The sequence below is a fragment of the Amphiura filiformis genome, chromosome 5 (assembly GCF_039555335.1).
Source record: "Amphiura filiformis chromosome 5, Afil_fr2py, whole genome shotgun sequence".
NCBI classification, from domain to species: domain Eukaryota; kingdom Metazoa; phylum Echinodermata; class Ophiuroidea; order Amphilepidida; family Amphiuridae; genus Amphiura; species Amphiura filiformis.
The window spans coordinates 54933188-55077366 of NC_092632.1; the positions used below are offsets into that span (position 1 = coordinate 54933188).

Consider the following 144179-nt stretch of genomic DNA (forward strand, 5'->3'; position numbering starts at 1 on the left):
TAAGTTAATATAAATGTGGGTTAAAAAAATATGGGTGTTGCTGATTATTTTGGTACCAAAATCTCAAAATGGTCAAACAGTGAGTTACATTGTAAGACTTTCTGGTTCTCAACCCTCAAAATGTATTTATGGATATCTTAACATGGTTATGCTGATTAGCTACAAGTTGTGCATGCTGAATAAAAACAATGATTTCAAACAATAACCAATTACCGGTAAATACTTTTAATCAACTTTGATTTTCTGAATTTTGAGATTAGAAGAATGAATACATTTCAAGAGTTGTTTACTTTTGGCATTTCTCACACTTTGTCACACTTACTGGTCGATCCTTCATGTAATTATTTTGTGTAAGCTAACCCTAACCCTAAACTAACCCTAATTTTGTGTTATATTACAGGAAGGAATAACCCACTTACCAATGCAAAATCAAAATTCAAACCTTTAGGCTTTGAATAATACTGTTAATACTTCAGTCACTACTTCTCCAAGAAACAGCCCGTAATACAAGTCATTTTACTTCTATAACACTAGTCTAAAAACGTTTTTTGCTGGCAAAGTGGCAAAAAACTGTTTTTGTCAATTATTGCCACAGGGTTTAAACTGGTCGCAAAAACGATATTATAATATTCATAAAGCTCATTATAGTATACACACAATTTTTAATGAATCATTCAATTATTTTGTTTAAAATGTTGTCTCATTTAGTCCTTAAAATCTAAATGTTTCCTAATATGTTTTACTTATAATCACAAAATCTGGCCTACTGACTCAGGACATTATTTTTGTTACTTAATAATTTGCTTTGATGTGAAAAAGTAAAACATTAAATCCCCGGATTAAATCACTATTTTAGTTTTTGCCATGTTTTACCATCAAAACCGCAGCATGCCAAATGGCAAAAAATGTGGTTAAAAGTTAACCATGGGATTTTCAACTTCGGCAAAAACCTGCAAAACCTGAACAGAACCGTGTTAACACAAAAAAACATGATAACACAAAGTGATTTGGAAGTCCCTGGCATTGCTTTTGTATGTTAAAAATATTTGATAACACAAAATTCTGGTAATGCAAACTGAAACATGTGGCTCCATAGATTTTAGGTGGTACAACACCCCTTGATAAATTTGTGACTATTTTTGCATTTTTCTCAAAAACTGGTGACAAAAGATATGTACAGGGACAAGGAATCCAGTTACTATTTCAGCGACTCAAGACAAGCAGTACATTATTTATGATAAGAAAAGAGGCACTGCTAGAATGTACCTCATTTCTTAACATATGATTCATGAACCACTTGTCTTGAATCACTGAAATTCCAGCGTACGTAGTACCTGGATTCCTTGCCTCTATACATAACTTTTGTTACCAGTGTGTTACTATTTTTTGAGAAAAATGCAAAAATAGTCACAAATTTATCAAGGGGTGTAGTACCACCTTAAGAGATTCAACTGTAGCAATCATGATCCCTTGTGCAATGCGACTGGTAAAAGGGTGTGCATGTGCATGATGTGCAATAAATAATAGGCGGCCCAGAGGGTCAACAAACAGTTCACAGTTCCCTAGTGTCATAGTTGTTTAATACTGATTAGTGGTCATTATGGAATAGCAGCTTCACAAATGTACATGTACTTGTGGGACTTTGCCCTGAAATAGACTTTGCCCTGAAATAAACAATGCAGTACTGTTAGTGTTAATAGATATGAACTTAAAAGCATTGTTTCAAATTTTGACCAGTTAAACTTCTAAACAAAATGAAGTCCATCATAAATTTGACAAAGAATCCTTTCTGTAGGCGAATCACTGAAATAAATGATCTCAGAAATTGCAATGCATTTTGTTGCCTATCGCTTTCATGTGTTCACCAACTTGTTTTATGATTTGACAAACGTCCTGGTAGCTACAATGTCCCCCTTGTAAGTTCTAATTATCATTTTGCCATCTTCCAGAGATCTTGTCATCTTGTCTGCCCGTTCTTTAGTTCCTTCATCAAGTGGGGTTTGCACTAGTGTGTCACCTTCCCATGTAACTAGCAGGCGATTCACGTCATCTTTCAGTGGGTGCTTTTCTCTGAACTCTTCACCGACTTTGAATCTTGACTCTCGACTTTGGAGCCTGTTTTTTGAAATAATATGAAAATTATTTTCATCTTGTGTGATGGTGAATTCTGGCTTCAATCCTGTGATCGCCTTACGAGCAATGAAACCAACACCCATTGCTTTCAAAAGTTCATCAAAGTTTTCACTTTTCTCTAGTTTCCAGGTTCCACTGAAGTTAACCATAACCTTTACCTCCGCAGTTTCTTGTGCTCCTGCCATACCAAACGAGTTCAGTTGCGCTGCAATATTTAGCGGAGCTATGATTGATAGTCTATTGTTGAAATAGCATGTACACAGAATTTGCAAACATTTAAATTCTGACAACACCGAACATGGAATATTTTGAGTGTGGATAAGCAATATTGTGCATTAATAATGACTTATTAATGTATGGTTTAAAAAAGCGCACACATATTTCATCAAAATATTAAGCGGTTGGATTCTTCTGGCTGCTGTTCCGAGACTTCTTCACTGCTCAGTTCACACAGTACTACTCGGGTCACACTCAGATTGTGAATGTACGTAAACTTGTAATTTCAGAAAAAGTATCTTGAGCTAGTCCACGCAGCTGCTTCGGCCTTATCAGTTCGATTAATTTTAGTCATGTTTCGATGGCATGATGATGATGATGATGATGCAGATGTTGAGGTAAGCTTAAAATTCAGAAGTTGAAGTTCACTATGTTTAGTTTTTAATATACTGCTACCAGTGGTGAGATCTCAAGACCATTATGATTAAATCCAACGGAAAATTGTTTAATTCATAAAGTCGTCAAGATGACTATAAATTAATAATAAAGCTTACACACAGATTGTCAATTTCCTCCATGAATAACATACAATATGTTCAGGTAATAGGGAAATCAGAGAAAATAAAGGTAGAGAAGCGACACTCCGTATAATTAACGTGCAGACGGCCTATACCGATGTGAGGACAGAAAATGTGACTCTCCTGCTAGTCTCGGGCGCGGGCCAGACTGTATGCGGTATGAACAAAAACATAATTAACTGGTTGTGTAGGAGACTAGCAGGAGAGTCACATTTTTCTGTCCTCTGCTGTCCTCCGGAGTGTCGCGGTCCTGGGGAAATGCAGTGGCAGGTGCGGTCAAATAGGAATGAGCGGTTCCGTTTTCATACGGCCTATATAGGTTACATCCTGTAGTACTATACTTACGCACGGCCGTTCATGCCTAGGCTAGACGTGGTGAAACTTAGGCTATATAGTGTGGAATTATAAAATCACGTCAGATCCAGGCCTGAGATCACGTGTGATGAAGCGATAGCGCCCATCCCCAGATAGACAACCCGGAAGAGTTTGCATCATTGTTTACGTTTTGTGACATGTGGCGCGAGTTCTACAGGATTTACAATTCATAATACTGGGTGATCAGTACGCTTGTTTGTAACGTACGTGGTATTAAGAATTTGGGTAAGATAAACAAAAATGTGCAATGTGTAAGAATTGCGTATAAAAGAAAAGAGCAGTCTTTGGTTTAAATTTAGTCTCATCATGTACAGTTCAAATCTTTATATTACCGGGTATTACTACTAAATAATGTCATGAAGTATAGTACTTTTACAATGTTTTAAGTCTTTTAGGCCCTATTGCATTGTTATTGTTAGAATGTTAGGGACCACACACTTTTAGCCAGTGCTTTTAACATTACAGAGTTGTTTATCAATCATTCATAACCTCATTTATATGTGGAAGCTTCCGATCCAATCAAAACAAATTGATTGCCTGAGCTAACCGCGCACTAAATGCAGGGTCATAACTTGCAATGTCAATGACTCTTGACGTGCTACAATGACTTCTGCGTGCGCATACAGCTTAAAGCTAAGTTTTGTGGCAACAGACATGCCTATGCGATGCCGTCCCACTTCTGTGCTCGATTGGTAGCTCTTGTTGTCGGCGCGAATGTTAAATTCGCCTGGTCGATTTTTTATAGGGTAGGTTACAACAATAATTACAACTGGTTATATTTAACAGCGTTTTATGGCAAAATAACACAAATTGCTATTTTGATTTGTTCAAAATATTAGATACGACGGTAATGAATGACAATAATAACTTTGCACCATCTATTTTAAGGTCATTGTGTGAAATTGTCGGGTTTTGTTTTGGGCCTCGGCCTCAGAAAAATACCTCGGCCCAAAACAAAACCCTCCGATTTCACACAATGTCCCCAAAATAGATGGTGCGCAGTTATTATTGTCTAATTCAAATACAAGACTCGACCAGCTTCAAAGCAGCTGTGCAAGTATGTCAGAGCTTTAGAGCAAGACTTAAGGGGGTACTACACCCCTGGCCAATTTTGTGCCTATTTTTGCATTTTTCTCAAAAATTATAGCGCATTGGTGACAGGTAATATATGTATATTATAGGGGCAAAGACTACAACTACTGCACTGAAAATTCAGCAACTCAAGGCAAGTAGTTATTGATTTATTGATCAAATATTGGTTTTCCCTCATTTTTGACTGTAACTCCACAACTGTGGTCTGTGCTGAAATAAAATTTCCAGTGCGATAGTTGAAGTCCTTGCCCCTACATGTATAATATACATATCTTACTTGTCACCAATGCGCTATAATTTTTGAGAAAAATGCAAAAATAGGCACAAAATTTGGCAGGGGTGTAGTACCCCTTAACAGAAAGCAGCAAGCATCTTTTCATGCGCACACCAATTTCTGCTCATCTTGTTACACCTGGAGCGTTGTACAGTATCCACACAGATACTACCTTAACCTTTACTCATAAAGTTGACTACAGGCTTCCGTTACAAAGTTTCTAAAACTGTTTTCCGAATGTTAAATAAAATATTTTTATTTGATACCTTTTGTTTGTAATTGTATAGCCAGACATTTGAATGTTTTCTGTAAAAAATCTTTTGGAGGGGGCATGGGGGGGTGCAAGAGTTCTGACTGGGGGGATTCCTCCCACATGCCGTCTGTGGTGTTAATTGACACTGTCTGTAAAACATTTTGTATTTGCTGGGTCTGATCTACAATACATGTACTTAACTGATATCCCACAGAACTGATCTGTACATTTGGAAGTTTGCGCTCTGTCAATAAGACTTCTTTTCACCTCCTGTACCCGTCTTTTATCTGGTGACAGCTAGGTACGTCTAATGCTCTGTAACCCGGGGGGCACTCAACACAAATGACCATACTGGTATGCTCCCGGAAAGACCCCCTTTTGGATTTCGCAGCTCGAAGACCCCCTATATTTGACCAAAATAGAGCTCCGAAAGACCCTTGATTTTGATCATTTCGGCTCTTTAAGACCCAAAAATTGCTCATTCCTCATATTTCTGTTGTTTTGAGGCGATTTTCAACCAAAAAGCCAAGAAAGACCTTTGATTTTCACTGTTGGCAGCTCCAAAAGCCCCCATTTTACTTGTTCACAGCCCGGTTCACAGCTCCAAGACCCCTTTTACCGGTACGCAATCAGCTCAAAGACCCCACCACCTCAAAATTCCGGGGGAGCATACCCACCAAAATTTTTTGATGTGCCCCCCGGGCTGTAACCCGCAATTATCTCATACCATCCATCATTCTCTTATCAGAAAAGCTTTTAAAAACCGAGCTTTTTCATTGCTAATGTTTGTTTGTTTGTTTCAGATTGCATGAATTTGTTTTGTTTTTGTCTCATTGATTTGGCTCATTTTTGATCTATCATCTCTTTTTAGTGCTGTGATAGTTTCTATTTCTGTTTCGTAACTTCCCTTGGGAAACGCAGCATAACAGACAAAGCTGCACCTACACTAAGCTGGTTAGACCATATTGATGAGAAACGTTTTACGTCTAGGTTTATCAGTCATGCTGGCTGACCATGTAGACGTCAGAATGATTTTTACCCTTGGACCTATCAATTGATTAAAGTGAATGCAGCGACAGAGGTGGGGTTCAACTCACAACCTTGTTTGCTTGGATTGGTAAAAGTGGAAGTATTAGGAATGTATGAATGTATACAGAATGTCCCAAAAGATGAATTTTACAAATTTGCTGTTTAAGTAGTGAAAAATCAATAAAACAGTCAATCAATCCTTTGTTTCCTATTATTTATTGTTAAAAGGGCATTTCGTGATCCACAGCCTCATCCCCCCACTTTTCTCAAAAAAAGTTGAGATTTTTATATCACTGGAATACCATGGCTACATAATGTTTATGTACAAAATATTTCTTGCAGATTAATTCGTTTAGCAAAGATATCGCAAAATTTGAATTTACAACGTATTGTCTATGGAGCAGTGTAATACACATAATCATGCATAACTGGCAAACTCAAAATCGGAATCAACTGAAATTTTGGGAATATGCTTTTATCGTGAATATGTACTGAAAAATGTCATAAAAAGAGGATGCTAGGATCACAAAATACTCCTTTAAGTTCAATGGAGCATATCTCAATAGTGGCACTGGAGACATCCGGGCTCAGTTGTGGTGGATGGTCACATATGATCATGGTTCAAAATGGTAAAGACACTTTTGGGAGAGTTTGTTAAGTATGTAGATGTATTATTATAGAAAACATTGCCTAGAAGCTAAAAAGTTACAAGGCTTATCATATTAATGCATATGGAAATTGTAATGAGGTACTTCACCAAATAGGCATCACTTGAATGACAATTTGTATAATATTTTCTCAATCATTTTTAATGTTTTTAAATCTTTCTGTCTGACAGTGAGAACATGTCGATCCATGTGAATAAGAACAGCTTGTTGGAACCAGAGGAGTGTGAGTGTCATCTTATCCCTGCTACCATTGAGCATGATAGCAGTGCTAATGTCGCACAGTTCTTCACAACTACAAAAAAAAAAATGAGACTAATTCAGGTTAGTTTAGTGATTATTTATTTATTATTCATACCTTCAAATTATAGCAAGGCCTTATTGCCGAATGCCATTGCCAAAATATCAATCACTGTGGGCCACTTACATTTTAACCTTTTTAACCCCTGTCTATAGACATACACTAAAGGGGGGAGCTTGTGATTGTGTATTTCTCCTGTATGCAATGACCATACATAGATATTTCAGTCAATTGTCAATGAAACTGATGGATTTATTGGAGGGGGGAACATTCTATTACAGACAGTAAAGTATATCAGTGATGTCCACCAGAACAAAAACATAAAAATTCAGGCTTGCAGGAAAGCAAAATTTGCAATAATTTAAGGGGGGTCGATCTTTTGTGCGTAATTATAGAGGGCCAGGGGATTCACTTTATCATTAAAAAAATTATTTGAAGAAGTCAAAGAGCCCTAGGAATAAAAACTGTAGTGTAATTCACGCCAGATACAATTTCTTTATACGACAAAAATTAATTTTTGTAAATGATTAAAAAACAAACGTTTTATATCAATTTTAAATTTAGCCTGAATCCGTGAATATGGTACCTCTCGCCTTTTTTAGGTCAAGGCTATTTTTTACCATTATGCAGCGAACCATTGTTGAAGCTATTTCACATACATGTACAAAACATTCTAGAGAAAGAATGAGGACATATGGTGTTGAAATATCTTTTGTTGATTTCGAATGATAATGTCATGAAGTCGTAAATTTTAAGGTCAAATTCCTAAAACCAAAACAAAACATTGCGACGCAGATAATTCCCGACTTATGCAATTTCATCATCACATCAGTGTCTTTATTATTTGTTTGAAACCTTTCCCAAAGGTGCGTGCTATTTATGCATAAAACGGCTAATCTATCTTTACAAAAGCGCGTCTTTTTTAGTAAACAAAAGGCTAAAGATGGCATTATGAGATTTATCTTTTATCATTACACTCATCCGCTCATCTGCCATGGTGGCCGAGTGGTAAAGTGCTAGACGCGTAATCGAAGGAAGTTTAGAATCGCTGGTTCGAGTCCCAACGAAGCCTGTGGAAACTTTTTTCTTCTTCAAAATTCATGATCGCATTCCGAAATGAGTCACTTGTCGGTAAATCATGGATCGTATCCTTAATTTGCAGGAACTTGTATCACAAATTTGAATTCACAGACCATTGGTATGTAAAATCACAGACCCATCATATTTGTTATTGGTGCAAAGTGAATTCATAGATTGTATGTGAAATAATTAGAGACGTCTGTGATATATGAGTTCTTGCGAGCCTGAAGTAGTTGACAGTTCTCGCTCCAGGGTTACGTCAGTGCAATATGATTTATATCTGATATTTATTTTTGTACAATATTAGAAATGACTGCAACATTTCGAGGACGTCAATTGCAAGGACAGAGTGTACAGGTACCTGAGGGTTACACTGGTAAGTAGGCTGTTTTGTGGGTGATAACAAGGCTTTAGTTTAAATAGAGCATTACAAGGACACACTGTATTGGCTCAAGACGGTTACACTACGCTTGTGTGTTTTTATGGCACATACAGTACCAGATTGTTACACTGGTAATTATAGGCTGGTGTCAGTGTGATAACAAGACTTTAGTTTAAACTGCGCAATGCCCGGGGTGCAATTGGGTGTTACAAGGATACACAGCATTGGTACCAGATGGTTACACAAGTAGTAAGTCGGCTGGTTTAGTTTACCTGTGCAATGGGGCATTACAAGGACACTCCAAGGACTCCATTGCAAGGATAAGAGCTCCACTGGGGTATCACATACATGACTCACTACATTGACAGCATCAAAGTCCAGGATGAAATTGTTCGAAATATTCTCTAATGCAAAACTTATTTCGAATGTGAGGGCATCTGTGAGCAAATTTGTTGCTTGTGTTTCTTGAGTAAGGATCAAAGCAATGTTATAAGCTTAACTAGCCCAATTTGACATCTAAACTGCAGCATTGGCAATATTATTGTTTTGCTATTTTTCACAATTGATGCAGATCCCAGTAAGAATAACCTGTACTTGTAAAAATAATTTACACAGAAACTATCTAGACACAGTTTATTGTTTCATTTTTCACAGGTCTGGTATTAAAGGAACCCAACAAACCTTTTACTGAAGATGAGGTTAGTGATTTGATATCATTTTGTCAAAAATTTGCTAGATTAGAGCCCTAAGGGGTAAGATTTTTTCCATCCCAATCCTCAAGTTCTGTGACTTAATATCAACTTGACCTGACAAGTATTTGGCACACTGTAAGAGTCAAACCGAACTTGTGAGCTTTATCCCGACCTGTATTAGCCTTTTCATGATCTGATCACATGCTAGTATCAGTGGTTGGCGGCAGCATTAAAATTGGGGACAAGCAGATTTTGGGCCTTATTTTAACGGGCCATTTTCAATTCCAGACCAAAATGAAAAGAATTTTTGAATTTATGCAGCCTGTGCATGCTCAAAATTGTGCAGTTTGGGCCCAAAACATGGTATTTACTGGGCTAAAAAGGAAGATGTATTTAAAGCAGGGCTCCAAGCAGCCCTATACTTGATACCTCTTTCTATAATTTTCTATATTGTTACAAAATGTCCTGCAATTCCTATATTTTTTTCCAAATTTAGGAAATTAACATGTTTTTTTACACTTGGGCTCTAGAACAAATTGAATTGAAATACATTTTTAGGAAAGTCTCTATAATAATTATATTGACTTCCTCATTGATACTATACTAGCCAGATGTAACTCAAGGTAAAACGATAATCAAATTTCTTTCCCTTTCAGGACCGGACATTTAGAGCAACACATCAGTTTAAGAATTTCACATACTGGAATTTAGAAACTGCTACATGTGCTAATGATGCTATAGTGAAATCCATGGTGTGGCCACAGATAGCTCAAGCTGTAAGTAATAGAATCAAATTGGAGAAGGTGGATCGGGACATTTTTGTACAGATACATGCCAGCTTTGAAAGTAGTGTATCTCTATTAGTATCTGGGAAGCGCTAGGTTGCTTTTTGGGGTCCCGGACCCACCAAAATAGAGTTCGGACCCCCTGTTTTAAAATTTTCTGCAAGTTCAGGGGACCCTGCAGACCCCAGTTTTTCAATCTAGCGCTATTGCAGACATACTATTTATGCTGCATTCGTGCAACTCGGACTCACCAAACTCTACTCCGGACCCCTACTTTTTAATTTTCTGCAAGTTCGGGGGTCCCTGCGGACACTGGCGTGTTTAGTTCTAGCGCTACCCCTGAATTTAGTATAGCAGCTAATATTGTCATTTGAGGTCAGAAAGTGCATGATGCTTAAAAGTCCAGCGTCGTTGGCCTGGTCAACTGGCAGGTTTGTGCAGGAACTAAATACCAACAATTACTAAATGTTTATACTAGGATTTGGGCAGGTAACCTTGTCCTTACATATCACAATGTTCTTTTAGATGGTCAGGACCGACCTTGTCGAGTTGGACACCTTTATTATCATGGATTATATTATGCCATAAAATGCTGAGCTTGTGTAACACTTTATGAATAAATCCAGATGTACTTGTAATCAGTAGCGTAGCCAGCGGGGTGCAGGGGGGGCAGAGTGCCCCCTGACAAAAAACGAAAAGAAAAAGTGCCCCTCTGACAAAAAAATGAAAGAGAAAATCAGGAGGGCAAAGGAAAAGAAAAGGGCAAGGAGCCCTTTTCTAGCAAAATTCAGGGCCAAAATAGTGTAAAATACAAAATTTTTTCACGCTACGCGCACACATTGTAACAATAACGCCCTTTTCAGCCGAATAATGGGCTAAAATAGTGTAAAATACCTTTTTTTTTTTCGCCCTACGCGTGCACATAATCCAAATAAGGCCTTTTTCGGGCAGCTCAAAGACATACAATCTCTATATATATATGATGCAACTGCAATTTTTTTCGTCCGTGCCCCAAAAAATTTATTTTGCCCCCCCTGACCAAAAAAGCTGGCTACGTCACTGCTTGTAATGACAGTAGGTGCATCGTGCCAAGCTTTGTAATATTTGTGGTTTCTAAAAGCCTTTCCCAATAAATGCCATGAAGCTTTACACATCGGGCTATATTAGTGGGGCTCCATTTTCTCCAAGAAACTGTATTAATGAAGCCTAAACCACGGTGTCAGCTACAGTGATAGCAGGGGAGTACATACAAACCAGTTTTATATCTCAAAAGTGCAGAGTTCCGAGTTGTGCAATTTTATAAGTCCAGTTTGTTGCAAGCTCATATCTTGGGATCTGCTAAACTGCATGAATGTGTTTTTTTAATATATCAATGTTTTGTTTTTATGTACAGATCCATGAACCTGTTGAAATCAAGAAAACCAATGGCTCCTCATGACCAAGTTCTACTTTCCTGAATTGTGCAAAGTTTTAAGACTTATTAAGGAAGATTATTTACTAGTAAACCATGGAAGCCATGTCCAGACTGAACAATACAATGCAGAGCTGAAGTAATGTCAAACATAAGAAGGACAATCCAAACACTTTTGTACTGTTTTTGTAGTTTAAAAGGATAATTAGAGGTTTCTTAACAAACTGTTTAGTATAACTGCTCATCAAAAACAAGTCGATTTATCAGAAATAGCTCATGCTATAAAATATTGCAAAACAGGTTCTGTGACTTTAAATGTAACCACAGCATGGACTCTTTGCATTCATATTGGTTTCTGAATTTGAGTTAAATCACCTCAAATTTAATATTTGATGATGAATTTATCAGCGAATCTCAGTTGCTTGAGATGTCATTGGCCAGCCCTGATGTATTAGGGAACGAACCAAAAGATCGATGACGTCCTATAAACGAAACTAGTTTCGTTTAGGGGGGAGGGGGTAAAAATACTCGATTACGTTTGTACAAAAACATCGGTCTGAAGAATGTGTCATTATTATTATTATGTTAAAATTTTCAACATTTCATTATTACGCTTCTGGCAGGGAGGGAGGGTCGGCTGAGAAACGTAAACTAGTTACGCTTATAGGACGCCATCGATCTTTTGGTTTGTTCCTTAAAAGGAAACAAAAGACTAACCATAACCATCCTAACAGATAATAACATTCAAAGTTGTTAGTAAAGCATTATGTAAATAAATAAAATGAAATTAACTGAAAAAAAAGAAGTGTTCATGGAACATGTCATTCTTTGTTGTCAAATAAATTACTTTAATAGTGACATGTCTCAAGCTGCTTAACCTCAAGTGTCAACTAAATATATTCCTGCACTATAAGTCCTGCACTCCAAAACATCCGTAAGTTGGTACCGGACCATTTCTGCTTAGAGCCAGAGGATGACTTCACTCTAGCATCATAAAAAATATTTGAAGAAATCAAAGTGTCTTTGGAGTAAAAGTTGTAGTGTAATGATTGACAGACACAATTTTGTGCTGAATTATCATTGTTTTTTGGTTTTTCATTTTGGTTTTTTCTTGGTTTTTTTTCGTGTTTTTTTGTTTTGTTTAGTATCGTTTCTTATTTTTTTCCTTCATGTTGCCGTACTGAATCATCATCTAGAATGCGTGTTAGGCAATGTTTTTTGGAACATTATTATTTTGCATGTTTTTGCTTTGCTTGCTATATTCTGTAGATAGCATTTAGGGCCTACAAAAAATAATGAATACCTTTACTTTACGTTCAATAATTTTTTTTAATGTTTATTATTTTGACTATCTACTGGAGATAGCAATTACGGCGGGTTTATATATGCGCAACCAATTATAGCCGCTTTTGCCCGGGATTTTGCGTATTGAATCATCAGATTTTATGCGTACTGAATCATCATCTAGAACGCGTGTTATGCAATGTTTTCTGGAACATTATTATTTTGCATTTCTTTTACTTTGCTTGCTATCTTCTGTAGATAGCATTTAGGGCCTACAAAGAAAATAATTAATACCTCTACTTTTTTTCTTTATATTTAATGATTTTTTGGTGATTATCATTTTGACTATCTACTGAAGATAGCAATTGCGGCGGGTTTATATACGCATGGCAAATTATAGCCATTTTGCCCCGGGATTTTGTGTACTGAATCATCAGATTTGCCGTACTGATGATCATCTAGAACGTGTGTTAGGCAATGTTGTTTGAAACATTATTATTTTGCATGTTTTTTTTGCTTTGCTTGCTATCTTCTGTAGATAGCATTTAGGGCCTGCGAAGAAAATAATTAATACCTCTATTTTTTCTTTATATTTAATGATTTTATAGTGATTATTATTTTGACTATATCTACTGAAGATAGCAATTAGCAATCAGATTTGCTGCACTGAATTATCAACGCATGACATTATTTTGCTCTGCTTGCTATATTCTGTGGATAGCATTTAGGGCCTACAAAAATAATTAATACCTATATATTTGTCTTTATCTGTAATGATTTTTTTAATGATTATTATTTTGACTATCTACTGAAGATAGCAATTACGTCGGGTTTATTTTTTCTTGTGTAATGAACCATCATTGTTTTTTGTTTTGTTTATTTTTTTTCATGTTCCTGATAATCTCTGCTATACAAGTGCCGTTTTAACATTTTAACATTTCTTTATAGCTTTGGATTCGGCCTATTGGCTATTTTTGGCTCGCTGCCAATTATAGCCGTTTTGCCCTGGGATTTTGCATACTGAATCATCAGATTTTGCAATGTTTTTTGGAACATTATTAATTTGCATGTTTTTTGCTTTGATTGCTATCTTCTGTAGGTAGCATTTAGGACCTACAAAGAAAATGATTAATACCTCTAAACTCTATTTTTTTCTTCATGTTTAATGATTATTATTTTGACTATCTACTGAAGATAGCAATTACGGCGGGTTTATGTAAGACAAAAGGTTATTTAGCCTGAATCCACAAATACGGCCCTTCTTGCCCTTTTTTCAGGTCAAGGCTGTTTTTACTATTAACCAACGAACCATTGTTGAAGCTATTTCACATTTTCAAAAAATATTGCTGAAATATCTTTTGTTGATTTCAAATGATGTCAGGAAGTTGTAAATTTTAAGGTCAAATTTCAAAAACCAAAACAAAACGATCTTGGGTCATTGTTCTTTTTATAATTCAGTTTCTTGAAGTCGATTAACTCAGGGACCATGTATGAAGGGACTCGAAACGGATTATTGATAGCTATCGGATTATCTTTTACGGCCTTCGATACCATGCGAGTTGCGCCGAGGGCGGGATATTTGATTTCTTATTATTTACTCATGTTGCCCTACAAAATACCAAAACACATCAAAATATTCCACTATTTTCTTAAGTTATGTCAAATGTCTATCCTTTGTCGAAAATAATTTCTATGTAGTGTTGAGAATCATTTACCTAGGATTTTGGAGACAAAATGTGATAATTTTGTGGAGATACAGAATGCTAGAACAAACAATTTTACATTTTTTCTTGAATGTGTACACTGTACGCTGTCTGTTCCTACTGATTTGAATACTGAAATAATTCTTAAAATAATGTTCTTTGATAAATTATGTTTGCATTTCTAGAGTATATCATTATAGGCGAACGTGTAGGCTCATTTTGCAATGCACAAGACAAGCCACGCGCTGTATTGTAACTGTGCTTGGATTCGTACCAGGGTCTATCGATCAATATATTATTCATGCTTGCTCAACTGAGGATAATTTGTAAACCAGCAACTCGCATGGTACAATGGGGGAGTGTGAATTGGCGCTGTCATACCTGTCATTAAGGGCTGGGGTATGAACGTTTGGACAGTATTTATTGTGGGACATTAGAGCACATCAGACATATCGAATTGCATTCTGAATACGAAGAATGTCATTCTGATATCAAATAATTTTGATTTTTTGAAATTCACAATTTAATACACATTTTATGGCAAATCATTAAAAATTGATATTTTTGATATTTAACAGTACTTGAAGTAAACTTTATAAATCTGATGAGTTATACTTAAAGTGTATGTAGGTGGGATGAAAAGTCGACGATCAATTGAAAATTTTGACCTTTCGTATTGAAGATATGGATTTTTTCCCCAAAACACCAACAAAAATTAGGTCTTTTTGGGAAAAAAATCCATATCTTCAATATGAAAGGTCAAAATTTTCAATTGACCGTCGGCTTTTCCTTCCTGCTACATACACTTTAAGAATATATCATTAGATTTATATAATTTACTTGAGGACTGTTATATATCAAATTTTTTTAATTTGTCATAAAATTTGTATTATATTGTGATTTTCAAAAAACGAAAATTATTTGATATCAGAAAGACATGCTTCGTATTCAGAATGCAATTCGATAGGTCTGAGGTGCTCTCGTGTCCCACAAAAAATACTGTCGAAACGCAATAAACGTTCATTTTAGATCCCTTAAAGGCTGGATAAGACAAGTTATATGGCACACCAGTGTTTGCATTATTTATGTCCGACAAACCGGGGTGGAGGCATGAATCTGAATTTGGAGGGTTTTTCTGCATCAGTCGATTTAAATAGAGCTACGTTTAATATGGAAATGTAGGATATGTTTGTAAGCCTAAATAATATATTATTTGCATAAAACTTGTCATCACTACAGCATTGGAATGCTATTGCCTGCAGGTTAATTTTCATTGGGGATATTTGAAATCATGAAAGAATGATGTAAAATGATTTTTGTAAACATTTTTTGCTTCCAGGAATTGGATAGCAATGTTTGCTAATTTTCGTGGTATAGTATAAATTTTATGGCAAATTATTAAAAATTGATATTTTTGATATTTTTGATATAAAACAGTCCTTGGAGTGACTATCTAATGATAGTACTTAAAGAATATGTAGCTGGGAAGAAAAGCCGACGATCATTTGAAACTTTTACCCAAAAGGGAAGGTCTTTTGGGAAAAAAAATGATGAATGGCTTTTCCTCCTAGCCAAGGCCTTTTTGAGAAAAAATGTGTATCTTCAATACGAAATGTCAAAATTGTCAAGTGATGGACAGCTTTTCCTCCCCGCCTTCGAATATACACTATGAACCGAGCTTGACTCATGTCTCAGTAATTAGATTTTACTAGGTAGGATAGGCCTGCAACAGGTTTGAACACAAATTTGATGTTACACTGGTCCATATTAATGTGACACTTCACAAAAAAATCTTTAGACTGGCAAACACCATGTGAGTTTCTCTCTCGTCTTGCTTTCTTCTTTCTGTCTCTCCCCTCTCCCACTTGTTCAATCTATCAGTGTTACTGGTTTTTCTTAATTCTATTGGTTGTTGTATTTTCAGGCTCACTTATTTTATTTTAATTATTTTTTAAAGTGGTGCTGGGATTCATGAGTAAGCCCAACTATGGCGTTGCCTACTTGACAATAGATCTAAATATATTTACATTTGTTTCAACTTTTACACTTGTCATGTGACTCGATTAAAAACATCGAAAATGTTGAGGATTAAGGAATTAGGCCTTGCTTGATTATCATAATCTATATCTTAATATTGCTATCTTCAGTAGATAGCGATGTGGTTAGCAATGCACATGCTGCATTGATTTAAGTCAGCATTATACTTACACTTGAATTATTTAGTGGTCAAGATGTTACAAAAGGATGATGTAAAATGATTTTTGTAAACATTTTTTGCTTCCAGGAATTGGATAGCAATGTTTGCAAATTTTTGTGGTATAATATAAATTTTATGGCAAATTATTAAAAATTGATATTTTTTATATTTTTGATATAAAACAGTCCTTGGAGTGACTATCTAATGATAGTACTTAAAGAATATGTAGCTGGGAAGAAAAGCTGACGATCATTTGAAAATTTTACCCAAAAGGGAAGGTCTTTTGGGAAAAAAAATGATGAATGGCTTTTCCTCCTAGCCAAGGCCTTTTTGAGAAAAAATGTATATCTTCAATACGAAAGGTCAAAATTGTCAAGTGATGGACAGCTTTTCCTCCCAGCTGCATACACTTTAAGTTTACTTCCAGGACATGTCAAAAATATCAATTTTGATTATCAATTGCAATAAAATTGTATTATATCACAAATTTCAAAATATCAAAATCATTTGATATCATCAGGACCGTTCCTCATATTCAGAATGCAATTTGATGTGTCTGATGTGCTCTCATGTCCCACAAAAAATACTGTGCAATTGTTGCTATCCGATCCCTTAAGAGATCACGTCACTAAATCAGGTCTGACCGTATCAGATTGCAAAAACCAACAAGTGTTTCCATTTGTGATTGTGATTGTGATTTTTTTGGAATTTGAATTGGTAAACCAGCAAACACAGAAATGTTCTTAAAACGTTTATTCAAAACATTTTAATAACATTAAAATGTTGGGTTATGCAAGAATCATGAAAACGTTTTGAAACGTTATTGTAAAATATTTCGGGAAAATATTTCTGCAAAATATTTTGTCAACACTTAAGGGATCCAAAATGAGCGTTTATTGCGATTCGACAGTATTTTTTGTGGGACATGAGAGCACCTTAGACCTATCGATTTGCATTCTGAATACGAAGCATGTCTTTCTGATATCAAATAATTTTCATTTGTTTAAAATCACAATATAATACAAATTTTATGACAAATTATAAACATTTGATATTTTTCAAATTTTTGATATATAACAGTCCTCGAAGTAAATTATATAAATCTAATGATATATTCTTAAAGTGTATGTAGCAGGAGGAAAAGCCGACGGTCAATTGAAAATTTTGACCTTTCATATTGAAGATATGGATTTTTTTCCCAAAAGACCTAATTTTTTTGGTGTTTTTGGAAAAAAAATCCATATCTTCAATACGAAAGGTCAAAATTTTCAATTGATCGTGGGCTTTTCATCCCACCTACATACACTTTAAGTATAAATCATCAGATTTATAAAGTTTACTTCAAGTACTGTTAAATATCAAAAATATCAATTTTAATGATTTGCCATAAAATGTGTATTAAATTGCTAATTTCAAAAAATCAAAATTATTTGATATCAGAATGACATTCTTCGTATTCAGAATGCAATTCGATATGTCTGATGTGCTCTAATGTCCCAAAATAAATACTGTCCAAACGTTCATACCCCAGCCCTTAAAAAGCATTCTGTTTAGAATGTTTTGCATCAAGTTTTCAAAAATGTTTTTTGAATGTTATGTTTTATACCCTTTACCTGACATTTGATAAAACATTTTATGTAAACCGTTTTGTGTTTGCCTGGAAGTAACACCCTGTATCAACTCAGCTGACAGGATGTCTCAAAACTACCAACTTGCGACTTTACGCTCATTTTGTGGTAGCAGGTCACATATATCAAGGGGTGACAACATTATCAAATCATAACAGGACATCATTTCAAAATATTCAACATTTGACAAGGTATTTATTTCTAAAAATATAGACAAAGTCAGAATCCATTACAGCATTTTAAGATTTTTTCCCTAATTGATGCACTTGAAGCATATGATGGATAATCAAACTCATGCAAAAGCATTTTTCGAAATAATTGTACTTGCTATGGAGTTAGGAGCTGTGCAATAATTATGAGCGAGGCTAAAGTTTCCAAACGGTGTGCCAAAAAATTGCACATGCTATCCCAATTTGCAAACCTGAAATGGTCTAGATAATTTGCATAATTAAGCATTTCCTCACTGTTTTCCAGAGCCTGTTCAGAACATTATAATTAAAAGACGCCCCATGACCTAAAATAATTGCTTGTCCTGTTTCTTGGTTTCAAAAGTTGCTAGTCCCCCCCCCTTGACTGGCCAATTGATTCTCCCTCCAAGCCCCCATGAGAGCTCATAATTATTGCACATTCCCTTATTGCATTTAGGCATACCGCGGAAACATGGCATGTTGCCTCAGGGGATCGACGCTAAGTCAGGTACCGCGTGAGAAAACTCAAAAATAGCGCAAACAGCGCGAGCGTACACAAAAGAAGCTTCACACGTAAGATAAGCGATGACGCCAGGTCTGTACGCTATACCGGCGTCAGCTGAATTCGAGTACGCTTAGAGGGCATAGGCATGGAAAATTCCAATCTGTGTATTTATAATCTTATCTTAAGGGGGTACTACACCCATGCCAAAGTTTGTGCCTATTTTTGCATTTTTCTCACAAATTATAGTGCATTGGTGACAAGTAAGATATGTATATTATAGGGGCAAGGACTACAACTACTGCACTGGAAATTTTATTTCAGCAGAGACAGCAGTTGTGGAGTTACAGTCAAATATGAGGGAAAACCAATATTTGATCAATAAATCAATAACTACTTGCCTTGAGTTGCTGAATTTTCAGTGCAGTAGTTGTAGTCCTTGCCCTATAATATACATATCTTACTTGTCACCAATGCGCTATAATTTTTGAGAAAATGCAAAAATAGGCACAAATTGGCCAGGGTGTAGTACCCCCTTAAGCATTTAGGTCTCAAGCCCTGTGTGAGCTCTTCACATAAAATACACAAACTCCACAGCATAAGTGTTTATCTTCACTACTGCACTGCAAACTCAATTAATTATCCTTATCATAAAAATCTCGAAAGATGTCTAAAACTACACATAAACACAGTGAATAATGATTAAATACTATACAAATTAAATTGTAAGAATCAACTGCCTTGTGTTGTAATTATAAGTATATTTTAAAGCCATAATGTAGTCAATCTTGTAAATAATATGAAATTGGTTAATTTTCTTTCAAACCTGATTTTTTGCTGTTTGTAATGCGTAAAACATGTCCAAACTTACACCTAAATGGAACACAATAAAGTCATATTACAACATCTAGTGTTCTAGTCCCACATAGAACTTTATGATAAATGACCAAACTAGCCAGTCTTTGTTTTTCACGTATATCAAACTCAGTACAGCTCAAATTACCGTACTTTTCCTGACCAGACAGTCCATGCCAAAATTGTTACTACACCTTTACATTTCATCGAATCTCTTTTTGATGTCTGTCATTTTGAACATCACACTTGAAAGATGTATGCTATGTAGAAACTTTATTTTGCAATTTCATAATTTGCATATTATTAGCATATTTGCAAGAAAAAACATGAAAATCAATAAATACCTATATTTTTCACAATTTCAATATTTTATTAGAAATTAAGCATGTAGGCTGTTTGTTATGACTTGATGAATGAAGCTGTTAAACAGATTTTGACATTTTTGCTTATTTTTTCTTTTTTGCCCCAAAATGTGTAAAAATCAAAATTTTTGGATGACCTATATTTTCTTTGACTATTTATAAAATTTCTTAATTTAGGTATAATACAGTGCAGAAAAAGATGTCAAAAAATCTGTTAAACAGATTTCCAATAAATTGTTCCATTTTCCATTTTGGGTTAAATACTCAATTTTCATGCGCTGGATATTTGAAACATAAAATGAAAACATGTCCATTGCACTTTTTCCTCGAGATGTACTATAATATCAAGGTTATGGATATATTATAATCCTTCTTATCTTCACTGATCCATCAGATACCTATTGTTATGAATGATCAATGAAAAGGTTCAGAACTGGGCTACTAATGGTCTGTCAAGTATCTATAGTTATTTTCATGACGGTGTCAACTCAAAAATCATGCAAGGTCGAATGTAGGAAAAGTACGATCAGTTGAGCTGTACTAATATTATTTTAGCATTTTTGGTAAAGAATAAGAAAATTAAAATTTAACAGAAATCGTACATTACGACTTTAAAATGCCAATAGAAATCTAGGCCTACATTAATAAATTCCTGTTGAAATAAACCTAGAGCATACACATGAATATAGAAAGTGCAGTCATAAAGGTGTGTCAATAGTAAATCGTATTTACTGAGTTATTGCATTTGTAGGTCAAGAGCCGCCTAAATGCAATCACTCCATAGCGCATGTGATTATCTTGACTCATGCACTGCATGCATTTAATTATCTTTATCATAAAAATATCAAATTTTTGGATTAAGTGGGTGTGGCTGTGACCAACAATGTACCTCTGAAAGTAACATATAAAATTTGATTTTGTGGCAATTATGAAAAATTAAGTTTTTAAAAATCAGAAATACCCTTGCACATGGTCATATGATATTAGCACTGTATTGTGATATCTTACTCACTGACATATACAGATTACTTTACGAATCTTGGCATATTGAGAGAACTTCAATCTGGATTGTTCATACAAAAATATAAAATATAATAAAACCACAAGAAAATGATCAATTGGTGGACAAGCCAATTGGAAAAAATGAGAAACAATAAATAACTACTTTTCAATAATGTACATTCATGGGTGTAAAATAAATTATCTTTAAGGGGGTACTACACCCCTGGCCAATTTGTGCCTATTTTTGCATTTTCTCAAAAATTATAGCGCATTGGTGACAGATATGTATATTATTGGGGCAAGGACTACAACTACTGCACTGAAAATTCAGTAACTCAAGGCAAGTAGTTATTGATTTATTGATCAAATATTGGTTTTCCCTCATTTTTTACTGTAACTCCACAACTGTTGTCTGTGCTGAAATAAAATTTCCAGTGCAGTAGTTGTAGTCCTTGCCCTATAATATACATATCTTACTTGTCATCAATGCTCTATAATTTTTGAGAAAAATGCAAAAATAGGCACAACATTGGGCAGGGGTGTAGTACCCCCTTAAACAATTAAATAATGACCACAAACATCTTATCCACAAAATTTAACAATTGATATAAAGTTAACATAATTCCCAAATGTCAAAACTTTGTGCATGTTACCGTTAATTTATTGTGACCCTCATTGTTCTTTTGTCACTTTGTCAGATTCTGAGAGTGTGAAGGACAGGATAAGAAGAAATATGGCAAAACTGCTTAATAAATAAATTACTCGGCTCCAATGTTTGTGTGTGTGTCAAGTCAAGTTTTAATTTCCCATGAAGCTACCCCTCGCCTCAAAAGACATTCCCCTTTAGGCAACAAAAAACAACAACACCCTGTTCTACGGGCGGACGGACCTTTCAAGTGGGGTCAATTGGTCAAGCGATGATTTTTTTTCCTGGAGGCTAAAATTACTCTAAAAATCAGAAAAAATTTTAAGATTTTTGCAACCATATATTTTCTAACCATTTGGCCCTACAACCGATGATTTCACATGATTTTAGCAAAATAATAAAAGTTTTTTTCCATCAACTTATCGACAACAATTATTACATCAAAAATACATTCATAACTGTTGTCTACTTCCAACAAATTACAAGAAAATATTTATTTAATTTTTTTACAAGTAAATACATGCAATGAATTTTGTTTCTGCGATGTTTGTTGATTCCTATATTATTATATCAAGATACCAACCTTTAAAGTTCACTGAGAATAATTTTATATTTTAGTGGTGCCACAAGGGACACACTCAAACATGGAATTGATTCCCTCCCCAGAACAAAATTATCTAAACACAGCCAAAAAAGAAAGTCTCCAGTAGTTCCATCCCCATTTAGTCAGAGTCTGATGAGTTTATGGCAAAATAATTTATATTATAGTTTTCTATACACTTTCCCTCAAACGTTGATACCAAATTTGATATAAAAAGTTTAATCATCATGAGCATAGGAGCGTTGTTTGGAAATTCGTGCAATTTTAAAAATGACAAACTACCAATTGACCACGCAAAATCCAATGCATGGTATCAGCTTATTATGTGGCCTGAAGCAACCCGTACAGGAATCATTGCACACTTGCCTGCGCACAATTGAAAGAGCGGGTATTTGATTTGCATTTTGACATGCATGGGTAAACCTTTAACCTGCCGGCCTATTCAGGCGACGTAATTCTTGGCACTCACGCTAGTTCTGCTATGTGATACAATTCCCTATGTCATTTTTAAAATTGCGCGAATTTCCAAACAACGGTTTCTATGCTCATGATGATTAAACTTTTGATATCAAATTTGGTATCAACCTTTGAAGGAAAGTGTATAGAAAACTATTATATAAATTATTTTGCCATAAACTCATCAGACTCTGATTAAATGGGGATGGAACTACTGGAGACTTTCTTTTTTGGCTGTGTTTATTTTGGGCCATAATTGCCCATTTTAGGAAAATGTAAGCCCCATAAAAATTCCTGATGCTGCTGCTGGATAAGCCATAAATGAAAAGGGTACATGTTGCAATACTGAAGTCAGTTTGGCTTTTCTTTTACATCCAGTTGGTACATGTATCACCTCTTCGCTGACCCTTGACCTTGTTCATCTGCTTTCCTCTTCCTGGTAGCTAGAAACAAAATTAATACAAAAACAATGATCAAACAGATCATTATTATATCTTGAAATAGCAACATTCATTTTTGTGAAACTTTTACACATATGTGACCAGCTCCAACAAATCCCGGAACAAGTCGCCAGGCATGTTTTTGAGTTATAGGCCTTTAAAGATAAAGATGACATTCCCATAAAAAAATTTCAAATTTTGGAATTCTTAATTTCATGGTATTTGACCTTGGGACTAAGTGCACTTTCAAAAAGAGATTTATTTAATCAATAATTGACAATTGACACGATAATCCCTATTCAATCCAGTGTAAAGCAGGAAACTAATTAGCCCATACTCAGAATAGCAATTTGGCAAAAATATTAAGGTATCATTTACAAAATCATCCATATCTGGAAAAGTATTGATTCTATGTATATAATTTTGGTATCATTTTAATGCTTATTGTCCCATGCTTACATTTTTATTCAAATCATCACAAAATTGCGACGTGTTCCTGGTTTTGTCTGGTCACATATTCACCCCCATACAGACAGAAATAGTGACTGCATATAGTCTATTCAGTTGTTGGATAAAGGTTACCGCTAAATAAAATTAAGTGTTTTGAAAAGACTTCATAATTGATTGTTATACCAATTACAAAAATCTGGTTTCCAGTATTCAAATTGACGTTCCTATATCACACATATTCAACATACACATGGCACATTTGTTAATATTGTTGATATTCATTCAATTTGCTTACATAAATCAAATTCAATTCTTGCAACTCAACAATCAATGATATCATTTCTGTGTACTACAACAATAACAAATTTTGCATTTTAGGTTTTGTGCAGTCAAGACAGTTAATCTGCCTGCATTTGAGCTGTACCTTCTAAAAAGAATATGCCACATGTAAGCCAGTGCTTTGAGTGAATGCTCTGACACAGCGACGGCGCCAGGTATTTTTTTTGGGGAAAGTGAATTTCAGGGGGTGGAAAATCAACAAACTTTGCTGAAAATTGCCGTATAAAGTGAAAATTTCCGTAATTTTGGGTTTTTACTAGGGCTGGGAAGAGATCTGACTAGGGGCATTTGCCTCCCATGACCTCCCCTGGCACCGCCATTGCTCCGACATGATTAGACCCAATGGATATCATACTGTCATCCTTACCTTTATCACCAGGTTGGTTTGGTATAGAGTGCTTTATAAATCTCTTGGCTGCATCTTTGTCAACTCTTGGAGCTATAGGACAGAAAATATCAAGAAAACCGAGTTTTGTACCAGTTTGTAGCTATGGCATGTTCATGGTTTCATGACTATTTAAAGGAAACTAGAATTAAACAGTGCGTAATTACGAAGCCCATAACAAAGGTTTGTAAATAATAAGGGTTTGTAAATACAAAGAATATGCAAATAAGGGCATTCATGCCTTCATTTTTGAAAATTGCAGGAGCTCTGTTAATCACTCTCATGAGTTTACTTAGGTGCTCAACAAGGAGCTCAATTTTTTAATATCTGTATTAAAACTTCTAGGGATTCAAGTAGTTAGGAGCTCAGTAAATTATACTCCTCAAATGTTGTTTTAAGAAGAGCTGTAGGAACTCTGGTGCAACTGAGCTCCTCGGAAATGAAGGTCTGGTTAACAACTCATAAATGCGCAAATAACACAACACAAACGATAGAGCATACAAGGTGACCATACTCTATCACCCCACAAAATTAGAAGTTCATCAGTTACTGCATATAACCCAGGCTACTTTTTGTACATTACAATGCATACAGCCCGTAGTAAGGCCCTCTATAACATTATGCATACTGTACAGAATGAAGCCTAGTATCACCATGTCCGACAATAGCCTCAGACTGTTATTTCAATACATCCAAAAGGTCCATGGAAATCAAGTGTCACTGGAGCTAGATACCACAACCTGCTAGTGCTATCGAATATGATGTGATCAAGCTAAATGACGGTGGCTGTGCAAGAGTGGTGGCAAAGAAGATAGCCACAAGCAAGGGAGATTATTGACTAGTTTTTCATTGAAATAAAGCTTTGGAAATGGCACATATAGGGTGGGAGAGAGAGGGAGGGTGAGAGTTAGTGCTGCAGATAGACACAGCAAGAGAACATACAACATACACACAGTAATACTCTCACAGATTATGAGCATACCTTTTGGTTTGTCAGAAATTTCCTGTGCTCTTTTCATATATTTTTGTATTCTTCCCTGTAAAGAAAATTAAAATGCAAATGTAGTAGGCAAATTATAAATTCCACACAAAGCACCTGTTACACATTGCAGTTTGTGAAAGCAATGAAAAGCCAATTAAAATATAGAATGGTTAATTAACCTGAATCTGCATCCATGATATGGCAAGAACAATATCTTGATAAATGCATTTGCATGAGTTTGATTATGTAATTCCAGCTATAATAAAACAATATGTAATTAATTGCATATTTTAATTAATTGATAATTGAGCAACTGAAAATATGTAAAAGTTTTTAAATTGAAATGCAGTCAGTTGGTTTGAATCAAAGAGACATGCATTTAGGGCTCATATTGAAATACCCTACCACGTTTTCACACAGAAAGAAGGCAGGATTCCCCTCGCTAAGCGCGCGCCTCAGGAAAGCTCGGTCATAAAACGGATGGATTATATGCATCAGTGATACACCCTGCCCAGGATTTTAACAAAAGAAGGCTAGCACAGGAAAGCTGCAGGATGGCGCACACCTTACTGTGTAAGGGAATTTCAAAATGAGCCCTTAGTGGTAAAAAGGGCCCAAGGCTGCTCTTACATTTTAAATCAGGCCTTGTCTTTTGAAAATTGCTGGCGAGTGACAAATCACTCTCCTCAAAACTTGTCAGGTGAGCTGTAGGCGAGTGATTTTAATCACTTGTATTATTATTACACCAAATGGAGGCGAGTGATAAAAAGCTCTCCTCAACTTCATTTAAGGAGAATGATGGCGAGTGATCGCTCTCGCCTGCCTCAAAAGACAAGGCCTGCATTCTACCAAAATCATCCAATGCATCTCACGGTTGTTTGATGTGATCATTTATTAGTTTTTCAAACAAAACATCATGTACAGCCCAATTTTAGGCTTAAGGTTACGGAGGGTGAAAATTCCACTCAACTTGTCTTTTGTTTTTTAATTTTTATTTATGAAGTATATGTATATATTAAACATCTCAGAGATGTAGATTGAAAAAATTGTATCAACGAAGTATTTTTTAAATTATTTTTGTGTATCAATATTTGCTCTAGATATCCCACAGCACTAATTCTTTTTTAAAGACACACTACACTAAATCCTTCCGCATTTGGTGTAACTCATGGAAGAAAGAGAAGGTGTGAGGGGCTATCATTTTCTTTGGAAGGGTGAATCCCAAATATACATGGGGGGCCCGTGGGTTAGATTTTAAAAGGTATGCCAATATTTCCTGTCATCCTCCCCTGGCCCTGCTCTCAGCCAGCCTAACTTTGCCAATGTGGAAACTTTAAATGGCCTAGATATTATGATGCAGATTTGAATGTTTCTGTAGGGCCGTGTAAAATTAATGTTTTGGTTCTCGTGTTCTCCCTCCTCAATTTCTGGGATTTGTCAGATTTTTTTTTTTTTTTTTTAGATTTTTCAATTTTTTAGACTTAGTTTATTAGAGAACAAGCATCACTTCCAAGTCTTTTTGTGGTACTCTAAGGGGTTTATCCTCAGAATCTCACATTTGAAAAAAAAAAAGGGCCTCATCGTTTCCTCGAGCACTGTTGGAGAAGACCGAAAACTACTGACAATGCTAATTTTACATTGAAAAAAAAAAACAAAAAAAACACCTCCTCCCTCATCAATTCATGAAAATCCTCTGGACGAGAACCAAAACATTAATTTTATACTGCCTAGTGTTTCCTAAGCCATATAAAGATGCACTGTAAATGTTTGCCAAAAACTGCTCCCCCCTCCCCCACTCTACCCTCCCCCAGGACTCATAATTATTATGCACCTAGTTACTTTATTGTATTTTCACATGTATTTCAATGGGACATTTATTTAGTGATGTGCCCCTTATAGTGATTATTATTCCAGTGCATGAACTGGCAACCCTATCATTTTCATTTGATTGCTAAAATCACTGAAGCATATGCACAGTGGAGCATGAGTATTCAACCAGCACTATACTAGACAAAATCAATAAAATAAGTACTATCACCTTGGCCCTGGCAACACTAACTAGCATTGTAAACAAGTTAGCACATGGTTTGAACATGATAATAGATAGTGTGGAAGTTTTGGCAGAAATTTGTCAATTTCTGCAAGTTTTGTGAAAATCAATTGATACTTCCCATGCAGTAAGGATTATCAGTAGTAATACAGGAGCACTGCACCTGGAATATTATGGGATTGTGAATTGATACTGTGAAATAGCAGAAAATGTGAGTACTTGAAACTAAATGTGTGGATATCTCAGAACTCCATTTTGGACCATTTGGCCTGATATGCTGAGATGAAATAAATAATTTTTAATGTTTCCCGTAGCTGATTCAAAAAATTTTGATATGCATGTGTTAGCTGATACTTCAAAGAAATAATGTAGGGAATAATTGTGTCAATATATTGGCACACTAAATTAATATTGTTGTTGCAAAAAAGACGACATTTACCCCATCATTTTCATTGACATTCTGTGAACATGTAAGCTTACTGTTTTAAATCAGGAGGACCTATCGAAAGAATAAATAGGTACATTATTTCATTGGTTTGTTTGTAACACATATGCAAAATCGCAATGAAATCGGACCCTCTCCCCATATTTTCCTGGCCTCTTTCCCAAAAAACCTCATGCTCATGAAATTGAACAAAAATTGAAACACTTACAAAGTACATTTGTGTATGAGCTATGACGTTAAAAGTATTACAATAATAATCATTAGAGTGTCAACTTTAAGATGAAGTATGATTTTTAGGCCTGCCATGTTTATTTTTTGAAAAACAAAATATTTTAGGTGGCTACGTGCAGCCAATTTGCCTACACAAAAGTTCAAAATCCTGTATAACCTTAAACAGCTTAAAGTGGTATCATGATAATGTATACAGATGCTTTTAAACCATTTTCAACTTTCATTTCCCCTTATTTACATTATTATTCACTTTCACAGCCATTTTAAAGCTTTTTCGGATATAAAATGTATCTATTTATGACAAGATTGGTGGCACTATTTAGATACTGGAAATTAGTAAATTACTCTTTCAGGCGTTCAATACAAATAATTCCTTTTATTTTTTGATGAAATATGTTTACAAAATTTCTTTGTTGCTTGTTTCAATTGTTTTAATGGCAGTATTGATTACCTACTCCTTGCAAATTAAGAAATATGATTTATGATAAATAGCGCCACATATAGTTTGCATTTACTTAATAATGAAGCCAATTCTATATACATCGAACAACCGTGATCTCGATTGCCCTTTTTTAAAGTAATGGAAAGGTAGGCTGAGCCAATGCATGTCAACTGCACGGATATTTTTTTTACGTTTTCTTCAGGCATGAAAATGTTTTGCATTTTTTGTTATTGTTATCAGTTATTTCGAACAAGAATATTGACAGACAACAGCATAAAATAATATTCTTCTTTTAAGACAACAACAAAGGACAAACATGAAATTTGACCTGAACTGCTTACCAATTCATGACGAATAGCGTGTTCTCTTGGGTTGATTCCTTGGGTACCTAAATAAACTGCAAAAACAGGGAGTACTGTTTAATACAAGAGATTTGAAACCACTAGTCTTGCATACTTTTACAACCTCTTGCTTTCAAAATAAAACACTAACAAAAAAACTAGAAACATGCTTTTTGACGCAAAGCATCAATTTGGATGCCTCCACCACTTCAGTAAAACATATTACAGTGGCAACTCGTTAACACAAAGTTCATGGGGTTTGGCATTTATGTGGCACATATGCTTGGGACTTGAAAACGTACTTCTTGTTATCAGGAATTTCATGTTAACAGGGTTTGTGTTAACGAGTTACCATTGTACATTGTATTATGATATAGATGCATTCGTAGAATTGTACTTGTAGATTAAATTGGAGCAATTTTGATTGACAAAGCCAAAAATTTAACATACTCACTGTTTTAAGACTTTCACTTGGCTGATGGCTTATTCAAAATGACTATACTGAGATCCACTTTTCCTGTGAGATTGACCAAGGTGCATCTGGTGCTTTTCGCATACCCGGTCCCTCGGTTGCTTGGTTGTTTTCTAATTAGAAGATCGTAAACATAGTCTAAGTAAAAACTCCAGATGTCTCGATTAACTGTTTTGTCATTCACATACTGACCAGTACTTAGCATTGTGATTCCCAGCAACCAAGGCTGTACCTTAACATTTTGAGACACTAGCTAGCCAGTTGACCATGTAAATCTAAAGTTACAGGCCTGACAGATATTTTACAAGCCTGACTTTGTTCTAGACACCATTTCTACATTCTAAACAGCGCTCTCAAAAACCAAAACTTTGATCCAATCTTCATTAAAAATTTTTTGATTGACATTGTATACATTCATTATCAACTTGCACTGGGGTTAGTAACGTTATTGCATGTAGGACGTAATTTATCCCAGGGGCACTCGGTACTCATAGATAAGCTTCATGTGCGACCCAAAAGACTACTGTTTTTTCCTGAATGCTCTTATTTGCTCCCAAGATCCATTTTTTACCCAAAAAGATGAAAAACAGCAAACAAGGGTGATCAGAGATACATTTTGGATAAAAAAGGTGAGGGGACAAAATGTAGTCAATCGGTACGCCAGGAGTTACTCTCTATGTATATGATCCGCTAATTAGAAGAACCAAGCAACAGAGGGATGTGAAAAGCACTGGTATAGTGCCGGTCAATCCCACATAAAAAGTGGATCCCAGTAGTTTCGAAGAAGCAACTAGCCAAAATAGCGAAAGACTTGAAACAATTATTCCGCACAGGGGACAGATAGCTTGCCCCTGGCTATGCCATGTGATGTTGGAATAATACAATGGTAGATAATCCAAGAAATCATCTCTCACACATGCCTGTAAAAAGAATACACATCAACTGTCTGAGCAATTACCGAATAGGGTACAACTCTAGTCTTATTACAAGACTAGCTGCCCTACCCTAACCCTAAACTCCACAAACGAGGACTGGACTCAAATCTAGCAAGTTGTACCTTATTCGGTAATTGTACCCAACTTACCCCAAAACAAGGAATTGATTGCATATGCTGATACCAAGTCAAGTTTTGCTCTGTCTAATGGAGTAAGCTGAAATGATAAAAATCATACAGCAATAATTATTGATCACTTGCAAGAGAGGCTAAATGTCAAGGGGCTGACACTCTTTATATTCACACTTCTGAACCTTCTGAATGTTTGATGACTTTAGTCACCGTTTTCCGCAAGTTGCTAAACTTGTGTGGGTTGTGCGCATTTAAATTGCAGGTGTGTCATCATTTTGCTTTAAGTCTACATCAGTGTCATCATTCTGCTTGAAGTCTTCCAGTGTCATTAACAATGCCAACCTCTGACAAATTGGTTTGCTCGTCAGCGCTTTGGACTGATTAATCCCCGGAATGAACCCGGGGAATGAAAATAGTTTTCAATGCAATCACCTCAATACATTTTACGAAACTCCTTTCGAGTTTGAAATTGACATAAAAGTTTAAATATGCACGCCCACCCCATACAAAGTATACAATGCCTGAAAGGAAATTGCATGAGGAATCCAAAATTGTAGGGGGTAGTGTGAAGTTGTCCAGACCGAAATTGTCAGCTAAAAGATTGCTTTTTTCATTTTTTTATCTTCCAAGACATGCTGTTTTATACCGGATACCCTTTGATTCTCATCTAACTCTCCCATGAAATTTCCCTTCAGAAAATGTATGTACAATTGAATATATGAATACAAAAGCCACCTAAGTCCATACTTTGGCCAAATTGAGTTAAGCATGGGAAATTGTTGCTATACATAGGCCTGTCATATGTATGAAAGAACAACTCAAATTCATTCTCTGTGTCTATTAAGCATGTGAAAAATAGCATGTATGAAAGAATCACCCAATTCCATGATTTGAGTCTTGTAACACATTGATTGAAATCCATTATGTATAAAAGTCCACTTGTAACACATTCATTGCTAGAGAGTGACTTTTGAACAAAAAATGGGTTTAATAAAGGAAAGTGTGTGGTTTATATTACATGGCAGAATGCTTATCAACATTATACATACCTGTGTGCTTTATTTTGTATTATCTTACTAGTGGTAATCTCATTCTAACATTGTTGTCTTTGTATATGATTCAAAAAACCACCTAAGTCCAAAATTTAAAATGAACCCCACGAAGTCCCTGAAATGCTAATCGTCATACCTAATACAGGTTAATCCACTCATTTGCACGTAAAACTTACCATATTGACCAGGTAAATCTAACTGAAGGAATTAAAATGATACACAGGTTTTTCTCTCAAAATCACTTCCTATGGACTTAGGTGGCTTTTGTATTCATGTATTCAATTGTATACAGTATTTATATATTTTCTTACTGTTTTGAAAAATTACCCTAAAAAAGTAATCAATGACCTTTGAGACAATATGGGTTAGGTTACATGATAATATGGACTAATGGTACATGTACTGTATAATTTACAGGAGTATTTTCATGATTGACCTAGGGAGAGCGTGGCGCAATGGTTAGGTACTTGCCTTTAGTGCATGAGGTCCCGGTTCGATTCGGCGTGTGGCGATTTGCTGGGATATTGACTTGGAAAAAAAAGTCTGAAATTAATTGGCAACTTCTGTAGATTAAATTCAGACTTCCGCTCTCCCGATGGTTCATTTAGAATTGGGTAAATGAATCATGAAAGTACTCCGTCCTTCGGAGGGGACGTTAAGCCGTCGGTCCCGTGTACAGAGAGTCATACCTGTACATGTATCTCGCTGCCAGTTTCGAAAAGAGTAGGGTGTTAACCCCTGACTGTTCCTAACCCGTCCCGGTGTTCAAATGGACCCCAATGGAAATAAGCTTCAATAGAGGCTTTCTTGGGTTATCCAGGGTTGTCAAAACCCGAACAATCAAATCAAATCAAAATCATCTTCTTCTTGTGAATATGAAATTATGATTCAGTAGATAGCCACGAAAAATGCTTATTCCCAATATTTCAGTTGATTCTGATTTTGTGTTTGCAAGTACGGTATTACAATTACATTACATGATTTATGTGTAATATTACACTGCTCCACACACCGACACCGCCTGGCTAATAATTATTTGGTGCAGCAGAGACACTAAAATGAATACACGGGATCGATACACGTGAATTGCTATGCACGATTTTGATATCAGACGAAAATCTTCGTATACCAGGTTAGAAAATGATGAATATCTCCCGTAAATGATTTTTTCTCAAGAAACCAGATGTGGTCTCATACACTTGAAAATACGTGTTGAACAGATATGATAGTCGCTAGAATGCGCTTTGAAAATTGGCCGTGCGCTTTGAACTCAAAATTTGACCAAAACTCTAATTTTATATTGCGTTGGTCCTGTAGCGTGTAGCATGGTACTACAGCGTGTAGTACAGCTGCACTCACTACTAGGCAGTATAAAAGTCGATGACCATTGACCTCAATGGGGTATACAAGCTTATTCACGCCTGAGACTATTATAGGTATAATAGTCTCAGTTCACGCACAACCAAGATCAATAACCCGGCTATTGTGTGTAGCCTTAGTCATGTCCTCGACTAATTCTTCGTCTCAAAGAGCTTCAAAGGTCTGAACCAAATGGCCAATCGTGGCTGTGGATTCAACCTACCATGGCGATTTATGCCATGAAGATATAGGGTCGATGACACTGTGCTCCACAGACTAGACAATGTGTTGTATTTTCGAATTTCACAATAATTTTTCCTATAAAACGAATATACATATAAACATTATGTAGAGTTGTTCGAAATATTCACTATAAACGGCAAAGCTTGCGAGGGCATCCGTGAGCAAATTCGTAGCTAGTGTTTCTCGAGCAAAGCCCAAGGTTTCCAGTGATATATTTTTTGGAGAAAGTGTGTGTGTGTGTGTGTGGGGGGGTAATGAATGATGCTGTGGATCACGAAATGGAATGCCCAATTTCAGCTGATTTAATTTTTAAATAAAGCCATATACTTTTTATAGTCATGTCAGTCTCAAGTGTCAGTAGCATTCTAGGATTTCTTAAGTCACTAAATCTTCACGCGAGTCACCAGGTCATTTCAGTTGGTGTGATATGAACATTGTGCACCTTAATTACCGACTTAACCAAAAGAAGAAGAAGAAGCATGGTAGCCACACCAGGAGCCACACGGCACGGCCCCGGTGTTATCACTTAACATTGACTATGTGTAAGCATGATCGTTCCCAATTTCGAGAAAAAAGGGGTTATGTTTAAACTATGTTCGCGATATTTAAAAAATAGGGTTGTTTTTGACAACGGTGTACTCGAAATTAAAAAATAGGGTATGGTATATTTTGTGAATCCTGATGTTGAAATCATTATACCATTTCTTGCTCAATTTACTCCCGGATGTCACTTTTGTGAAACTTTTGTGAATTCCAAGTAATATTCAGGAACTCACTTCCCAGTTTGGCCGCTGTGTTCTTGGTATGTGTTCTAGAAATGTTAAAAAAGGGGTGCTTTTGTAAAAGTGTACTTGAACATGTTGAAATGCAAAAAATAGGGGTAATTTTTAAGGCTAATTTGTACCTGTTTTTGTGTAAAATAGGGGTAACAAATGCTGAAAATGTTCTTGAAACCGCGCAAAATAGGGGGGTATTTTTGACTTTGGGAACGATCATGCGTTACGCCTTTGAATAGGAAGTGACAACACCGGGGGCACGGCACTGCAAGCTTACTGAGTAAGCCATGGCATGGTATAAGCTTATCATTATTCCTTTAAGCTTATATGCTACTAGAAGTCTTTACCTGGTTATGAATCTCTGGCATGGAAGCATTCATTAATGGTGCCAAAACCTCATCTACATCTTCAAGTGAACTTTGAAACGCTTTAAGACTAGCAGCTATTTCTTTAGGATAATTTTCGGCAGATTCTTTCTCACCGGATGTTGAAAGCGTGGAGTCGATGGATGCCGCCATTTTGTCTTCTGCTTCTTTCTTTCACTCGGATTATTTTGGCACATGTATCAATAAATTCACATGTACTATCTCTTTTAAAACTATTTACTACGAAAATAATTTTGTATGATCCTAATATTTTTTTACATGAAACTTTTCATTTGTTCTGAACTAAAGTCTAAGCATCATCCAAACTGAATATTTAAAACGATTTAGTGAAAGAGCCTAGGAAAAACCGGAAGTGTCACGGTGTAATCGTAAGCAGATGACTGCAGATCTTTAATTATTTACTTTGTAAGCTTACAGTTCATGAGTTACATACCGATGTGATTATTTCTCTCACAGAACGGGTATATATTCAAGGTATGATTTTCTTGTGTTTGTGCATTATTATGATTATAATAATTTCGGAACTTGGCACAATCGTTGTCAGGCATTGTCAGGTCGTCATTCATTGAATTGTATGTCAATTGACTTGTGTCTTGTGATTAGGCAAAATAAAAAATAAACATGTTTCACGTCCCCTCCCGCTTCCTTTTTGAGGTTTCCTCAAATATATTTTTATTTTTTGAAATGCAGTTATAACTTTTCAAAAAATATGTCTAGGAAGTTGGAATGCTTTCTATAGCCTTGTTAAGATACAAATCATACAAGAAACATTTTAGGAAGGTTTTGTGATCATTGGAGGGGGTGTAACTCTCAGAACAACAAATAAAAAAGGGCCTCCTTCTTTTTCCAGGCATTATTGTATACGCTAAAACAGCTCTAAGTATGGGTATTTATACCAATTTTGCGATAAAAATAGAAAATAAAAAGCCCCCCTCCTTTTTTTTTTGAAAACCGGACGTGAAACATGTTTTATTTTTTACTTGGCCTTATTGTCTTGATTGATAATTTGATTGGCCACAAATTTGGCCCCCATTCATGTTTTTTTCAACAAATCTTCCTACACTTTGTACAGGAGTCAACCGTTGTTAATCCATGATGAATCCATGCAAGTTTGTACCATAGCGTATACGCGGACGCAAGCGCGATGTATATACATTCGTTAGGCGCCAAGGCGGTATAAAATTAATATTTTGGTTCTCGTCCAGAGGATTTTCATGAATTGAAAATCAGCATTGTCAGTAGTTTTCGGTCTTTTCCAACAGTGCTCGAGGAAACGATGAGGCACTTTTTTTTTTTTTCCCCAAATGTGAGATTCTGAGGATAAACCCCTAGAGTACCACAAAAAAGACTTGGAAGTGATCCTTGTTCTCTAATAAACTTATTTATATGTATGAAAAATTCATAGATCATTCCAAAGTCTAAAATAATTGAAATCTCTAAAAAAAAAAAAAAATCTGACAAATCCCAGAAATTGAGGAGGGAGGGCGAGAACCAAAACATTAATTTTATATGGCCTTACGCGTGAGCACGCAAATTGAAATTAGTCATGCCTGGAACTTGTGTTCGCACACACAAGTTTACGTTAATACCGGTAGTTGAATTCCATATGTTTGTGGAGGTAGTGGCTACATGTAAACATTGCCACTATTCCATGAAATAATCCTTTGAAAAGTAACATTTGTAATAGACTCCTAGAAATTGAAAACATAAAAAGACCCTAAGTAGATTACAATGGTTTTTTTGTTGGTGTAGATATGTAAAAAGAGCAAAATGACCCCAAACTGCAATAAATGACATTTTTTGGTAATGCCCTATTCCATAGAATTGCATAGATCTGCAAGCATATGTGACCCCTCAGCACAACTGAGCCCTGAAGTCGCCAATCATCATTTTTGAGATATTCAACCAAAATATTCTGCTTGAAATTAGCTTTAAAATGATGTACAGGGTGGGCCATTAAAAAGTTCACACTTTTTTGATGGCTTATTTCTCAAAAGTGCAAACACATATTGAAATAAGTTGAACATAACCTCTATGTCTGGACTGTCATTGCTGAAAAGGGCATTAACATCCATGGTCTAATTACAAAATGGCGGCCATTTGAAGCAGGGGGGTCAAAAACCACTTTGCACACACGTAAGTCAAATGGAGCGGATGATCACGCGATATATGGTGGTCGCTGGTTCACACCACAATGGATTAGGAACAAAGGAAGAAAAATAACAGTACGCATGAAAGTTCTGTCAATATTTCTCTTGTAAATTAACCATATTTAAATAAATATTTCTTTTTCAAACAGAATATGTAGCCTTCCAGTTGAACAGAATATGTAACAGTAGCTTTAAATAATCTGCGCAGTTAACTTTTGTTTGCAGTCGCATTCTAGATAATGTGCATAATTTTATACGGGAGTCTTCATGATGGTTATGGCCACGTGTTTTGAACTCGCCACCCTTAGCGTTACATCACAAATATTATGAATTATTACACCAATCAAGTTTCAAATTAGAAATCTCCACAACTATCAACCCTAAACTAGCAAATGTATACATTTTTGGAAAGCTGAAGGCATAAGCAATTTAAATATACACATTTCAACTCATTGTACAGGGTGACCTTGAAGTTATACAGGGTGGAAAAAAAAAATCCAAATAAAAAATGGGTCACTTAATGCATTGCTTATTACTAACTTGCAGTTATAAACTGAAAGTAAACAACATTGATTTGGTTAGAGGTTAGGGGGAGCCCACTGATTTTGGAAGAAAAAAAATCACAGCTGTTTGGTAATATCGGAATACAGGGTGTCCCAAAATATGTTCAAATTTTTTTACAATTCAACATATTTTGAACTGAAACATTTTACCCCTAGCCCATACAAAAAAAGTAAGTCCATATTTAGATTCCTCATCAAATTTCATCTCAGAAAATGTAAACTTTGACTATGATAGGATAAGTAATTAAAAATTTAGGGCAACTTTTAGATTTTGAAGACATCCGCATTGCTACTACAGTGTTTAATATGAAAACAGGTAGTTTTGCACATGAAAGTTTGCATTTCATAGACTAAACCAATCATAAAGAGTTCAAAATGATTAAAAACAATTAGCAGAATAAATAATCTTTCAAAAGAGCTCTTAACCATGTCTGTAGCCCATATGGATGCAAAGATATGATCAGTTGATTCAATGCGCACACACAAAATCTTTATTTCCATAGACTTTGCACATACCGCCACCGCCCCCGGGGCACTCACATTTGTCAGCTATCTGGTATGTGCCGTGGCGGCGACCCCCTTTTTCAGAGCCGCTGGCGTTCCCTAGACCCCTGAATTCATTGATTGCCGCTCTGATGACTCAATTTTTTTTCTAGCCGTTCGCTAGACTCACAGAATTCATCATCTCCGCTCTCATTGACAATAGATTGGCATGTTTTCCACGCTACGTTTACAAGCCCAAAATCTCGGCCCAAAAGCTACTTTTGCAGCCCAAAAACTTCCTTCAATGGGAATTTTCCATCATTTTCTTCCCCATTAATAACACATTGTAAGGAATAAGGTGAATTTTGGGCTCCTTTTTAGGCAACACTGGACCAGTTTTGTGATTGTTTTCAAAATGTAAACATCACTCGAGGCCATGACATTGAAAATCATCGGACTTTTTCGGCTGATGGTGACATGAACATTTTGATGAATTGAGACCATCATTGGGAATAAAACTGGAAGTAAATATTATGACTATAGTACCTCAAATATGTACACTTCATTGGCTGGTCCGAATAGTGAATTTAGAAGTGATTTTCGATCTATCAGCCTGGTGGAAAGACTGCCGAATTCTGCACACTTGACATTTATGGCTCGATCCATTCACATAAAACTATGAATTATAATGTTTTTCTTTGCGGCAATCTCAGGTTTGCTTGTAGTAGGCCTACTGCTGCTATAATTATTCAGTAGGTGAGAAAGTAGGCCAGTACAGGGAATTTAGGCTATTTGTCATTTTCTTATGATCTGGATGTTATAGACTAGTACAAGTTTAGTCCGAATAATCAGACCCAGAACAAAATATTAATTTCTGACATGATCGTGTTCTGGTAAGTACAAGTCATACCTAGAATATTTTCTCAATTTGAATTTTATCCTTTCCAGATGATCCACCCAAAAATAAAAATCATCGTATAGAATAGATCCCTGTAGGCTCCCTACTAAGGGAGCGATCGTTATTTATGGCAGGGAGGTAATGGGAAAATTTAGGGGGAACACAAGTTTTTTTAGTCTTTGGACTTTGAGGGGGGAACCTGAAATTTTTAGTTGAACCAGGAGGGGCGGGATTGTGAAGTTTTAAATGGAGAAATTGGGAAAACAAGGGGAACGCGGAAATTTTGAGCGGACGCGAGGGGGGAACGCGAAAATTTTTGTTGTTTCCAAACGCCCATCCCCACCCTGCCGTAAATAACGATCGGTCCCTAATCTGGATTCAAGTGTGATGCAGACATTCTGCTTGGAATGATCCAGGTCCAGATGTTGAGATACATTTAATTTATTTTTTATCCCGATATAGGCCTACTTAATTCGATGCACAATTTTTGACAAGAATCGAAATCGATTTTTTCGAAAATCTGTGGCAAAAATGCAACAAAAAAAAAATTGAAAATTACCCTGGATCAGTTCTCGAGACCCCCATTGGCGGCTGATCAGTTCCCAAGACCCCCTTTTTGACCGCCAATCAGTTCCCTAGACCCTCCCTATTTGACGGGCGATCAGTTCCCTAGACCTCGAGTTCGAAACTGGCGGTGGCACACCCCTACCCAAAAAAAATGTGAGTGCCCCCCCCCGGGCACCGCCTCATCCGCCACCGCCTCATCCCCCACCTCGGTCATTCTGAACTCAAACAACTCTAACTCCACTATCTTAGCTGATAAACAATTCTCCTTTGGGAGGTCTTTTAGGGCACACATGTAGCTACAACATGACACCAAACTCACTTCAATACCTTTTGTTTAAGCAGAGATATAACAATTTGAACGAGTCTCGATTTGGAAAAGCGTAACAACACCACCATTTTTGGGTGGCGAGTTCAAAACGCGTGGCCTTATTGCACTATAACATAAATCTTATATAGAGATATACATTTTGTAACAAGATAAATTTATAAATAGGTGTCAGGAATGTCTCTCCTTCTCTTCGGAAATTATTTCTTCATATAGACACATGTAAACCGTAGCAGTGCTTCAATGGAAACGAGTTATTTGTCTCAAATTGTCATGAAATTAAAAATATTGCACTAGAAAAGTAAGAATACAAGTAAAATCATATTTGACTCTGATAAAAATAGTTCTGTTCTTCATTACTGCTTATCATGGTTCCATAAAGTCACGTATTTATGCATGCCACAGTGAAAATGCTTCTGTCTTTAAAGCTGTTCTTATCGTCCTTCAACGTGGCCTCCTTGCTCGCGAATACAAATCATCGCACAATCGTACATATGGTGAACTGCTCTTGAAGTAACCCTGGTGCGTCGGATCCTTGTGAACGCATCTGTAATACATCTCCTCAGCTCCCGCAAATTCCTTGGCGGACCTTCGGCATACACAGACGCCTTGACATCACCCCAAAGCCAGAAGTCCAAAGGTGTCAGATCAGGACTCCTCGGAGGCCACTCCACATGATGTCCAAGGCCGACAACACGATGCGGAAACAACTCCTGCAATCTGTCTCAGCGATAAGACGGTGGGCTGGCGCTCCGTCTTGAAAGAACCACGCCCTGCGGATGGCCCCGTTCGCTTGCTGTCCAAATATTTGGACCAGTTGAGGCTCTAGTTGATCATTGATTATGTCGAGGTAAGCGTTTCCATTTATGTTCTGGTCAGCGAATATCGGTCCTATCAACCGGTTGTTTCCTGTGACGGCTGCGAGAACACTAACTGCGTTTGTCACGTGGAGCGTTAAAAGCAAAGTCTCTCGGAGGATTGCCTTTCGGTGCATACATCCGTACGTTTTGAGAAGAGACAGACCCGTCCATTTGAAAGTTTGCCTCGTCAACAACAACAGCGGTATCAAGAAAGCGTCGTGCGCTGTTAACTAACCATTTACAAAACTGAAGTCGCCGATTTGGATCTCCTGGTTGCAGTCCATGACGCTTAAGGATCTTGTAAGGGTGCCATTCGATATCATGAGTGATGATTCGTCTGAACGTTGTCCTTGGAATATGGGGACAATTGTTCCGTCGAGTACTCAATCTTGGGTTAGCTTGCAAATCCCTTCTAACATCGGCAATGTGATTGGCTGATCTTCCTGTTCGTGGTCTCCCACTGTTAGATTTGTTCCGATTGAGAACAGTTCCATGTAAGTGAAACTTTTGTTTAATATTATAGATGTGTCGGCGACTAGGAAGTCTGGTATTCGGAAACTGGTTTGGCCATGCATTCAGGACAGAACGCACCTTTCCGGTTCTTGAAATTTCCTCCTCGATGAAAATTTGTTCCTCCTTTGTAAACTGCCGCATTTTGAACAGCAAGAATCACCTCAAAGTACTTACACGGGTATCTCTAACATGAATGACAAGAACGCACGCAAGGCATTTTAAATTTGAAGTTCCTCCAAAACTAGTGTATTTGTTATGTAAATGAGCATGTCCAATCATCCTTTTGTGTCAATTTCACAGGTGAATGATTTTCAAACAGTAAACAACTCATACACGCATGAGTCCGATGACCCCGGCAATGACACTCAAGTAAATGCATATAGAGTCATCAAACTTTTTTAAAACTTGCTTAAGCCTAAAAACTTAATATGCATGATCATTGTCTATAGTCTTACGTGTGTGCAAAGTGGTTTTTGACTTCTCTGCTTTAAATGGTCGCCATTTTGTAATTAGACCATGGATGTTAATGCCCTTTTCAGCAATGACAGTCCAGACATAGAGGTTTACAAATATGTTCAACTTATTTCAATATGTGTTTTCATTTCTGAGAAATAAGCCATCGAAAAAGTGTGAACTTAATGGCCCACCCTGTATATCATATGTCTATAGTACTTGACATGTAAGTAGTGAAAAATCAATAAAACAGTCAATAAATCCTTTGTTTCCTATTGTTTATTGTTAAGTTCGATGGAGCATATCTCAATAGTGGCAGTTGTGGAGGATGGTCATCACATACATTGTATATGCCTCTAAATGAGTGTTTAAAAAAAAAAGATATGAAAGGGAGATACCCTTCACAAAAATGTAAATTTGAAGCTTGAGCAAGTGTTAATTAATTAAACTTAATTAAAACTTAAACTTAAATGCCCGGGGGGGGGGGGAGCACTCACATAAATGGTCTGTACGCATGCGTGACCAGGCAAGGCAAGTTACGCGAGTGACACATTTAGGGTCTAAAAAACACTGATTTTCAAGAATACATGTAAGGGTAGTTTTCTGAAACTGAACAACTTGTTTCTAGAGGTAGGCCTACCTTTCAAATTTTACATTTTTTCATTTTTACTAGCCAAAAAACTCATCAGGGGGGTAAATTTTATGTTAAATTACCTTTTTAAAGGCCTAAATTTGCTGGTAGTGTAAAACTCGTTTACGGGGTGTTTAAAGAAAATTTGGTCACGCATGCGTACACTATCATACTTGAGTGGCCCGCCTGGGAGAAAATGTGCCCCCACACATGTACACATTCTTAGAAAGCTGGCTATGCCTGTGTTAGGTATGATCATCAAATTTTCAAGTAGGATATTTCACATTGAAATTGTTTTGTTTAGAAAGGTAATTTAACTTAAAAAATGAGGGGTCAACCATGTCTGTAGGGACAAAAATTAGCAAAGTTATGGGCAAATGTATTTTTTCCAAATTCTGTGACCATCAATGACAGAACCTTACAATGAATTACTTGCAACTGTACAAAAAAGCAAGTACCGGGTACAATTTTTCAGCACGGCAATCCATTTTACAGAAAATAGATTTTATTTGAAAAAAAATTACTATCACTGTATGATAACTTCTGTATCAAGGTATACCAAACGACACTTTTTGACTTTCTACGTAAAGTTTCTGGTGTCCAAATTTCAAATTGTTGTATTTTCCTCTGGGGATTACACAGTTAAGCATTTCTGTGGTCACAAGTAGGAGTAGAAGGAGGCCCTCTATAATAAACAATGTGGGCATACCTAACTCTGTAAATTGTGACAGTTGATACTTACCTTTACTGTGCCTGTGGATACACTCCAAATTATATTTGTTCTTTTTATTTATTTCAGTTGAAACAAAACCTAGTGTCGCCATCCAACACATGACGATGAATTGTAGCTGATGATAGCCAAATATATATGACTTCATAATGTTGACAATGGAAAGAACTTGGATCACAGTGATTTTACTATGTTTCTGCCTTGATTTGTATTTAGCAGTACCAGCTAAAACAAAACCACCTATGCCTAAAACACCTGCTCTTCTAAAAGGTGAAGCTACTTCACCCAATACACCCACAAACAAGAAAGTAACTGAACCTGTAGAAAGAACTCCTAGCAAACCTCCAGATCTTGTCACAGGTCTGCCTACTGAACCACCGCCCAACTTGATATCAGTGCCTACAACAGCTATTAATAGGACTACAGCTAATTATACTAGTCCATCTGTCAACTCATCAGCACCTAATGATACACAATCAGTTACTACTCAACTGGCACCTGTACCTACAAACAATACAAGAACAGTAAGTCACTTCATGCGTACCATCATATGTGACACGATCTGATCCATGTAGGCTAAAGGTGGAAATTTGAGATATAGGCAAAAGTATTGAGTATTTACAATAAAATACGTCATAAGAAAATAGACATCACCACACTTTAGAACTTAACAACCAAGTATGCTAGATGTTTGTTGTTTTCAGTATGATAGCTTTGTATAAGGTAATAATTACCTCCTTTGGCCTCCATAGACCAGATCGTGTCACATAAACAGTGGTGGTGCCAGGGGGAAATATTCCCAGTCAGAACTTTTGCCACCCCCACCCCCCCAGTTGCCTCCCCAGTAAAAACCCAAAATTACAAAAAAAATCCACTTTTTTCTGCAATATTGCGCAAAATTTGTTGCTTTTGCCCCCTCCTGGAATTCACAATCCCCCTGCCCCGCTGCTTATTTATATATGAAAGGGGAAGTTAAATGTTTTCTATTCTTTATTGATCCCCCTATAGCAACATTACATGGAAGAGTCTGGCCCAATCGCCTATGAAAGAGAGATGGGCACTCCAATCACTGTTTCAGGATCGTCTCCTTTATTTTTTTTTACTTATTATTATTACTAACGGGATGCCCACGCACTGCATGGGCCACTGCTCCTAAGCTCCTGCTAGCTGAGTAAATGGGAGCTTCAGCAATCACTACAATGGGAAGAATCACTGAGCGAACATGTGACATAATACATGTATATTTTTGTTTATGTATGGTATGGTAATTTCATCATTCCCCACACTCCTACACACACCAAGATAAAAGTGATTTAAGATCAAGAAAAATATAAAAGAATATACTACTGTCAGCATGAAGACTTAAATTTTAATGAAAAATTAGTTTTTTACATCATTTGTCAGATACTTGATACTAAAGTAGCTCAAACAACTTCCAACATGTTGTCATCTCTGTAGATTACTTCAATAAAGTTTACTAATATTGTTCTTATTATTTAATGGCATCTATATAGAGTGCTGCTGTTGTGCCTGTGGAAAATGGAGCTATACTAACAACTGCTGCACCAGGAACTCAACCTTTGGCACCAGAACAACCCCAAAGCGAACAACCTCCTCCATCACCAGCACTGTCAACAGCACCAGCTCAAATACCTACAACACTAGTACCAGAACATTCAACCTTGCCTACAGTGGCAACAACAACGACAACAACAAAGACAACAACACTGCCAACAACAACAAAGACAACAACAGTGCCAACAACAACAAAGACAACAACACTACCAACAACAACAAAGACAACAACTTTGCCAACAACAACAAAGACAACAACACTACCAACAACACCAAAGACAACAACACTACCAACATCAACAAAGACAACAACACTACCAACAACAACAAAGACAACAACAGTACCAAAAACAACAAAGACAACAACACTACCAACAACAAAGACAACAACACTGCCAACAACAATAAAGACAACAATGCTACTGCCAACAACAAAGACCAAAACACTTCTAAAAACAACAAAGAAAACAACCCTACCAACAACACTATTACTAACAAAAAAACCAACCAAAAGGAAAGAAGAAACTAAGCCTGTACCAACCAAACCACAAACTCAGGATCCACCAAGTAAAGGTAATAATTGAAAATATTTGATAAAATTGGCTTTATCATGGGGGGGTCTTAAATTATTCTTTGATGGGGTGTGCTACCCGAGTTTCAAAAGTCTACCTTAAAGGCTGCTAAATTATGTTCTTATCAAGTTCACATATATTGGGGGGCAAGAAGTGGGAACATATATGAGATATTTGATATTTGACCTTATTTACTCATATATCAATGTGATTTTGAACCGGGGACCTTGTGCACAAGACACGGTGCGCTAACCGACTGCGCCACAGAATCTTCCATATCAAAATACAAAAATTTAAAAGTTATATACGTGCGGGAGTCTCTTCAACAGTTAGTGTGGTTCGCTCTTTCCTCACAAACAATGTTTGTGTGAATGAATGACGCGAAACCAAACTAGCTGTTGAGGAGACTTATTAATTATTGTGATTTCTACAGGGCTTTCTACCCAGAAATCCAAAGCGGTATACGGTACCATAATTATTATTATAAGCCTCCTTTTGCACGATTTCTCAGGAAATATGTCGACTTGGAGCGTCAAATTTCAGGATGATAATGAGAAAAATATTATCTATTGTGTGATACCAAAAACTTATGAACAATGAAATAAATCGGGGGGATGATGTTGTCGATGGGGTCACGGACCTTTAAAAAGTCGAAAAATGTCTGTTATCATAGACTACATTAGTTTGTACATTAAAAACAACCTGTAACATGGTGCATTTCCCTCCACAGGTTGATCATATTAGGGTACACAATTGTTGGTATATAATTAAACAGATGTGCAGATGTCAGCTCATCACTGCCTTTGCAGAATTAAAAGATGGCCGCATTAGCCAAGACAGTGTAATGGTGAATAATAGAACAATTTTAAAAGTTTATTGCTGACCCTTGCTAATGATAATTTACATAATTATGTTTCCACTATTCTTACAGCTGAAACAGACAATTGGAATAAGTTAAAGCATCTAGGAATGAGTGTAAGTATTGAAAATGCAGGCAGGGAGATAACATATAGTCTTTGTTTGAGAGGGATAACCACCACAGTAATAGACAAAATCATGCCCACCTCAGTCCACCCTATAGTTTGATAAGCTTGTATATTGGCCTTATAACATCGCGGATCAATATCAATATATAATATTTCAAGAACTCTCTTGTGACACCTCGTCAGAAGCATCACAAATTATCAATTCAAGTTATATACTTTGTCTACTTTCTTTAACATGCAAAATATAGACCAGACAGGACAACTATATCACTCCTAACGTGGGCCTACTTTTCAGCGAAGTGATAAAAGCCTAACAATTCTCGCTGATTACGAGCTGATCAAACTATATATAACCAATATTGTAACAGCTCCGTAAAATTAAGATTTATTTTTTTCTTCTTCACAAATGTTATTTTTTTCTGACAGATATGTCCCCTTTTCATTTTGTGCCGAACAAATGAGGTAAAACAAAGAAACTCGCTATTTAATTCTATCGCCATGTGTATCAGTTACTTGGTTGTCACTGCAGGTTGATTAGCTTGATGTGGAATATTTAAAAAATCACATTCCCCCCTTGATAGGGGGAGAGGGATGGAGAGAGAAGGGAAGAGGATATATGCAGGCTTCAAAATAGAAGTCAAGTAAACTTCTCGGGGAACAGCCCCCTGAGACACCCCCTGCATTGGTTGCACCATGGCTTCGAAACTACACATTTGCTAATCAATATACATTTGTAGTCTGGCCACAGAAATAAATTGCAATTAAAAGGCAACTGATACCAGTCACAGCAAACATGAAATGTCTTGAAAAAAATGACAATGCAATAAGAAGGAAGGTTTATTTATAATTATTATAGGTAGTGGCAGCGCTACAGGGGCAAGGGAGCATTCCCCATATTTTTTCTTACCCCAGTTTGCCCCCCACTTATGAGGCAAACCTCCCCAAATTACGTAAATTTCCTCTTTTTGCAACAATTTTGCACAAAATATGTTGATTCTGCCCCCCTGAAATTCACTTCCCCCCTAATTCCCCCCTCCCCAAAAAAATCTTGGTGCTGCCAATGATTATAGGTGAGGTTACCTTGCATCACCCTGGCCGTTACCACATATTTCTCGCTCCACATTACCTTGTTAACCTTTTGTCAGTAGAAAACACACTGTAACAGATGATAATAAGATAACATTGTTTGTTTTAAAACAGGAAAGAGTTGCTTATAAATGCTTGTTTTGACTATTTGTAACTCTATTTCACATTATTTCCAATTCTAATTCAGAATGGCTTTGCATCAAAAGTGCTATTTCCTGTTGCCTTAGGTATCTTAGGAGCTGTGCTCATTGTTTGCATAGTAAAGGGGGTGCGATCATTTAGCAAGAAGAATAGAAACAGAAGCAGAAGAAATCAGGTAATACAAATTAAAGAAATTGAATAAGCAAGTGAGATTAGACAAAATATGAATCAAATTCTAGACTCGGCAATGATTTTTCAGTTGCGACCCATTCGCTGGGTCTTCATCAGAATTGACTGATGGTTTGGTCACATAATGGTAATCGCCGACAAAGTTGTTTCATGGTGGGGTCCCAGGTGTGCGACAGCAGGAAACAGAGACCTCCCTTCTTGTCTCTGCACAATCTGATGAAGACCCGGCGTACAGGTCTCAACGTTACTGAAAAATCATTGGTTCATAGTTTGTCTATTCTCTACTACAGGATGACTCAAAATATTGATAATCTTGTAAGCAAGTGAGATGGTACATGCCTTTGATAGGTGTGTTTATAAAAATCTGTAAAAATCATTTCTAGCTTGTTTTACAGGGATTCGTAGAATGAGGAACTATGTGGGTAACCATTATAAACAAGGTTAGAAACAGTAAAGTGTGGGAAAAGGGTGGTCTACAGCCCAGGGGGAGGGGTTACTAAAGTTTGGTTTGTATATGGGTGTGCTGTTGAGAATTTGAAACTTGACCCATCCATCACCAATTTAACAAGAAATTTTGGATCCATGGCTATAGCAAAAGTCAAATTTTCCTAAAACTTTTGAACATTTTGGCTGCAGGTAAGCAAAATTAGGCTATATTTTGGGAACAATTGGGAACACTTTGAAAAAAAATTACCAATCTATATACCAAAATCGGCCTAGAAAAGGGGCCATTGGTGTACCAAATGACCAAAAATGTGACCCATGTATGTCGCACATCCTTGTATGTTAATTTTGTACTGAGCACCCTCTTGGGGTCCATAGCAAACATATTGGGCTATTCCATTACAATCCACACTACCCATGTGGAAGACTTTGGAAATATCTGCCACAGAGGGAGTTTGAATTTCAAATGGAATGAGCACATTATGCAGCTCCATTTGAATTCCATACGCCCTCTGAGAAAGATTCAACCTTGATCTTCCACAAAGGGAGGATGAGTTTCAAATTAATGTGTTAATTCCATTTGAAATTCACACTCCCACTGTGGAAGATATTTCCAAAATCTGCCACAGGGGGAGTGTGGATTTTAAATGGAATAGCCCATTTGCAAGTTCCTTCAAGGGTGGAAACATGAAAATATCCTAATTTGTTGACTCAATTTCTTAAAAAACTCAACCAGGTGTCTATACTTACTGTCAACCCTGTTTCCTGTTTTATAGATGGATGATCTTACTAGTATGGATCAAGTACTATTATTGGGAGATTCTTCAGAAGATGAATTCTAACAACACCAGTTATCGTTGCTGTTGAAACCTTGCAACTCTCAAATTTTTGGAAAAAGACTTTTTGTATTCATTTGTTGTTACAGTCATTATGCAAATTGTATTAATGTTTTATTTGGATCAGCCAATCAGAAAGCAGGAAAGTTTTACTACATGTATTACAAAACCTGGTATGTTTTTAATGAGGTTTTGAAACTACACACAGGGTTCTCGCAGTCCTTGAATTTGAAAACGCTTTTTCAAGGCCTTGAAAGTCCTGGAAATTTGGAATTTTACCTAAAGTATAATTTTGACAAATATTGGGGAGTGGAGAGGAGCTGTCACTTTCTTTAATATGTGCCGCATGGAGAGCCAGATCATGATTTTTGTGTTGTGGTAAGTCCTTGAAAATCATGCTTTTGGTCCTTGAAAGTTCTTGAAAAGTCCTTGAATTTTAAAGGCTTCAAGTTGCAGGAACCCTGTTAACACATTTCATACATTGACCATGTGCCATGTGCACAGCCACGTGTGCATCATGATTTGATGAAATGAATGTAGTTATGGTTAAGTATTATCAATTTCTTTATCATTGTAACTATACTATAAATTCATAGTTTCTGTCAAGACTTTGTAACTCCAAATTATTTTGGAAATTAATTATTGTATTCATTCCTCCTGCAAAATTTTGGGGTTATGTGGTTTTGACAGAAGAGTGATGTTATGTGATGCATATTACACAGTACTGCTGATATGTTCTGAAATACATTGCAGCATGAGATGATGATTTTCAACTGATTTTGTTGAATCTTTGATACAATATGTATGGATATGTTGTCCATATGATAAGATATGCACAGGGTGTCCCAGAATGATCTGTACCAGGCAAATTGTTTTAGCTATGAATATCATTGCTAATGGTCATATTGTGTGTAGATAGAACTTCTACATACATAAATAGATTTTAAACATTGGTTGTTTCTGATAGAAATTAAAGGATATTTTGTAAAAATGGCTGAAACAATCTATTTTGAAAGTCTGTATTAAAAATCACCATGTTCAGAACAAAGTTATTTTGAAAGGGTATGCAGGTATTTTTGATTGTTTGTGATATTTTACGAAGCAATCCTTGTATACGGAGTAAAGGATTTGTTTGGATTGAGTGCCGGTCAGTGCCCTACATGTAATACTATCCTTTCTTTGGTGGTAGTTCTGAACACAATTATTGTGTGAGGTTCATCATTTCAAATGTTGGCAGATTGATCTGCTGGTAGTGGTATAGAGAAGATGGTTTGTCCTTTTGTGGTTTATGTCCATAGTATATTAGCGAACGTAGGCTACATGAAAGTGAAGATGATATTTGCAGCAAAATTCTCTTGAGAAAGTTATAAATATTGTAATATGGATATTTGTGGGTAATAATTGGGGTAAAAATCACATCAGAAATGCATTTTTCAACCTAAACATCTGAAATTGGTTCTATAATTATGTAGAATTAGTCATCGTATCCAAATCTACCTCTGTGCCAAATTTGATGCTTTTCCTCACAACTATTTTACAATATGCACACCATACAGTAGCAACAGCAGCCGAATGATGATGATAAAGGATGCACATCTTTGAGAAAATAAAATGATCCAATTTCAGTAAATTTTCAACAATATTATTTATCACGTAAGATATTTTAATGAAATTAACAGAATAGATAGATTACATGTGTAGCATTGCAACACATGTTTTAAATTTTAGAACACATCTGATCCAATGTTTTTCTAAGTCAGTGGAGATTGAGAACATGGTATAGATCATGCTGGGACACCCTGTATTATGATGCACCGATTTTACCAAGTGTGTTTTAATATTTGAAATTTGTATAAGGCAAATAATATATTTCAGCTAGAGAATTGGATCAGAGAAGGATATACCTCATATTGTTGCCTTCATTCGGGTTTGAAGAAATACTAATCATGCTAATGTAAAATCGAATTGTGTAAATGAGGCATTCATTATCTTTTGTACTAAATGTGAAATTTCTGTAGTAAAATAAATAGATTTTATCTTTATATACCCGGTAACTAATAACTAATAATAATATATAAAAAATAAAGATATACAGGGTGCGTGCAGCCACCTCTATTTCAAATTCAAGGACTTTTCAAGGACTTTCAAGTACCCAAAAATTAATTTCAAGTACCTTTGAACGGAACGACCCAGAGATAGGTGTGTGTAAAAAAGTAGAAAAATACCCAGTGGTCTAGTCGCAGCAGCCCAGTGCATATTACCTGCCAACTTTTGAAAACTAGAAATAGGGACACTTATGAAGCAGAGTGAGCGTAGCGCCACGACTACGGCCGGGCCCCCAAGCCAAAGTCAGAGGGTAAAAAGAACATTTCAAAGCTCCTGGCTTGTTCTACACTTTTAATAAAAAGTGCTTCCTTCTTCCAGAAAACATGCTTTAAAGTTTCGAGTTTCCTATACTTTTATGCACAAGAGACACTCTTAAAAAATGTTTTTTTGGCTTTATTACATGACCAATATGGCTTACGTTGATATATGTGAAGCAGAAAAATAAAACAATAATTAACCATTTGTGCTTGCATCCACTGCCTCCCCACCCCACCAACTGGCACCCCATCCTGGGCCTTGGTGGTCAGTGTGCTTTTGGTTAAAATTTCAGGACGACAAACATTTTAGCAGATTTAGCACCCCAAAAGAGACCATTTTTGACATAAAAACCTGTTTTGGACTTTTTTTGAAAAAATGCTTCCTTCATCCTAAAAAAAGTGGTTTTAAATATTCACTTTCCTATACTTTTGTACATGAGAGACATTCTTCAAAGTGTTTTCTTGGCCTAATAATATGGCCTACATGATTGAAATTGATATATATAATGCACAATATAAAAACAATGATTCATCAAATTTTTGACCCCCACCCCTCTTCGGGTATGTGGGAGGGGGCCCACATGGGAGGGGGGTACTAATGAATGTGCCTGAAGAATACATTTTATGATTAAGAGTAATTTGTAAAATTCGGTATGTTAAACCAGAGTGACTACAAATTGGGACTAAAATAGTAGGCCTATCCCAAAGGAAATACATAGGCCTACACACACTCACTCACCCCCACCCAACCTCCCCCACCCCCACCCCACCCCCATGTTCACAACGACGGCTACACAAAGCCAAAGGATACAGCTAAAAGGTTCATATCAAACCTTTGACCGAAGTTTGTTTCCATTTAGACTTAAACATGACTTGATATTAGAGTATACATATAGGCCTATACATCATCAGCATCATCAGTCCAGCATCATCTCAAATGTCATCGTTCATTAATGCACATGACATACTTCTTACTTGGGTAATATTCATTGAGGAAAAAGAGATGAGTTTTTGAACGAAAAACCGACATAATCATATGACATGCTGGTCCGATAATGGACTAAAATTCATCAATTTTGGGCATGAAAAGGTGTTCTCAATAAGATAAAAATTTGACCACATGCATGCTAAATGGGTACCTTTATCTAGTCGAGTCATCCAGTCAGGGTTCTAAGGAATTTTCATTTTAAAATTGGAAATATATGAGTCCAAAAAGAGTTAATGTGTATATATAGCCTACAAAATGAAAAATATATAGGCCTACAAGATAGATTTATTAATTCCAAACTTCTTTTCTTATTTATTTGTAACATAATTTTTTATTGTTTCAGCACATTTTTTCTTTAAGGACTTTCCATAAATTTCAAGGACTTTTCAACAAAATTCCAGGACTTTCAAGGCCTTGAAAAGGCATTTTGATTTTCAAGTACTTTCAAGCACTTTTTTGGCTTTTCAAGGTTCTGCACGCACCCTGGATATATTAGGCCTAAAAAATTGTTTGATTGGCGTCACGCAAAAAAAATTAGGGAAGCTCAGTCAGCATTTCTTTATTTTTTCTTTATTTTTTTTAGACACGCTTTTTAAGCTGTAAATTGCGTATGATAAAGGCCTGAGAACTTGTTTTTCTTTCTTTTTTTTAATTTTTAATTTTTGGCAACAAGAAAAAGAATTGCCTATTTTTAGGGTCGGTCGGGTTACGACAATCAAACAATTTTTTAGGCCTTATTACTGGCAAATTGAAAACAATAAGTATGAGCTTGTACGTCAGTATGGAAAACACGCAAAACATAATACTCTAACCTTACGTCATGCCACGGTCACCGTGTAATCCCCATGGCATTTTCATCTGCTTCATTCCATAGTGGTGTAAGGTGACCTTACCCTGGGGACCTTATGCCACTGTGGAATGAAGCGAGGTGAAAGGCCAGTATGATATGCCGCATTATTGTAATGTTTTTCATTTTGCCAATATTTCTTTTGTTTACTTTGATAAAATGTGTATAAAAAGTGCAGTGGCGTAGCGTCATAGGGCACGGGGCACATGCCCCCCCCCCAATCGATCTGATCTAGGAAAATTGCCGAAAAATGGCTTGTGCCCCCCAATCAGACTCGGTGCCCACCAATCATGGTCAGTGCCCCCCAATGTGATGACCCACGCTAGGCCACGGAAACAGTGGCGTAAGGTGGATATGACACTATGGAAAACACAAAATTGCACTCTGTAACCATATTATATGCAAAATTTAATTATTAATTAATTAACTAATTTTTGCTTCTGCCAATTTTCAAAAAAATGATTTTAAAAAAAATCGCCTTACGCTACTATGGAATGAAGCCGATGCTATAACCGCATTGTGTGGAGCTATTAATATCTGTAATAATTTACACTGCCTTGTTTCAAATTATAAGTGTTAGGATTGGGTTTTGGTTTTGGTCACATGGCTTCCTTTTGTCCTACCCAAACTCATGATGGATCACTAATGCCTTTGTCTGTACCCTTTGTAATCAGGCCGGGAAAAAATAGGGAACTCGGGAACCTGGTTCCCAGGAAATTTTGTGATTTGGGGGGACATTTTCAAGTTCTAAATAAAGAAATACATAAGAAATAGTGGGAAATCTCAACTATGTTCCCGGGAAATTGTGCACTTTTTACTTTTTCCAGCCGTGCCTTTGTTACAAACTAAAAACGTGTAGACGGCAGTTTCGGTTTTGATTTCAATGTCTTTTATAATCTTGTGATCACAGACTCTCTTGGTCTGAAGCCACTTTATCTTAGAAGATAAAAGAAGTCTTTAAATTTGGCAGTGCAATATCTAAGAGCTAAGAAATCGAACAGGTCCATCGATCTACATTTCAATGTGTGGCCTAGATTTTCAAATAATCATAGACATTATTTCAATGTGAAAGAATGAGACCAGCAAAATATTTGCTCCCAAGAATACAAAAGATTATAATATAGACAGTGAGGTTACCCATCTATTCATGATGCATATCCCGTGTGGGATCATTTGGATTGGTGAAGTGTGAAGCTATAGGGCCTAATATGATTTCCGATAGTTGACTTTAATAAGTTATTTATTGCACAAAAGAAATGAGAATTTATGTTTAATTTATATTTTATCACCTTGTCATTTATATACTTGTTTTGTATTTTTAATTTACATTTTAATATCCTTAGAAGTACTGTATTGTGATTGTGTAATTTTATAGCAATGCGACCTCAGAGAGGACTAGCTCAAGGAAAGAGAAACAGATGTGGGAGAGAGGCAATTGGAAGAGGGAAGGGAGGGGACAGTGGAGTGCAGTAGTGTGTTGGGGTGAGGAGAGAGTAAAGTGTAATCAAGTCAGCGCCATCATCATAGCTTATGTCTCATACTAATAAACAAACCAAAAGTTTTATGATGCTTATTATAATGATTGGTTCAGACTTGCCAGCACCCATGCACCAGTCACAGTACACATGTGATTGTCCATATTGTCTACATTCAATGTGAACACAAAGGTGTTGTTATTAGTATTGTACCCAACATTCTGCTCTTCTTCAATCGCCAGACTTTTTGTTTTTAAACAAAAGTCAAAAGAGAACTATAAAAACTTTAAAACAAGGCACTGTCATTAATGAAGATGAAAAGAGTAATATAGTATAGGATGAACATCTTGTCAACCAAGTGCTTGGTAGCACATATAGTTTGATCAGCTTGTATCAGCAGGCCTTATAACATTGACGATTAATATCAATATATTTTATTTTGAGAATTGCCTTGTGACATCTCGCTAGAAGCATCTCAACTCATTAATTGAAGTCCTATATTTTGCTTGTCTACTTTATCTAACACTCATAATAAAGACCAGACAACCGTCAACTATAATATAACTCTAAACATGGGTCTAATTTTCAGCGTAGTGGTAAAAGCCTAACAATTCCTGCCGATTATGAGCTGATCAAAGTATACAGACTGAGCTAATAATTGAGCATTAACAGTCTAGAATTTATACTTATTGAGTGCCTGTTTCATATCACAGTCCCATAGCATGCAATTCAATTTATGCCAATTTAATCATGTACATGTACTTAATTCTTGTGATCAGCAATAAATGCACACTAAGTGCTATTTTTCTAGTATTTTGGAACAAGCTATAAGTATAAAGAAATGTTCTTGTTCAAAATGTGGCCTTGTGTGTTTGTTTTTTCTTCTTGATCTTGAGACTCAATTCTTTTTCTTAATTATTGATCATGAAAATAAGGCAAAAGGGGGGGGGCATGCCTCGGGCGCCACTCTTAGGGGGCGCCAAATTGACAAATTCAGCATCGATTCTGCGCCCCTCCAAGCGATGAAAGTCAAAATTTCAGCACAAAATCAATTGAAAGAACATTTTAAGACCTATATTCAACTTCTAGTAACCAATTAAATAGTGGTAGGCCTTATTTGTGCAAATTTCACGCGCCCAGCACAATTGTTTCAAGAATTGGGGGGCGCCATTATGTATCCTTAGCCCTGTGTGACACAACCCCTAGCTACACCACTGCCTGTGTCTATTTATTCTCGGGTGGGGGAGGGGGGTAGGGGCGCCAATTTTGTTTCTTGCCCCGGGCGCTACCAACCCATGTTATGCCACTGGCACGTACGCAGGTCAGGGGGAAGAGAGGGTGTGTGCCCCTGTTAAATTTCGCTAAAAAAATGAGATTAGAGTGTGGAAAACGATGCAATGGCTGCGTTTCATTTTACCATGCATTAAAAACCTTCGCCCCATGACTCCCGCTGCAGCTGCCCCCAGACCCCTGCATGATATTAGCCCCCCTGTAAAAAAATCCTGCATACGCGCCTGATCATGGGCCAAAATAGTGTAAAATACCAATTTTGGGGCACTACAAGCGCACCTTGTCCCAATAAGGGGCTGTGCAATTATGAAGCCAGGGTAAATGATTTCCATATGGCCTGCCAAAAATTGCTGGCCCTCCCCCTCTTGGCAAAAATCACTCCCTCGCCCTCCCCCCCTTTTTGGCCCACCAAAATTTGCTTACCCCCCCTCCCCGATCTGCCAAAAAAGTCAGTAGGCTATCGTCCCTATATTTCTCCTCCCTTTCCCTTTCCCCTCCCCTTTCCCTCTCCTTCTTTCTCTCTTTTCCTCCCCTTTTTCTCGTGCTCATTTTACCTCTCCTCCGTCCCCATTTTAGGTGTCCGGGGGCAGTCTGCCCCGCGGCGCCCCACGCTGGCTAAGCTGCGCTGCTTTCCAGGGAGCAATGGTCATTTGTGATAAGTCACAACCCCCCAAGGGGGCAAAGGTGGGCAGCTGAAAAGTCCGTTGCCCCCTGTGGGATATGCTGACCACCTTAATCATTTAAGATTGGTAGGCTTTTTGTAAATTAAGCACCCCAGCCCCAAGCATTTGCCCCAAGTTGCATGAGTCCCTGCCTTCGGTCCAGCCTAGCTTTTTGATGACCGAGTGCTGGCTACGCGTCCCGGGTACGCGTCCAGCCCTACACTATCCATTTCATATTGAAGTGCCCCCCTCCCCGGGATAATATCAGCAATTCTGTATTTTGTAAGCTTTTGTAGCTATTTGAGAAGCTTTGAGACTCTTGGGTCTTCAGTGCGTGTTTGTGAACCAACCGAAAGTAAAAGGTGCTCCTACACAAAAGGAGGGATTTTCAATTCGGAACCAAACGATGGCGACGCCCATGGTGACATTTTGACGCTGCCTTTGAAATATTGAGGAACCCGGGTTAGTAAAGCGCGAATTTGGGTAATAAAAGTTAGTATTTTGCTTTAAAAAGTATTTAGATGAAAAGAGAGTACTTCTCTCTCTCTTAGAAAATTGTTTCTTTGTCACATTAGAAGTTACAAATGTTTGTGATTGTCATTGACAAACACTGACACTCACTGAACAGTCTCACAGATTTAAGCTTTGCTGCAGTAGATATTTCAATTGAAAGAACACAGCATGCCCTGACATTGCGTGACGATTTTTCGTCAACGTGTGCCACTGTGCGTGCATAATATTATATTATGTGTAAGCACAAGCAAACTTCTGCTAGTGAATCCAACCAATTAAATTAAACCAAGGCTAGACATGTTCACAAAATTTTCAATTAGGATATTTCACATGGAAATTATTTTGTTTAAAAAATGAGGGGTCAACCATGTCTGTAGGTCAAAATTTAGCGAAGTTATGCCATGGGCAAATGTCTGTTTTTAAAAAACTGCACTTTTCTGCGGCCATCATTGACAATACCTTACAATGACTTACTGTACAAAAAAAGCATATTGTAATGCATCATTTACCATGATGATCCATTTTACACAAAGGCGATTTTATTTTATGAAATCTAACCAGGGTTGCCAAAAGATTTCAGCCCGAATCGCGGGTCAAATAATCGAAAAGTCGCCCAATTTTTCACTTTACCATTGGTTTCTATGGGGCAGGTAACTAGCGGAAGTCGCGGGAGCCAATGTTGAAAAGTCGCCCAATTTTTTTCTTAACCATTGGTTTCTATGGGACAGGAAATTGTCATAAGTCGCGGGAAAAATCTTCAAAAGTCGCCCAATTGGGCTACCAAATCGCGGGTTTGGCAACCCTGAATCTAACTTTCACTGCATGCTGACTTCTGTATCAAGGATAAAGTACCAGCACTTTTTAGACTACGTCTCCAAGTAATTCTGGTGTCCAAATTTCAAATTTTTGTATTTCCATATATGGGGATTACATAGTTAAGCCATTGACTGTGAGCTACTGTGGTCGCAACTTTATGGATTGAATGTCGCCCTCTATAATAAGCAATGTGGACATGTCTACCAAGGCCCAAGCCAAACACACTCGACTTTTTCGAAAATTCTAACTTATTAGTAGCGAGTCCGGTGGATTTTGGATTTCTTCAACTAACCCTAACAAATTTGGTATCCCTGGAAAGAGCATCAAAAAAGAAAGAGAAAAAGAAAAAAATGCAATCTTAATATTTTATGAGTAATTTACATGATTTTGATGTTAAAAATGTAGTAAAAAATAAATACACTTCAGCTAAGATACATGTACATAAATGCTAGTCTCAGTGTTATATAGCCAAGCTAAATTGAAGCCAAATTGGACAATCTAAAAAATTGGTTTAATGCGTTTTAAAACTGAAGGTCATGAATGAAGGTTGCGTGTTTGCATTGTAACAGTAGTTTTTAGGTAGTTCACCACGTTAACTTGTAGTTGTATGGCTCAAAATTCGGACCGCTCGGTATTTATGTGCAAATACATTATATATTTGGGTCAAGTGAAGTAGACATGATATCCATGACATCATATTTATGTAGGTTTCCTTGACCTATCTTTACTTTTAGATGTAAAATATGCATTGTGTTTAGGCCAATTAGCAATATGTGCTAAGGTTTGCCTTTTGTATAGGTTGAATTACGCATTAACGATATATGATCACAGCTAGTTTATACAAAAATGTATAACTTATAAGCTCTGTTCATTCAATTGAAATTTCTACTGTACTGCAGAATTCAGTCTTCAATGATAGGCAGTTCATACATACACGCTATGTAACGGCGCTGTGATTGAGTCGAGAGCCGGGCATAAACAGCGTTTATGCCCGGTGTCCCGGATGTGCGATCGCCGGGTAGGAAAAATCATGATTTTTAATAATGTTACTTGTAATTTTTGTTGTTATTATTTTGATGAATTAGGAATCACAAAATGTTCTGGTAGTATGAGCAGGGGTTCATTCATATATTTTCATGACTAAGAAGTTGTTTATGCCCTCGGCCGCAAGCGGCCCCTCGGGCATAAACAACCGCTTAGTCATGAAAATATATGAATGAACCCCTAATTAGCCATTTATCTGTTGGCCATTATACATGTATGTGATGTGATCAAACAAAATCATTTCAGAAATTGGGAATATTGATTTTAAGATACAGCCAAACAAAGGATATTTCCTTTCATATTTCCTATTGCTTTGGAATCTCATGCAGGTTGTCAGTGTGATTTTCTGCAAAATTAGCTTTGCACATGTTTGTTACAATCAATTAAGACTCTGAAAATTGTTCAGAATGATTTTGCTTGATCACACCACATACATGTATTAAATGACCATCATTTGAAGACTGAGCTCTTATAATACATCCTTGGAGGAGCAGTTTCAGACAATAGCTTGGGAATTTTATTGGGGCTGAGGTTATCTTTTGAATCTTCTCATTTATTGACCACTGATACATTTAAAAAGCAAATTCAAATTTGTCATCAAGCCACACCATTTTATATTTAGGGATTCAATCATGTTTCACCGTTGTTCATCACCGAATTAACGATAAGTTCGCGTCGCCTGTGTGGTTTATTTGGCGAGGGCAGCTTTAGCTGCCACGAGCAAAGTACGAACCACACAGACGCGCTGACGCGAAGTTGTTAATCGGTGATGAACAACGGTGAAACATGATTGAATCCTTTCAACAACGAAAAGAAGCTAAAAATCGTATAATTCACGATTATTTTACGAGGAATGTCAGTTCATCATTGCCACTCAGCCTTACAAAAACTTTGATGATTTCTCTTTTGATATCAGCAATAAAACTACAGAATAAAACAGCAATGTTTAGCCGCTTCCTGATAAATACTGAAATCAACTTGTAAGCTGGCATACGCACAAAGGTTCCAGGCATGACGAATTTCTGGCGCTCTCGCGCAAGAACGCGTAGTCTCGCTCACGTTCACAGATACGCTACAGTAAAAGTGTTGGTTCATCACGGATTAACAACGGTTGGCTCATGTACAAAGGTATAGGAAGAGTTGTTGAAAACAAATTAAAGCCCTAAAGAAATCCAAAACTGAAAACTGTTTTGTCATATATAGCACTTTCCATAACAAAGTTACATCTTGTTAAAGATTGACTTTTGTCAAAAATGTTCAACCAACATTTGATGCATCAATTACAAACCAAAACAGCATAGTCTCACAATAGAGAAGCTTTTCAATATATATGGAACTTCTATCAAAATCCTAGTAAAATACCATGTGTGATTCTTGCATCACAAAAATAAATTATCGTATATATATTTGGGTTAAGTGAAGTTTATTATCTGTTCCAATCCGGTGTCACCTCATACAGAAACTGAACCTGTTGATAGGTTGTAAGAGGGGATAGCCTTTAGCTTGATAAAATCAATATAATTTGTCAGGTGCGAGCGAGACCATATATGAAAAAAGTTTTTACTACGTCCATTCAACAATGCATTATGTAACAAAATGGTCAGCATTCACCAATCAATTAATATTTTAAAAAATGGGCCTAAACAAGACTAGTATCAAGTATATTCAGTATATTACAGCATGTGAGCGAATCTCCTCCATTCAACATTGCTACAATGCTACATGTATAAGCCTACATAGTTATTATTATTTTAACTGTTTAAGTTTGGATAACAATTAACATGTTCTGTATGCCAGAACAGTGATGAATATATCATGTAGACCTAAAATGTTATACATGTAGAGTTAATCATGCCTGTGTTTGAATGTTTTACTGATTATCCAAGATAGTGCTGAAATTAAGTTTATTTCAATAGTCACCCTGTGGTTCGGAAGTCACGTAAAGCTGTTGGTCCCATGTACAGGAAGAGTCAAACCCTGTGCACATTATGTGTCAGAGCTATTCCAAAAGAGAAGGGGGACCATCCCGGTTCTGATATCTGCAATCAATCCTAGGTTCCAGGATCGTGCATAGATTAAAAACTGCACGTTAAGCCTGTGCGACAATACTCAAATTGAGGTATGCACATATATATAGGAAGAAGAGATATATGCACAGCATATTTTTAACAACTGTTTATTTATTTCATAACCCAATGTGATTCCATAGATTTCCATATAGGAGAAGAAAATACCCTGTATTTCGGTGTCCCAGGCTCAATTTTTGAAATTTGATCGTTTTGTTCTTGAGATATAAGAATTTTACAAAAATACCTCATTTCAATCGGTTTCATGGATTCCAATGTGTTGTATACTGATTACCAAGCACTGTACACACAGTGCACTATGCTACTTTAGCATTGAGGTAAATGACATTTATTTCTTGTTTTATTAGTTGCATGACATACACATATGCAAATTGTATGAAAAAACAAAACACCTTTTCAAGCCTAAAATTGAATAACACCTTCCCTGATATAAAACACCTTTTTTTACAAAAACACCCACAAATTAAAAGCTAGCATACATTGTTTTTCGTAAAAATTCCACGTTCTCTTTCAACAGAGAGGTAGGACATACAATAGTCCATCAAGACCTTGTCCTGTAAATGATAAAATTTGTGCTTTGAGTTATGCAATGTCCCCTTGAAACAAAGGCGAGTGCTTTTAAACAAGGTATCGGATTATAAACAAGGTATCTGATATCACAAGAACGAAATGGTCAATTCAAAAACTATTTGAAAGCTGTTTATATCAAATTTCAAACATTAAAATACTCACAAAAAATAAAATTTCTGATGGTACATCTTTCAGAGACACTGTCAAAGTTACATGTATGTTCTACATGTATTGAAATTGAATCAGATTTGGTGATTTTCTCACATTTAGGATCATGACATGATCATACTCCACTCGATAATTATGATATAGCCTAGCTTGTTCCATTTCTTTAACTTACATATCTTCCCAATTTTCTTTTAGATAACCTGGAAATACCAAGGAAAGGATATACTATACTTTGATATAAGGGTAGATCGCAACAGCATCAGACATCATGACCATGGACATCTTGGGTCAATTTTGTGGTCTTTCATCAAATAACTACACATTGTGGACCGTCAATCCTTATGGCAGCTGTTACGAGCAACTTGTTTTATTTTCAACCCATGTCATCTTTGCAATCCTTAGTGGATTCCATGCTGGTGAAAAGTGGCTGGCAAGTCCAAATTTAAAACTTTCCCGGGCACTCCACCTACGATTCATCATTTCCATAACGGCAGGATTAGTGCCTCTCTTGCATATGTTGCTCCAAGTACAACTATTTCATGATAAGCCAGATGATTATCTCTCAGCAACCTGCCAAATAATCGCGTGGCTATCACATTCGTTGTATTTGTGGCTTACTAAGACACGCCACATATCATACCTCAGAGGACATGTTAAAATCTTACTTTCTTGGTTTCTTACTCTAGTCAGCGCTATAATTAGGTTGTCCACTGTTATTAGACAACTTAAGCATAGTGATACTAGCTTGTCCAAAGCAGAAGAGAGCTTGGCAATTATAGCAGCAATTTTACACCTGTTTTATGTGGTCACATTAATTCCTGCCCCTCGTCATACCAGACAAAACATTGAAACATTTTCAACAAGTGAGTCTTTCCCAAGCATCAATGAAGATGGGAGGGAAGAAGGTGCATCTCTTATACGAAATGGTCAGACATCAAAACATTATTCTGCTATACCACAAGGTGATGTCATTCAGCTTGGAGTAGCAGGAAAAAATGCCAGTTTTTTCTCCAAACTTATGTTTTGGTGGATTCAGCCTCTGATGGGCAAAGGTGCAAAAGGACAGCTACATACCACAGGAGATGTGTTCCAGTTGCCAACTTCCGTGTGTACCCAAAGGGTAGAGCAAAAGTTTAATAAGATCTTTATAACCCAAGAAACAACAAATATTATCCCTCCAAGTGGGAGTCTATTCTCCGAAGCACAGTTACATGGTTTTGCTAGCGCGAGCTATAGAGATAGTATGGAAAGTGATGATTCAATAGAACCGCCAGAACCTGTCATACAAAGTCCAAAGAAACTAACTTTGCTCAGAGCACTTAATAAAGCATTTGGGTTAGTGTATTTTTCACTCGGTTTTGTGCAATTTATAATAAGTCTTTTAAGCTTTTCTGGTCCACTGCTGCTGAATGCCTTAGTATCTTTTATGGAAAGTGATGGTCAAGAACCAATGAGGTACGGTTACTACTATGCGTTAGGTCTTTTCCTGTCAACATTGATTATTGCTTTCATGAGTACACACTACAACTACCAGATTAATCTTGTTATCCTTAAAATGCGAGCAGCTGTAGTGACAACAATATATCGCAAGTCACTTGCTGTCAATACTACAAATATATCACAGTTTTCTGCAGGACAAATAGTCAATTTTATGAGCGTTGATTCAGAGAGAGTGATCAACTTTTGTAGGAGTTTTCATCAGTTGTGGAGTCTTCCAGTACAAATTGGTGTGGCGCTGTACTTGCTTCATCAGCAGTTGGGATTAGCATTCTTAGCAGGACTTTGTTTTGCTCTGTTGTTGATTCCCATCAACAAGTGGCTAACAGTGAAGATTCAGGCGTACAATCAAGAGTTGATGGCCAGAAAAGACTGCAGAGTTAAGGTAATAGTACAGCTGCTAACTTAAAGCATTGTGTACTTTCTGATAAAAGATTGAGAGTTCCCAATCCATTCATAAATACAAGGTCTTAATAGGTTGACTTTAAGATGTTGAGCTATCTGGATTTGTCCCTGGTGACCCTTAGAGGTCACAAAAAGTCATACAGGGGTAGTGATGTGGTCGGCACCGTTTTTTATTGTCGACATGTCGATATAATTCGTATACCGACGTCGACAGTGTGTCGACATAAAACAATTCTTTTAAAAAAAAAAAAAAAAAAAAAAATTTTTTTTTAATTTTCAAAAATATTTTTGGCCAGAAAATCAGTTATAGGCCCAAACTGACTTGTTATTCAAGGTTGAAACCAGAGAAATACTGCTACTCAAAAAAAAAAAAAAAAATTTTTTTTACAAAGTTGGAAAAAGTTGTACATTTTAATTACTTTTGTTTCTATTGAACAGCTAGCAATGCATACTAATTCAATGTGTCCCTGACTGTTCAATAGAAGCAAAGGTAATCAAAATGTACAAGTTCATCAACTTTGTAAAAAAATTGGCATTTTTTTTTTTTAGTAGCAGTATTTCTCTGGTTTCCAACCTTGAATAACAAGTCAGTTTGGGCCTATAACTTGCTTTTCTGGCCAAAAATATTTTTTTGAAAACTAAAAAAAAAAAAAAAAAAAAAATTTTTGTCGACATGATTTTTTGATGTCGACATGTCGGCATACGTGCCGACGTCGACATTATGTCGACATAAGGCATGTCGACCACATCACTATACAGGGGTAAAAAAAATTGAATATCACAAGGATTAAAAAATGAACAGTTTGTGCTATCTATCATTAAAGAGTTACATGTACCTAATTTGCTGCTGTATAGATCTTGGAGACTAATACGCAACCTGCATTTTTCACATTTGATTTCTTTTCAATATAGTACCACAACTGAACAGGACTACAATCCCGTTTGTCCCGCGCACTTAGTTCTACTCACATCCTGCTCACAGTAAAATTGTCACAACTAACTTTTTTTGACCAGTCCAACATGAATCCCAGCTCCCGCTGGACTCATGGCAAACCTGTGAGCCTCTGGTGTAAAACTGGCATTTTAGAAGACTTCTTTTACTTTTGAATAAAGCATTAAATTCCCATCAAAACTGATAAATCAAAGACTAAAAAACTGTATAATGTTCACCAATGTCTGTCCTTTTGCTTTTCAACAGATGATGAATGAGGTCCTGTACGGAATCCGTGTTATAAAATTCTACACCTGGGAAAGACATTTTGTCAGCAAAATCAACCACCTGCGGGGTCGTGAAGTAGATAGCTTGCGTGGAATCAAGTACTTGGATGCTATGTGTGTGTATTTCTGGGCTACAACACCAGTGTTTATATCTATCCTGACTTTCACAACTTATGCAGCTCTTGGACACCAGCTCACAGCAGCTAAGGTACGTGCACTATGTTGTGTAGTTTTGCACAAAAAAAATTCTTCCATTCTGTGTTTCTGATAGCTACACTTGGTTTATGAACAAATTATTTAAAGCCATAATGCTAATGAAAGTTGATGTTAGTTTTCCATCACATATTTTTTGTCGAGTGATGAGGCGACTCTTTCATTATTTGATTGTATTTCATACATTTATGTACCTAAATTGTTCATGTCAAACCATATCAAACCACAAATTAATGATCAGATCATCTTTGTCCAGACATTTTGCAGCAGATTGATAACAGATAACTCAGCTTCTGAAGACTTGTGTGACTTCCATTCTATTCTTGGTTAATTACCTGTCTGTCATGGTCATGGTAATTCCCTCTAAGAAAGACACTTTTCCAAGTGATTTTCATCGTTAATGAACAACGCTTACTTAACTATTATTTGCAAATTTAGCAATCTGGCGAGCACAGCCTGTACGATTAGACATCTAAGATAAATAAATACCATTGTTGCTCTTTCTAATAACCTCATTCCTTTTGTCAATATGATAACACATACGAGGGGGTATCCAAAAGTTTTTGACATCACCCAGAAGTGAAAGAGCTACATCGATGAAATTTTGTCAGTGTAATCACTGGTCCTTATGTACATTATGGTCCAAAAATGGTCTCATAAGTATGTTTACTTTCTTTACAAGTGGCGCTTAGATGGGCAGTAGGCGATAACCTTTTCATGATAAGATCCTCCACTTTCTTGAGTTTCTTCACTGTGGCCGCATCATCCGTAAGTGATGGACGTCACCTTCTTGGCTCATCTGTGAGGGACATGTGGCCAGTTTGGAAATTCCTTTTTCAAAAAACAACAGTGACATATGATGGGCAATCATCACCGTAGATAGCTTTCATTTCATCATAGATTTTCTGAGCATTGTAGGCATAACCCTTCAAATGCAGGAACTTAATCATGCTGCGTGCCTCAATTTTCACCATCTTGCAGGTTATGCGCCTACTGCCCATCTAGCGCCAACTGTAAAGAAAGTAAACATACTTATGATACCATTTTTGGACCATAATGTACATAAGGACTAGTGATTACACTGACAAAATTTCATCGAAATAGATCTTTCACTTCTGGGTGATGTCAAAAACTTTTGGATACCCCCTCATAATTATTAACTCGCATCTTTAACTTGAATTCCTATTTTGGTCTTGTAGGTCTTTACCAGTGTAGCATTATTCAACATGCTGATTGGTCCATTGAATGCCTTCCCATGGGTGATTAATGGTGTCATTGAAGCATGGGTGTCCATAAAACGCTTGCAAACATTCATGGAACTCAAGGAGTTAAATCTAGCACAGTATTATACCAAAGGTGAGAAATAAAAAAACAGATGTGTAAGAGACCTATAAAAAGTGAATTATACTTTGGTGGGAACTGCAGCAATGTATGGCGATTTGATCCAGGATGACCTTGAAATTTTTATTTTGCTTCGGGGGTCATTCTCACCAACTTGCATGAACCTGCAACAATCTATGAACCCTGATGACCCAGAAATGACACTTTTTGTCTTGCTTTGGGGTTGTTCCTGCCAAATTTCATGAACTAGCAAAAATCTATGGACATTTGACTTAAATGACTTGCCTCTGATGACCTTTCAATGACCCCTGGCATACTACTTTCCCCTAAGTTATCTGAAACATCAACATTTTATAGCCTAAAGATCTTGCATGAGGTAGGATCCAATGCCATTTTGTGTTATTTTGGCAGCCATTTTGAAATGTTCCTGATGTTTTAGAACTTAACTTCTGGCTTTGTGTTGTTGCAATGACCGTTCAGAATTATAATCTTTCAAAAATATTTATAAATCAAAGGATCTGAACCATGAAATGCACCCATGTGACTGACTTCAGTGCCCGGGAGGTAATTAGGTCGAGTACAGTAGTTGTTTTGGCTGCTTTGTATTTCAAACAGCTGTTTTAAACAGGGCTGTATGTTAACTTTTTGTTCATATCACATTTCTGTATATAGAGCCATTGTATCCCAGCTGTTGGTTAGAGATTCAACAGGGAGATTTTCACTGGGAGAGACCTAAGCCTGCTCAAGCTGATGACACTTCTGATGTGCAAGATCATGTTGAAGAAAAGACAACAACAGATGGTGATGAAGAAAGTAGGCAACCTGCTGGCACGCTAAGACTCAACAGTATCAATATACAGATATTTGAGGTATTGCACATATCTTAGATCAGTAATCTAACACACACATACTGTATTGTACATTACTGTCCCCTCCAAAAAATTGGATTGGGTGGGCCTTCATTTTCCAAAATTGTTCCACTTCTCGGGTTACATCCCACCTCAGCTTCCCTCTTCTGGCTGGTTTAGATTTGATGCATCTCCCCTATTTGTCAAGGACAAGCACTTCTTCCTTTTTTTAAAGAGGTGATTAGTTTCATTACAATGGTTGTTTTCTTACAAATCAGTCCACTTTTAACATAACACAACACAACACAACACAACACAACACAAAAAAACAACAATGCTTGAGGTCATTAGATGTCATACAATGTATTATCAACCTCATTTCGGATCTTTTCCACCTTACCAACAAAGATCTGTAGGCAAGTTTGTTTCAGGTATTGCTGTTTGACTCTTACCAAGTAATTCATTGACAGTTTTATGCATGTCCTTAACATTACAATTGTTGAGTCTATCACTGTAACAGCATTTCTTGGCCTCACATATTACATCAATGACATCTTGCTTTGCCTCAATGTATTCACTGTGGTTAGCATCTGATTTCAGTTTACTCCATTTCCTCTCCTTCTGACACAGCTTTCTTCTGGCTTCAACAACTATCTCATCATACCTGGCAGGGTGATGTTTTACCCTACAAGTTTTAGTGAAAGTAGGGGCATGAGAGTTTAAGACTTCAGTGCATGCCTTGCTATAATCCCCCAGCAAGCCATCAACACTATCATACTCTTTATTCATGATATTTTCATTCTTGCATCAAGATCCCTGGAGAGCTCCGCATGATCAATGAGCTTGTATTTGCAGAAAGTGAATGTGATCTCCTCAACAGATGATTTGGGTAAATCAAGGACACAGTTGATCATAAAATGGTCCTTAGGTGAAGAATCTTTGTCAATCCTATACCTCTTAGCAATAGTATCATCTTGTCTGGTAAATCAAGAGTATTCCCACATCTGTGAGTAGGCCCAGTTACATGCTGAATTAGTCCAGTTGATGCAAGAGTGGTTAAGAATTGGTTAACATCAGACTATTAAAGTCGCATACTAGAAGGATCTTCCCAGGTAATCAGAGTTCGTTTTTTGCCGGCAAAAAACCTGTTTCTGCTGGCAAGGTGGCAAAAACTGGCTGGTTAAACTGGCAAAAATGGCGAAAAATGGCAAAAACTCACATATAGTTAGTTAAATATTAAAAAGTAACACAGAAAAGCTCATAAACTGTAACAAACAATTTTCAATGAATCATCAAATTTATTTATTTCCATATACATTATACATATATAAAAAAAAATTGTACATCAAAACAAACAGCAAACAAAAAAGACAATATGGAGGAGTTGACCGGAAGGCCAATGAGGCCTGAATAAGCCAACCCCTAAACAAAATTTGTTGCAAAAATAACAAGAACAAAAACACATGAGACCTAACATGCAATGCCATTAAATAAATCAGGCAAATCATTCATAGAATATCTATACATAAATACGCCCAGTTTGAGTGAGTACATATCTTTTACAGTTAGATATTTTGCAAATAAGGGTCCTGAATGACTTCTGTAATGACTATTTGACACTGTTCTAATTGCCCACTTTTGTAATTTAACAAGTTTATCAAGATAAGTTTTACAGGTACTTCCCCAAATAAGTATTCCATAGTTGAGGTAAGGCATTACTAGAGTACAATAAAGAGTGTGTAAAATACGTTCTGGAACATAGTGTTTTAATTTGTTCATGACACCAATATTTCGTGCTAGTGTTCAACATATTTTTTCTCATCAAGTCCTTAAAATAAAAGAGTTGCTAGAATGAAGTTCAGCCTATCCTCTTTCTCAGATTTGCATATGAGACACGTAGGGTCCACCTCATATTGGTTAAATCTGGTCCTGTTTCTCTGAAGCAGATAGGTGCCGGTGAGAATTCTAGCTTGACTGCTGCTCTCTCAACTGCATGTAGACCATATTATGTTAAGGTACTCTATACTGGATGGGATGCACCAGTTTTGAAATTAGAGGTGTTCAGAAATTGAAGTGATGACTTGTCCAAGGCCTCAATTATCAGTTCCCTTTCCCAGAATGCCTTCACTGCATTGGAGACTTTCCTTTTCCCTTGGCTTGAATCGGGAGGGTCATCAACCAAATCATAGATTATACTTGATTAGGAGTTGCTGTGCCTTCATGAACCAATTCTTGCTATAAAGCTTCTTAACTGCTAGGTGCCTACATGCAAGGTCCATCTCAATTGTTGATTCACTACACAGGATGTTTCTAATCTGTAGAGGTGATAAGAAACGTTGGATATAGACCATTCTTCCCATGCATTCCGGCACCCATCAGTACATACATAGTTCTCCTGATGATCTTGATCTGATTATTGATGTTGACAGCATTAGAAGACTAAGGCTATACCCAGATGGGTAGATTGCTCAGGATATGGTATCTCCTCATTGTTATCGTCTTCTTTGCCCATTCTGGGGATTCGCATGCACATGTGTGGAATTGTTTGTGGTCATGAAATATTTTGTTCAGACCGGCTTGATCTTTCACAGTTTTATAATAACCAGTTTTCTGATTTTCTGGATGTACATAAACGTGTACCTTGCCATTCCAAATCCAAGCGCTCTTTACCCATACTGCATGTTTTACCAGATCTTGCTGTTAATATAATCTCTAATCCCTCATATTTGATAGGTTGCCAGTTGTGTGTATTGAAACGGAGAGCCAAAATGCGATTTCAGATTTTTGGCCTGTTTTTAAGCTTACCTCCTGTGTGTTTGTCCATTGCAGAAATACGAAAATTTAGCTCTTGTCAAATTCATATTTAGAGAAAAGTCACGATGCTCACGTGTTCGTGGTAGTTTTTGATTGTTATTATGCATCTAAAAATGATTGCATGGCTCTGCACAAGGTATATTTTTGTAAATATTTGGATTTGTTTACCTGTCGATCGTCAGTTTTTGCCGTGGGTTGAAAATACGGCAGAGAAATTTGTCATGTCGTACGTGCGAATTTGGCTTCAAAATTTCACTATTCTGCTAGAAGTTGTACAGAGATCTTATAATATTGTGTAAATAATTTTGTCAGGAACAAAATAAGGTATTACATACCGTCTATGAGTAAATATTGTGGACAAAATTCAGGTTTTTCTTGTTTGTTTACAGAATTTTGGATTTGTCATTTTGAAAGTTCCCTGCAATCAGTCGTCTGGTTTACGTAAACAAGTTTTCCTAAAATTGTAAATTTCCTTAAAAACGACTTTTGTTGATCAAACTTTGGATTATTTAAGATGTAATTGTTTAAGGATGTAGAATTTTAAGATATTTTTGAGTATTTCAATGTTTTACATGGTCAAAAAGGGGTCATCAGTTTGATTCCTGATTTAAAAACACTAGCAGTTCTAGTTATTAAATTTCGTCATGTTCAAAATCTTTTCGAAAGTGAGCGCCTGACGCGGAGTGACTGCGCGATATCCATAGTAACGGAGCTTACGCTTTGAACGCAGCCGCCAAAGGGTTCCATGAACGCGTTCAGGAGAGTATAAAAGGCCGTGCACGCACGCAAATTAATCAGATTGCTTGGTGGACAATAGTCCACCCAAACCTTCACTCAGTTTGAAGGTAAGCACTGCCAACCAAAGCAAATACGCCCTACTCTGGAGCTCAGATTGAGCTAGGGGCAGCTTGGCTACCACAATAGTGGCAACACCGGTGGTTATGCACTCCGGTGTTTTGGCCTAGCGCCTATGCCTATTGTGCAAGTGACTTGCCGCACACATGCACAAGTCCAATGGAAAACTATGCACTGTATTTTGTGTGCATTCATTGTTGCATGGCAAGTTCGTATAGGTGTACAGAAGGCTGTACTCTGTAGTCGGCCTACTAGGCCTTGGCCTAGCCTATGACTATGTCATGTGATGAGATTCTTGATTAAATTGTATTTTTATGCTTCTCGATTATTCAAGCAGATAGTATGTACTGTTCGGCAGCATTTATTGGTAATTTATTTGGATTTAAAAGAGAGAAATAAGGAAATATCGTCATGATCATCAACAGAGATTGTGTATTTACCAATGTTTTACTTGTATTTATGAAATGTGATGTGTGAAAAGACAAATATGAAAGCAAAATAACAATACAAGATATAACAAAAGAAGCAAATATAAAACAGAATTGTCAAGTCTCATTTTTACCTGTTACTTCTCCATTCATACATCACTGATTCCACATATCTTGGGGAGAATTCTAGTCTTTGATACTACGCTACCACTTGTATGTTTAGAAGGCTAGTCTTCTCCATCAGTCGTTTACAAAAGTATTAGGGGCAAGCTCGGTCCCGTTACAACTGGTGTCTGGCGGTAGGATAATTCAAAATTTTAACAGATTTTGACTCACGATTTATTATGGCAGCGACTGAAGATAGTGTTGATACTTCTCCAACCGATACCAGCTCAGAAATATTAGCTGGTGATGAATTTAATGTTCATGAAAGTGATGAGTCAGTGAGAAGTAGGCCTAAACTTTCTAGCAATGACACTCAGCCTGGAGTAAAAATAAAGCCTCAAACTTACGATGGAACCACTTCCTGGTCAGACTATTTGATACAATTCGAAATTGTTGCTGAATGGAATAAATGGAATGATTATACCAAAGCCATTTGTTTAGCAACTAGTCTAAGAGGTGTTGCTCAGAGTGTACTGGGATATTTGGATTCGACTGAACGGCATGATTACCACTCACTTGTGGCCTGTTTGAACCTGAGGTTTGGAACCGAAAATCAGGAAGAGCTATTCTGGGTGAAGCTCAATAACAGAGTAAGGCACCCAGACGAGTCATTACCTGACCTAGCTCACAACATCAGGAAGTTAGTCAAACTAGCTTTACCAACAATACCAAGTCCTTTCTCACAGGAGATAGCAAAGAAATACTTTATAAGTGCTATCAGAGAAAGCGAGTTGCGGTTAAATATCCTGCGTGCAAAACCTGTTACTTTTAATGATGCAATTAAGTTTGCAGTGGAAACTGAAGCTTTCTACAAAGCTGAAAAGTACAGGAAGCATCAAAATGACGCTAATGCAAATGGAATTGCTGAAGGGCAACTTGTAGACGTGACAAAGAAGACTGGGAGATCATCGAGAAACAACCGGAAGTCTCCCTCATCACAAATGCGAGCCAGGAGAAGGTTAGCTTTCTTAAAGATACAGAAACAGTTAACCAGGCCACATGCTCCCTTAATTGGGAAAAACTGTGATGATCTACCCTGCCAGATGGCATGCTCAAGCAGTTCAAAGAAGAAAGGGAGGAAGACACGAAAGTCTCCATCATCTAGAAGAAGAGCCAGGAGACGATTAGCTGTAAGGAGACAGTTAATTGGTGGTCAGGAGTACACGCCCTTGATCATGATAAATGGGGAAGACTGCCAACCAGCAGGTACCCCGAGTGATGATCAGACGGTATTAGTTGACCGTACAGGCGTCCGCGAATGGAATTCATCTGGTCAATACGCCAACACTCTGAGAAAGTTGTCATCTCAGATGAGTCTTTGGAAGAGGTCAGCTATGCTACTTGATGACGGTCATGATGGTATAGGCACACGATCAGGCCTATGCACCAACTCATTGGCACCAGGAGACTTGCCATCATCAGAATGAGTCTGGAAGAGTGACCGGTTTTCATGCAGATATGCAATGATTGTCTGATTATAATTTGTAAATAGTTTTACGAGGAAGATTCAAGGAGACGAAAGCTATCGTGGTTATGGGATAATGATATGCGGAAAAGCCCTCGCCGTATAGTTATTGATCCTTGTGGTGTATATGAAGTCCGGAAAAGGGCTCACCGACGTCTTGCACTGCCTGCTCACAGCTCCTTGCCGCTAAAATATGAAATTACTGTTTTATGAAGTTGAAGTCAGGTATAGGCCTTGCCGCATCATCATCATATAAGCGTGTTTCATAGCGGATTGTCTACTTTACCTGTAGACCCTGTATATAAAATTGTTTTCATTTGAAATTGTTATTATGTAATCATAATAACTCGACTCTGAGAGGAACAGCCTCCAATAAAAAGAACTTCATGAATGAAATTTTATTTCAGCCAAAACATGATTAGAAGTTTGATATGACTTTACTGACTGCAGCGGTATTGTCATGCCAATCTTTTGATCAAGTTTTGTCTCTGGGAAATTCTTGTTCTTTTAAAAAAGAGCAATATTCTGGATTTCTTAATTTAGATAAAGTGAAAGACACCTCACTTTATTTCGACACAACTATTCTTAGAATCATTTGGAATGATGGATATGGGGACATCGCCATGAAAAATATGGACAGTATGGACTGTCGGGCACTCATGTTGTTTTACATGAGATTTCATGCCTTAATTCTGAATTGAATGCCAGATTTTGAAGATTACGAAGACAGATGAAGAAAAACAAAATGGAGATGGAGATAGCTATGTTAAATAACATACATCGACTTCAAGCCTACAACAATGGTTGCTTCATTGAGCCATTAGAGCTGTACGTGCTATCTACTGAAGATAGCTAAGTTTCGTCGCATACGGCATGTGCTCTTAAGAAGATTAACAAATGAAAATCAACTAGATCTCATCTGTTTTCTTACTGATACTGTTGAGGCATCACCACGGGCCGGTTATGCAGATCTTATGATTTTTAGAACTCTGGTTGGTACGACGGTGACTTACTGATTGCAGTAATGATGTTTTCAGAGCAATGTCAGACTATGTAGGCCCATCGGCAACAGAAAATCAAGTTTCGCTCTTGGGTGGATTGCCAACTGAGAAAGTCTACATGGACTTAATAGAACTCAGGTGCAAGAATGATTGGCAAAAGTGATATTTGACTAGTCAATGGTTATTCTTTACCAGGTCAAATGTTTTATTGGATGATGTATGGTTTCTTTACACCTTGCATAATTGATGTAAGGGCGGCATGAGTCAACATTTCCTCTCATGATCGACGGTGAACCAATCTGGCAGTTTCTCATGAGAGTTGCGAAAAGAGGTATGATAATGTAGATTCTCAGATGTTGAAGATATCGAACTGAAGACAAGGTCCATCAGAAGAAAGGACGCTGAGGAATATAGAACTTTTAAAATATCTGAACTTAAATATTGATCATTAATTGATGGCAAAAATGTAAAATGTTAAACTGATGTTTTGTGTAACTTGATGCAGAGACAGACTTCTGTTCATTAGCTCGAAAGTCAAGATTGAAACTGGTATTGTTCATTTGAAAATGAAATTGATGGAAATGTGCACCAAGGTGAATTAAATGGTTCTTGTAAATTAATATTTTATTGATGAAGAAGAGTATGCATAAAAACCAGATGCTTAAATGATTTATGCTAGAGATACTGTGAAAGATTTGTATAAAACTTGTAAACATAATAATAATAATTTGCATGTGAAATTGAGTTGCTTTTATAATGTATAATAATTGTAAATCTGCCGAATAGCTAATCAAATTTTGGAAAACTTTTTGAGGTCATGAGGTCACGACAATGTTATTGTCAGCCTGTCACCAAACAATGGTTGAGTGAATTTACCTACATGTATGTTACTGCTAAAGTTTTGTAAAGGAAATGCTCTAATTTTTTTAAAAATTGTAATTGAGTTAAATAATTGTACATGTTACATTTCGGGACGAAATAGTCTCGAAGAGGGGGTAGTGAAACGGAGAGCCAAAATGCGATTTCAGATTTTTGGCCTGTTTTTAAGCTTACCTCCTGTGTGTTTGTCCATTGCAGAAATACGAAAATTTAGCTCTTGTCAAATTCATATTTAGAGAAAAGTCACGATGCTCACGTGTTCGTGGTAGTTTTTGATTGTTATTATGCATCTAAAATGATTGCATGGCTCTGCACAAGGTATATTTTTGTAAATATTTGGATTTGTTTACCTGTCGATCGTCAGTTTTTGCCGTGGGTTGAAAATACGGCAGAGAAATTTGTCATGTCGCACGTATGCGAATTTGGCTTCAAAATTTCACTATTCTGCTAGAAGTTGTACAGAGATCTTATAATATTGTGTAAATAATTTTGTCAGGAACAAAATAAGGTATTACATACCGTCTATGAGTAAATATTGTGGACAAAATTCAGGTTTTTCTTGTTTGTTTACAGAATTTTGGATTTGTCATTTTGAAAGTTCCCGCCATCAGTCGTCTGGTTTACGTAAACAAGTTTTCCTAAAATTGTAAATTTCCTTAAAAACGACTTTTGTTGATCAAACTTTGGATTATTTAAGATGTAATTGTTTAAGGATGTAGAATTTTAAGATATTTTTTATTATTTCAATGTTTTACATGGTCAAAAAGGGGGTCATCAGTTTGATTCCTGATTTAAAAACACTAGCAGTTCTAGTTATTAAATTTCGTCATGTTCAAAATCTTTTCGAAAGTGAGCGCCTGACGCGGAGTGACTGCGCGATATCCATAGTAACGGAGCTTACGCTTTGAACGCAGCCGCTAAAGGGTTCCATGAACGCGTTCAGGAGAGTATAAAAGGCCGTGCACGACGCAAATTAATGAGATTGCTTGGTGGACAATAGTCCACCCAAACCTTCACTCAGTTTGAAGGTAAGCACTGCCAACCAAAGCAAACACGCCCTACTCTGGAGCTCAGATTGAGCTAGGGGCAGCTTGGCTACCACAATAGTGGCAACACCGGGTGGTTATGCACTCCGGTGTTTTGGCCTAGCGCCTATGCCTATTGTGCAAGTGACTTGCCGCACACATGCACAAGTCCAATGGAAAATTATGCACTGTATTTTGTGTGCATTCATTGTTGCATGGCAAGTTCGTATAGGTGTACAGAAGGCTGTACTCTGTAGTCGGCCTACTAGGCCTTGGCCTAGCCTATGACTATGTCATGTGATGAGATTCTTGATTAAATTGTATTTTTATGCTTCTCGATTATTCAAGCAGATAGTATGTACTGTTCGGCAGCATTTATTGGTAATTTATTTGGATTTAAAAGAGAGAAATAAGGAAATATCGTCATGATCATCAACAGAGATTGTGTATTTACCAATGTTTTACTTGTATTTATGAAATGTGATATGTGAAAAGACAAATATGAAAGCAAAATAACAATACAAGATATAACAAAAGAAGCAAATATAAAACAGAATTGTCAAGTCTCATTTTACCTGTTACTTCTCCATTCATACATCACTGATTCCACATATCTTGGGGAGAATTCTAGTCTTTGATACTACGCTACCACTTGTATGTTTAGAAGGCTAGTCTTCTCCATCAGTCGTTTACAAAAGTATTAGGGGCAAGCTCGGTCCCGTTACAGTATGTGTATGACTTGCCAGATTGAAGAGTGTATGTGTATGTTGCCAGATAAGGATACTATACTATTGGTTGGGGATTCTGTCATCCATACAATTTTTCAATGGTGCTCCTTCCAAATTTCAATCATTGCTAACAAGCTCTGAGAACCACACATCAAGGATGAAAATTTTTTGTATGTTTTGTGTTAACAGAATAGAAAAATCACACATCAAGGATGAACACTTTTAGTTAAGTTTTTTAATTGAGTTCTGATGTTTTCGGTTCACATATCAACTGATGATAATGGAACCGAAAGTGTGAGTCTTGAAGACTTAGATAATCATGTGACAGTACACTACTCATGGATTGCTTATATTACTCTATTTCAGACCTTCCAACTATGAAGTTGTTATATAGTTAATGACCTCACTCCATTTTATATTTTAGGGTCAGCTGGTAGGTGTGATTGGACGAGTTGGATCAGGAAAGAGCTCTCTCCTGGCTGCAATTACAGCAGAAATGACCAAAGAATGTGGTACCATTAGTGTTGCTAATCTCAAGGGTGGATTTGGATTGGCCACTCAAGAGTCCTGGATACAGCATGCAACTTTGAGGGATAATATACTGTTTGGTGAAGAGTTTGATGTTGATAAGTATGAAGAAGTGATAAAGGCATGTGCTTTACTGGATGACATCAAGGTAATAATATCATGTCACTTTTTTTAAAATCAAAATCTTGATAGAGTCAGTTTGTAAACTTCAATCTGCAAATTATTCTGTATTTATATCCACTCTGGGTAGGGAAAGACTTGCATGTATACATGTACATCTGGCCAGCCCTCGAATTAACCCACGGCACCCACAGCATTTTGCCGTGGGTGCCCATCTCCACTGCCATAATGCCCTCAAAATATGTCCTTTACCCAAGGCAGTCACTTGCCGGGCCCTCTTAATGAAGTTGTCGTCGGTGCCCTAGCCCTGCCCCTTCATTATAAAATCATCTATCAGACTGTTTGTGTGTGTTTTCTTCACTTTTGAGAAATTGCCTTGGTGCCCTCTTGAAATATTACAAACTGCCGTGCTGCCTTGCCTTTTCAGTGAAAATCCAAGGCAATTATCGACTTGCCCTAAAAAAGTTGCTGTGCCCCTTCAGATCCTTAATTCGAGGGCTGCATCTGGCCAATCGCCCAGCGTAGCCAGGATTTTAGTGTGAGAGGGCATAGCCAAATTTCCATCCCCATTTCTTAATGTTTTGTCTTATTTTTAGTCATTTTGAATACACTTTTCTCTTTGCTGTCCCCATTTTATCCCTGGAAATCCTCCCGGCTCCCCAACTATGTCCCTGCAATCACCCAGAGTACAATGTAATATCTTTATCTACTATAACCCATGTGACTTGTATCTTACTAAAACAATAATGTTCTTGTGCAATCTACATGTACGTAGGAATGTGACAAACAACGGTCAAACTGAGCATCAAAGCATGACGTTGTGAAAATTATAGGATCTGATTTTGTTCATTAGTACTCAAAACTTTTGGATCTAAAATGTTTTGTGCCACTCTGTGTTATTGCATGCTCATTCTGATGCTAGATCAGTTTAACAGTCTATATGGCTTCAATCCCAATGAAAGGTATACTTTCACTTGTGATACCAGCATTGGGACTGGGAAGATACTCAAAAGATTATGATGTGATGTTGCCAATATGATTTTCTCTGAAATTTAACTTTTGAAGTGTATATGTACTATAAGGGTCACCATAAAGCAAAATTTGTGTAAAAGTTTTAAAATCTCTGTATGTCCTTTTAAGATTTTAAGGCTCTGAATTTAGAAAAATTGAGTACATTCAACAATATGTCATTAACATTAGCAGAAAGTCGTAACAATTACCCATTTGCCAGTAACCCAATTCTGTAATTTGCCAGTAACCCATTTCAGTATGCAATGATGGTGTGATCTAACTAGCATAATTATGATTACAGATCTTACCAGCTGGTGATATGACAGAGGTTGGTGAGAATGGAGTCACTTTAAGTGGAGGTCAGAAGGCCAGATTAGCTCTAGCAAGGGCCGTCTATCAGGTAACTATCATTATAAGAATTCATTGCAGTCATTGACTGCATTAAAGGGATCTAGAGTTAGATCTGCACAAGTACCGGTACTTGGATAGTAAAACTTAAACCATGGTAAGGCAAACAAAACTCATTCAAAACCATCTGTGGTTACCAGGCCAATATGTTTACTCAATGGCTGATGGTCATTGGTTTGTGTGTGTGTACACCATTACTTATGTGCTAGGTATGGTGCATGAAATACTGTCAGAAACTTACAAACAATTTTACTTACATCATACTTTTTAATGACAAATAGTTATAAGTTATTAATAAGGCCGGTGTTGACAGGTCCACTGTCGGAATCCTGTCGACAAAGTGAATTATGTCAACATATCGACAGAACTTCGTCCATGGCGACATAGTGCTAAGGCAATGGCCCAGTAAAACTTCGTCAGGCAAGCTCATTTTCACTCAAAATATTGGCCATTTCAATGTATTTTCAACAAAATGCAATGCCAAATCTTATCTTTTACCTACTATTTCGCCAATTTTTCATGTTATTTGCCTTCAGGGGTCATACTTTTGGCAGTATTTTACCTTGTTTTCCAGTGTAAATTGTACACTTTATCGCTACATGCTTGATATGAAGAGGGCCATCTTGTAAATTTGCTGAAATTGCCGACGGTGTTTCTAGATATTTTTAGGTTAAAATTTTAAAAATATTCCTAAAATCATGAAAAACAAAAGTCCTGGTATTTTTTTGGAACCCAAATGTATGTCGACACACTGTCGACGTCAAGATACGAAATATGTCGACATGGCGACATCAAAAAACGGTGCCGACCCCGGCCCTAGTTATTAATCCAAATGAAATCAAATCAAATTTACAGAAAGAATAGAATGATCAATTATCCTGACTGTCTGCATTCATAATTGGAATTATTTGCTCTGGCATTTAATGTTGTTAAACTTTTAGTAACAGGAAGACAAAAAAATCTGGAATACCCTCTGCTTAAAGCCGTAATGTATGGTTTCTGTCCAATTTGAATTTTTATTTTTATCTGAAATAATGAGGTAATTCCCCCCACACTGACTATCTTGGATATAAACATGAAATTCTTTGAGGGATTTAATGGCATGATTATGACTTTAATTCAAAATTGCTTGGTTGTCCTGCAAACACTAAGAATTTGACCAATTCCAACTAGGTGTACGTTGGGACATAACATAAACATTCAAATATGCGAACAAATCAGGTTTAACAAAAGTTTAATAATTTCCTTTTAAAAGATCATACATTATGCCTTTAACACTTTTTGTTTGAGGTTTAGGGTTATGGATAATGTTAATATTAGGGTATACTAGACACCAGAGGAATTAGCACAAAAGAAAGACTTTTGTTTGCTTTTATTTGTTCTCAGGATAAAGATATTTACCTCTTGGATGATCCCTTAGCTGCTGTAGATGCTCATGTGGGTTCTCACATCTTTTCACAATGCATTGTGGGATTGCTGCAAAACAAGACCAGAATCCTTTGCACTCACCATACAAAGTATTTGTCGCAAGCTGACCTGGTGCTTGTCATGGACAATGGAACAATCATTGCTGCAGGTAAAATATACATCCCATGATCCTTTGCCGTTTTATTTATTGTATCCAGGGATAGAGATTTTAGAGGTTGTTCTTTCTTACACTTGCTGGCAGAAAAGAACAGCACTTGTTTTAATTTTGAGAGCATACACAGCATTTACATGGAAGTGAGTTTCTGATTGGCTAATTCAATCATCTCACAATCATAACAACAGACTGGTAATCTGATGGGCTGATTGCACGTCAAAGAAGTGAGTGGCGCAGAGCTGTGCTCATGAAGGGAACACCAAGCCTGACACCCGGTGTCGTCACTTAACATTGACTATGTGTACGCATGATCGTTCCCAATATCAAAAAAAAAGGGGTTATTTTTAAACTATGTTCGCGAACATAAAATGTTTAAAAAATAGGGTTGTTTTTGACGACGGTGTACTCGAAATTAAAAAATAGGGTATATTTTTGTGAATCATGATAATGTTGAAATCCCAAGAAATCTTACCATTTCTCGCTCAATTTACTCCCGGATTTCATTTTCGTGAAACTTTTTTGCCTTCCTAATATCCCGGCCTAAATATTCAGCAACACGCTCGACTCGGTTTTATTTTTTTATGGTTTGTTTACACCGATTACGTCACTGGGGACTTACCCAGTTCATGGCCGCTGATTCCATGGGACTTTTTTCATCGGCTTTATTAATGACGCGCCCGGCCTCCGGAGCCTTGACAAACTGGGTACCCTCAAACCGAGCCACAAAGTCTTCTAAATAGCACCTGATTATACTGAATTGTTCCTTCTGAACCTTCTGAAGTTGTAGTCAGCAGGGCGAAAACCGCAAATCGCTAACTATTTGGTGACCGGCAAGCTAGAGGTTTTTCTTGAAAATATCTAAAGATGGGGCTGATAGTGGTTTGAATTCGTGGCAAATGCCAGAGTTCGTAATTTTTGTCAGTCAGTTTATGTATTGGTCACATTCAAGCTTTATTTTGCAAAAAAAAAACGAGAAGAAAGATTACATTGTTGATAACTGTATCATAAAAAACACATGATGCATCCTATAGTATTGGATGTATTTGTATATATTTTCCTCATTTATATATTAAAAGGACAACAGAGTTCTCCTCAGAAAAGAAAATGTTCAGAACAAGTGTTTTTGTGTGTGTTCTTGAAATGTTAAAAAAGGGGTAGGGGCCTACTTTTGTAAAAGTGTACTTGAAATGCAAAAAATAGGGGTATTTTTAAAGGCTAATTTGTACCCGTTTTCGTGTAAAATATGGGTAAAAAATGACGAAAATGTTCTTGAAACCGTGCAAAATAGGGGGGTATTTTTGACTTAGGGAACGATCATGCGTTATGCCTTTGAATGTTAAGTGACGACACCGGGGCCTGACACATGTCCTTCATTAACAGGGCATGCTTCTTTGGAAACTAATGTAGTTCAATATTAAATAATGTTGCATCACCAACAGTAGAATGAAAATATTGTGTTAGCCAGTCGGCGGGCTACAGTATCAAGCATGTTACAGTATATACCATGCATCGTGCACATGGAGTATTTGAATTTTGATTTAAAAAGAGGTACTATAGATTTTATTTTTTTTATCTTGTTTAAATCCATGCCAGGCACCCCATCTGATATTTTGACCTATTCAGCAGCAATGGAACACTTGAAATATGATGACTCTGAGAAAAATGAAATCCTTGTTGAAAACGATACTACTCGGCAGAACTTGGATGAAGGAGAGATCACAACAGATAAATCGCATAACAGACAACTTCTAACTGATAAAAAGAATAATGGAAAATTAGTGAAGGAAGAGGAGAAGGATGTTGGTGTGGTGAAGTATCATGTCTACAAATCCTACTGGAGGGCTGTGGGGAACGTATTAGCACCAAGTGTACTGGTGGCATTGTTTCTTATGCAAGGTGAGTAAGCTGATCAGCAAAACTTTGTTTGGGATTAATAATCAGAACTTTAAGGGCTAGGGTATGAACGTTTGGACAGTATTTATTTTGGGACATTAGAGCACATCAGACATATCGAATTGCATTCTGAATATGAAGAATGTCATTCTGATATCAAATAATTTTGATATTTTGAAATTGCAATTTAATACACATTTTATGGCAAATCATTAAAAATTGATATTTTTGATATTTAACAGTACTTGAAGTAAACTTTATAAATCTGATGATTTATACTTAAAGTGTATGTAGATGGGATGAAAAGCCGACGATCAATTGAAAATTTTGACCTTTCAGTATTGAAGATATGGATTTTTTTCCCAAAACACCAAAAAAAAAATTAGGTCTTTTGGGAAAAAAATCCATATCTTCAATATGAAAGGTCAAAATTTTCAATTGACCGTCGGCTTTTCCTCCTGCTACATACACTTTAAGAATATATCATTAGATTTATATAATTTACTTCGAGGATTGTTATATATCACAAATTTGAAAAATATCAAATTTTTATAATTTGTCATAAAATTTGTATTATATTGTGATTTAAAAAAATGAAAATTATTTGATATCAGAAAGACATGCTTCAGTATTCAGAATGCAATTCGACAGGTCTGAGGTGCTCTCATGTCCCACAAAAAATACTGTCGAAACGCAATAAACGCTCATTTTGGATCCCTTAAAGATCAATTGAGTGATCAATTTATTGATTGATCCATCAGTCTGGTTTGGTTGATTGGTGATTTAAAAAATATATATATTCTTCAATAGGAACAGGGTCTTAGCTAGCCACTCGTCTGGCCGTCATTTTAGACGGGAGTTTCCAACTGGGACGGGCAAAATTAATACCTTTGACAGATGCTATATTATAAATTGTATGTTTTGAGAAGCTAATTGACTTTTTTTAGTAGACCCAAATTGTAGAACAAGGCCATAATCAACACATATTTGAACCCCAATGGGCTATCTGGTAAAAGTTTTAAAGGTCAAATTAGGACAGGCAATTTTATTCAAATGACGGGCAACTCTCAATTTCTAGCTAAGACCCTGAATAGGAATGGTCAAATTTTTCAAATGATGGAGGGCTTTTCCTCCCAGCTACATACACTCTAAGTTCATATCATTAGATTTATAAAGTTAACTTTGAGGACTGATAAATATAAAAAATATAAAAAATATCAATTTCTAATCAATTGCCATAAAATGTGTATTATATCGCAAATTTCAAAAAATTAAAATTATTTGATATAAAAAGACATTCCTCGTATTCAGAATGCAATTTGGTGGTATGTCTTATGTGCTCTCAGGTTCGGCAAAAAATACTGTGAAAATGTTGCTATCCAATTCCATAACCCAGGAAAGATTGCAATAAAAACAAAACAGTTAGAGAATAAACGATAGGAATTTTTGTTTTTACTATCCTCTGTGTGATAGACGACAGGCAGGTCCAATATTTTGAGTAGTGGATGCTGGCGCAAACGATAAATATATTGGACCTGCCTGTCGTCTATCATAGATAGAGGATAGTAAAACAAAAATTCCTATCATTTATTCTTATTCTTAGTCAGTTAAATATTATTTTAATAACCGTAAACTATTTTTTAAAACAAAAACCGTCATAAAAACTCCCCAAATTATAAAATGAACGAAACTTGTTTACAACTACACATATTCTGTTGCGCGCACTGTTGGCGCGTGCGTGTATTCCGCACTAGTCTACACATACAACGCGACACATACGCGCTCCTCTACAAGCTTGTTACGTGTAATCAACACTCCTGATGATGTGGGGTCGTCCTGATAGATGGCACTCGAAATCATGCGATTGTCCAATAAGATTATGTGTCTATGAATTAGACCACTCCCACTGACTAAGAATGATAAGTAATCATGCTCTTCATATGCAATAAACAAGTTTTTTACCATGGTCTTGTTCATTTTCATTGCAGCTTCCAAGAACATAAATGACTGGTGGCTGTCATACTGGGTTACACACTCTCATGATGGCGGTCCTATCAATAATACAAACAAACTGTTGAATTCTGTGCCTACTGGGATCACTACTACATTTCCCCCACCATTAGTGATAAATAATACAGACACAGACAACTTGAACTACTGGCTGGGTATCTATGGAGGTCTGGCAGCAGCCAATAGCGTATTCACACTATTTAGAGCTTTTTTATTTGCATATGGTGGTCTGTGTGCTGCCAGGATGGCACATAGGAATCTTCTTAGATCTGTTCTCGGGGTGAGTAGTACAATGTATAGGCCACTTGAGATCATAGTTTATCAACAAAGGCGAGGGACTGGTCTATCAGTATGCTTGAATGAACCGCTACACTATTCAGTGGCTTTCTTGTACCAAATGAAATGTGGTGGGCGATTTAAATTGCATGTGCCCTGAGCAAACTATGATGCGTTCGCACACTGCAGGGCAAAGAACAATATAAATTGCCATAACTCGCACACATACTGCCGGGCAATGACATCACATGTTCAGTGGTCTATACAATCTGTGATAAACAAACTAGAACTTCCTGTTTTTATTTACATTTCCCCTATGTGCAATAATAGTGTATGATTCTGATGTTTTTGGACAATTCTATTAACTTGGTGAAAGCAGGCACATCATTAATTTTGTAATATTTTGGTGTACTCATTTCTGTTTTTTAGATTGTAAATCACATTAAAATTCAACCTATGATACCATTTTTGTGTGTTTTTATGCCTGAAATAATCAAAGAGATAAATACAATTGATCCAAAATCAAAGTTTCAATTGGGTGTATTTGGGCAAAAGTGCCCTTAAAAGTGCTTAATTAGGGCAAATACGGGTGCTTTTTATGAAAAATTAGTATACCAATGGGCTGCAAAAACAGCAAAAAGTAGGTATAGAGAAAGTCAGCATCCAAATGTCAGCGTGGCATCAATATGTTTGAAGAACCTCCCCTCCAACCGGGTTCCCTGGGATTGGTTGCTCAAAGTCCAAGTGGTCTCATTTCCAAGCAATGATTTCCGAATGGGGTTTGATTTATATGTCTATAGTGCTATCCACTTGACCAAGTGTCAACTAATTTTTGCGTAATGGGTCTGATCGACTAAAATGTGTATGTGACGCGTAGAAAACTTAACTGGGCCCTGAAAATTGTGCCCCTTATATATATTTTAGGTATGCTAGTCTGAATGATCGGTAAATCATAATTTTGTTGTTTCTGTTTTATTTCAAGGCTCCCATATCCTTTTTTGATGTCACTCCAATTGGACGAATTATCAATCGCTTCTCATCTGACGTGTGCACCATAGACCAAGAGCTGCCATTCACACTCAATATCTTTTTAGCTCAGTTGTATGGAGCAATAGGTACCATAGTAATCACCTGCTATGGGTTGCCATGGTTTGCAGTGTTTCTAGTTCCTGTCTCAGTCATCTATTACTTTATTCAAGTGAGTTAAATATAGTTAATGTAACATGATCAAGCAAAAGAAGTCACTTTTATGGGTAGACGAGGTATTGTTGGTCGGAGCAGCCAAAACATTTTCATTATCTAAACCAATATATTATTGAAAAACAATACTTTGATGTTTTGCAAAAGTTCATTTTACAATCATATACAGGTACTTTGAAAACTTGCTTGATTTATTGTTGTGAATGAGTTCAGTATGTTTTACAAAAGTGTTGTTGTTTCAGCCCTCTTTACAACATTAGTCAAGAACCACAGGAACTGCATAAGTATATCTGTGATATTTGAATTCTTCCACACACTCGCTATGAAATGATCAATGCAATTTTTGCCAAAGCTCACTACCATTCGCAAGATGCTGTGTACTACCAAATCGCAACAGTTTAAAATAGTTGCTAACCTTAAAGCAAAATTTGTTGTCATTTAGTATTTTTTACCAATAAAGTATGCTGAAACTCCAGTGAAATGCATAAATGCTCTTGAGATTCAAATATTTTAATTTGACAGAAAACAATACCATATCTCAAAACCAATTTGAGCTAGAAGTGACTTAATTTGCATTATCCTGTTGATTGCTGGAATTTGTTTTTTTATCAAGCATCAATCCATGTTCTGATGCATTCAGGTATCTCATAGCTACTCATCATTTCTCTTTATTCTTTGATGTCTTTCTGCATGTTTGTTGTTCATTTGCTATTTACCCGTGCAAGGACAGGGTATAGTAACATACATGTAGTAGAGAAAATGTATTTACCCGGTAATTGAACAGTGAATATGTGACCCATCACATCGAAACACGGCAGTTGTCGGAAACCCACATTTAAAGATACTGAAGAAAATGTGTCCCGAAAAATAAAGAAAATAATAAGGATTTTGAATTCTATTTGTCAGATAAAACCACCATTCTACATAGGACATCAATGGAAGAGGTGACATTTTAAAGCTTAAAAGCAGTCCTTTAGTCTGGGAAAGAAACCTACAAGTTCATTTTTGACGTCAACTGCCGTGTTTCGATGTGATGGGTCACATATAAACAATGCGACCTGAAAAGCATAAAATAAAGGGATTATGCTGTTTAAAAAATGCTTATCATTGGAGATTATTCTGAATGAATACAGAATTGAATATGAAAGATGTTGATCTACAGATAAATTATTGATCAAAATTTGAGGTTAGATATTGATAGATTTTTCTTCAAAAAGGATAGTAATCAGCCTATAATACTTCAGATGTTACCAAATTCATATGTGTTGAAAAACGATTATTTAAAAAATATAGATATATGTTATACCATCATGTACATAAACTTTTGGACATATATTTTTTTGCTCGCTCAATTAAGAATTGCTGTTATTTGTTGTTTTTGCAGAATTATTACAGAAAAACCTCCCGAGAGCTGCGAAGAATATGTAATGTGAGCATGTCACCAATCTATGCTCACTTCTCTGAGACACTATCGGGATCAATGACCATCAGGGCGTTAAGAGCTACAACTAGGTAAGGTGTTCAACTGGCCTTGAAATTAGTATTTTTGCCCTTAAAGGGGTATTTTGTTAACCATCCCCCCAATTTTCTCAAAAAAAGTGGAGATTTTTATACCACTGGAAACCTCTGGCTACGTAATGTTTATGTACAAAAAATGTCTTGCAGATTAATTCATTTAGCAAAAATATTGTCAAATTTGAATTACATTCTGATGTACCAGAACAAAATTAAAACACATTGGCCTATGGAGCAGTGTAATATACATAATCATGCATAACTCGCAAACGCAAAGTTGGAATCAACTGAAATTTTGGGAATAAGTTTTTGTGTGTGGATATCTATTGAAAAATGTCATAAAAAGAGGATGCGAGGATCACAAAATACTCCGTCCAGGCAAATTGTAATATTACTGTTAATGGATTTAAAGCCCAAGTCCCGCCAAAAATATTTTGTCTTGTCATAGAAGCTCATACAATTCAGGTACGTGTATTTTCATTCTAGATTTCAAGATGAGAATCGTGACAGACTAGAGGCCAACCAAAGAGCTCGATACAGCAGTGCTATCGTTGGGACATGGCTAGGATTTAGACTTCAGATGCTAGGTGTTGCCATGATAACTGCTGTTGCTGTCATTGCTGTATTAGAACATCATTTCCGCTCTGTTAATCCTGGTAAGGTTGAGATCAAAATATTTTATACATTACAAAATAGATCAATTTTGCCTCTGGTAAATGTCACAAAATGTGGTAGAAGACTGACAAAGTGTTGCTGTTGCTAGACATTTTCTCTGTCTGACTACCAAAACAAAGGTGTTTTTGGTGTATTGGGTGCTACGTTTGTGTAATTATTCACTTGAATGTTGAAAATCTCAAGTGTTTCATTTTGTGGATGAACAGTGACACCGCCACATTTTAAATTATATTTTCATAAAAAACGCATTCAAATCCCTTGAAACTTACATAACTTAATCTAACATACCAAGATATAATCTCATGTTAAGTAACTGAATCAACTGTTTAATACAAATAAGAATATCAGTGGCGTAGCGTCATAGAGCAGGGGGCATGTTGATTTGAAAAGTTAGAAAATCCCATAGGAAAATGGCTTGTGCCCTCCCCCCAGCAGACCTGGTGCCCCCCAATCATGGTCAATGCCCCCCATAGGATGATTCATGCTATGTTATTGAGGATTATGGTTTTGTGTCACACGCTTTGTCCAACCCTATGGTATAAGACATACGTATCACACAGTTAGAAAGTCACCAGAGGTAATCCGAGGTCATTGTTGGTTTTTCACAAAACTTCACAGTAATAAAATTGGAAATAAAGAAGTATTCCCCTTGTTGCCCCCCCAAGTAAAAACCAAAAATTACCAAAAATTCTGTGGCAATTCCCCCCTCCCAAAATTCACTTTGCCCCCCATTCCGCCCCAAAAAAAAAAAAATTCCTGGTACCGCCATTGACAACCATTAATGTATTGTTGTAGGTTTGGTTGGGCTAGCCATATCCTATGCTTTATCTATTACGGGCTTACTCCAAGGAATGGTACAGTCATTTACAACAACAGAACAAGATATGGTCAGCATGGAGAGAGCTCAGCAATATATTGATGATGTGCCGAGAGAGAAAACTCAGGCTCTGCTTCAGGTGAGAAATAAAAAGAATATGTTTAGCTAGAGCTCAGTGGATCTGTTATAAAAACTGAGGAATATCAAAAGATATAGGATCTATTGGACACAAATAGGAACAGGGACAACTTGTGGGCAAAGTGAAGGACGTAGGGAGGAAAGGGAAATACTGTTTCACATTGAGAAAAGCAGGCAGTGTGAAAGTGAGTGAAATGTGGAAATATCCCACCAATTTGGTGGAGAAGGGCAAGGTGTTAGCAAACTGAGGAATATTGAAAGAGAGGATCTAATGGATAAGAGCAAAGACAACTTACAGTAATGGACAAAGTGAAAGATGGAGGGAGGATATAGGAAAGGGAAATGTTTCATGTTAAAGACATACAAGCATTTCGAAAGTGAGTAAAATGTGGAAATCTCCCACCAGTTTGCTGTAGAATGGTCTAAGACTGTACAGTTGTGTCCGAGACTGTCCTTTTTACTGTGTTTGTTTTCAAACACATTCCTTTTAGAGCAGCAGAGTGTGATCCTGTCACAACTACGCAGTCGGCATATGTGCTATGGCACATGACCAAAGTTGCGCATTGACACACAACTAATGTCACTCGGGGATATTTTCATGTGGCCGACATGATATGCATGCCATGTTTTTCAGTTGTCACAACAAGCATAACACAAAATAACATGCGCAGTGTAGATGATAAAGGATTCCATCTAAATACATATATATTGATTTTGTTTTGCTCCTAGATACCACAGAGATGGCCGAGCTTGGGCTGTGTATCCTTCCAAGGTGTTTTCTTCACCTACCGTCCAGACTTGCCCAATGCTTTAGATGGCGTGACCTTTGACACCAGATCAGCTGAAAAGTTAGGAATTGTGGGGCGGACAGGTTCCGGCAAGTCATCTCTGTTCTTGGTGCTATTTCGCATGGTGGATATACAACAAGGAGGTGTGTTTATTGATGGTGTCAATGTGTGTCATCTGGGTCTGACAGAATACAGGTAAATGACTAAATGTTGAATAACTTTCTAACAATAGATGATAGAAACATTGGACTTTCAGTAAAATCATGCTAAAAATGTTCTACTTTTAGGAATATAAAAATGTGAATTTGTTATCAGAGTTTAAGTCTGATTTTGCTTGATCATCCCACTTAATGGGGTTCAGTATTTAATGGGGTTCAGTATTCAGTGTTTAAAGTATGTTTACATGTCGAGTTTACATCAAACAGTTCAGTACAGTACAGTTCAGTGAAACAGTTTATGTAAAGTATGTGGCTGCAATCAGTCCCCAGGGGAACCACTTCAAATAAATTTGTTTGGGATCCTCAAGCATAAATTTAAGGGAAAGTGCAGTTTTTTTTATACAACTTCAAGGTTTGCACTTACCCTGCTTTTAGGGGTTCAATTTCAGGTATTTTGTAAAAAATATTGATTTCATGGTAACATGTAGGTCAGTGAATAGGGTCTTTTTTATACTGTAAAACCTCGTCTACAAGCATATAGAATGCTTGAAAGCTAAATTAATCCAGGCGCCAGGAGCAAATAAATTACAGATCCAAGCATTTACAAACAAGTATTATTGTAAGACCAATTTATTGTTTTGGCATATTTACGCATGTATCGTATTAATTTAGCTTTCATCAAAAACACTATATATGCTTGTAGACGAGGTTTTATGGTATTAGTGAAAATGGTGCCTTTTTATAGTAGGTCAGGGAAAACAGGTAGGGGTTTTTCACATGACATAATGTGTCAGTGTTTTGGGTGTGAAATTTAAGTCTGCTTGAGGATGACAACACACAATGGTATTTGAATGGCCCCCCTGGGGATCAGTCATATGTGACCCGGCAGCACAAACGAGCCGTAAATTCCCTAAATTGTATTCTGTGTTACGGTGTAAAATGTGTACGAAGGTCGTATTCATCGATAACTTAAGCTAGCCCGACTTCCGTCTTATTTTGATAGTCAAAAACTAATCAATAATCCTATTGTTGAAGTGGATAATAAGCTTCTACCTTAGATGGCCGGCTATAGAACTTTTAATAGCTCTGGTCTTTGTTTGCTTTTGCTAAATCCTGTTCAAGTGGTGGGTTACCAGGCATTGTATTTTGTACAGGTATGCATAACCAACAATTAACAATGAGAGAACTTTCTTAAACCTCGTTGACTTGGGGATGATTTGAAATGACCGCCAATTATGACTGTTTGATATATATTGCCAGCAATGTAAAAAAAGAGACACATGTAAAAACGTAAAAGCTATAATTTTGTTGAAGGAGCAAAGTTTAACAAACCATAACCTCGCTTCTGGATATCGTTTGAAGTCAAATGATATACCATTTTTAAGTTTATGATGTTTATTTTTAAAACACGAAATAAAACAAAATTGACTGGGGGAGGAATTTACGGCTCATTCGCCGTGGACGGTCACATATTAAGTAAACCATTTGTAAGTAGTGCCAAGTACTGTATGTAGGAACAGTACTTGCATTCATCTTATAGTGAAACACTACCCTAGTCAAATAAACAATTGTGCAAGTTTCCTCTTTGCTAAAATCTATTCATATTGTATGTAGCATTTTAAAATGGTAAAGGAACTTTTGGGACACTCTGTATTTGCAAACATCCTCAGGAGCCTGAATGTATAACATTTTAATTTTAATATTGCTGCACTCATTGGCTCGTTCTCACAGATCCAGACTCGCAATCATACCTCAGGACCCATTCCTGTTCAGTGGAACTGTTCGAGAAAATCTGGACCCAAGTGGGCGCTTTTCAGATACCGAGCTCTGGGCTGTATTGGACAAATGTCATTTACGCGAGACAGTGACTAGACTTGGTGGTCTTGAAGCAGAGGCTGCTGAGAAAGGAAAACATTTCTCTGCTGGTCAGAGACAACTTGTGTGCTTAGGGAGAGCCATGCTTACAAGAGCCAAGGTAGGTGTAATTCGTTTTAAGTTCGGTAGTGATATCTTGTGTATGTCGATGGTCACAGTCTTGAATGACTCATGTGATGTTAATCGTACTGAGTGTTCACACACACATGCAAAGGTGGTATGTCAACACACTTGCGTGTCACTACCAAATTTGAGACAAACCAAAGTAGTCAGTGCAAGTGCATGAGGGCAGATCACTAATAAACTTCCCATTGCACATGTAAAAAAAAGTAAGCTTGTTTTGTCACATATATCTATATCTGTAAAACTAATGTAATTTTGCCAAAATCGAGGGGGTAGAGCCAAAAAGCCTTAGGTGCATTTTTGGCCAAGGTAATATTTTGGTAACAAAATAATCCTTACAATACTGGGCACCTTGTGATTGTAAAGCCATAATCAAGCTATAGCCACAGAAACAGTTATCAGCAAAAATGTAAAGCTCTATAAAGTGCAACACTATGCATGAAATTTGTGAGAGGCAGAAGGCCCAAGTACAAAAATGCCTGTATCATAACATGTTGTTTTTGTACTTAGGGCCCTTTGGCTCTGTACAGAATGTGAAGTTAAATAAAATGTGACCATCCACCGCAACTAAGCCCGGATGTCTCCAGTGCCACTATTGAGATATGTTCCATTGAACTTAACAATAAACAATAGGAAACAAAGGATTTATTGACTGTTTTATTGATTTTTCACTACTTCAATGTTAAGTACTATAGACATGATATACATCATTTTAAAGCCAATTTCAAGCATATTTTGGTTGAATATCTCAAAAATGATGATTGGCGACTTCAGGGCTCAGTTGTGCTGGATGGTCACAAATTATGTAAGAAATAAAAAGATGTTTATTGGGGCAATCTGTACAATAAATGAATGCTATTTCTATTTTTGTTTTGTCTCATCAGGTGTTATGTATCGATGAAGCAACAGCCAGTGTTGACATGGAAACAGACAGGCATCTCCAAGACACCATACGTCAAGAATTTGCAGACAGCACAGTCTTAACTATAGCACACAGAATAAATACAATACTGGATAGTGACCGTGTTATGGTCATGAGTAATGGCCATGTGGCAGAGATGGACACACCACAAAATTTGCTGCAAAACCCAGATTCTTTGTTTTATGGATTGGTTAATAGAACAGAACAGACGGATCTTGGGATCTAAAGAACATCATATCAAGGGATTAGTTCCAGAAGGCCATATCTGCTATAGCTGCCCTATTGACATTTGATAATTTTTGCATTCTATATTGTATACAATCTCAAAATTTTGACTGACAGCTGGCAGCTATTGCAGATGTTTTCTTGTTCGAAATCCTGATATGCCACTCAGTACTAACTACTAATTCCAGAAAATATATTTTTCCAAATAACCTTTATGCCAAGAGTAAAAAGCATTATGAATTCAATGTAAAATTCTTTCCTAATAAGACTGAATTATAGTTATAAGACTAGCACATCTTTTTGAGAAAGGGTCGAAGAGAAGTTTTTATTTATGACTTTCATAGCACCAGTAATATAATTTCAAAATATTCCAAAATTAAAGAATCAATTATATTTTAAAAGTTTCATAATCTGAATAGGTGATGCAACAAGAGCACTATATGTATATAGCCTTGACTGAATTATAACATTGACAACTGGAACACATCATTTGAGCTGTAACATTTGAAGGATGGTCAATGGTCCCTCTTTAAGGCTCTCAGACAGTTTCAAAGATCCACATTTGGGGATCATTCTCCAGTTCTTTAGCTTCACTTTTAGTAAAATTCCCAAAATTTGGCTCATTAGCTCAAATTTGGAAGAAAAAAACTGAACTAGACTTAGCTGTGGTCTAAGACCACGAACACAGCCGTGCTGTGACCCTTTTTAACCTTTGACCCCAAAATATATGAAAGTCCCATAGACATTGGCTAGTGTCAATGTACATTTGCATGTGGCATCACTATGCCATGTTACTTGTGGCAGTAGGGGCATTTTGAAGGTTTTTCGTCTCAGACCGGAAGTGACCCCTTGATGACCTTTGACCCAAAATAAAAAAATACCACATATACACTGGGTAGCCACAATTCATATATGAACATACCGTTACTGTCCTTTGTTTTTCTTAGCTAATAAAAATTTTTTGAAGGTATTTCGTTTTATACCGGAAGTGACCCCTTAATGACCTTTGACCCCAAATCTGTGTACACCCCATATACTCTGGGTAACACCAATGCATGTGTGCAAGTGGTATCACTGTCCTCGTAATTTGTGGAAGAAGATGCATTTTATAAGTATTTCGTTTTATACGGAAGTGAACCCTTAATGACCTTTTGACCCCAAATTAAAAAATACCACATGTATATACACTGGGTAACCACAATTTATGTGTGCATATACCGTTACTGTCCTACGTTTTTCTTAGCTAATAAATTTTTTTTTATTCATATATGAACATACCGTTACTGTCCTTTGTTTTTCTTAGCTAATAAAATTTTTTGAAGATATTTCGTTTTATACCGGAAGTGACCCCTTAATGACCTTTGACCCCAAATCTGTGTACACCCCATATACACTGGGTAACACCAATGCATGTGTGCAAGTGGTATCATTGGCTTGCGTGAGTAGTGGAAGAAGATGCATTTTATAAGTATTTCGTTTTATACCGGAAGTGACCCCTTAATGACCTTTGACCCCAAATTAAAAAATACCACATATACACTGGGCAACCACAATTTTTGTGTGCATATACCGTTACTGTCCTACGTTTTTCTTAGCTAATAAAATTTTTTGAAGATATTTCGTTTTATACCGAAGTGACCCCTTAATGACCTTTGACCCCAAATCTGTGTACACCCTATAGACACTAGGTAATTACAATACATGTGTGCAAGTGGCGTCACTGTCCTACGTAATTTGTGGGAGAACATGCATTTTAAAGGTTATTTCGTTTTATACCGGAAGTGACCCCTTAATGACCTTTGACCCATATAAAAAAAATATCACATATACATTAGGTAACTGCAACTTAGATGTGAACATACCGTTACTGCCCTATAGTTTGTTTAGCTAATAAAATTTTTTGAAGGTATTTCGTTTTATACCGGAAGTGACCCCTTAATGACCTTTGACCCCAAATCTGTGTACACCACATAGACACTGGGTAATATCAATGCATGTGTGTTAGTGGCGTCGCTGTCCTACGTAAGTTGTGGGAGAAGATGCATTTTAGTTGAAATCATGTTTTTGACCCCTATGACCTCTGCGTGACCTTTGACCCCATGAGTTTCATGTAACTTGTAGGTGCACGGTGAATGATCATTGTGACTAAGTTAGGTCAAAATCGATGTAAGCATGTGAGTGCTAGAGCAATGTAAAATTTGACAGAAGAAAGAAGAACTAGACTTAGCTGTGGTCTAAGACCACAAACACAGCCGTGTTGTGACCCCTTAATGACCTTTGACTCCAAAATATATGAAAACCCCATAGACATTGGCTAATGTCAATATATGTGTGCACGTGGCATCACTTTGCCATGTTATTTGTGGTAGAAGGGGCATTTTGAAGGTTTTTGTTTCAAACCGGAAGTGACCCCTTAATGACCTTTTACCCCCAAAAAATACCACGTATACACTGAGTAACATCATTATTCATGTGTGAATGTACCGTCTCTGCTATATTTTTCTTGGCTGATAAAGTTTTTTGAAGTTATTTCGTTTTATACCGGAAGTGACCCCTTAATGACCTTTGACCCCAAATCTGTGTACACCCCATACACACTGGGTAATAACAATGCATGTGTGTAAGTGGCATCACGGTCCTACGTAATTTGTGGGAGAAGATGCATTTTAAAGGTATTTCGTTTTATACCGGAAATGACCCCTTAATGACCTTTGACCCCAAATAAAAAATAACATATATACATTGGGTAAACACAATTCATGTGTGAACATACCATCACTCTCCTATGTTTTTCTTCGCTAATAAAATATTTTGAAGATATTTCGATTTATACCGGAAGTGACCCCTTAATGACCTTTGACCCCAAATCTGTGTACACCCCATAGACACTAGGTAATAACAATGCATGTGTGCAAGTGGCGTCACTATCCTACATAATCTGCGGAAGAAGATGCATTTTCAAGGTATTTCGTTTTATACCGGAAGTGACCCCTTAATGAGATTTGACCTCAAATAAAAAATATACCACATATACATTGGGTGACTGAAGATCATATGTGAACATACCGTTACTGTCCCATGTTTTACTTAGCTAATAAAAATGTTTGAATGTTTTTCGTTTTATACCGGAAGTGATCCCTTAATGACCTTTGACCCCAAATCTGTGTACACCATATAGACACTGGGTAATAACAATTCATGTGTGCAAGTGGCATCGCTGTCATACGTAAGTTGTGGGAAAAGATGCGTTTTAGTTGAAATCACGTTTTTGACCCCTATGACCTCTGCGTGACCTTTGACACCACAAGTTTCACGTGACATGTAGGGGCACGGACAATGATCATTGTGACCAAGTTAGGTCAAAATCGATGTAAGCGTGTGAGTGCTAGAGCAAATGTAATGGTTGACAGAAGAAAGAAAGAAAGAAAGAAAGAAAGAACCTGTAAGAAAAAAGACACAGCCGTGACTAACGTCACGGCTGTGTAAGAACTAGACTTAGCTGTGGTCTAAGACCACGAACACAGCCGTGTTGTGACCTCTTAATGACCTTTGACCCCAAAATGTATGAAAACCCCATAGGCATTGGCTAATGTCAATGTATGCGTGCACGTGGCATTATTTTGCCATGTTATTTGTGGCAGAAGGGGCATTTTGAACGTTTTCGTCTCAGACCGGAAGTGGCCCTTAATGACCTTTGACCCCAAATCTGTGTACACCCCATAAACACTGGGTAATAACAATGCATGTGTGTAAGTGGCATCACTGTCCTGAGTAATTTGTGGGAGAAGATGCATTTTAAAGGTATTTCGTTTTATACCGGAAATGACCACTTAATGACCTTTGACCCCAAATAAAAAAATATCATATATACATTGGTTAAACACAATTCATGTGTGAACATACCATTACTCTCCTATGTTCTTCTTATCTAATACATTTTTTGAAGATATTTCAATTTATACCGGAAGTGGCCCCTTAATGACCTTTGGCCCCAAATCTGTGTACACCACATTGACACTGGGTAATAGCAATGCATGTGTGCAAGTGGTGTCACTGTCCTACGTAATTTGTGGGAGAAGATGCATTTTTAAAGGTATTTCGTTTTATTCGAAGTGACCCCTTAATGACCTTTGACCCCAAATAAAAAAATACCACATATACATTGGGTAACTGCAACTCATATGTGAATATACCGTTACTGTCCTATGTTTTCCTTAGCTAATAAAAAAATTTGAAAGTATTTCGTTTTATACCGGAAGTGACCCCTTAATGACCTTTGACCCCAAATCTGTGTACACCATATAGACACTGGTTAATAACAACGCATGTGTGCAAGTGGGTCGCTGTCCTACATAAGTTGTAGGAGAAGATGCATTTTTAGTTGAAATCACGTTTTTGACCCCTATGACCCCTGCGTGACCTTTGACCCCACAAGTTTCATGTGACATGTAGGGGCACGGTCAATGATCATTGTGACCAAGTTAAGTCAAAATCGATATAAGCATGTGAGTGCTAGAGCAAATGTAATGGTTGACAGAAAGAAGAAAGAAAGAAGAAAGAAGAAGATCCTGTAAGAAAAAAGACACAGCCGTGACTAACGTCACGGCTGTGTAATTATTTAGCTCCACAGCCCAATTTTAGTTCACAACCAAACAAAAAAAATGTTGAAAGTTCAGAAGCCTCTATTTTGCGTAGAAATCAGTTCCCATTTTCCTAAGTTTGGCGCTCCACACTGCACACCCCTACCAAAATTAAAGTTGAACGCCTCTCGGGATGTTTACTCACATTTTAGTGACAAAATTCACTATTTCTGTCTTGCCTGAACTTGTTCAGAAAAAGAGATCCATTGCATTCACTATTTCTGTGTACGTACCTATGTGCTAATTTGATAAGTTTTGTTATGCCATTCCAATGTATCACTGGATGTGATCTGAAACTAGGTAAGGTAGTAATGCTCATTGGGTGGTGGACTTATGTTGATCTGAAGGATGTTGAGGTCAAGGGTCGTCTTGAAGTTGTATGAGGTCAGCATGCACAAATACTAAAAATCATGTTTTTACCCTTTGGAAGCTGGAATAGATCATCATCATTACCACAGTTGGTCAAAAGGGGTGTCAAGGACAACAAGGTCAAAGGTCACCCTGTGGTTATGTACACATTTTTAATAAGATTTCAGAAAATGGTTCAAATTGGGCAAATACCAAATTGTGGAATATCACACATCAGCCCAATAATTAAAATAATAATCAATTTGCTCAATTCAGGAGAGGCTTCAGCACCATTAGTGTTCTTGTTTTGTTTGTTATTTAATTGTTGAAAAGAGGCTGGTAGAATGTACAGATACTGAATATTTATGAGTAAAATGGTAAAAATTAATTCATGAGGTGAAATATGGACTGTAGCTATCTTTCCATTGTACAAGTACAATATATGTTTTATATAGCATATAACCTGTGTGTGATTTTTTCTTTCACTATATGTATGTATTTACCAGGAGTGGCAGGACAACGAAATAAATTGAAACTATATTGAATAAGTATTTTAGAATCAACAGCTGTCTGAAATAGTTCTTGAGTTGAAAGGTTGTTCCCATTGCAATGGGAAATAGTACTGCTATTTCCCGCTGTCATGGCAACAATCTAACCATCTTGCTGTACGCACTGCTTTATGCAGAGATTATGCGCGCCATAGACACACCAACTCAGTTGTGGCTTGTGTGCGACATTTCCAAAAATATGGTTTGTTGTGTTAATATTTGGTAAAAAAATTAGGTGTATAAGACAAATACTGACTGCCCTTTAGTCGGTGAATTGTTAAAACTATTGCTTGTGATCTCAAAACCATATTTTTTGTAGTACGTATTCAATATTTGTATACTATTACAGTGCTGTGGCGTAGTATGCATGCACCCAGGGTCTTAGCCAGAAATTAAGGTTTGACCGTCATTTGAATAAACTTACCTGTCCTTATTTGTCCTTTAAACATTTACCACACTTCTACAGCCCATTGGGGTTTCAAAATGTGTTGCTATGGGCTTGTTTTGCAAATCTAGTTTACTAAAAAGGTCAATAGGCTTTCTCAACCCCTACAATAATAATGTAGCATTTGTTAAAGGCATTAATTTCGCCTGTCCCAGGAGCAAACTCCATCTGAAATAACGGGCAGACAGGTGGCTCGCTAAGACGCTGCATGCATCATGCTATGCGCCGACTCTTAGACTCGCCAATGTAGTGGACCCCAAAATGTGAAGTGTGTCATGGAAGAGCATGGTGTTATGTTGATGAAAAAAATGTATTTACTACTTTTGACAGTATTTCGGAGTAATAGCATTTATGTGAGTGATATAAAACAAATATTAACTGTCGTAATTCTGTGTAATGGTCGAAATATAATCCATCTTTTACCTTGTGATTATATTTTGACTATCACACTCTTACAGTTAATATTTGTATAATATCTGCAGAGCACCCCCCCCCCCCAGCTACACCAATGTACGGGTTTCAAATATTACCAAATTTGTCAGGGCTTGAGCGTAGCTGTCTAAGCAAGCCAACCTGACTAAAGTCTGCACAAAAAGTAACTCAGCTGTTATAAATACGCCTATAGATTCAGAACAAATAATAGTTTTCACAATATTTCAACATAGAGAAGGATGATTTATTTATCGCATTTTGATACCCCATTCGTCAAATGGTGTTCAATATTATCAACACAGTGCTTTTACAGAAAAATACCCGAATTTAAAAGTTGCAGTTTACAGCGATCAATGGTTATAATGCCAGCACTGTAAACACGTAAAGCCCGCCATTATCTTTGCGCTTAATTCAAATCAATACAAATAACTGCAACTTTTAAATTGGGGTATTTTTCTTTCAAAACACTACTGTATTGTCAATATTGAACAAAATTTGACAAATGGGGTATCAAAATGCGCGTAAATAAATCATCCTTCTTTTTATGTTAAAATATTGTGAAAACAAGTATTAGTTCTGAATCTATAGGCGTATATATAACAGCTGAGTTACTTTTTGTGCAGACTTTATTCATAATTATTTCAATTTTGACCAAATTCATATACAAAAGTCGTAAACTTATTGAAGCCTAAGTAGACTGCAGTTTGCTAGCAAACGAGGATACACACGTCACTCACACTTCACATTTAAACCGATGACCTCTCTGCAATGGGCACCGTTTTGGGCAAAGAATAACAAAATTAAAATTACGACTTAAATTGTACATTAATGTCATATAGCACACATAAATCACTACATACCACATGGCAACTTTTTTTCCAAAGTTTATTTTTTTCCATTACGAAAATAACAGGATTTTTTTGTAAAGCATATGTATAAAATTTTACAAGAATCTGAAATTGCACTTACGGTGGCTGTACACTCCCTTGATTGGAGTCTCTATAGACTTTAAAAAAAATCTCAGCAGCCAAATTTTTTTTAAACTGTTAAATTTTTAGGTAAAACTGTTTTTGTGTGAGCAAAGAAAAGATACCTTTTTGGACCCATAACAAGAAAAATAATTGTCTCAGAGGGCCCATAAAAAGCAAAGAAGAGATGCCTTAATTACAAGGTATCTTTTCTTTATTTTTATGGGCCCCTGGGTCCCTTTTCTTTGCTTTTACAGGCCCATAGTAAAGTATTTTATCATTCCTTTTTACAGGACCCGGGCCCAGGGGTAACGCACCCCCCTTGGCAAGCGGCACTGCCAGCCTTGGATAACAAGTAATTTAAGGCCTATATTTTCTTCTTTTTTTCAATTTTTGTAAAAAAAAAAATTCAATCGGGTACCCGAGTACATAATTACCCGTTAGTTGAGAGCCCTACAAGCCAGTACTATGTACTTTGTGAATGGCCAATTGTGATCCCATTCACAGTAAGGACGTGCAGACATACTATATTGGCTTGAACAGGTGCGTGTGAAGAGCACACCAAAGTAGCCATGGCCGATGGCGTTTCAAAACTACCAACTTGCGACTTCACACTCATTCAGGTCACATATGCTGAAGGCATCGGCTCAACCTGTGAAAGCGCTTCGGTGAGTGTATTAAATTTAGTAATGTAAAGTTTAAATTTAGAATGTCTGAAATAAGGTATATGATACATGATGTTACTCTCTATGTGCAGGGTTTTTATGTATAGAATGGCTGATTGTTTGTTTAGAAGGAAAACTAAAATTCTGACTGACCAGTGTAAGTTAGGAAAGTACAAAGGGGTGCTAAGGTTAAATATGGTATAATACTCTCAAGACAGTAAAATGTACAATCAACCATCCATCCATTGCAAAAACAATGCTTTCTCTTTATCATTGTCAAACGTTGGTACAAACGGTATTTCAAGAATGTCATCAAAACCCTCCTCTTTGTCGGGTTTCTCATGATTCTTTTTGTAGACATTGTAGCCAACATCTGGTACACGTCGTACCTTGCTTTCCGTCTGAGCTTGTCGGACATAGTTGAGGTGGTGAGCTAAATCCATGGGTGTGGTCATAAGAAAGCATCGGATCTGGTAGTCTGAAATATTATTGTATTATAAGTTGTTTCAGTTTCTTAGCATCATAATTGATCTTACTTGAAAAACCCCAGAAGTAAAAAGTGTAAAATTACTTTTTGTGTGAGTATTTTTTAATGCATAGATTAATAACAGATAGATTGGATATTTCCATGCCTGTGCTCTTTAAGCGTACTTGAATTCAGCATTCAGACCTGACGCTCATCGTATGTGCGAAGTCTCTTTAGTGTACGTTAAATGTTGTCATTTATACAGCGCCTTTCACATGTATCATTTATTCTACTCGTTAGAACATGTCAGCTGCCATACAATGCGCAAGGCATGCTCATACCATTGGGCTTCGCTCAATGGACATTATTCATAACAACTCCCCATTTCACCTCTGGGTAGAGAGAGAGACAAGCGAGATAAAGCCCATTGCCCAAGTGCACAACACGTTGGCACCACCAGGGCTCAAACTTGCAATCCTCGGAGCCACCATACCTCTATTGTGCTATTTTTTGAGTTCACTCACACAACCTAAATTGGCGTCGATCCCCATAGGCAGCCCACATTTCGCGGTATGATCTAATGTATATTCAGTCAACAAGAGCTAGCAATGAACCTACCTGCTTTACTTGCTTCGTAGATATAATCTGCTCTTGCAGAGACTGATGGATTAGTGTTGTCAATGACAACACTCTTGCCTTCCTTAATGGCAGCCTTAGTAGCAGCAAGACATTTGGCAGGGGTTTTCAGGGTGTCTCTGTTGACTTGGACATAACCATGTGGTACCAGGTATTGACGGGCAAAGGAACTCTTGCCTGATGCAGGAGGACCTACCATTATGATCAGTTCTTTGTCCTGGAGATGGAAAAAGGTTTGATAGGAGAAAGCATGCAAGTCAATTTCATATTTCAATTTTACATTTCCTTTACTGAGTGTATTTAGGCATATACTCTACTTGTTTAAAAAAAGGAGGCTGATCAGGGACTGTCTTTTGGAATTTGCAGGAGAGCATTAAATCATGGCTCTTCTGGGCTTTCAAGAAGAGCTGTTTAGAGCATTTACAAAAGAATGTAAGGAAAGAATGGTCAACTAAGGAGTCGGAGCTAAAAATCACTCTCCTATATCAGATTTAAGGAGAGTAGTAGAGAGCAATTGCTCTTGCTCTCCTCAAAAAGCAGTCCCTGGCTGATTTTTAGTGAAAATGTATAGTCCACTTTGGGGAGATTATTCAGTCTGATGCAAGCCACATTGTCAATATTTCTCGCTCCCTGATAATTAGCTGGCAACAACTACAAGCCTGCTTTAAATCGGATGTTTCAATCACATACCTTGCTGTGATATGTATCATTCATATCGCTCTTTGCTTCCTGTAGGATCTTATTTGGATCACAAGTACCCCAGTCAAATGCCACAGGATTTTCTCCCAAGAAGAACTCTTCGGGAGTGTAAAATTGAATGCCAATATTGGCAGCAAATTTTCTATCTGAACAGGAGAAATCTCTTGGTTTACCAGGTGCCCAGTTCTTGGGTCGTCCCGCTGCATCACCTACATAGTAGCATGATTGGAGGTCTGGTTTGATGTCATCATTTTCATTGTCTACCATGTAGTCCCACATGTTAGTGTAAGGTTTTCGGTAGTGGTTCTCACCAGTTGCTACAAATACCTGCACATATGACAGTAAACAATTATCAGCTTTGACATGGATCTTCAAAATATATACCCTGAAGCTCCCTTAGCAAGGACAGAGTTTGATATGTACAATAACCCTAAATCCCAGCCCTAAACCTAACCTAAACCCTTAACCTAAATTGTAACCCGAAGTCCCGAACCACTCCATAACCCAATATTTCAATTTTGCTGATTACTACTCATGGATTATACTTTGCCATTTATTTGTATGCAACTCGAGGGGGGAGGGGGTAAAAAGTGAAAATGGTGGACAGCCCTTTAGCTTTAACCCTCTTTTTCAATGTTGTGACATAATTTATATAATGACATTTTTCCCACATTTTGGTTATAGAGAGACCCTACTTTGAGGTGAATCGTTTTGGCATGTTTTAGGATATTTCATCACAAATATTTTGTTTTGTTAGATGGCAAGTGGGTTTTTTGGTATCATAAAGGGCACTGTGCCCCCCATCGATCATGAATTTTAGAAAATACCATACGAAAATTACCAAAAATGGCGTCTGCCCCCAGCCCTGATCCCCATCACAGTCGGTGCCCCCCCACGCAATGCTACGCCACTGTTTCCCAGCTCATACTAAAAACAATATACCTGTATAGGTATAGCCAGTTCCTTGATGATTGCTGTCACTTTTTTCTGGAAGTCTGCAGGTGTGCTGTATCCTTTCTCCAAACCCCTTTGATTGGTGAATAAGATCACTTTGAAACCATCTTTATGTATTGCAGTCAGTTTTTCTTTGACATTTTGCATCAACTTCCAGTCACTGGGACCTGTGCATCAGAAATAAAAATAAGAAACAATAAAAATAAAACACTGCTCTTTGGGTAGTCGCTAATATTTTGTTCCTTTATTCCTACTATACATGTGTAGGGCCTTTTAAACACACTATATCTGTGAACCGCTAAAACCCATTAACCGATCCACCGGGAATGGAGAATAGCAGTCACAGGGTTTAGCAGTTCTCTGGATATAGCCTGGTTTTATGATATAGCATGGTTTTGGATCACCGCAGTCAAAAGGCCATATACTAGTAGGGCTAATCCCTCCGTCCTTCCTCTTTAGAATTTGTGTAGGATATTAGCAATATTGCAACAGAAAAAATTAGATTTTTATTTATTCTCCACAAAAATGTTAATTTCACTGTCCCGTTTGTGCCTGTTTAAATTTTGAGCTGAACAAATGAGGTTAAACAAAGAAAATCGCTATTTAATAATTCTGTATGTGTAGGGGGGGGGCACTGGGGTGCAGGAAATGTTAACCTTTATGTAAGCCCTTTCTTTTGTTGATTTCTCCCACGTGCTTTGATGGATTTCACTGAGACTTGGACACAATGACCCTTGGGTACATTGACATTTGTGATTTCAACTTGTCAAGTGTCAATGTAGGGGTCACTTGGGGTCATTTTGCAAATATGTAAAAAAAAATGGGGGGGTACCATGAAAGCATGGGCCATGAGGACACCTAGAGGAGACACATTTTATGTAGGCTTATTTAGACTGTAGTATTTATGAGCCCCCTGGCCCTGAACCCCCCCCCCCTCCCCCCAGGCCAGGCCAAAATTTGGAGGCCCTCAAACTCACTGTACGGAAGGCATGCACTCAAGTGGACAAGTTTTGGTTTACGTACTAGATACAGTGGCGTACCGTGGCCGCCCCAACCCCGGGGGGCTGAAGAAGAAACAATTTTGCCGCCCCTTCCTTAACAGCCCGAAAAGGTTGACCCAATTTTTTCACGGTCGTTTGAAAAGTGAAGAGCAAAAAAAAAAAAAAAAAAACGGTTTTAGGCGCTAGCGCCCTAAAAGCAACCTATTTTCAAAATTTTTTATGCTTTTTCAATTTTTTGCGCAATTTTTATTTGCTAATTGCGTTTTACCGCCCCTTCGCTTTTGCCGCCCCTGTTTTTGCCGCCTTCTTCTTCCGCCGCCCTTCGCTTTTTTGCCGCCTCTACTTTTACCCGGGGCTGGCGCCCAAAGCCCCCCAAAATACGGCAAGATGAGATAGACAGTAGCAGCAGAATCATTAAAATTGAGAAGGGAGGCGAGGAAAGTTTGTTCTGCTTTTGCTAGGACATTATACACACTAAAAAAAATTAACTTTCACTTTCAGACTATTTTAGCCCAAAATGAATGAATTTTGATATGTAAAGGGCCAGTGAGGTGCAAAGAGTGCAAAATTTTACATTATTTGTTTTTCAGGCTATAGATCAGGGCAATTTTGGGTCTGGGCCCGGGCCCATCTGGCACTGGTAAATCTGGCCCTGTTTGTTTTTAAAGTTTTCCATGTGTGTATGTTGTGTCCGAGAGTAACAGGACGGGAAACACGCTTATTCTAGCGTATAATTAAAATATGGGTTAAAAGTATATAGTTCTATCCCTTTTGAGTGAATACAGTATTTAATATTCCAAATTGTTTGTTTAATTTTCTTAACTTTAAAATAAAGTCTTGTTTTCATTTGCAGCGACCAATTTACATAATTTTAACAAGTTTTGTACAAAATGCCTATATTTGGAAAATCAACCATTTCAAGTGGCCTGATATTATTGCAATGACAACATGTTATAAATTGATATCAGGAATATTGTCACAATACCTAGAAGTTCTGTATTTTGTTCGGGTGGGGGGGGGGGCACATTTACCCCTAACAGCTAACACATTAGGGAACAAACCAAAAGATCGATGACGTCCTATAAACGTAACTAGTTTCGATTCTCGGCCGACCCTCTCCTCCCTGCCAGAAACGTAATAAAGAAATGTTGAAAATTTGACATAATAATAATAATCACACATTCTTCAGACCGATGTTTTTGTACAAACATAATTGAGTATTCTTACCCCCTAGCTCCCCCTAAACGAAACTAGTGTTGTTTATAAGACGTCATCGATCTTTTGGTTTGTTCCCTTATGGTAATTGTGGTCCGTAAACTTGTTAACAATAACATCAAGTTAATTATTAATTATGCAATTATATTCAAATTGATGTCATGATGTGATATATTGATCACATGATATTTAGGTAGGCCTACCTGTTGCCTCTATCCCTCCATACAGCATTTTAATTTTACAGTTTTTATTAGTATAACATTAACAATTTAACATATGGTAAAAATGCAAAAGAATAAACATTTTTGGGGCCTAAAATATTTATTTGCATTGCATTGGAGAAATTATTAGGGGTGGTGCAATAATTATGTGTACCCCAGGATGGTGAATTATAGGGGGGGGGGCAAAGATTTTTTGGCAGGCCAAAAGGGGGGGGCAAGCATTTTTTGGCAGGTCGAAGGGGGGGTCGAGCATTTTGGCAGGTCGAAAGGGGGGGCAAGCAATGTTTGGCACAGATATTTTGGGCACTGTTTCTATATTACACCCTAAAAAGGCGTAGGAAAAAGTTAGGAACATGTTGAAATATGCAAAATTTCCTGCTCGCTGCGCTCGCATTATATGATAAGACAACTTGAGGTTTTAAATTTGGGTTCCTTTTGGTACGGCCAAAGGGGGGGAACAAGCTATTTTGGCAGACCATTTTGAGAATTCACCACCCTGGGTACACATAATTATTGCACCACCCCTTATCCCAGGGTTATTATCACATTACAAAAAAATGTTCGAATTGGATAGGCCTAGATTATTTAATCGTGTACATGTACCAAAAAATATTCACTTTGGAGAATTCAAGGTTAGAGTAGGCCTACATCGTGGGCCTACGCCCTACTACGGCCAACAAGATAGGCCTAGAACTTCTACTTTAACATTTTGGTACTCACCTGTTCCAAATTTTCTTCCACTCTTCGGCACAATTAGCGTAGTATCTATATCAAAACCAGCTAGCTTGGTAGAGCCTTTGATTCCCGGTCCACTTAACACCATCAGAGGGTAGAGTTCTTTTGAAGTGATTTCCCCAACGCCACCCCATTCAGCATCAAAGGGAAGGTCTAAACCAGAATCTGGAGTTGCTTTAGTTGCTTTGGCACGTTTTGGTCTTGATTTACCACCCTGAGCGCCAGCTTTGGTTTTACGTTTTGGAGCCATTGAAATTATTGAGTAGGCCTATACATGCAGTTTTTACTAGGCGCAGGCCCGGCGGTAGTAGGGACTGTCGAACAGCCTATGCTATAAACTGAGTCCCGGAAAAAAAAGGTGCAAAACTGAATGATTTACAATCGCGCGCGGTTTATATTTATACATTGGCAGCACTGCAGTACCAAGTCATGAACACTTGCCCAGACACGCAGTTTAATTTTGTCATTGATGAGCTATTTATAGCTCTTTCGTATTTACCTGTTTTCACCTGCCGGTTCTGCCCTTTGTACCGTGTGCCAGTACAGTACACTTGCCATGGCACAACAGCATGAATGCACCGTTGCGTGGGCGTTCAACATGTTCAAGGGAAATTGCCTATACCAGCTCCTTACACCAGAGCTTTGCAGCTCTTTGCGGAAGTTGTCTATTGCTTGCTAGTCCTAGTAGTAGCATAAATTATGCGAGCTTATGGGTAGCAGCCCGGGGGTAGTCAAATACCTGCCAAAAAATGCCGGCCCTTTCCCCCCTCAAAAAATCTTCTCCCGGCCCCAGCCTATACACTATTTATATATTTGTTTGACCAAGCCCCGCCTTAAATTGACTGAGGGCTCGGGCTTTGTCAATACTGTCAGCTGTCAATGTCGCCCGAAGACTGCTGAATGTACTATTACCATTGAACCAAAGAACTGTCAAAGTAAAAGTCTTGAACTCTTGATTGAACCACCGGGTCCTTGATTGAACTAAACCAGAAATATTAAAGTTTACTATACAAATTCTAAAACAGTATCCAGGGACAGTACCACCCTACCCGCCCCATGCACCACCCACCTGCGTGCAACATTCTTCACAGGTAGGCTCAGACACCTGTCACTCGTACAGCTGGTTAATTGATTGATAGGCACACAAGGCTCACTGCTCAGAAATAATCACGTGGTGTACCAGGAGGGTGAAAGTGCATAGGAACAATGCCGGAAACTACGTCACGCTATTGTTCGACCTAGGCTACATATTTTTAACGCATGCGTGTTCGTCAATACAGCTTTAGACTCCTCCACCTTCGCAACACGGTACGTGGAGTCACTGGAATCACACTGACGGCGGAGGAGAATACTAGCTGGTCAAACAGTTTAATTCTATCAAGCATATAATACCTAAACAATCATCGTCATTTGATCTATTTACTCACAGAATATATTGTATACTCAAAATATAATTTTAAAATAGTAAACCTGTTAACTTATATATTTGTGTACTAAAATATAAGGACACGTGATGTCGAAGACAAAATGGCCGCTAATCCGCCTATTGTGAGACCTAGGATACATATTTCGAAAGAGGGCAGCAGACTAAGATGCCTATCCCTTTGTCTATTATTCCTGGGTGTACTTGTATCAAGGGGTGACACTAAATTCACGGTTGTTCTATTAGCAACGCAAAATCTATGAAAAATTCAGCTGGTTTACTAGCTAGAAAGTGAGGCCAGTTATCGATCCGTTATAGCTCGTTATGAATAATTCATGTTCGACCCTTGGATCATGTTAATTGAGTTTGGCAAATAACAACGTTGTTAGTTTTGCGAACTTTGCCTGTTCAATGAGAGTATAGCGCGCCCCAATACATCTGGGCGCAAAACAGGCGAAAACGATCCAGTTTAATGAAATGGCGGACGGGTATTCCCATCAGGCACCAGTGATATGTTTTTTCAAAGAAAGTCTACTAATTTGATATGAAATGACATTTTGCAATAGCAAAGTCAAAATTAGGACTTGCTGTCAATAATATGAAGGAAACATGTGACAGAGGCAAGGTGGGAAATACAAGTAGTATTTAAGTTATGAATAACCTTTGATACCCGACCTGACCTTCCATCATGGCGCCTTATTCGTTTTTATGTATTTCTATTATGCTCTCAAGTAAAATAAAATACCAATCTGCTCTGAGCAGACAATGTTACTTGGCTCCCAGCATGAATTATTGATTTTATACGGAAGTAAAGAAATGCACAGTGTATGTGCATGATGTGCAAGCATACCCAAATATTTACGGTAAATCTGAATAGTGGTCACATGTTAACATATCATGTGTTCGGGAAATCACGTGGCAACATTTTAAGATTTCAGGCTTGTTTACTAGTTAATTGCCATTTGTACTCTTTATTATTTATCTTTGTTAATTAACATATATTTTAAATGCTGATAAATCGTGGTTGGCTACCCACGATATCTGTTAAATTCAATATTTTATGAATATAATTCTACCACGCAGAGGGGGTCACGCAGCAGAATTTCACATCACCTGACTTAGCTACATTTCGAAGCTCTGCTCTTCAAATTCATGTAAATTTCAAAGTTTATACATTTAATATATTTAATATGATACTAATTTTTTGTTATAACCAACTGGTACACGAAATATACTATCTTATTACCTATACAGAAAGGTAATTATCAGCCTTCACTCAGCAAATTGACATTCCCGGCATATGCAGCCATTCTCCGTCTGGATAACATTACTGTCGCCCTCAATACGTCTGGGCGCAAATTTAAATAACAATACGCTATTTACATATCAATGCGGCCTCATGCTAATTAAAGCTGCCCCATCCAGGAGTTCATCTATGCTTGTATTCAGGAGAGTCCGCCAGAGGAGATTTTCATGAGCCCCGTGGAAATAGAGGTTGCATGTTTTCACGCATAGCTTGAACAGAATTTAGCTGTAGATACAGTAAACAAACGTGACCTGAAATACATGCTGTAGTGCTACCAAAAAGCTTACGTTTTTTCAACAGAAAACAGTCACAATCTTTGAAGAATTGCGTTGTTCAAATAAAGATTTAGTTCAATCATTCAATTTAGAAATAACAGGTGATTGAAGATAGAGCGTTACTACGTTTTTCAATCTTGTATTTTTAGGCCTGTATAAATACATTTCAATAGCCATATCCATATACTAGCAGCCTGGTTTTCAATAGCGTGAAGACGTTGCTATAGAAAATGGCCGGAACAGCTCGTCATGACAGAGAAATGAAAAGAAATTGTGACAAGAAAGCCAACTCTACTAAAGATCCGGTAGAGAAACTGAGGTTACGATGTCTAGCACGAGGTTCAAGTGGAATCAAGGGACTTGGAAGGTAAGCTTAAGTGGTGCAATATAATGTGTACCCCCGCCCCGTATATCATGATATAAAAGGGGGGGGGGGGCAAATATTCTTTGGCAAGCCAAAAGTGGTGGTGGGGGAGGTACGGTAGCATTTTTGCAGGTTGAAAGGTGGGGAGGGGAAAGCAGTTTTGTCAAGTAAAGGGGGGAAGCAACTTTTGGCACAGATCAGATGTTTTGGGCACCATGGCATGGCATTTCTATTTTACTAGGAAAACGTTGACAACTAATCTTCATTAATTGGCTCTTTTCGCAACGCGACGCCATTAAATGCGCATAGACCTTTGACCGCGAAGCTTGCGAAGTTGGTGAAGTACAGTATGTCTGGCAATGCCGACTCAACCAGAACCAGAACTGTCGTTGAGAACACGCTCAGTCAAATTAAATGCAAAATGTACTGCTTGCAGTGCTCGCATTGCATGTTTAGGGACTGCAATAAATATGAGCCCAGGTTGGAAGGTAAAATTGGAGGGCAAGAAATTTTTCCAGCAAGCAATTTTTTGGCAAGCTGAGCTGGGGGGGGGGTAAGCAATTTTTGCCACACATTCTTGGCACCTTTTAAATAAAAGGCTTAGGAAAACGGCAGGAAACTCTATAAATATGCATATTTTCCATTGGAATTTAATACTATCCGGCTCCACCACCGACTAATTAACTTTTATATTATTGCTGTTGTACATGTAATTAGTAATTAATTAATACACTTGTTCAACTGGATTTGTTTCATTAAATTAATACTGTATTTTAAGTTCAAAATAAGACCAAAACCATTTGTTCATGATGGATTTTAGCAAAAATATAGGAAGAGGAGAAAAAATTGTGGAAAATGTGACTAGCTCCACCTTTTTAGCATCGTGACCATGTGCCAAAGTTAGGGTTTCAAAATGCTCAAAAATATCTTAGGGCATGTTCACAATACACAATGTGGGTTCGTACCTAGGTAGTGAAGTGGTGTCGATCCACATTGAGTTTTGTGTTCACACTACCAAGCTAATCTACATCGAAAGTGGGTTATGACGTAAGTGCAGCGAATCCACATACCCGGATGTTAGAACGACCCGGAAGTAAAGCGCCATTACCACGCAGCATAGATACCAAATTTCGTAAAGCCATCACCCCAGAGAAGCGATTAGCGGTAACATTGTGGCGGCTAAAATCTGGATCGACTCCATCGCGTTCACATTACAAAATTTAACCCACCTCCTAGGGTCGAAACTACCTCAACCAGGTAGTTTCGATCCACATTGTTGATGTAGGGTCGAATCCACTTACTTTGTGTTCACACTACAGGGGGGAAGTGGTTTCGATGTAGGGTCGACTCCACGTCCCTACATCAAAAGTGCCTGATGTGATCACGCCCTTAGAAAAGTAGAAATTATTTTTTTAATGATTTTTTTGCAAAAAAGTATGGATTTTTTGAGGTTATAGTACAGTGGAGTACCGTGGCCGCCCCAACCCCGGGGCTGAAGAAAATTCAATTTTGCCGCCTTCCTCAACAGCCCGAAAAAGGTTGACCCAATTTTTTCTCGGTCGTTTGAAAAAGTGAAGAGCAAAAAAAAAAAAGGTTTCAGGTGCTAGCGCCCAAAAAGCAGCACATTTTGATGTAAAGTACCATTTTTTCAAAAAATTTTATGCTTTATCAAATTTGTCCGCCCTTTTTTATTTACTAATTATTTTTGCCGCCCCTTCGTTTTTGCCGCCCCTGTTTTTGCCGCCTTCTTCTTCCGCCGCCTTTTTTGGCCGCTTCTGCTTTTACCCGGGGCTGGTGCCCCAAAGCCCCCCAAAAAAATATGCGCATGTAGTATAGGGTAGGACTACCAATTATCGGACACTTAAGCAATTTGCTCAATATTTAAAAAACTGAAGAATATTTTCCCAACTATAGAACATCCACGTAATGACCAAAGACAGCCCTAAATGTAACATAAAATTTGAATTGATGAGACAAGCCATTATAGATATATGGATTGAAAACCACATTGAGGCATCTTGCCAGTTATCGGACGCCTATGCCAGTTATCGGACACTACACAGCCAGTTATCGGACACCCGAAAAAATAATGGCACACATCGATTTTTTCAACTCAACCAAATGCAGTTAAGTTTGTGTCTATTCCTTCATGATTTTGGGTTATATTTGGACATTGTCTGATACTTCACGGTGGCATTTCCCCCACCGCAAACCACATTTCGGTACAATGTAGGCCATATACATTGTAGGCGCATCAACTATTTTAATCATAACATTATAATATAACTTAAACTTAACATCAAACCCTATTTGCGTTCTCAACTTCGCTAAAATACACCTAACATAGTGCAACATGTTAATTGACATACAGCGCCGGCTGGCTGGCAACTGTTTATATGAAGGCCAGAGGGTGTCCGGTAATTGGGCATGCGCAGATTTTACAAGCCAATTATCGGACACTTCATTCAGCCGGAAGCGTTGTTAGCAACCGGTCATGGCAGATGTTGCTGCAGAAACTATACACAGTTTTACAAACATAATAATAAAAATATATCAGTTTTAGTAAATTATGAAAAGCTCAAGACCCACACAAATTGATCATGCCGAATTATGCTACCTCATAAGTAACATGTTTTTAATAATAAAGAGGCATACTCAGTCCCTTCACGCTCGTATTTGCGAAATAATAATAAACGGAACCAGCTGCAAGGCAGCCATTTAAATGCAGTAAGTATCCGTTCTTTCATTTGATGCGATATAAATTCACGTTGACTTGAAGAAACAACTCCACATGGTCCAAACCATGTAATCGTCCGATAACTGGCATTGTCCGATAATTGGTAGTCCTACCCTACATGTAATTAAGGATAAAAAAATAAAATGTGCACAGGATTTTCATGATTATTTTTGTTGGTCTGGAAAAGGCAAACAAACAATTTTTTTTTGGCCTCACCCCGTCACACCCATGTGACAAGGATGCTGAAAGTTTACAATGCAATACAATAATAACATTGATTTTGAAGCAGGGCTTTTCCACCCAATTTGGTGCTGATGCCACCCTCCCAGTAATGGTGGAATGAATTATGACCATCACTTGGCTCGTTGGATTTTAAAATGTATAGTTGTTTATGTGACCTAATATTTTAATTTTTTGGGGGGAGGAGGGTGAATTTCCCCTAGCCCATAATGAGCTCTATAACTTCCAGAATTATACCAGTAATCAGGGGTAGCGCTAGGTTTTCAAACAAGGGGTCAAAAATTTGAAATTTTGTGAAACAATGGATCCAAATCAATAGAAATAAAGGGTTCAAATGACCCCTTAGCAACCTCTGAATGATAATTTTGTGCGCCAAAAGCTACAGGAATGCGCCTATGACCCCATGGCGCAAGTTAGCGCTATCCCTGCCAGTAATTGAGATACATTTTGACTGTATTTGTTTTACTTGTACAACAGAGTCTTCAGAATAATGGATGATGATGGTAATCGTTCATTGGACTTCAGAGAATTCAAGAAAGGTCTTCAAGATTATGGTGTAGAATTAGAGAATGGTGAAGAAAAGGAAGTGTTTGGTGTTTTTGATAAAGATGGCAGTGGAACCATTGATTTTGATGAATTCTTGATCAATCTAAGGGTATGTGTCAGAGTTAACAGAGTTCAGATGAAAAAGCTGATATAGGCCTTGCCGTATAGATTTTAAAGGTGAATGGTCAATCGCTCGCTAGCATAATGCTAGTCGAGTGGTCGAATCACTCACCTTTATCTTTCAGGGATTAAGGCTAATTTATTACGATAAATCAAATACATTGGAAGTGCTGAAACTTGAATTTAATTTGATTCAATTTTGAGTGATTCCAGCGAGCGATATTAAGTGTATGGCGAGTGGAAAATCGCTCACTAGTAATTGAGTTTAGGTGACTGAGTGGTGGCGAGCGAGTGCGATCGCTCACCTCAAACGGCAAGGCCTGTAATACGTACATGTTTAAAATGCATTTTCAAACTCTTTGAGTTTATAGGGCCACCATTGCACCAACAATTTGCCCTTTGTATATTGTTAGTATTATTTATACTCTGGAGGTGAGTTTGTGTACATGGCTTTTTTACAGAATCACTTTGCATTTTCATGTTACCGTACATGCCAAGAAATTCAGAAAAAGTACATTTTCAAGATGGTGTCCAAAATGGCTGCCATAGGGTTTTTCCATTAAACCATTATATAGCAACTGAAAAATGATGTATTCAATGATAAACAATTATCAATGAAATGAATGTTTCTAATCAACAGAAAATATGTGCCCATTTTCTTTCATCCGCATCTTTTCAATTAAAGATGGTGTCCAAAATGGCTGCCAGAATAGGCTATTTCCATTGAAATAATTATGGTCATTTTCACAAGTGTAAAAATGCCAGTATTTTGCATGGTAATTTCATGATCATCCCCCAAGGTCTGGATTTTCTTTAAACCTACAATCTACATGTAGTGGAAATGTTAAAACTTATGGTTAAACACAATGACCAGGGGACCTTGTAATGTAAGTTTGGCCATAGGCGTAGATCCTGGATAAATCCCCCTAATATTTTGCCGGGGGGTGGTCCATACAATCATCCCCCCGCCGCCTATGTTGACACCTGCTTCACATGCATTTATTCCATTTTTGTACCATATTTCAACAGTTTCAAAGTGGCAAAATTTTTCGTGCGTTTCGCGCGCATTTGTTATTTGTACCATAAACTTATCATGTCGCCAAAAAGTGCTGAATTCAATATACTTCAAGAAATTTTTTTCAATCCCATCCCACCAATGTCAAAAAGAAATCTACTCCACTGAGTTTGGCCATGATGTTATGAAGGGTTTAATAAAAAATCATCAAATATATATCGCACAAGAATCATCACTTTCAATTCGACTGAAATTTCTTAAAGCTTGATTTGTCATTTAATTCTGCATTTTGTTGCAAATATATGGAATTAATGTTTGTTTTTTCTTATCTCCTCCACGTATGTAACAGCCACCAATGTCCAAAGCAAGGAAAGACATCATATCCCAAGCTTTCCGTAAATTAGATAAAACAGGTGATGGTGTGGTAACAATAGAAGATTTGAAAGGAGTATACAATCCAAGCCAACATCCAAAATTTAAGAATGGTGAATGGACAGAAGATCAAGTATTTTTGCAGTTCTTGAAGAGTTTTGACTCACCGGATGATCCTGATGGCCAGGTGAGGAAGTCTATTATAAAAATGTTAACTGTTACAAGTCTGACAGATTTTTCAGGGCTTGTTTACTTTATGCACAAAAATGTTACACATCACTCAGAAATCTGGTCATCAAGTTCTGTAATAAAACAGTGCGGGACTCGATACCAAGGCATTAGCCAGAGGGGTGTCTGTAGGGTGTCCATAATGGTCATAAATACCTTATTCTTCAAAATCAGGGTGTCCACTTCCTATTCACTGCATTATAAAATTTAGAGTGTCCAATTTTAGGGTGTCCAAATTGAAAACAGGGTGTCCAAATGACACCTGGACACCCCTCTGGCTAATGCCTTGCTTGATACACCATTTACTTATTACCCATGACCTGATCTATGCACAAACGAATCTGTGTCCACAAGAATCATTCTGTACAACAAGAAGGGATCAATTTAGAGGGGTTTTACATCCACAGATGCATGTACATGTAACATGATATGGTTCTGTGCATGTGAAATATTGCCTGTGCATGCAAAATTTTGTGATATTCAGCCCATATTCAAGGTAATACTGCAGTGGTGCATGTAACTTTTATTTTCTACATCAACCCCCGAGTCGATGAAAAGGTTTTGGCACCCTTGAAGTAGTCGGCTAAACAACGCCTATGTGTTGGTATCACCCAACCCTAGTGATATCTTGTCGTTACTAAATGTTTCTTGAGACCTGTGAGGATGTGTGTTTTGGAGCTACTGTATTTTGTTTCAAAATTCAACACATGTAGATATCGATAACAAAAGTACCATAGTATACAAATATTGACTGCTTTATTCGGGGCATGGTTAAGATTATAGGCCCAAGGTGATCTCAAAACCATGCTATGTCATAGCATGGTTTTGAGATCACCGAGGGCCTATAATCTTAACCATGTCCCGAATAAAGCAGTCAATATTTGTTTTATATACCGAATGGATACGTGGATGTTGCGATTGCGCAGTTTGATTGGGACACACGTGACCGGTCCATAGTTCATTTTGAGGGTATAGTTAATTCAATGTCTGAACATTCAACCAATCAGATGAGAGGAATCTATATATGAGGTATATAATAACTTTTATGGTAGTATTTTGTTGCTTAGAGCAGGATTTTCAAGAAAAAGAATGTTTTTCTTGCTAGATTCTTGTGTCTTGGAAGCTGATATGAGGGTCAGCCAAGTAAATCAATTTCGGTCCTCACTCGACTCCCTTCTGGTAATTCCACATTGAATCCATGTAAATAACCATCATAAGTTTAAGTAACCCATATACCCTATTCATTCATTCATTCATTCATTCATTCATTCATTTATTTATTTCCACAATTCACATAGAAATACAAAATACGCATTAAAATACCATCAAAGAATCATGGAGGAGATGGCCGAAAGGCCAGTAAGGCCAGAGGTAGCCATCCCTTTAACAGAAAAGTTACCAAACAGAAAATTCAACAGCAAATAATAAAAATTAAAAACAACAAACAAACAAGCAAGAAACAAAAAAAACTACAATGCTCGTCAATTAATCATATTTTGAAATTAAGTGTCTTTTGTACACGTTCCGGAAATGTTTCACTGAATAAGACGCTCTTAAAGATTTTTGCAATGAGTTCCATAATATAGGACCAGCTGTACGGACAGCGTGATCGGTTAAAACCCTGCTATTTTTAGTCAAGTTATAGTTATTAGCGTTTCTTGTTTGGTAATCATGAATATTAGATCGTAGGGTAAATAAACTGTCAAATAAGCTCGGTAATTCATTTAAATACTGTACTTATACATAAAAACTCCCAATTCTAATTTATAGGTGTCATTGTTTGCTAAAATGTTATATTTGGCAAACAAGGGGCTGTATGACTTCTGTAATGACTACTGGCAACTGTCCGTGATCGCCCATTTTTGGAGTTTCACAATTTTATCCAAATATGTTTTACATGTGTTTCCCCAAATTAATATTCCATAGTTCAAATAAGGTTGAATAAAGGTACAATATAGAGTATAAAGAATGCGATCTGGTACAAAGAATTTGAGTTTGTTCATTACACCCATATTCCTTGAAATAGTTTTTGCTATACAGTTAATATGACACCTCCATGTTAAGTTTTCGTCTATGAGTACTCCCAGGAATTGGTATTATCTACCCTTTCTAGAACGATTTCGTCTAAAATTATCTTAACATCTACATTACAGACAGTTGTTGTTGAATCAATATTTATCCAATTCTTGGACGTCATATGTGGTGTTCCCAGAATCATATAATTGGTTTTACTGGCATTTACTGATAATTTGTTTGCTCTGAACCAATTACTGACTTCCTTTAGTTCATTGTTAATTAACCAAAATTTGCTTCTTATATCTTTATGCGAGTATAGTATTGTGGTGTCGATCTGCAAACAGAATAAAGCTAAATACGTTAGATGTGTTAACAATATCGCTTATATAAAGTATAAATAGTAGAGGTCCCAATATGGAACCTTGAGGGACACCGCATATGATATCTTTCATTTTGGATTCACACGAGTTATAATATACATATTGTTTCCTGTTACTTAAGTAATTTCTAAACCAGTCCAGTACAATGCCTCGGAATCCGTAGTGTTCTAATTTGTGGGCTAATATGTTATGGTCTATAGTATCAAAAGCCTTTGAAAGGTCTAAAAATACTCCAATAGTAGTTTCATCTTTTTCTACCGCATTATTAATTTTATCCACTAAATGTATAATGGCCATATAAGTAGAGTGATTGCTGCGGAAGCCAAATTGATTATCATTAAGTATTTTATGACTGTCAATATAAGCAATACATCTATTAAAACCAATCTTTCAAGTATCTTTGAAAAACAAGGCAATACCGATACTGGGCGATAATTGAAAACACTTCAGCGTCTTCTTTTTTGTAGATTGGTATTACCTTTGCTACTTTTAATTTTTGAGGGACAATACCTGTTGTGATAGAAAAATTGAAAATTGAGGCAAGTGGCTTTACAATTTCGTTTGCTACCCTTTTGATAATGAAGTTTCCAATATTATCGCAACCAGCACTTTTGTTCTGATTGAATTTATCTATGATTTTAATAATTTCTGGTTCTATAATAGGTTTCATATACATGCTACTAGATACGGGATTATCTAGATAATCAAAATAGTCTTTTCCCGATTTATGAATATTTGCTGCAAGTTTCGGACCTATGTTCACGAAATATTTATTAAAATGATCACATATTTCATGGGGATCTAAAATAGTAGCAGTATTGTCATTATTGTCTGTCTTAAATTTATTTTTAGTTGGCTGATTTTTACCACGTCCAATAATACTATTAATTGTTTTCCACGTCTGTTTCATATTATTTTTTGCCCGTTCAAATTTGGTAAAAAAATAGTTTCTTTTCGATTTGCGTATCAAACCATGCAGTTTATTCCTATAGGTTTTAAATTTTTGGAGGCATTCCGTATTTGGATACTGCAAATACTGTATATAAAGAATTGTTCATATTTATACAACGTAAAAGCCCTTTAGTTATCCACGGTGATCTTGGGTCTTTTTTTCTTTTACTTGAACATTTCTTCAATGGTACACATTCATATACATTGTTAAATATTTCAATAAACTTGTTATAATCATCATCTGCATTAACATTATGAAGACATTCTTGCCATTTAACATTAGCCAATTTGTTCTTTAACTTATTAATATTGTAGTTATTGTGTACTCTTTTGTATGTTGCCTTTTTACACGGAATATCTGATACATCTAGATTTGTAGACAAGATAGTAGGGAAATGGTCACTTATATCAGTAACTAAAATAGCAGATTGTACAATATTTTCATTATTCGTTAATATGTTATTGATTAATGTAGCAGATGTTTCTGTTATTCTGGTCGGTTTGTAAATAGTTGGCATTAAGGAATAAGAGTAAATTAGATCTAAGTAGTCATGGATAGGTTTTTCATTTTCCACTTTCAGGAGATCTATATTGAAGTCACCCATAACGTAGGCTAACTTTTTTTCAGTGTTTATTTTTTGAAAGACAGGGTCTATATCTAATATAAATTCGTTTATCGCTGTATGAGCTCTGTACACCACACCAACAATAATATTGCGACTTTTTACATTTTCTATTTCAATGAAACATGACTCATAATTTGATGTTGCCTTACTCAAATCTTTACGTAGCTTATAAGTAAGTTTGTCGGAAATGTACATACCTGCGCCACCTTTCTCTTTTCCGACTCTATTAGTATATTCAAAATTATATCCAGGGATTTTGTAAAAGTCATGTGGTTTATCTTTCAAGTGTGTTTCAGAAATGCCTATAATGGTGAAATCATGGTTAACAGATTTAACACATTCATTCATTTTATCGAAATTTTTAGACATGCTTCTAATATTAATGTTCATAAAATTTAATTTGCCCTCCTTAAGGAATGAACATTGACTAGGTGTGGTATAATTACATTCATGATTACAACTAACATTAGCAACATCATCTTTGTCTCTAGAACTACTTCCAAATCGCAATGGATTAAAAATCATATCATCATATTTCTTAAGGTCTATATTTGGAATATGTGTTTCATTAATGAGTTGAGATATATCTGTGTTATTATCATCATCAATACATGTACTAGTATTTTCTTCTACCAATTGAATACATTTATTACATGTCCATTCATTACATTTCAGGCGTCGAATTTCATTCGGTTTTAGATTAGTACATTTTTGTGAACAAATCCCTTGCTATTTCTACATGTTATATTTTTATGACAATCTTTTACTATTTTTGAGCACGAAACACAGATATCTTTACATACAACAGACATACAATTATATAAATATCAATAATCTAAAAAACAAACACCTGAAAAGAAACACTTCTTTCAAAATATAAGCGTTGTACCAAATGATAAGAAGTTTCTTTTTAAGCAGATTTAGTGATCAACCAGTCACTGCAGCATGTTATATAATATCATTATACATATTATTAGAGGTTCAACATAGGCCAATTAAACATTTAAACAATATTAATAATAATAAAATCAAGATGAACAGCGAGACTGGTTTAACAGCAACCAGAATAATCATATTGATTTGATCAAATATTCAATCCGTTTCACTATTGATGTGACTTTCAGACTTGAATTATATTGATAAGAGTTTTTCACAAATTGCTGCATTCAAGATTTCAGTATTACATTGATTTGGTCAAAGATTTAATCAATTATCGATATGACTCGCTTATTGGTAAAAGTTTTCACACATTGCTGCAGTTCAGTATCAACCTTGCATAATAAGTAAATTATTGAATTGTAATAATGGAAGTTCAATACTTTTCAAGTAGTAAGTGAAAGAAGAGAAAACAGCATGGAAAATATTGAACAAAGACATACTATGATTCTTACAAAATGTACATTTTGCATCAAGCTGTACTTTAGCAAATATATCATACACAAAAAATTACAATTTCTATGTACAATCATTCATTGAATGAAAAGTCTACTCTGCCGGCATTTCTCCATAGAGATGAATAATGTTCTGAATGTCCGACATAGATCTCATGATGTAGCGTGTTGGCCTACCAAGCTGCATAAGAACATAGATATTGCCTTCCCATGACCAAGCAGACTGAGCCCTTGGTACGCGTTTTACCATGTCCTTGGCTTTATCCAGTATCTCTTGTTTGGCCTTGCAAAGGAGATCGTGAATTCCAATGTGAGTTCCTTTGAGTTTTTTGCGATCCTTGATGATTTTGTCCCTGACATTATATCTTGCAAATTTAGCTATGATTGCTCTGGGTTTGCCGTCTCCTCTCAAAGTTCTGCTCGCTCGATGTGTCCGATCAATGTCTTGTACTTTAAGTTCGATGCCTAGTTTATCTTTAGCTAGATTCATGATGACCTGATCGGTATTTTCTGGGATGGTTTTTCCTCAGAGTCCCTTTCAGTTGATTCTGGTATACCAGTTATTAAGAGACAGTTTCTCCGTGTGTATTGTTGCATGTCTATCATGTCGACCTTATTCTTGTGTTCTTTCTCGAATAATATGCTACGGTCATTTTGGAGCTCAACTACGTCCCTTTCTAGTTTGTTTACAGATACCATGTAAAGCTCATACTCAAATCATCTACAATCAGCACGTCACATGCCCTTACAATTCATCACAAATTTGAATTCTTAACTATAGTTACGCTAGTTATGAAATGTCTGTTCACATAGATTTTGAAAGTAGTCTAGCACCATATAGCACTGAATATTATCCTGCATGATATGCATGGCTTTGACACTTGTTGCATGTTTTGTACTATACCCCCCTTTTTTATCAATGATACTGTAGGTGACGAGAGAGGAGTTCATAAATTACTACTGTGGCGTGAGTGCATCTATAGACCAGGATGCCTATTTCCTACTGATGATGAGAAATGCATGGAAATTATGAGACATTCAACCACCCACCCTTGCATGTACAACTTTATTATTACATTATGTAAGTTGCTATATTTATATGTATATCCACCATTTAAAAAGTATCATGCATGTTTATGAGTATGTGGATGGATTAATGTGTTTGTTGTTTCACTGGACCTACCCTCAATGCATTGTCGGTGTGAAAGTTACCATAAATCAAACTTGTCGGTTCGGGTTGGTATTATTCAGGGAATGCCAGGATCAGGGTGGTAAAATCTTGGCCCGCAGGGCATTGGAGCAAATTATGAATGAAATTAGAAATGCATGGAAATTATGAGACACCCAACCACCCACCCTTGCATGTACAACTTTATTAATACATTATCAGGGGGGGCCGGCCAAGATCGACTGAATTTTGACGTCGTCATTGGTTTTACACGTAAACACAAAAATGTCTCAAATAATTCCAAAAGTTTATGTATATTATCAAGCAATATTTTATCAGTCTAAATCCGTTGAGGTTCGACAGTGAACCTCATTGTAAGTACTGTTTTTTGAATGTTTTGTATGAATAACGCACGATATGTTTATGATATATACTAAAAATTTCTCCCATCGTGTATCAATGTGTGCGTGGTCTAGCGGTAAGAATCTCGACTCCCACGTAGAGGGTCCCGAGATCGATTCCCACTCCCGCCAATAATAATTTTTTTTTTTTCACATTCATTTTGAATCCAAAAATATTTATTTTCATGTGAAAATGTTTACATTGCACTGAGAAATGTATTGTGGGTTGTTTTTTTCTGTAACGGGGCCAATAGAGCTAAAAACGCACCTCCGCACGGGGTGTCCAACGCCCAGGCAGTGTGTTTCACTGGACCTACCCTCAATGCATTGTCAGTGTGAAAGTTACCATAAATCGAACTTGTCGGTTCGGGTTGGTATTATTCAGGGAACGCCAGGATCGGGGTGGAAAAATCTTGGCCCGCAGGGCATTGGAGCAAATTATGTACAATATTATGATCAAATGAATTTGAATTTGAAACAAAATCTTTGAAGAATCTTCTCCTAACAGTAACATATGACTGGGACTCCTAACTCCAATCTTGTAAAACAATTTTTCTTCATTATTTTACCTGCTGTAAAAGGGTGGTGTACAGTATTAGTATTTAATTTTCCATATTAATTTCTATAGAAAAAATATTAAATTTGTGTACATCGTGGAACATTCAACTAATCATGCTAACTACATGCGCGCACAACGCTACTCTACGCATCCATATTAGCGAGGCTATCTGCGTACAACTGCTTACTACGCACAGCCACGCATGTATACAAATTTTATAATTTTTCTATAACTATATATATTTCATCTATTTTCCACAGGTGACGTTTGAAGAATTTATGAATTACTATTCAGGGGTGAGTGCTTCAATAGACCAGGACGTTTACTTTATTCTAATCATGCGACAAGCTTGGAAACTCTAATAGAATACCATAGCCCATGGAAGATCAACCTTTTCGATGTGAAGGCTACCGTGCAAATATTGGACAGTTTGACGGGCTGCAGGTTGACCAACCCTGCCGTAGCCTATGCATTATGTACGTGTCGTCATGTTTTTAAGTGCTGGTTTATAGAAACGTTTCTTCAACCAAAACACTGTAGAGCAGTTTCTGTCTTTGGTATTTGTAACACTTGTTATGTTATCGTTTTGTGCCTCATTTGTGAATGTGGTTATATTTTGTATATATTGCAAATAAGAAATGTACTACATGTATGTGTGATTTTTTAATATAAAGTGGAAAATGTAAACTTAAATTAGACACATGTGTATTAAAAATACTGAAACATAGAGGACCGAGTCTCACTGCCTTACCAATTTTTACTAATAGATTGTCTTAACATGGCCTTGTTTGATGTCATTGTGATATATCATGTTTATAAGGCAAGTTAAATAAATGTAGATTCCTGTAAAACTAAAAGGTTGTTTTTATTGTTGTCAAATCAAAAACCTGTGGGTAATATGGTAAAATGTACAGAGATGTTATTTTAGCTTCCAGGCATAAGAATTTTAATTTAAAAATCGGATAATATAACTTGTGATTTCGTATTTTTTCAAAATTTTACACGCTTCTACATGTATGTGGTCATGTGTTGTGAACTGGGGTACTTGATAGGGTAGTAGTGTTTCATCTTGAAGTAAAAAGTGATTTATTTATAGTTGTATAAAAGAATTTTAATCTGTTTTAATGCTATCAAATTGGCATTCATTTTAAAACCTAGAAAGTATTCTTTGATTTGATACCAAAATTATTGTGCTCAGATTTTGAATAGAAAACATTGTACGTAATTAAGTAAGAAAATGCACAGGGTGGTTCAAGTGGCATACACCACCACATATAAAGTATATGGAAGAACATGTGCACTCAGTTTTTCACAAATAATGTACGGTACTAACTATAGACCCTGTAATGAGTAGCAAAAGTATACATTTTCAGAAAAGATAAAATCAAATCTGTCAAAAAATGATATCTAAATGTCAGCCAGGTCAAGTCTTTAAAAGCAAGCCACTCCAAGCAGTATTCTTGTATTTTTCTAACATGTCATAACAGCTTGTCAACTAGGGGCAACTGTATACATTTTTAGGTGGACCAATTGCCTCTACTTAGCACCAACAAGGTTGTTTTTTGACATCTTTTCATGCATATTTGCACCTGCTTAAGGCTTACTGAAATTTAAATAACATTATGGAAAGATTTGAATTTTTCCTTTTCAGAAATTGTATACTTTTGCTATGATAGGGTCTGTAGTTGGTACATCATGAGTGTTTCAATGCCCCATCATTTAGTCAAGTGAATTTCCATATGTTTTTATAAGCCTTTTTGAAATTACCATATTTGAACAGTTCTGAGCTTTATATAGATAGAGTAAAGCAAATAATTGAATTCAGTTTTTTGCTATGAATGATTAAATGCAGCTTTTAACAGTCAACCTCATCCCATAAATCAAATGATTCTCAAAACCCAAAGATTATTTTTGTGCAGTACTCAGAAGTGTTCTAAAGATAATGTGTATTCAATTTATAAAACCTTTAATAGTGCTAGGTAAACCTTTTTAAAAGCATGTTTGTATGAGAATAATATAATATGTTACCATGGTAACTGCATAAATGCAAAGTTGATATGTGGCTTCATTTTTCAAGCTAATAGACCATTGTTTTATTTCAGCCGTAGATTATGTAAATGTTAGTCTTGATATCAATAATAATGCAAAATAAAACAAAAGCACAGGTCAATATTTTTATTTTGTGATTGTAAAAAAATATTGACCTTGGTTTTGTTATATTTGTTTTATGTGATTAGTGATGTCAATCAACTTACAGGCTTTTTAAAATACCCCATCTATAGCTGAAAGATACCAATTAGGTTACGTTACATTATGTCACTATAGTTAAAGTATGTAAGATTTTCAGGAAATTATACTGTACAATGTGCACTTTCTGCCCAATGTAATTGCAAAAGCAAGCAAGACTTGTGGTTTGCGAATCAACTGCCTTAATTGATCATATTACCCTGACAAAACAAACTTTTGGGACAAATATCTCAACGACCAGGCTTTTGTACCCCTTGGAAGGAGCGATCAGGCCGATTAAACACGCCGACATGTAGTGTTAGGGAAAAAGGTAAAAAGCATAGTATTATGAGCCTGTATCATGGTTCAAATGCATACACAGTATTTATCATGATGATAAGTAATTTTTAATTGTCAACATGTAGTTTGTAGCTTTTTAAATATATATCACCTTGCTTTATAAGTGCTAGTATATGGTCATTTTCACGGTAAAGGGTGTAACTTTGGATTTTTAACATTTTGATCCGTAGTTTTCTAATAAAGCCACAGAATTCCATGATTTTTGGCCACATAAGTCATCTAGTTAGCAGCTACCTTGGGTAGCATAATCATCTTCGGGAGTTACTGCGTTCAGTTTTAGCAGGCTTAAATGTACCTAATATTGCCATTTTGAAAAACTGTAAAAAATAGTAACATTTTTGTAAAACCCTGTGTTTTCTTCAGTTAGTTCATGGATAATTTTTCTTATCCTGAAAGTACGGTCATATGTTCAGTAAACACTGCCACATTAGATTTAATTGTGAACAGCCCTGTATTTTTGAGAACCGGACTTGATATTTGTCGTTTCGAGGCTTCATTTTCCGTTAACAATTGTTAACAAACTTAATGGGTATAGCTTTGGTTCATAATTCTTGGTTATTTCTTCACTTCTTCTTGATTCATAACAGTTGATATCTTAACTTGAAATGGGTAACAAAAATTAGTTGATTTGCAAGCTTTTAAATTTTTATAAAATCTGGACTTCAAAGAGCCGATTTTCCGTTAACTTTTTTGAAGCCTCCGAAACAAACTGTTCAGCAAGCTTGGGCAAATATAAATAAGAGAGCTCATCCAATCTATTTATCAAAATGTAGCAAAGTAGATCCTCAAGTCACTTGTTTTTAAATCATGGAGATATATATCACCGTTTGAAAATGGGACCCAATACAAACTTTCCGTTAACAATTGAAGCCTCCGAAACAAATGAAGCCTCCGAAACAACAGTAAGCTTAATTATCATCTATGCATATCTAAATTGATATGTTCCATATTGATATCTGCATTGTAATTGTTGCATGATATGTGCAGAATGTCATAAATTTAAAAAAAAATTGATATTATGGTTAATGCTTGAAAAATATACTGATATCCAAGAAAGCCCGTTTCGGAGGCTTCACATGCAAATAACACCATACTTAACAAATGGGTGAAAAAATCACCATGTTATAAATCTACAATATCTGCCGCATAGAATCATTGATTCAATACACACAAGAAAATAACAGCTTAGATGATCCCAACAGTGTTGTTTTCAAAAAAACCACTTCTGCAATGTTTAACCATTGTTAACATGAAGCCTCGAAACAAAAAAAAATGACTTGCTGTGATAATTTAATTTTGTCACAACTGAAATTCAATACTTAGAAGCAAAGCATGAAAATTGGTAATTGTGATATTTTTTACCTATTTTTTCATGTCAACTTCTAGTAGTTAGCCAAATATTTTACTTTTATGATCACCTGTGTTGTTAACTGAAGCCTCCGAAACACAAATCGCTTGAATTGCCAATTCTAAAAAATAACTCCAATTTCTGTGAAACTTGGCTGGGAGGTTCCTTTCATCAAGTAGTATTTGTACATGAAGTTAGACATTTAAATTATTTTAGGAACCCAATTAAAACTTAAAAAATATGTTTAAGGTTGGGAAATTTCCATTGCAAATGACCCTTGATGTTAAAAATTTTCAAAATTGCAATTACAAACATAGCAAAACATGGTATAAAATTTAACTTATATCTGTTGACTTACTTTGGAATGGGATTTCACATGTATTCCAGCTTTCATGTCATAATTTTCTGAGCTTATGTAAAATACATTTTTTCTTAGATTTTAACCAAAATGTTATGGAAATGTCAAATTTTTATCAGAAATCAAAAGGTTTAAGCCTTGAAACACTATTTTACTGGAATTTAAGTTGCTTCTATGCATGATTACAGTAAACAGAAACATATTTAAGTGGTTTGAAATTTTGACCCTAAAAATCAAAAGTTACACCCTTTACTGTGAAAATGACCATATTGTAATCACCTTGATATCATAATATGTACTGCTGAAGTCATATTGTCCAGCCCTTGAAATTGGAATTATCGTCAGAACTGGACTTTACACTGACCCACATTGCCAATGCTGTGAGCATTTGCTGTCGGACTAGAAGTACTGGCTTACTACTTTTACTAGCGTGTGCTAAAATGTTATAGCTTTTTAAAAATATATCACCTTGCTCTATATGTGCTAGTATAATCACCTTGACATTACATTATTTAATCCTGAAGTCATATATTGGCTATTCTGTAAAATTTGAATTATCGTCAGGGCTGGACTTTTACACAAGCTATACAGCAATGGTGTGAACTTTTCCTGTCACGCATGTAATATTCTAGAAGTACTGGCTAACTAGCGTGTGCTAAAATGTTGTTTTTAGCTTTTTAAAAATATATCACCTTGCTCTATGTGCCAGAATATTGTAATTTCTGGTTAATACCTCAAAATGTTATGGTCCAGCCCTGATTATCATTATATGTACACACTTATACAAAAACAATCATGATGAACAATTTACATATGAAATGTTCAGATGCAAAAACCGATTTATCCATATCCCTCAATTTGAGATATAGGCAAATGTAACTTGTCAAATATAAAGAACAAAATAAGAAAGGAGGTACTGTTTTTGGCCATAGTTTCAAAAATATACATTGGAATTCTTTAGGTAGGGTGTCAATTTAAAGCTAACATTATGAGGCAGATGTTGGTTGCATTAATGTTTGAAATGGCGTTTATTGGTTTTGTATCTGAACACTTCATATATTGTATGTCAAAATATAACCTGTATCATGATTGGTTGTTGAAAAATTCTACTTCCCATGTACCATTGGTTCATTTGAAATGAGCAGAATGTGTTGCTTAAGTAATAGACTGCCGCCCTCAGTCGTCAACCCATAATGTAGAAACTTGTTGGACTTACCAGCAGAATCTTGGGGGTGCCAAAAAGAGGGTGGGATGAGGGTGCGTTGCCCAGGGGAATCCAGTCATCTCACCATATACATGCGCAGTTGGTAGACGACAAAGGATTCAGCCTAGCTTTAGTAATAAGATGTCATGAGTGACAGATTCTGGTTATTTTAGGTGTATATAATGTGGATGTGGTAGTCTTTTTCAATAAATGTGAAACATTTGATAAATAAATATGTATATGCATATAATTAGATCATTTAGGAAGTGTTCATAAATACTTTGGTGGGTGTCAGAATACGGAGGGGATCTAGCAGAAGAAAAGGGGGAATGGGATCTAATTTTTAACAGCCTAAGTGGGTCAGATTTTTCATCAAGTCAAGCCCACCTTGTCCAGCTGAGACAAGCCCCAGTTCAGCAGAATATTTAGGCCCAATTTAGCATTAAAAACTGGATGAGTTTGCTCCCTTTCAAGACTTTGCATGTCTGTATTACCAAGCTGGGGATCTTCTTTTTTAAAACCTGGAATGAACCCCTTCCATAAGGGCAAGTGCCAGATTCTCTGACCCCCACACCCACAAGTATTTATGAACATACCTTAGATTGTAAATTGTCACCAAATTGAGAGGATACAAATTATTGTTTTAAAATACTCAACTTTTTGGAAGGACAGTAGTCGGGAAGGGCTTTGGTTGAACTGTTCAATTTTTTAAATTCAATTATGACAATAGTTGTAATTAATACTTGTGTATATACTTTTTTTTATTCTATCTCGCATTATAATTATTTTTCCGTTTTTAATAGGAAAATACTTTTACATTCTTATTTCTACCACCCCCTTTCATCTCTTAAGATGATGGAAAAATGTGCCTCATGTTTTGCGGAACACTTCAAATCTCTGGAAAGCTTATACTTAACAAGATGTGTGGAAAAAGTCATTCCTTTTATACAATTTTTGTAGATTGTTTTAATTCAGTTCTCTCTAAGGCGACAGGGAAAAAACCCTGTTCTATGGGCCCAACCGACACAAAATTTGTATTTTGGAGATTTTTTCTCTTTTAATTTGGCTAAAATCATGTATAATCAGCCATTTTGGGACCAAAATTTATTACTATTGGCTGCAAATTTTTAGTAAATATGTTTCCAATTTTAGCCTCCAGGAAAAAAAAACCCACCCGACTGACCGACCCTACTTAAAAGGTCCGTCCGTTGTAGAACATTTTTTTTGTCGCCTGATGGATAATATATATTTTGTTAGGTATTCTACTTAAGATTTTAAAATATTGTATTCTACAGAATATGTAGTCATGTGACAACAATAACTAAAGTGATGTATGACAGTGGTCCTAGATACCAATTATCAATAGCCAGATTGGTGCTTGACGGTACTCTTCAGACTATCGACCTGTAACAAAACACTCAACCCCAAGACTAAAGTTCTTTTTTCATAGCTCTTGTAAAACGTGTAGGTGTTGTTTTTTGTGTTTTTGGGTCACTATATTAAGTGCCTTGTGGTTATTGTTGTTGTTGTAAACTTGCTTTATGATAAGTAGACGTGCATGCACATTATAACAGTGCATGCATGGTTATTACATGTATGCCTGTAATGATAGTCTCATGCCAAATGATCAAAGGATGCTCTTGTGTGATATTAATGCAAGTTAATAAGGTGTACGTTCTAAAGCTTCAGTTATATTGGTCTATTCAATGTATTAATATTTTCTTTAAAAGAATTATTAAACTGAAAAAATAGGTTTATTCATTTAAGCTCTATTGTAACATTTTCTCATGAGCCCACCCTTAATTTTTCAAGAAAACTAGATTTTTACAATAATTATTATTATTGTGATAATACCGGTAACAGTTTTGCCTTATCAAAGTTACCAATCCTGTTGTAAATGCCCAACCACATATCCCCAAACATCCTCCTGGATGCACTGACCAATTCACAGTTTATACCCTTGTTCGATACAGTGAACAGATTATACATACACGGCGTGCGCGACATCAAACACATCAAAAGAACCAACCTGAGCACATTTGCGGAGTGGCTCGCATTGACGACATTATGCACTGGTATTAAATAGGGAAATGGAAATAAAAATGGAAATGTTACAACATGGCTTTAATGAGGCCTTGTCCTGTCCTTATGTTGGCCTTGGGATCTAAAAGGAATGACTGATGTATTAATCTATAAATCGTTTGTGTTGGCAGCTGTGTTCATTCAAATCAAATTTTTACTATAATAGCTTTTCCCTTCTATTTCAAAGAAAATATGGCTGTTTTTACTTTTTACTATTAATGTGTTTCTGTGTAGTTTTCAAAGTATTTTGTAAATAATTTATAGTACATTTGACCTTGTTTTTGTAGTAAATCACGATTTAAGCCCCGTGCTGCAGAATAATTCGGTAGCTGTGATAAAGTATACGATCTAGTTGACTGATATTAAGGATTGTGGGAATTGGTTTGCTACTATACAGTGTACTATGGCCGCCAATATATCCATGTTAATCAATTTTGCAATATTGTAACATTTTCACTATCAGATGTGCCCATTTATTTTTAAAATTGTTAATTCATCAATGCATGTATCTGTCAGTGGATGGATGATGAGGTCAATCAGCTCAATGCCTGCATTTCATACCTAGTTGATGCAAGATCCAAAAATGTGCAAATGCGTAAAATAACGCTCGAATATTAAGATACATTTTCACTTACAAATGAGTCGATGAGAAAAATATGGGCTTTTCACTGAATCCAAAATCTCCAGTTTGATGGAGGAAAAAGTGGGCGATTGGTTAGTGATCAGATCATCCTCCTTTAAATAATTTACATTCTGAAATGATTTCCTCCAACAATTAATTTCTCAACATGATCTGAACTAATTCTTTTATTATTTTCCTAATTGGGAGACATTATTTTGCATTGAAAAAATTATTTAATCATGTACCAAAATATGTTAAGAGAAATTATTTTTTAATTGGAGAACTTCCTTAAGGGAAGGGCTATGAACGTTTGGACAGTATTTATTTTGGAACATTAGAGCACATCAGACATATCGAATTGCAACGAAGAATGTCCTTCTGATATCAAATAATTTTGATTTTTTGAAATTCGCGATTTAATACACATTTTATGGCAAATCATTAAATTGATATTTTGATATTTAACAGTACTCGAAGTAAACTTTATAAATCTGATGATTTATACTTATATGTAGGTGGGATGAAAAGCCGACGATCAATTGAAAATTTTGACCTTTCAGATTGAAAATATGGATTTTTTTCCCAAAACACCAAAAAAAAGGTCTTTTGGGAAAAAAATCCATATCTTCAATATGAAAGGTCAAATTTTCAATTGACCATCGGCTTTTCCTCCCAGCTACATACACTTTTTAAAGAATATATCATTAGATTTATATAATTTACTTGAGGACTGTTATATATATCAAAAATTTGAAAAATATCAAATTTTTATAATTTGTCATAAAATTTGTATTATATTGTGATTTTCAAAAATGAAAATTATTTGAGATCAGAAAGACATGCTTCATATTCAGAATGCAATTCGATAGGTCCGAGGTGCTCTCATGTCCCACAAAAAATACTGTCGAAACGCAATAAACGCTCATTCTAGATCCCTTAATATTGCACCAAAATATTCATGTTTGTGAAATTGGCAGTCATAGTACATCATACCACTGACGGGGTCCAATACCATCCACCGAGGATTCAAGTCTTGCTAATTTCTATTGTGTATATGTCCGAAATAAAACGTGTTAATTAAAAAAAAAATAGTAGTACACACGTGTATTATTTTGATTTGCATTGTGTATATACAGTGTTCATTAGTGCAAGGTGTACTAATAACATAAGGCAAATGTGATAATTGTGCCATTAGCAGTTGTTATACGGCTGTCTGAAGACACTAGGTCTAATAAAACCTTCGACCTCTGCGACCCAGGCTTGGACGTCCAATACATACTGCTTCATTCAGTGCGTGTATGACCGTGTGCCCTGAACTCGCCACCTTTTAATAACTTTACATCACAAATATTATACATTTTTACACCAATCAAGTTTCAAATTAGAATATCTCCACAATTATCAACCCTAAAATAGCAAAAGTATACATTTTTGGAAAGCTGAAGGCATAACCAATTCAAATAATACAAATTTCAACTCATACAGGGTGACCTTCCAAGTTATACAGGGTTGAATAAAAAAGGTATAGATAAAAATGGGTTACTTAAGGGGGTACTACACCCCTCGATAAATATGTGTCTATTTTTGCATTTTTCTCAAAAACTAATAACACAGTGGTAACAAAACTTATGTATATTATAGGGGCAAGGAATCAAATTACTACACTGGAATTTCAGTGACTCAAGACAAGCGGTTTGTTATTTATGATAAGAAATAAGGTACCGCTAGCATGTACCTCGTTTCCTATCATATATACTGAACCGCTTGTCTTGAGTCACTGAAATTTCAGTGTAGTAATTGGATTCCTTGCCCCAAAAATATGTATAACTTTTGTTACCAGTGTGTTTTTATTTTTTGAGAAAAATGCAAAAATAGTCACAAATTTACCACAAGGGTGTAGTACCCCCTTAATGAATTGCTTATTACCAAATTGCAGTAATAAATTGGAAGTAAACATTCATATGGTTAGAGGATCGGGGGAGCCTACTGACTTTGGGAAAAAATAAAATCACAGCTGTTTGGTAATCTCGGAATGCAGGGTGTCCCAAATATTATAATTTTTTACTATTCAAAATATTTTGAACTGAAACATTTTGCTCCTAATCAGTACAGAAAAAAATAGGTCCATATTTAGATTCCTCATCAGATTTTCCTTCAGAAAATGTGATAGGATAAGTAATTTTAAGTACTTATCCTATCACATTTAAAAAATTTTTTACAGTAATACTAGTATTAGATTTTGAAGACATTTCTTACTGCAGTGTTTAATATGAAAACGGGTAGGTTTGTATGTAGAAGTTTTTATTTTCTAGACTAAACCAATCATAAATGATTAAAAACAATTAGTAGAATTGTTTAACTGTAAAGCCATGCGTCCTTTAGATGCTAAATAGAGTCGAAATCCAATTTACAGCCTTATAGAACGTGTTATGCAAATTATACACTAAAAATCCCATAGAGTTTGTGTGTAACACATCCCCCACTTCCCCATCACCTACATCCGCCACCTGGCCATTCTGAATTCTATAAAACACAAATGGAGATAAATATCAAAACATGTTAAAATATGTTTGATGAGACAATACATAACTTTTAACAAAAATGACATTTTTTTTGGTGGGGGGCCATAACCATGTACATCATCCCTCTTTAAAGAAGAAAGTTTGAAATCAAAGAAAACTTTCTTAGCTCTCAATTATAAAAACATCTCCATAAACTAATGTTTACTTTTCACACTACGTACTACTTGTCACTCACGTGGATTTTTAAAGGAAATTTTGTTTGTCTTATTCAACTCTGGATGTCCAGGCTCCATCTCGCCAATTTTTCATCCTGTGGATGAATGTGAGTTGATTATGATCTGTGAAGAAAAGCACAAGGACACTGTGATACACAAATATCAAAATGTTGCAATGCTAAAAGCAATGTAAGACACTCCTTTTCAATTGTGGAGTAATTTCTTTGGTGCTTATAAAACTTCTTTGGGTAGTAACTTATAGGGTGATCAATTTGATCTTCACCCTCTTGCATGGGAACACCACAACAGCCTGCATCACTAGCATCAACTGCCAGCTTAAACTGCTTCTGAAAACCAGGTGCTGATAGGTGATAGCACTGGTGAACTCCTCAGAATTGACTTGATTTTGTGAAATGCATTCTCAAATTGCTGTGTCCATATGAATTTGGCATTCTTTTTCAACAAATCAGTCAAGCCTTCCTGTAATATCCAACCTTACCCAGATATCTCGTGTTCTCTTTTGGTTTTAGGCATGGGGTATTATCCCAGGGGCACTTCAATATGAAATGGATATAGGTGTAGGGCTGGTACTTCCGCACTAAGGGGCATTCGGTGTCGGTGAGAGCAAAATGTAAAAAATATGGGGTCATTGGGTGAGAGCATGATTTTTGGCATTCGGTGAGAGCAAAATGTAAAAAATATGGGGTCATTGGGTGAGAACATGACAATTTTTTAAATGGAATCTTTGGGTGAGAGCCGAAACCGCCACAGAAAATCGAATTTCTAGTTTTAAATGGCTTCAAATTTCTTTGCTTTTTCAAAATAAGTAACAAAATCAGTGATAAATGAAAGTTGCTGTTCAAATTGAACTTGTAAGGGTCTTTGGGTGACAGATCAAATGAAAAAAATAGGGGGTCTTCGGGTGACAGAGCATGTGTTTGGGTTACTCCATATGAAATCAAGGAGGCGCCCCACCTGACCCTCTCAGATTTGCTTTATATTTTAGTCATATGTTGTACCTGTAAAAATATTAAAAACCTGCCAATTTGAGGTCTGTAGCGCTGGCGGATTTTCTGTGGCAGCCATTTCAAAGTTGGAGTAGGGGGTCTAAATGTGGACCCAAAAGTTGCCCTTTAAATAAATTTCATCTTTGGGAGTCTGTGCCTTCTTTATAAAAAGAGAGAGAGGTCTGAAACCTTGTATACACACTAACTGCATGCCCAATTTGTCAAAAAGTAAAAAAAAAATAATTTCTGTAATTGTTTGTTGTGTCACGGGGTCATTAAATATGCAAGAAAAATGCAAGGTTTTGTAAACTGGCAAGTTTAACCCTCTTAAATTCACATTTTTGTCACATTAATTATTTTTGTTATCACTGATGCTATATATAGGATAAATACAATGCATATCCAAAAATTGAGGTCACAACTCATTTACATTTCGAACAGCGCCCTCACGAAGATGACATTTATTGTAAATTCAACATTTTCAGGGGCCCAAAGTCGATGTGGTCCACTTTCAAAATTTATAAAACATCACTTTTATATAACTACTAGTCTTAAATTCCAACTTTGCTAAGTCCCAGTAATTGTATAGGTTGACTTCAGATAAAACAACAAGCCCAAAGTTGACCATTTTCTTATGATTGCATGTAGTGCAAATGTGCCGAATTCGGAAGGCTTGAAAGTCAAATTGGCCCCAATATTGAAAATAAAATGAAATAAAAGTAAATAGGGCCAATAACTACGCATCTAGTCATTTATTTTCAATATTGTGGCCATTTTGACTTTTAAACCTTCCGAATTCGGCACATTTGCAGTACATGCAATCATAAGAAAATTGTCAACTTTGGGCTTGTCGTTTTATATGAAGTCAACCTATAAAATTACTGGGATTGAGCAAAGTTGTAATTTAAGACTAGTAGTCATATAAAAGTGATGTTTTATAAATTTTGTAGGTTGACCACATCGACTTTGGGCCCCCTGAAAATGGTGAATTTGCATTAATTTTCATCTACACCAACTTTAAATGGCTACCATAGAAAATCTGTATATATTGAAAATGAAATGGAAGTAAAAGTAAATAGGACCAATAACTACTCATCTAATCATTTATTTTTAATATTGTGGCCAATTTGACTTTCAAGCCTTCCGAATTCGGCACATTTGCACTACATGCAATCATAAGAAAATGGTCAACTTTGGGCTTGTCATTTTATATGAAGTCAACCTATACAATTACTGGGACTTACCAAAGTTGTAATTCAAGACTAGTAGTTATATAAAAGTGATGTTTTATAAATTTTGAAGGTGGACCACATCGACTTTGGGCCCCTGAAAATGTTGAATTTGCAATAAATTTCATCTTCGTGAGGGCGCTGTTCGAAATGTAAATGAGTTGTGACCTCAATTTTTGGATATGCATTATATTTATCCTATACATAGCATCAGTGATAACAACAAATAATTAATCTGACAAAAATGTGAATTTAGGGGGCTAAACTTGCCAGTTTACAAAACCTTGCATTTTTTCTTGCATATTTAATGACCCCGTGACACAACGCGCAATTACAGAATTTTTTTATTTTTTATTTTTTGACAAATTGGGCATGCAATTAGTGTGTATACAAAGTTTCAGACCTCTCTTTCTTTTTATAAAGAAGGCACAGACTCCCAAAGATGAAATTTATTTAAAGGGCAACTTTTTGGTCCAAATTTAGACCCACCTACTCCAACTTTAAATGGCTGCCACAGAAAATCCGTAAGAGCTACAGACCTCAAATTTGCAGGTTTTTAATATTTTTACAGGTACAACATATGACTACAATATAAAGCAAATCTGAAGGGGTCAGGTGGGACGGCTCCTTGATTTCATATGGAGTGACCCGTTTGTAAAAAAATATGGGGTCTTTGGGTGACAGCGACGCTGAAAACGGGGGTCTTAACAGCCCTACATACGCGTCACCTCCAAAGTTGGAGTGCCCCCCGGGGTATTTTTCAATTGCCTCAACTTTGGCTTTGATGGTTTTGACCTGACCTTGACCTACCACATGCCCAAGGTATGTGATTGTAGCATGGGAAAACTCACTTTTTACCAAATTCACTGTCAAATTTGCTTCAGACAGTTTCTGAAACGAATGACGGAGCTGTCCCATGTTCCTAAGTTTGACTGTAAACAACCAAATCATCAACATACGCCTCGCAACCATCTAGCTACGGTTTGGTTTACCATTTTCTGAAAAGTTGCTGGCGCATTTTTCAAACCAAATGGCATAACCTTGTCTTGCATAAGACTGATTTTCCCTTCTTGGGTACCACCCTGTTTTTCATTAGGTTGGGTAGGCATGTTTTCATAACTTCTGTTATGACTGAATTTGCTTGAGTTCAACTTATGAGTTAAGCCATAGTCATCTGCCAGTGTTGCTGTCTCATGAAGTGTTTTTATTTTGTTTGTACTTTCATCCAAATGGGTTTTAATCTCAGATGGACACATCTTTTGAACTTTTCTATGAGAACTAATTCTCAAAGTTGTCCAAAATCATCTTTGATTTCTTTTGAGTCGAGTCACCTATCAAACATTTGCTCTTTTTCTCTAGCAAATTCAACATGTGTTTGGTCTGCTTGCTTTCTTGCCCCTCTAAAATTTTGTCTATAGGTTTCAGGTACCAGTACTCGTAAGGACTGCCTGATTGACTTCCTCATAATCATTACACTTGTCTAATGACATAGATGAGTAAATCTCTCTGGTCTTCCCCACAAAACTACTTTGTAAACGCAGGGTCCAATGCTCTTTAGGCCATTTCAAATTGGTGGCAATCTTTTCAAAGTGTTGCAAATACTTGTCTACCTCTTTTTATTGGAACTGGGGCACAAGCTTGACATATTTTGTAACATCAAAACTTAATGAGTATTTGTCACCTAGTTTTACTAACTTCTCTTGTTCGAACTTGTACTTTTCCTCGATTTCTTTGTCTTTTAAATTTGCTTCAATTTGCAATTTCTTTCTCTTTTTCTTCCGTTTCCAATTTTGTGATTTTGTCCTTTACTACCATAGCCAATTTTTGTTGCTCAAGGGCCGTCTTTTCTTGGCGCGCCTTTTCTTCCATTGCTAGTTTTTATTTTTCCATGTCTAATTTTTGCTGACGAGCTTTTTCTTCCATATCTGAATTTTGCAATTGCATTTTCATTTTTTCCTTTTCTAACTGAATTTCTAACTCTTTCAATTTAACTGGATCCCCGCCGGTTTCAGTCTCTACATCAACTTTCTCTTCCAATATGGATTCATCAAAAACCCCTTCCTCAACCAAAACACCATTCAATGCATTTTTCTAGCAGCCTGTTTATATTCAACTTGTAATAATTCCAGCATTAAAATCTGGCTTTCTCAACTCATCAAACTTCTCCCAATCTATAGTTTTAAGAAACTCTTCTGCATTGAACTCCACACTGTACTTTGACTTTGAGACTCTGTAAATGAACTGTCTCTGTTACAGAGTGTGTTTCCCAAATCCCGGACGAGCCCCCAATTTGTTATAGTCACTAAAATGAGTTCACGCAACACCAAACACGCAAACACTGTAATAGGCTAAAAACACGATCCTCATTACAAGATGCTCATATCTCAGTGGTAGAGCATGATGACTAGTAATGTCAAGGTCGTTGGTTCGAGTCCTCCTGTCAGCAATGTTTAGTTTTGTTATAATGCTACGATACAATTATTTATTTATTCATTTTCCGTGCTATGTGTGAAAAACATGCGGGAAAACGTGTTGCTTTTACTATTTCAAGCTCAAATAGATATGGGTCCTTATTTCCTGAAAATCCTTAGAAATGGGTACCTATATTTGGTAAAATTACCCTTAGAAATGGGTATGGGTTCTGAAGCTCGGGCCGCACATCCCACTCCAAAAATAATCCAAGTACCCCCCGGATTAATATCTTAAGCGTTTTAAGGCACCCTTCTCGCCCCAGTTTTACCCCCCCCCCGACGCATAATTATTGCACAGCCCCTGATAACCTGATAATCAGTGACATCACTTAAAGGAGTATTTCGTGATCCTAGCATCCACTTTTTATGACATTTATGACATATCCACGAAAAAAGCCCATTCCCCAAATTTCAGTTGATTCCGATTTTGCGTTTGCGAGTTATGCATGAATATGTGTATTATACACTGCTCCATAGACAATGTGTTGTAATTTCGTTCTGGTATACCAGAACGAAATTCAAATATCACGATATCTTTGCTAAACGAATTAATCTGCAAGATATATTTTGTACATAAACATTATGTAGCCAGAGGTTTTCAGTAATATAAAAATCTAAACTTTTTTTGAGAAAAGTGGGGGATATTTTCGCTTCCACGTCGTATATCCCCTGCCACTACCAGAGTATTTCTGAACAGTCCTAAATTGGGTCTGGCAACACGCGCTTTGTTGAACGGACACATGGATTCTGGATTTCTGCACATTGAATTAAACCTCATCAGTTGGTTTCCTAATGATTAATGGCTAGTCCGAGTCATTTTGACATTTACCCTATGCGCCCACAGTAATTTGATCTTTCATATGAAACCAAACAGAGGAAGGAAATGAAACCCTAGATAATATGTTGCAGCATGCATAGCAAGGGGATGACACTAAATTCGCGGTTTTTCTATTAGCAACGTAAACCCTATGACAATGTATGACGAATTTGGTTGGTTTGCTCTCAACAAAGTGAGGCAATTGAACGGTTTAATATGAATAATTCAAATCAACTCATTTGCTCGACCCATGTGTACTGAGGTCACCACATATTCATAAGTTTAGCGAATCGTGTTGAAGATAGTAAAAAAATTTTAGTTTTCACTGACTGGGAGCACGGTGGCCTAGCGGAACGGGCACTGACTCATAATCAGAAGGTTGCGGGTTCGAGCCCCGGCGACGCCATCGTGTTGTGCCCTTGAGTAAGGCACTTTATCTCGATTATTCCTCTCCACCCAGGTGTTTAAATGGGTACCGGTATTCTTAAATGCTGGGAAGGTAACAGACTCGCTGTAGAGGAGGTGTAGCGATCCCCCTATAGCAACATTACATGGAGGAGTCTGGCCCAATCGCCAATGAAAGAGAGATGGGCATTCCGATCACTGTTTATACAGGATCGTCTCCCTTACCCTTTACTTTTTTACTATTATGTCCTCTTCTAATTTGGCCCAAATTGAACAGTTGAACAAATGATAGACTACCCCGTAGTCCACTTGCCCATTGTGCATACTCTGGATATTGTATTTAAGCTTAAAACTCTGATTTAATTAATGTGTGCACAATTGATAGATTTTCACATCTGATCTTTTCAGTCACCCTACTCCCTCTGTTAGCTCCCCAAGTGGACTACTGACTTTGGATTGCGGTTTACATGCTTAACACGGCTGTCTATGAGGTTCTATGGAAGAGATTGTCGGAAATCTGGCCTACTAAAATTGGCCATGATGTAATGCATCTTTAAATGGATCTGGCTTGTGATTGGTCACCCAGATCTCGTTATGGTTTAAATCCTCCGGGTACCTGTCATTACCATTAATAACTACATGGTACACAAGTATGCGGCCTTTGTGTTGTGTAATTGCATGAACACGTCAGTAAGTGCATGAACGCGTCTTGTATTTGCTTGCGGTTAAATTTGATTGATAAACAAGTATGATTGACAGTGTGAGTGTTAGGGACTTTGCCCGTTCAAAATCCCGTTTAAAATTGAAAGTCCATAGTCGATTTTTAACCTGGAATTTCGCGATTAATAAACTGGCAGATTCTAAAATCAGAATTGTTCAGTATTGAAGTGCCAATACAATTATGACATTATGATATGTTGCATTCAATAATATAAGCCTACGTAGGCCTACACTTTACTTTTACTGTCACTAATATAATTATATAAACTTTTTCATAACAATTTTATACTAGTATTTTGATGTCATAAATATCGAGTTAATTTCGAGTTAAACTGAATGCTTTCATCATGATTAACATTAATAACATGCTTTTATTTATCAAAAATCGACTATGGCATAGTCTAAACAAATGAGAATACATGTACAAAGAAAATCGCTATACCAGCTCAGTGTGTCGCCAATATGCGAGCCACTCCATCGAATATGGCTCAAGTCGGTTCTTTTGATATTATGATGCGGTGGTACTAGAACGGACCTTAAAACGTTTTGTTCAGTCATTTTATTCAAATCCGAGATTTTGACAAAGCTACAGCACATAACATGCATATATTGGCCCAATGTTGGTTTTCGAACGCCAATCTTGGCATCGGCATTATTTTGCTGCCCATATTGGGCCAATCTTGGCTTACCATCGGTAATCTTCATATTGGCATCACAGTATTCAATATTCGGCCCAAGCCCAATCTTGGACCAATCTTGGGCCCATGAGCAAATGTTGGGCCATTATTGAACATATGCCGGGCCACCATCGGACCAATATCGCCATGTTATCTGGGTATAGTCTTGATTTCTGCAGGGTACAGTAAAGGTTCGTTCATACTACCACCGCATTTGCGATGCGTTGCTTTGCGATGCGGTGCGATGCCGCACTGCATAAACTACTGCACTGCGATATCGCAACAAAGTTGAATACATTTTAACCTGGAAATGCGACGAGTTGCGTTGAGTTGCGGCAAAAGTAATCGATATATCGGCATCGCAAAGCAACGCATCGCAAATGCGGTGGTAGTATGAACGAACCTTTATAGTTTACTATATAAAGTACATTACAATCTTGTAAAGATATCATTTTAATAACATGCTATTTAAATAACAATTGGGCACATGCTAATAAGCTATTGCCACTTCCTGATTTAATGATCCTTGAGCATAGTCTGCCGATAAAGCTTCACCTATAATTATGTTTTGTATACTACACACACACACATTTACATTTTTAATTGTTTTGTTGGCTTTGGGAGTTATTGTGCAGAATTCAGTGAAGCAATCACTTTGCAGATATAGGCCTATATTGGTGACGACGCCACAACAAACTTGAACCTGTTGTTGATCTGTGTTGTCGCTATACGTCACAAGTTTTGCAAAAAAAGATAGTTTGTAGCACCAAGACTTGACACTGCTTTCACTTTATTAAGGTTGGTATTTTCGCTTTGTAATATATATACATGTATGCTTTGATTACTGGTTGTGTAATGTGTATTTTCGCATAATATGAAATGTATCTGCACTAAATTGTAATATCTTGAAATATAGGCCTACTGAAGTTTGTCGGACGGCTAGAAAATGCTATCGCATATGTGCCCTGTAAATTAAACAAAAAAAACCCAATTTAGTATGTATTGTATATAGGAAAATGGCCTATTCATCAAGGGTAGCTAATTACACTCGGTTGCACATACCCGGGATTTATACCTTTCAGCGAAATGTTTTGCGTTATTTTATTTATTTATTAGGCCTAGGCCTATTTAGTAGGCCTATTGTTGTTTCATTTCTCAAAACTACATGTATTTTGTATACGATCCTAGTTCATTGCTAGACTTTATCCTGGGACTTAATATGATATCATATTAAGCTGAACGCCATCGATAAATTAAGTTAGTGCTTCTAAAATCAGCACTTTACGCCAAAATTCCTAAAATAATGCTGTTAAATAGGGAATCCTGATACGTATTTCCACCAACCAAGCAGCTCCATGCCAACAGTTGCTTTGGCGTGAGTTCGGCCCCAGTTGGTCACTTCGGGAAATACTCATGCACCATGCAGTTTACTATATACAGGTCAAATCTCGCATATGGTGTGTTTTCTGTTCAGGACCTAATTAATTAATTCGGTCACAAAATGGTCACTTTAATATGAGGCGGTGGCCCAACCGTATATGCCACTGAGACTGGTAGCCCGTGACGTGCAGTGGGGGGGGGGAGGATTAAATATTTGGTTGGAGGTAGGGGTGTGCGGTTCGAGTCGATCCACACAAAAAAACAACGAGGGAAATCAGGCCATGCAAAAGTATCCATGCCGCAGGGTGGTGTGTATATGACCAACCGGTAATTGGGCAAAATGATTTGCTGTCAGGAAGTGAATGACAATTTGAAATGGAGTCTTTGCATGTTAGTAATATCCTAGTGATATTAATGGCATAGCACTGTGTAGTGTGTTTTATTTTATACACAATTTGTGTAATATAGGCCTAGGCTATACTATACATGTAGGCCTATATTATGTTTAACATGTAAACAGGTGTTTATTCAATCTGATGTTCTGATTGCTTAAAATCCTATAGTATATTGTGTAGGGCCTATAAATTGACCGGGTGTAACCGGGGCTTTCTTTCTTCAGGGTCTATGATGAAATCAGGTTCTTTGTCGGTACATTCACATGTTTGAGCCCACCCCACCCCGTTCCGAAGGCCTGGCTATACGCCAGTGATGTCGGTCCTATTCTACGAGGGTCATTCAAAAAGTTCTACCTCCATCATCACATCTCTATTATCTTACGTACCGATGAGCACTGTGGTGCCAGGCAATTAGCCATGATTGATTACACTCTTAGCTACAAAATAAAGGTTATATTGATGAATGATGTGACTTTTGGTTGTTAAGATATGTTGGCTTAGCGGTTAGAAACTGAGGTTTTTGGGAGCTGACGGCGTACTGGGAAAAGGGGGTCTTTTAGAGCTGCGACCAAGTAAAAAAAGGGAGGGGGGGGGTCTTTTGGAGCTGCGAACAGTCAAAATCAAGGTTTTTTCTTGGCTTTCTGGTTGAATCGTCTGAAAAATAGAAATGTGAGGAATGAGCAATTTATAGGGGTCTTTTAGAGCTGAAATGTTCAAAATCAAGGGTCTTTTGGAGCTCCATTTTCAGTGTTCAAATTTCGAGGTCTTTCATAGGTGTGAAATCCAAAAACGGGTGGGGGGGGGTGCATAACACTTGATAGAGCTTAACAAAAACACTTGGTATGTTTAGTGGTTGAAATTGGATTTTTGTGTTTTTGCTACTCATACAGTTGCAGAAGATTTTCTCGTCTTTGGATACAGCACCATGTCAGGGGATGAACTTATCGAGAAACTGAGAGCGCAATGTCTGAAACGTGGAGCAAGCGGAATCAAGGGTCTATCAAGGTAATAGTAGGCCTACGGTTTCATTGCATGAAAATTCTGCACAATTTTTGTGATTAAGTCCCAATGCACATGTTACTGAAATGCGCCACCTTAATAATATTCATAAAACATATTAAATGTATAAATGATACCGACATGCGGATAACCTTAAAGCTCCCGGGCCCGGGCAAAGCGCACTAAGGGGCGCACCATTAGATTTCCAGGGGGCATGGAAGTTTTTTGGAAAAAAAACAAAAAACTGCGCCCACTAGTGAGACGAAAAAAAAACTTTGCCCACTATGAGACGAATTTTTTTTTTGCCTCATTGATGAGTAAAAAAAAAATTCCCCCACCCAACTTTGTATGAAGGTATACATTAAAATTGAACAATAATTCGGCGGCGCAAAAAAAATTCTGCCTGACCCAAACTCCCATGCCTCCCCTGAGAATCTAATGGTGCATCCCTTAATGATTCTGAAATGGGAATGCGCCACCTTAATAATCGTAAAGCACATTGATACCGACATGTGAATGCACCACCTAAATAATTATCAACAGGAACAACAATCTTATTAATGCATGGACATAATATGGAAACAAATTGTGAAAAGATGAATTTACAATTTATCTTTTTTGTATGTCTGAAATTTAAAATTAATTATATTTTTGAGTGTTTTTGTATAGCTAAGTCTATGCCCTTGACGTTGATGTAAGCATTATTTCATAACGGTATTTTCTAATTGTCACAGAGGGCGCTTTTCACTTGCACAATTTTTTTTGAGACAGGCTGTACATGTACGTTGAGATCTAGTAATAAACATTTCAGAAAAAGTAACTAACCCCCCTTAAATAATGGCCATTATTCAAAAAGGGGCTATTGTATTACAACATTTTTATACAAATCTGTAAAATGCGTTGGAAGCAGAATTTATTTCTGCGCATTTTG

At 36.7% G+C, this 144179-nt stretch overlaps 8 protein-coding genes across 10 annotated transcripts in view; 5 read left to right on the forward strand and 3 right to left on the reverse strand.

The window, feature by feature from the left end:
* Positions 1-695: 695 nt before the first annotated feature.
* LOC140153381 (fatty acid-binding protein, brain-like) lies at positions 696-2956 on the reverse strand. The gene has a single exon (XM_072176121.1). It carries the CDS (start codon positions 2316-2318, stop codon positions 1875-1877), a length of 444 nt encoding a protein of 147 aa, XP_072032222.1. The 5' UTR covers positions 2319-2956; the 3' UTR covers positions 696-1874.
* A 424-nt stretch (positions 2957-3380) lies between these two features.
* On the forward strand, positions 3381-11720 carry LOC140152282 (ribonuclease H2 subunit C-like). The gene is made up of 7 exons (XM_072174588.1): positions 3381-3512; positions 6789-6939; positions 8108-8114; positions 8304-8372; positions 9033-9076; positions 9727-9846; positions 11249-11720. Exons 2-7 carry the CDS (start codon positions 6796-6798, stop codon positions 11291-11293), a joined length of 429 nt encoding a protein of 142 aa, XP_072030689.1. The 5' UTR covers positions 3381-3512; positions 6789-6795; the 3' UTR covers positions 11294-11720.
* Positions 11721-22506: 10786 nt separating this feature from the next.
* LOC140153387 (nuclear nucleic acid-binding protein C1D-like) lies at positions 22507-34309 on the reverse strand. The gene is made up of 6 exons (XM_072176127.1): positions 34111-34309; positions 30352-30418; positions 28796-28851; positions 25287-25341; positions 24287-24358; positions 22507-23133 (listed from the first exon to the last, which is right to left on the reverse strand). Exons 1-6 carry the CDS (start codon positions 34279-34281, stop codon positions 23081-23083), a joined length of 474 nt encoding a protein of 157 aa, XP_072032228.1. The 5' UTR covers positions 34282-34309; the 3' UTR covers positions 22507-23080.
* An 84-nt stretch (positions 34310-34393) lies between these two features.
* LOC140153385 (uncharacterized) lies at positions 34394-49222 on the forward strand. Of its 2 annotated transcripts, none has more exons than XM_072176126.1 (6): positions 34394-34517; positions 42392-42846; positions 43837-44470; positions 45401-45444; positions 46729-46857; positions 48092-49222. In XM_072176126.1, the coding sequence occupies exons 2-6, from the start codon at positions 42472-42474 to the stop codon at positions 48155-48157; spliced, it is 1248 nt and encodes a 415-aa protein (XP_072032227.1). In that variant the 5' UTR covers positions 34394-34517; positions 42392-42471; the 3' UTR covers positions 48158-49222. The 2 variants fall into 2 exon arrangements, with proteins under 2 accessions (XP_072032227.1, XP_072032226.1); XM_072176125.1 differs by lacking the exon at positions 34394-34517 and adding an exon at positions 34573-34623.
* A 6973-nt stretch (positions 49223-56195) lies between these two features.
* Positions 56196-92770, forward strand: LOC140153388 (ATP-binding cassette sub-family C member 10-like). The gene is made up of 17 exons (XM_072176128.1): positions 56196-56238; positions 61170-62856; positions 64075-64302; positions 65507-65663; positions 66321-66517; positions 76281-76532; positions 77817-77915; positions 79310-79499; positions 81099-81401; positions 83387-83688; positions 84667-84882; positions 86269-86396; positions 86886-87055; positions 87870-88030; positions 88759-89012; positions 90707-90950; positions 91858-92770. Exons 2-17 carry the CDS (start codon positions 61243-61245, stop codon positions 92119-92121), a joined length of 4779 nt encoding a protein of 1592 aa, XP_072032229.1. The 5' UTR covers positions 56196-56238; positions 61170-61242; the 3' UTR covers positions 92122-92770.
* A 6507-nt stretch (positions 92771-99277) lies between these two features.
* Positions 99278-107206, reverse strand: LOC140153389 (bifunctional polynucleotide phosphatase/kinase-like). Of its 2 annotated transcripts, XM_072176130.1 has the most exons (6): positions 107163-107206; positions 106079-106246; positions 102910-103088; positions 101959-102294; positions 101251-101485; positions 99278-100644 (listed from the first exon to the last, which is right to left on the reverse strand). In XM_072176130.1, the coding sequence occupies exons 1-6, from the start codon at positions 107173-107175 to the stop codon at positions 100397-100399; spliced, it is 1179 nt and encodes a 392-aa protein (XP_072032231.1). In that variant the 5' UTR covers positions 107176-107206; the 3' UTR covers positions 99278-100396. The 2 variants fall into 2 exon arrangements, with proteins under 2 accessions (XP_072032231.1, XP_072032230.1); XM_072176129.1 differs by lacking the exon at positions 107163-107206 and having other exon boundaries at positions 106079-106574.
* Positions 107207-108966: 1760 nt separating this feature from the next.
* On the forward strand, positions 108967-122582 carry LOC140153390 (calcyphosin-like protein). Its single transcript, XM_072176132.1, has 5 exons — positions 108967-109464; positions 112916-113093; positions 114469-114678; positions 121015-121164; positions 122472-122582. Exons 1-4 carry the CDS (start codon positions 109328-109330, stop codon positions 121114-121116), a joined length of 627 nt encoding a protein of 208 aa, XP_072032233.1. The 5' UTR covers positions 108967-109327; the 3' UTR covers positions 121117-121164; positions 122472-122582.
* An 18477-nt stretch (positions 122583-141059) lies between these two features.
* The window catches only part of LOC140153391 (calcyphosin-like protein), a 10015-nt gene continuing 6895 nt past the window's right edge, over positions 141060-144179 (forward strand). The window contains exons 1-2 of the mRNA XM_072176133.1: positions 141060-141272; positions 143140-143254. Of these exons, the coding sequence (XP_072032234.1) occupies positions 143175-143254 (80 nt within the window). The 5' untranslated portion in view covers positions 141060-141272; positions 143140-143174. The remainder of the gene's footprint in view (positions 141273-143139; positions 143255-144179) is intronic.

Coding starts and splice junctions, on each gene's coding strand:
- LOC140153381 (XM_072176121.1), bottom strand. CDS start 2,318: ATGGCAGGAGCACAAGAAACTGCGGAGGTAAAGGTTATGGTTAACTTC.
- LOC140152282 (XM_072174588.1), top strand. CDS start 6,796: ATGTCGATCCATGTGAATAAGAACAGCTTGTTGGAACCAGAGGAGTGT. Junction 8,373..9,032: donor GGTACCTGAGGGTTACACTG/GTAAGTAGGCTG, acceptor CATTTTTCACAG/GTCTGGTATTAAAGGAACCC. Junction 9,847..11,248: donor GGCCACAGATAGCTCAAGCT/GTAAGTAATAGA, acceptor TTTTATGTACAG/ATCCATGAACCTGTTGAAAT.
- LOC140153387 (XM_072176127.1), bottom strand. CDS start 34,281: ATGGCGGCATCCATCGACTCCACGCTTTCAACATCCGGTGAGAAAGAA. Junction 28,852..30,351: donor AATCAATTCCTTGTTTTGGG/GTAAGTTGGGTA, acceptor CTGTTTTTGCAG/TTTATTTAGGTACCCAAGGA. Junction 23,134..24,286: donor AAACCAACCTGGTGATAAAG/GTAAGGATGACA, acceptor TTTTGTTTCTAG/CTACCAGGAAGAGGAAAGCA.
- LOC140153385 (XM_072176126.1), top strand. CDS start 42,472: ATGTTGACAATGGAAAGAACTTGGATCACAGTGATTTTACTATGTTTC. Junction 45,445..46,728: donor TAAAGCATCTAGGAATGAGT/GTAAGTATTGAA, acceptor ATTCTAATTCAG/AATGGCTTTGCATCAAAAGT. Junction 46,858..48,091: donor ACAGAAGCAGAAGAAATCAG/GTAATACAAATT, acceptor CCTGTTTTATAG/ATGGATGATCTTACTAGTAT.
- LOC140153388 (XM_072176128.1), top strand. CDS start 61,243: ATGACCATGGACATCTTGGGTCAATTTTGTGGTCTTTCATCAAATAAC. Junction 77,916..79,309: donor TAGCAAGGGCCGTCTATCAG/GTAACTATCATT, acceptor ATTTGTTCTCAG/GATAAAGATATTTACCTCTT. Junction 84,883..86,268: donor TCATCTATTACTTTATTCAA/GTGAGTTAAATA, acceptor TTGTTTTTGCAG/AATTATTACAGAAAAACCTC.
- LOC140153389 (XM_072176129.1), bottom strand. CDS start 106,343: ATGGCTCCAAAACGTAAAACCAAAGCTGGCGCTCAGGGTGGTAAATCA. Junction 103,089..106,078: donor TGGAAGAAAATTTGGAACAG/GTGAGTACCAAA, acceptor TCTGATGCACAG/GTCCCAGTGACTGGAAGTTG. Junction 101,486..101,958: donor ATGATACATATCACAGCAAG/GTATGTGATTGA, acceptor TTCCATCTCCAG/GACAAAGAACTGATCATAAT.
- LOC140153390 (XM_072176132.1), top strand. CDS start 109,328: ATGGCCGGAACAGCTCGTCATGACAGAGAAATGAAAAGAAATTGTGAC. Junction 109,465..112,915: donor GGAATCAAGGGACTTGGAAG/GTAAGCTTAAGT, acceptor CTTGTACAACAG/AGTCTTCAGAATAATGGATG. Junction 113,094..114,468: donor AATTCTTGATCAATCTAAGG/GTATGTGTCAGA, acceptor CGTATGTAACAG/CCACCAATGTCCAAAGCAAG.